Here is a 128,697-nt window from a genome sequence, read left to right as displayed (position 1 = left end):
AGTAAGTATGGTAAGACGTATTTATTGAAAAAAAAAGTTGAAAAAAAACCTTTTTGAACTTATCTTTTTCATCTTAACATTCTGTTTCAATATTTAAATGAGTTGATCGAATTCCATAGTACAGTTATTTCCCAATTTTTGAATAAATTTACCGAATTTTAAAGTCCAGCTATTTAAATTTTATAAATATTTTTAAAAAAATTGTCTATGTTTTGAATTTTAGTGTTTTAAAACATAAAACTTTAGTTTTTTTCCTTGTAAAAAATTCACATTTCAAATCGCGATTAATTTTTTTCCTTTTCAAAAAACATCAACTCTTGAGTTGAAAATGAAGAAATGAAATGTAAATTAAGATGAGTGATAATTATCAATTGTTATCATTTTCCTAACAATCAATCATAGAATTTTTTTTTCCTGATCTGACATTTATTTATTCTACATTATTCAAATTAAGATTTAATAGATCTGTGTTTTGGAAATATTTACATATTTCAAATTTGAAAACTAGACTGCTGAGAAATTATTTTGAAGCAAATTTCTAGTTTAGAGTAAGGAACATCATTTTGAAAAAAATTTCAATGACTGACCGAAAACTTAATTGATTTAAAACTTTCATTGTGATTTGTTTTAAAAAGATTGATTCATTTTATCACTAAAATTTATTATTTTTTGAGTTCGTGTAAAAATAATGAGTAAGGAAATGATGTTAGAAACAAATTTCCTTCTTTATTGTGTAATTTGGTATTGTTATTATTTTTAGCTAAATTTGAATTTCGGAAGACCCCCCCCCCCCCCCCATAGACGGGTCCGTTGCATGGGCCTGACTGGATTTATGTAACAATTTTGATATGCTTTCCTGATCGGGAACTTATCAAGATATGAATGTTTCAAGAAAAATTTCTAGTGAAATATCAATAACTCACATGATTCGCTAAAACATGCTCCATTTTTGGTTTCCCAAATTTGGATTCAATTTTATGAAGTTGTTGAGCGGTTAGGGCCGTTGACTTCGATGTCCGTGGAAAGTTGTATGAATTTCAAAATAAGATATGGTTATTTTTTTTATAACAATTTGAAACAAATTCTTTATTGTTGAAAATGAATTAAATCCTCCTAAGAATGTCAACCAAGATATATAACCCAGATTTAAGTAACTTTCAGTCGGAAAATTTGAGTAGACAATTGCAACTCAAAAAGATATAAATATCTCGTTGAGATATGTTTGAGTTATTATTTTGATATGCTCTCCTGATCGGGATGGCATGCAGAGAAAGGGGTCCAGTTTATTCCGATAAACCTTAACCCATTTCCGCCCTATTGAGAAATACTGGGCAATCATGAAAAGGAGACTTAAGGCAAAAAGAAATGTTGTCAAAGACATCAATCAGATGAAGACCTGGTGGAATAAGATAGCTAAAATGATGGACGAAGAAGGTGTGTGCCGGCTAATGAGCCGTGTTATAGTTAGGAAAAATTCGAGAATTCCTTCGAAAGCTAGACGAATATTTTTTTCTAATTTTTTTTAAGTATGAAGAAAACGCTACTGAAATACAGCCATTTTCTTTGTTCCAATTTTTGAAGTAAGCTTTGAAACCTGATGTGATTCCGATGAAAAAGGGGATGAAATTTATTTGTAGTGAGTTATTCTAGAGAGATAAATGTTTTTAATAAGATTTTGTTCGTTAATATTGAAAGTATTAATTTTTTTTCCTAACTGCTCTTACTGTAATATATTGCAAATATTTGAAAAAAAAAAGATTTTAATTGTATGTTCAACTTTCCCCAAGAAGCAATTTATTTAGACTTCTGATAACAAAGTTATAGAAGTCCTTGTTATTATTTTTTCCCTTTCTGTAAAAATTCTAAATTTTGGCGTAAATTCAAAGCAATTTTAAACCAAAATAAATCATAGATATTTGTAAAGCAGAAGCCAACACGTTTTGCAGTCTTGATCAAAGTTGTAAAATAGATTAAAACCTTCATTATTCAATATTCGACAAGTTGTGGCACGTATAAAAATAGTTTCCATAAAACTAAGAGCCACCCCAGCGACTTAACCCGAAGTGAGTTCTCTCCCGAAAACTCACCCTCTAACTAAAATAGTGTGTTCTTTATTTCAAACATAACTTTGTCAAAAATCTAGCTATGTCAAAAAAAAATTATTGCTAAATGATTGTTAAAAAGTCATCTTTTAAGCATGGTATTAGATAATGAATAATCACTGCGAGTTTGCGCTTTAGAATCGGTGATAAAGGTTTCTATTTTTAAGCGTTGTGACGTCACAGAAGTTCTACTGTTTTTCAATTAATGATTTCCTTAAATTGGGGGTCTCTTCAAACTTTTTGAGAGGAATTCGATTGCATTCAGAATGAAAATCGGTTCAGATGGTTGTGAGTTGCACCCGGGTAAAGAATGCGTTGTGACGCCACGAAAAGTGATTTTCTTTTTTTTTTCGAAAACGTTCAAGACTTTTTACTTCAACACTCTCATAGAATTTCTTCAATACAGGTTTAACATAACAATGCGCTCCAAAAAACGAATTCATTTATCAAACGAAACTAAGAAAAACATGATATCAAGATCGTCATCGGGGATTTTAATGCTCAGGTCGGCCAGGAGGAGGAATTCAAACCGGCAATTGGAAGGTTCAGTGCGCACCAGCTGACCAACGAAAACGGCCTCAGACTTATTGATTTAGAATAGCCGTACGCACTACGAAAAAAATCTGTAAAATCACATCACACGTGATGTAAATAAAAAGAAGCATCATATATGACGGAATTCTGAGTGCTAGTTGGAAATTACACGCCAGTAAAATTTTGCAACGTGTAAAATAAAAGTGATGTAAAATTTTGCAACGTGTAAAATCAAAATGATGTTAATTATAAAATCACTGAATACTGGATAAAAACTTTCCAATTGGAATTTGTTTTATTTAATTTATCGTTAATATGATTCAATAATGGAATTTTCTCATTTCCTAATAAAAAATAAAATCTTTCTATAATTAATATAATTCATTTTATTAAACGGCAAAAATTTTTTATCTCACAAATTTTATTTGTCTTTAGGAGTTACATCCATATTTTTATTTTCTTACCCGAAGTACCGGATCCTAAATTTAATAACGTGGAGCCACTTCCAGATCCGCACCAACTCACTCGCGGGAAAACTGTTTCAATAAAATATTATAAAATATTATATATGGTGCACGACTTGACTTAACACTTTGTTACATTTGTGTGTGCCTGTTTTTGACAGTCTGTATTTTTACATGACATTAACGCGTACAGTGTTTTAAAAAATTCATTGAATATTAATTCAATGTCCTATAACATTCCATGTCGTGTAATTTTAAGAAATTTCTATTTCAGTGCTGCTAAGAATTCTGTGTGACCAGAAAAAAGTTGTAAAATTACATCACAAATGATGTAAATAAAAAAAACATCACATATGACGGAATTTTCAGTGCGAGTTGAATATTACACGCCAGTAAACATCTACAGGCGTGTGGAATTTGAAAGACATGTAAAATATTAAAGACGTGTAATATTCAATTCGCACTGAAAATTCCATCATATGTGATGCTTCTTTTTATTTACATCATATGTGATGTAAATTTCCATCAAATAATCGCGTTCTGTGTCAAGTAATATTTATGCCATTAGAATTCAGTGCTGTTAAGAATTCAATCTTGTTTAAATCTGCAAATTTACATTTATAAATCGCGTTCTATGTCATGTAACATTAAAGATTTCCAATTTCAGTATTGTTAAGGATTCAGATTTTTTTTCTGTGTACGTAGTACCTTTTTCCAGCATCGCCTCCCACACAAGTACACCTGGAGAACACCGTACCAAACGCAATCACAGATCGACCAAGTTTTGATTCACAGCCGGCACTTCTCGGACATCATCGACGTCAGATCATGTCGAGGCGCCAACATCGAGTCAGACCATTATGGTGATGGTGAAGATGCCCCCAAAACTCTCCGTAGTGAACAACACACGAAACCGGCGCCCGCCTCGGTTAAATATCGCACGACTGAAGCAACCTGAGGTCGCGGCAGACTACGCGCAATCGGTCGAAGCAGCGCTACCGGCAGAGGGCGAGGTTGACGAAGCCCCTCTCGAGGACTGTTGGGATACCATCAAGACAGCCATCAACAGTGCTGCGGAGAACGTCATCGGTTATGTGGAGCGAACTCGACGGAACGACTGGTTCGACGAGGAGTGTAGGAGGGTAATGGACGAAGAGAATGCCGCGCGAGCGGCAGTAGTGCAAAGAGGCACCCGTCGAAATGTGGAAAATCACCGACAGCGGAAGAGGCAGCGAGTCCGAATTTTCCAGGAGGAAAAGCGCCACCTGGAGGAGGAGGAGCTCGAGGAGCTGGAGCAGCTACATCGTTCCCAAGAAACATGAAAGTTCTGTCAGAAACTCAACGCATCCCGCAAAGGCTTCGTACCGCAAGCCGAAATGTGCCGGGATAAGGACGGGGGCATCCTGTCGGACAATCGTGAGGTGTTCAAAAGGTGGAAACAGCACTTCGATGAACACCTGAACGGCGCACATGCAGGAGATCAAGACGGTGGGGGAAGATACATCGCCGGCGTAGCCAACGACGTAGAGGAGCCACTCCCAACGATGAGTGAGGTTAAGGAAGCCATTCGCCAGCTGAAAAGAAACAAGTCGGCTGGGAAGGATGGCATCGCCGCTGAACACATCAAAATGGGCCCGGACAAGTTGGCCGATTGCCTACACTGGTTGATAGTCCGGTTCTGGGACATAGAACAGCTACCGGAGGAGTGGAAGGAGGGGGTATATACGAGAAGGGCGACAAATTGGACTGTGAGAACTACCGAGCGATCACTATCCTCAATGCCTCATACAAAGTGTTGTCCCGAATCCTACTCTGCCGCCTAACGCCACAAGCAAACAGATTCGTGGGAAGTCATTAGGCTGGCTTCATGGAGGGACGGTCAACGACGGACCAGATACTCACATTACGGCAAATCCTCCAAAAATGCCAGGAACACCAAGTCCCTACGCACCATCTATTCATCGACCTCAAAGCCACATACGACACGATCGACCGTAACGAGCTATGGAAAATCATGGACGAGAACGGCTTTTCCGGGAAGCTGATCAGACTGATCAAGGCGACGATGGATGGAACGCAGTGCTGTCTGCGGATTTCGTGTGAATAGTCGAGTTCATTCGAATCGCGCAGGGGGCTTCGACAAGGTGGTGGTCTATCTTGCATGATGTTCAACGTGGCGCTAGAAGGTGTTATTCGACGAGAGGTGAACGAAATGCGGGGCACGATTTTCAACAGATCCAGTCAACTTATCTGCTTTGCCGATGACATTGATATAGTCGGCAGATCATCTGCGGCGGTGGAGGAGATCTACCGAAAACTGAAATGCGAAGCGGAAGGATTGGGTTGATGATTAATACGTCCAAGATGAAGTACATGCTGGCCTGCGGATCCGAGACCGACCTAACCCGCTTGTCCAGTAATAACAAGGTCACGAACGACGGCGACGAGCTGGAGATAGTCGAAGACTTTGTCTATCTCGGCTCACTGGTGACCGCAGACAATGACACCAGCCGATGATCCGGAGGCGAATTATCAGCGGAAGTCGTGCCTACTATGGACTCCACAAGCAACTGCGGTCGAGAAGACTTAGCCCTCGCACGAAGTGTAACCTGTATATGACGCTCATTAGACCAGTTGTTCTCTACGGGCACGAGACATGGATATTGCTCGAGGAGGACCTGCGTACACTCGGAGTATTCGAGCGACGAGTGTTAAGAACCATCTTTGGCGGCGTACAGGAGAACGGAGTGTGGAGGCGAAGGATGAACCACGAGCTCGCGCGACTCTACGGCGATCCCAGTATCCAGAAGGTGGTTAAAGCTGGCCGGATACGCTGGGCGGGACATGTTGCGAGAATGCCGGACAACTGTCCTGCAAAACAGGTGTTCGCTACGAATCCGGTAGGAACAAGACGAGCGGGGGCGCAACGAGCGAGGTGGTTAGACCAAGTGGAGTGTGATCTGGCGAACGTGGGGTGCCCAAGAAATTGGAGAACGGTTGCTATGAACCGAGTGAATTTTAGGAATTATGTTCGTCAAGTTATGTCGTGAGACGGAATACTATGTAAATAAAATAAAATAAAGAAACGAACTTTGGATTCGGAAGATTCGTTTCGACCTGGTTGAAATCGGTCGAAGTCAATTGGAAAAAGCCTGGTTATCAACTGTCAATTCATTCCTACTTGTTTTCACCTACTTCGACCAAACTTCATTGAACAGACTTTCACTGAGCCAAAATTTTCCGACTTTTTAAAAGAATCCCCGGCTTTTTCCCGCATTTTCCAGGTCCCGTCACTGACCAAGAATCAGTATCGCATGACATAGACATGCGAAGCAGTATCAAAGTCGACTGATATTGGCTGTCTGACAATGACCATTCGCAGCTCTGTATTTTTCATATTTTTCTCCTATATTTGTCAGAACTTTCATTTTTATGTCTATATTATCATATATGAGGTCCTTGGAGCCAAAGGGGTATAAGTGACAAAATAGAAAAAATCGAGATAACCATCTAGAACGAATCCTTGACTGTCAATCATCATATGCTATTTTAATCATAATTTTATTTCACTATGTTGTTATGTTTAGATCTCGTTGAAAAATCCTGCTAACTGAAATTTCCCTTTTGTTTGGAGCCAAAGGGGTATAAGTGCTGCACTTATACCCCTTTGCCTCCAAAGTCCATTAAACTGATGTACTTATACCCCTTTGCCACCAACTCTAACTCTAAATTAATATATTTAATTATTATTTTCTATTTCAATAACAAATAAGCGGATCACAAATTCCTGATTTCTGGATATATGGAGTGTGTCACGGATTAAAGGCTTATAAAGTACAAAAAAATGTATTTGTACGAGATAATTGGGTTAATATTAAAGCGCCTATCGTTAATTTACTGTAAAAAACCAACTCAGAGTGACCGCAAGTCCCATTCCAATACCCAATTTGTTTGGGTTGGGATTGTACCTTGGATTGGTTCTGCGGTTCCGCGGGATCGTACCTTGGGTGGACTTGGGTTGGTTCTGCGGTTCCGCGGGATTGTACCTCGGGTGGACTGTATGCGGCTTGGGTAAGTACTTCGAGCTTCCTTGGCTTGGCGAAACTAAGAGTTCTCCGGTTGGGGTTGGGGCTTGCTCGCCTTCGTTGAACGGGAATGTTTTCTCGGATTGGGTTTCCGGGCACAAAAAACAACACTGATCTTACAAATGACAAACTATCACTCAAGGGAAAAACATTTATTGACTCTACTACGTATATTTAAACGAAAGGTTACATTTAGCGACTGTTCTTTACTGGTTCTGAATTTATTCTACTTTTAAGATGGCTTTCTAGGTTTCTATGAACTGATGATGGTATTGTTAACATGAAAGGTGTCTAGTATACAATAATTATGATGATGATGATGATGATGATGATGCTATGGAAACGTGTATGTGTGTGTGTGTGTGTATGGGAGTGTACATTAGTTCTTCGAGCTGGGCTCTCTTCATCCGACAGCATGGCTGAGTATTCAGAAGGTCGACAGGTCCTCAATGTAGAGCATAAACATCCCCGCACTCCCTGAAATCTCTCGAGTTTCTGAAATGAGAAAGAAGAATGCCCCTCGAATACACTTTGGATCTTCGTAACGACTCAAATGCCAGATTCATCTACAACAGGTTGAAGCCTCGGGGGAAGTAGACATATTTTCTCTACCGCTCGCGTTGTTGTTCCATTTGCCGTTTTCAGCGTTACCACACGTACTACTCCGTCTGTTCCAGGATGCACGTCGGTAATACGTCCCGTTCTCCAACGTAGAGGTGGCAGGTTTTCATCTCTGATGACTACAAGCTGTCCAACCTTAATTGGAACTGCCTGTTTCCATCTCTTCGTTCTTCCTTGAAGCTGCGACAAATATTCCTTTCTCCAACGTGTCCAAAAATGCTGGAGCCGCTGCTGATTCAGCTGAAAGTTGTTCAACCTATTAGTAGGTGCTTCAGTCCAATCGTGTTCCGGAAGTTGCAGAAGTGGTCTGCCCACTAGAAAATGTCCAGGAGTTAAAGGTGCTAAGTCGTTGGGGTCCTCTGATAACGGGGTCAATGGTCTGGAGTTAAGACAAGCCTCGATTTTTATAAAAAGCGTGTTGAGGTCTTCGTATGACGCTGCATTTTCTCCCATAACCTTCATCAGATGTCGTTTCGCAGATTTGACTGCCGCCTCCCATAATCCTCCGAAATGAGGAGCTGCAGGCGGATTAAAGTGCCATTGAATTCCTTGCTCAGCACATTTTCCGACGATTTCCCGATGATAGTCCTTGCTGTGGAGCTTCTCTAATAAATGCTTCATCTGATTTCTTGCCCCAACGAAATTTGTCCCGTTGTCAGAATACAGATCTGTAGGTATCGATCTTCTGCCGATGAAACGCTCGAGTGCCTGAATAAATTTTTCAGTAGACATATCAGTAACCAATTCCAGGTGAATCGCTTTGGTACAAAGGCAAACGAAAAGAGCTCCGTAAGCCTTAACAGCCGGTCGACGAGGCCCTGGGCGAACGTAGATAGGTCCGAAGTAGTCCACTCCTGCCTTAGAAAAAGGAGGTGAAACTGTTACTCGAGCTGCCGGTAGTTCTCCCATAAACTGCTCCACGGTCTTGGGTTTCTGTCGATAACATCTTAAGCAATTGTGTACCACTTGTCTAACAATACTGCGTCCTCCAAGCGGCCAATACTGCAATCTAATTGTAGCAAGTAATAGCTGAGGAGCCGCATGCAACATTTTCAGATGGTAGTGTTCTAGGAGGAGTCGCGTGAATGGGTGTCTAGCTGGCAGCACAATTGGGTGTTTTACGTCTACAGTCTCGTTGGAGTTGGCTAGTCTCCCGCCAAGGCGAATTAGATTATCCAAACCAATTTTTGGATTGTACCACTTTAATGCCGAAGTTCTAGGTAACTCCGTTCCCTTGGATAGTGCCTTCCATTCGTCCCTGAACGCCTCCTGTTGAATACAACGAATCACTGCGAATTCTGCTTCCTTCAATTCCTTTGTGCTGAGATGACCTTTGGTAACAACCTTATTTTTACAAAGGCTCCCTTTCAATCGGATCCAATAAGCTGTAGCACGAATGAGCTTGATAAACGACGAAAATTTCTTGCAGTAGTAATATCCAAATGCTTCATCGTATTTAATAACGTTGTGTGCGGCGGCTTTCCGAGCTTCCTTTTTAACGTGTTCGTCGCTTGACCTTTCCGTCTGAGGTGGCCAACAACCTTCATCTAGTCGCAGCCACTCCGGGCCTTCCCACCATAGCTTGTTATCTCTAATTTGATCGGGAGTTATGCCACGAGATATCAAATCTGCCGGATTCTGATCTCCAGGAACGTGTCTCCAAGGGTACCTTTCCGTAACCTTTTGTATTTTTGATACTCTATTGGCGACATACGTTGACCACGTTGATGGGATGTGCTTCAACCATTGGAGCACACATGTTGAATCAGTCCAGAAATGAAGAGGGATTTGAAATTTGAAAGCACTCTGAATATTTTCAGCTAACTCAGCCGCCTTCAACGCTCCACATAATTCCAATCGCGGTATTGACTGCGTTTTTAGAGGTGATACCCTTGATTTTGAAGAGAGGAGTCTGACGATGAAGTTTCCGTATTGGTCGCTGCTTCGCAGATAAGCACATGCTCCGTATGCCCTTTCGGATGCGTCAGAAAAGACGTGCAGCTCTCGTTCAACCGCATTGGAAATCAGCGTGCACCTTGGAATCCGTAAATCATTCAATTGATGAAGTTGATTGTAGAAACTCCGCCAGGTTTCATCAATGATTCGAGGTATTGGAAGATCCCAATCTAATTTCTTGCCATTCTCGTCTTCAACACACCAAAGCTGCTGCATCATGATTTTTGCAGTTGTTATGACTGCTCCAATCAGTCCCAATGGATCAAATAGTGTCGCGATTACAGACAAGACCTTCCGTTTTGTCTGGGGCTCCTTAACTCCAATGGGCTTTATGATGAATTGAAACCTGAACGTATCCGTCCTTGGTTGCCATACTAGTCCGAGCGTTTTTACCGATGGATCGGGATCGAGATCAATCTCTTCGCCTGCCGTTAACGCCAAATACTCATCAGGTAAATCCTCCAAGACCTGCCGCGAATTCGAAGCAAACTTTCGAAGGTTGAAACCACCACATTCTGTTAATCTTCTCAATTCACGGCTTAGTAAAACTGCTTCTATCTCATCGTCGGTTCCTGTGAGCACGTCATCCATGTACACGTCTTCAATCAATACCTTGGCTGCCTTGGGAAAACGTAGTTCTTCATCCATTGCTAGTTGTTTCAAAACTCTGGTAGCTAGAAACGGCGCAGGTTTGGTCCCATACGTTACGGTGGTTAATTCGTAAGTTTTAACTTCCTCGGTTGGATCTTCTCGCCACAAAATACTCTGCAAGGGTTTGTCCGCATCGCTAATGTGAATTTGTCGAAACATTTTTTCAACGTCAGCGACGATCATGAACTGCTTCGTTCGGCTTCTTAGGATGGTTGACCGGAGATCATCCTGAATTACCGGTCCCGCTAGTAAAATATCGTTGAGCGACTTGCCACTGGATGTCGAACACGAAGCGTCGAATACAACTCGAAGTTTGGTGGTAGTGCTCGATTCCTTAATCACCGGATGGTGCGGTAAATAACAGCGTACTCGTCCTGCATCTAGGGTCTCATCTATTTTCCGCATATGCCCAAGCTTCAGATAGTCGGCTAAAAACTGAGTATACTGTTGGCGCATCTCTGGCTCCCTTGCCAGTCGACGCTCTAGGCTTTGAAGACGTCGGTAAGCGATATCCCTTGAATCGCCAATGCTTGGAAATACGTCTTCATCCTTGGGAAGGCTCACTGTGTACCTTCCATCCGATCCTCTGCGCACCGTGCGCACAAATTGCTCCTCACAGCGCGACTCGTTCGGCGAATAATTTTGAAGAGGCTCCAGCTCTTCACAAATCCAAAATCGAGTTAAGATTTCATCCAAATCTTGTGAAACAGCGGTGTTACATACGGTTTGTGAAGAATTCTGCCAGTTGTCTACAACTCCAGATACCACCCATCCAAATATCGATTCGGTCAGCGTTGGCAGTCCCTCTCCTAGTCTAATTTTGTTTCCGGTTTGAAAGAATTCAAAGAAGTCCTGTATTCCAAGAACTAGATCAATAGACTTTGATTTACAATAGGATGGATCGGCAAGATTAACTCCTGGTGGAAGTTTCCAATTGGAAGTATCGACGGTAGCTGTAGGAAGATCAGCTGTAACCTTAGGAAGGACGAGAAAATCCATTTTTCTGCTAAAGCTGGACATTCTGGATCGAATCAAAGCTGAAACCTGGTGCTTGACGTGGCTGTTTGCTTGACCAATACCGACTACCGAGATATTTATTGATTTCCGCTGCACTCCCAACCGTTGACAAAGTGTTTCTGTCATGAAGTTACACTCAGAACCGGAGTCCAAAAGCGCTCTGGCCGGGTAACTGAATCCAGTACAATCTTCTACCAGGACGACAGCTGTAGCTAATAGCATTGTTGAGTTGGACCTTCTAGCTGTGTTTGCAGAGGTAGTTCCGGTTGATGAAGATTCCCCAACGTACTCGGCCCGCTCAGCACCTCGTTGCCCCATGGAAGTTTCAGTGACGGCGGAATGTGCGACTCTATTCTCGGCGTGAAAACACAGCAAAGTGTGATGTTTCCCTCTACAGCTGCGACAAACGTATGTTGACGGACACTTCATTGCGATATGACCTCGTCTAAAACAGTTCCTGCACATACTGTTTTTTCGAATCAGTTGTTCCCTCTCTGCAACCGACAAATTCTTGAAAGCCAGACATTGATGGAGAAGATGGTCTTCAGGGCATGCAATACATCGGCCTGTGGTAAACTGGGAAGCATTGTTGGCCGTTCGGTTTGTGGGCTGCTTCCGAATCCATTGCGGTTGATCTCTTCTTGCATCGGCGTTATTCGAGGACAAGCAGCTCAATACCTTCACTCGTGTCTGGAGGAACTCCGTAAGATCCTTGATCTTGTCCTTTTCTTTGTTGGCAGATACCTCTTCCCATGCTCGACGTGTACTTGGATCTAACCTGGAACCTAGGATTTCCAGCAAGAGTAGGTCTTTGTAATCCTCTGCCTTCACCAGCTGATCCAGCGTTTGAACACTACGTTCAAAGCCTTCCAGGAGTGTTTGTAGCTGAGACGGAGATTCCCTTGGTACATTTGGTAGACTGAACAACGCGCGAACCTGCCTTCGCTTCAGAATCTTGCTATCGTTGTAACGCTTCATGAGGATGTCCCAGGCGACCTGATAATTCACTGCGGTAATGGATAACGGATCGACCAGTGCCTTAGCTTCCCCTGACAGGCATCCCTTAAGGTAGTGGAATTTTTCAACGTTGGGAAGATCAGCCTTGGTGTGAATCAGCGAAAGAAACAGGTCTCGAAAACTCAACCACTCATCGATGTCACCGCTGAACGATTGGAGCTTAATCTGGGGTAACTTCACATGTTCGACAGTCGGCAGAAGCGAAGAATCCATGAACCTTGTGGATTGGTGTGATGCAGAGGACTCCTCAAGCTCCTTAATCTTTTCCATGAACACGCCCTTGAGGTTGTAGTACATGTTCACGAAAGTTACGCGTTCCTCATTCACATCACTTGTGTCTGGGTTGTAATCGTCGTGATTCTCGATGTCTTCGATGGTTTCGTTCACCTTCTCCCAAAGTTCGTCCAGTTTCTCGACTCTTACAGCGATTTGTTGCACGGATGTAACGTCTCGAATTGTATCTGCGTAGACTGCGATGGTTTTGAAAAGCTCAATATGACCTCGGAGTTTTGTTTGGAGCCTTTTCAAAGGCGCCACCTTGGCGACGGATGTAGATGCAGGCATAACTTCGGATATTCACTCACGTGTTTGACAGAACGAGAGAAACGGTGTCAGTATTTGATACGATTGAAGCTTCGGCGTAGAACATACACTGTAGAGCTTAAACTTACTTTTGAGAAAAAATGGTGGCACTTCTCTACAGGTATGACTCGAGTTCAGCTTCAAAACGACAGAGTTTGATATCGAATCTCTGGGCTTCCAATCTCAGCAAAATCAGGGCGTTTCGAGTGGAGAAAAATATTGTTGTAGTTTCTATTCTGAAGTTGGCTTCGGCGTGAAACATACACAGTATTAAATAATCGTGTGCTTTTACACGTTTCAACCTGCAAATAAATGGAACAAGTTATTTCTACTAAATTTACATGACTTATAACGTAATGTAAATTCCCGAAAAGAGAAAAATGCCATTGTGAATTTACATGACCATAACAATAAAACCGTTCCTTCTCATTATTCTTTTTTAGTTTTTGAATTCATAATTTATCAAGTTCTAGCCATCAGCCTTACAACAAAGCATGATAATGATTAAAAAGTTGTTCAAAATGTTTGTGCTTACTCGAAATTCACGAGCTCCACATTTGAAACAGATATTTTCTGGCGCATCAAATCGAACTCGCTGCTTACCGGTCGGCCGTTCGGTGTTTGTTTGTGATACGATTCTGCTACAGGGTGTATCTAAATTTTCTTTTATGTTTCGTTCATAGTTTTTGGATGGATGTTTTTTTTAATAATTTTCTTTTTCAATGTAGGTAGCATTATGTTCACCTAGAATGTTTTTTTGAATAATATTACTTGATATTAATTCGTTGTACATTGAAATGCATTTGCAAAATGATGGGATTTGAGGAAGGGGTAGTGAAGCGAATCATTTGTTGGTATGAATATTAAACGACTCAAAACGATTCACTTATATTTTTAATAGTCCATGAGCCTGATTTTTTAACTAACGCGTTTATACTTAAATCCAAGAACAAAGAGAGAAATAGCTTTAGTTTGCTGAAATTTTTGTAACAACAAATTAAGAATATTGTTGACCATTTTCTGCGCTTTTTTTTATTCTTATCAAAAGTTTGACTACTTTTTGTGCCATTCATTTTTAAATGTTAGATTTCAAATCGACCTTATCGGTTAGAGTTATTCTTATGTTTAAAATATGTTTAAAAATGAACAAGTGGGCAACTGTTTAGCTTAGAACAATATATCACTTCTATCCAATAATGTCTATAAATTTCTCTATAGTAATATACTATTTTTATGTTTTTTTTAATTAAAGCGATAAAACATTTTTTGTTTCTTGGTGAAATTTTTTAAAAAGATTTCTTTTCACTTTTCATTTATTAAAATTGGAAAACAATAAGACACACCCTGTGCGCGACTGCAATGTTTTTGATTTCAAACATCGTTTCATGCAAAAGACATGTAAAATTACAAAAAATTGACCCGAATGCGGAAACGCATGGTTTTTTTCAGGGCTGCGTTATAATATACAACACATCTGACCGAATTTTACATGAAATCAAATTTTACATGAAATGTAAAGCTCAGTATTTTTTTCTGTGTATACTGTAGAGCTTAACTTACTTTAAAAAACAGTTTTTGGCGCGTCTCTACAGATGTTGCTCGAACCGTCTTCAGGAATGGCAGTTTATTTCGTATATAAATCTCGGTATCCAATCTCAGCAAAGTTGGTGCGTTTCGAGAGGAAAATTAACGATGTAGTATTTTTCTTAAACAAGCTTCGGCATAGAACATACACTGTAGAGCTTAAACTTACTTTTGAGAAATTATTTTGGCGCTCCTCTACAGGTATGAACAATCTTTGAACAGTGTCGATTTGAATTCCAACAATAAAAGTAGGTCGACAAAATATCACATCAGTTCACCCCTCGATCCAATCTCATCGATCTCATCTCGCGAACATCCAATTCGGTGCGAAAATGTCTGCAAAAGTGCCAATAACCTTCGGAGTGCGATTATCGGTAAGTGTGGCGGTTGGTTTATGTGGATTCAGTGCGATAAACCAAAATTCATTCGGGGAAGCTTCGACCTTAAGATGGCGGGTGCCTGTGCCTCACGGATGGCCAATATATGGGAGTGTTGGTTGGGTTTCGGTGTGATGATATACGTGTGATCTCTTGGGATTATGATACAACGATGCATCAATGCACCGATGCACTCGGCAACGTAAACAGTTGGTTGGGAAACAATTTCAGGGTGTAGTAATCGAAAAAAGGTCCAAGCGACGGCAAGACATAAACTATTCTTGTAATAATTTACCTGGAAGAACCAGTAGTGGTTCTGAATTGAAGTAACCTTTCGTCTCGGGTAGGATTCACACTTTCGTCTCGGCTGGGAAGAACGGGTGGGGTGGGCTGTGTTGACCTCAGCAATCGTTGGTGGTGATGACGCTCGAAGTGAATTCGATCATGCGAAGAATCTTGTGGCTCGGCAGTTGAAAAAGGTCCAGTGTTAAACGAAGCTTAACAATTCAAGTGTCGATAACAGCTGGCTCGTAAAATCCTCCGGTAAGCAGCGAATTGCTTGAGGTCGGTGTTGTTGTTGCTTGGCAATGGCGATTGTGATTAACGATGGCTAACTTGAGTGCTTTCGGCTTCGATGCAGTGTGATGGCGGTGGAATTTGTGCCCTCCTTGCGTTGGTAAGCAATTGGTGGTGCTCCAAATTGCATTCGGCTTCGAAGGACCAATGTTTGGGTTGGGATTGTACCTTGGATTGGTTCTGCGGTTCCGCGGGATCGTACCTTGGGTGGACTTGGGTTGGTTCTGCGGTTCCGCGGGATTGTACCTCGGGTGGACTGTATGCGGCTTGGGTAAGTACTTCGCGCTTCCTTGGCTTGGCGAAACTAAGAGTTCTCCGGTTGGGGTTGGGGCTTGCTCGCCTTCGTTGAACGGGAATGTTTTCTCGGATTGGGTTTCCGGGCACAAAAAACAACACTGATCTTACAAATGACAAACTATCACTCAAGGGAAAAACATTTATTGACTCTACTACGTATATTTAAACGAAAGGTTACATTTAGCGACTGTTCTTTACTGGTTCTGAATTTATTCTACTTTTAAGATGGCTTTCTAGGTTTCTATGAACTGATGATGGTATTGTTAACATGAAAGGTGTCTAGTATACAATAATTATGATGATGATGATGATGATGATGATGCTATGGAAACGTGTATGTGTGTGTGTGTGTGTGTGTATGGGAGTGTACATTAGTTCTTCGAGCTGGGCTCTCTTCATCCGACAGCATGGCTGAGTATTCAGAAGGTCGACAGGTCCTCAATGTAGAGCATAAACACAATTGATTAGGCAAAGACGTACAAAACACGTGGTGATTGGAATTTAGTGGAAAATACCTTTCACGAATTATTATAAATTAATTCTGATGGAAAAACGTTGTTTGGAGAGATTTACTAAAAGTTGCCAAGACCAGGTCGATCTTCAGCCATGAAAAAAACAAAAAAAAATATATTTATACGAAAACTTATTGACTCTTGTAGCAATGAATATTTATGGTTTCTTACCCATATCAACAAGATCAAAAAACCTGGATGTGAAAATTTGTTGGTGGCAAAGGGGTGTAAGTGAATTTATTTGGTGGCAAAGGGGTATAAGTGCATGTGTTTGGAGCCAAAGTGGTATAAGTACCATATTTAAAAAATATGTGTTGCCTCAATAAACGTCAAATAAACGTTGTTTTTTGGGAAAATGTTGTAAAATGCTTTGTTTTTATTTAGAAAAATCATTCACGTGAAAACAATTCATAAAAAATATCTATGGAATTTACTGGAACACAACGAAGTTCAAGTGCTTTTTTCTCGAAATCAGCTTTTATGCACTTATACCCCTTTGGCTCTAAGGGCCTCATATTATTGCCATATTTTTTCATAATTTTGTTATATTTTTTTCATAGTATTGTTTGATATTTTTCATGCCATTTTCAGACATTTATTTGAAAGTTGAGTGGAAGTCGCCATATTGAATTTTAAGATGACGTACCATAGCGTCAGACAGCGAAATTCGACTTTTACTCATTGAGTCGTTTTACGCAATAACCATATTGCAAGTATTAGAGATGTACCGAATATTCGGTCGGCCGAATATCGTCAAAAAACCGTTAAGCCGAATATTAGGCTCACCGAATAGTTGAGCAAAGTGTTCGGCCGAATAGGGCGCATATTTGATTTTTAAATATAGACAATAACAGACTTGTCAATTTTCTTCAGATGATTTTTGATAATTTATGAAATATCCTGAAGTAATTTTGAAAGAACTAAACAATTATCAAAAACTAATGGTTCAGCAAAACATCTTTATACCTTTCACTGTAGGTCGTACAGGAGAATGCTAACGAATATCGCTTCATACTTTGATTAAAGTTTATTCCAGATTTTCTTGATATTTCCAGGCTTGCCCATAAATCCAGTACAAAATTCGAGATAAGTTAAAACTGGCCGGGAAGCCCAGATATTGTTTAAAACTTTCTAGATTTTTCTCCGGTTTGTTCAGATTATTTGCTATATTGAATAAAAAACTCAATTTTTTCTTTGAAAACTTCAAGATTTTGTCTTTAAAAACGGGTTTTAATAAATTCCAAAATGAATATTAATTTTTGTTTAATCCTAGTTTTTACACTGCTGCTGTGATTCCATGAAAACTTAAAATTTCAAGATTTTTCTTTATTTTTCCTCTTGTATGGAGAATAAAACCTAGATTTTTTTCAGATTTGTCCTTTTTTTAAACCCTCTCAAGTTTCCCGACCATGTGGATACGTTGTTTTTAACAACTATTTTGAAATATCTTACTCGAATTCGATCTTTATCGAATTCGTTATCAAATAAGCAATTTCAAATTGCTTGGTACTTGTTTCTACATGTTTTATCCCAGATTTCACAGGAACACAATCTCCTTGTTGATAAACGCCCTAGAAGCGACAAGTCATCTGATGTCCTTCTTGGTTGAAAATAATCGATTCAAAACACAAGGGGCATTGAAATGGAAGGAAAAGGAGGGAATTGAAATAATCGCTTTTGTTTTTTTTTTAATGAAAACTCAATAGAATTTTCGACCGAATATTCGTTTGGCCGAATAGTTGAAAAGGTCAATATAAGGTATTCTGTCATTCGCCGAATACCACTATTCGGTACATCTCTAGTAGGAATTTCATGCGGTTTCAGTCATTTAAGGCATTTTGATGCTAGGCGGAAGCCGCTATCTTAAATTTCAAAATGGCGCCGAAAATTGATTTTTCGACGCTCTCACAATTTCTTAGCATCGTGTATTAATTTCCTTAAGATTCCTCTTCATACCATTTGCGGTCTTGTTTTCACGAAGCCTGGAATTCGCAAGGTTTTTTTTACGGGGTTTTCCGGAATAAACGAAGTATATCAGAATAAACACTGATTTTTTTTCCATTCTCATTTTTGATCACACAACGAAAAAAATCTGTAAAATCACATCACATGTGATGTAAATAAAAAGAAGCATCATATATGACGGAATTTTCAGTGCTAGTTGGAAATTACACGCCAGTGAAATTTTGCAACGTGTAAAATAGAAAAGATGTAAAATTTTGCAACGTGTAAAATAAAAATGATGTAAATTATAATCTCACTGAATATTGGAAGAGAAACTTTCCAATTGGAATTTATTTTGTTTTATTTTTGTTTATATGATTCAATAATAAAATTTTCTCATCTCTTCATAAAAATTAAACCTTTTTATAACTAATTTAATTTATTTTATTTAGCGACAAAAATTTGTTAAGCATTAGCACGCAATTTTTTTTTATTAGGATTCACTTCACCCTTTCATTTTCTTCCCCGGATCCTAAGTTCAGTAACGTGGAGCCGCTTACGGAACCGCATCCCTGCTTCACGAAGATCTCCGGGAACCTCACTCGCGGGAAAACTGCTTAAAACAAATACTTTGGTGCACAACTTGACTTGACACTTTGTTTACTTTTTTCTATAGTCCTGTTCATGACAGTTTATAATTTTACATGACATTATCATGTACAGGATATGTAATATTGATTAAACACTAATTCAATGTCGTTATCACATTCCATGACGTGTAATTTTAATAAACTTCTTATTCAGTGTTGTTAAGAATTGTGTGCGACCAAAAACATTTGTAAAATTACATCACATATGATGTAACGAAAAAGAAGTAACACATATTATGGAATTTTCAGAGCGAGTTGAATATCACACGTCTATGAATTTCAAAAGACGTGTAAAATTTGAAAGACATGTAAATATTTAAGACATGTAATATTTAATTCGCACTGAAAATTCCGTCATATGTGATGCTTCTTTTTATTTACATCATATGTGATGTAAATTTACATCAAATAATCGCGTTCCGTGTCAAGTAAAATTCGTGTCATTCGAATTCAGTGCTATTATAGCTTCAACTTTTTTCAATCTATAAATTTACATCAATTTATAGATGCGTTCAACGTCATGTAATATTAAAGGTTTTTCAATTTCAGTGTTGTTAAGGATTCAAATTTTTTTTCTGTGTACTGCTAACTAATTCTCAATAATTATTTCACGTTTGATTTCTTTTTGCAAAGCACTGATATTCAAAAACTAAATTCATCTGGTGAATGAACATTTCGCTTCGCAGTTCGCTTCGTGCTCACTAAATATTTCCGTATCCTTAGTCTCTCCCGTATGTGTAGCATGAGAAAATGAAGCATTGAGATGCATTTCTCAACAAATGTGATTTCCATAGGAAACTATATCATCCCAACAAAATCTCATGCTCTGCATAGTTTTAAATGGTTTCGGATTTATACAAGGGTTTCTTTCAGACTTTAAAAGAAACAATGATTTAATTGTTTTATGTAACATTGTTCAATTTTTTATTAATAAAACTAATCCATTCGAATCCAAAGGTGTTCAAATACTAATCTATATATACAACACCGTTTTGTATTCAACATACTATTGGGCCAGTTCCTTCATCTTCATATTTGATTTTGCTCGCGAAACTATAAAGAAAATATTTATTGTACGATCAATGGAATGTTGCGCGTTTTATTGTTCGTGATCAGCTAACTCTCTCTTCCTCTCTCATTTCAGTGCAAGAACAGTGCCGTCAACTTGCAAAACTAACCAGTAGGATAAAGTTTTGTCAAATCTTAGTCTTAAAATAGAAAAATACGGATAGTTTTACTTTGCATCTCAGAAATTGGTTGGAGAGCTGGCTGATGATTCATGCTGTTCGTTGAAATGTCGAGCTTTTCATTCATGCACGTTGACACTTTGAAATATTTCCCCTACTGAAATATATCAAGCTTTCCGTAAGCTGTGAGCTTTCGTTATCGATTTTGCTATAAAATGTTATAGTATTCAGGTCGATAGCAGACCGAATCTGTTATAAATTATTTTTCGTTATAGATTATAAAACTTTAAAATTAGATATCACTTTTTTTTGTAGTTACGTAACGCTACTTATTAAATACTATACGCATTCGTCAACCGCAATTCTTTACAATGGAAATGGATTTGATTTTTTGCTTGATATTGGTGATTTTTCACTGGCCAAAGTTCTGGATTTGCAATAGTATTAACAATTTTTGGATTTGCATTTACAATTAATCGAGGGAATTGTTTTGATTCTCATACCTACAATAAATTATTTTAAAATGGTCCTACTTATGAAAGCTAGAGTTTACAAATTAAGTGAAATGCTGAAAGTTGTGGCCTTTTGTTAAGGCATTTGTTGCTAAATATCAAGGAGCGTTTACAACTATTCCGAAGGTTGCTAGGCAAGTTGAATATGTTTACCTTCCTCACTCTTTAAAACTGAGAGCGGGGTACACGCACTCGTGCATCTTTTTGTCTCATGCATTCGCGTATAATTTAAGTAGTTCTCGTTCACTCTGTCATGCACGCCGTTTCATTTACTCTTTCTTGCGTTTGTTTCGATTATTCATCAATGGGAAAACATAGATGCCCCAGATGGTATTTTCTTCTTTACATTAGTGGAAAATTTACAAAATGTACATTTAGGATAGATAGGATGACCAGTTTGGTTCTCCTGATTGGAGATTGTTGTTTTGATGACTTTTGTCGTTTGCTTTTGCTCTAATGGTACAACCAATTCGACGGCAGGATGTAGTCTTTGATGGCGAACAGCGATTTGGCGTACCAATGAATGCCTTCGTGTCGAGGCAAACTCAAGCTATTGTTATCATTACTGAACTTGAAGAGGTTGAACAGCTTTTGCACCAATCGGTACGGTACAAAGCTGAGATGAGCCACAGTTTGGCTGTCGATGAGGGCATAGCAAGAAGCCGCTATTGAATCCACCACGACGGTACCCTCCTGAGTGAGGGGTGCGTATACTCCCTGTGATAGTTTGGCGGATATCCGGAGTACCTTCCTAGGCTCTAGGTTGTTGTTGATGTTGACCAGCACATAATCGCCTTCCTGTATGCGGTCGGCGAAGAGATATCGAGTTTCGCTCAGGTGCATTTGCCACACCATGACAAGGTGGGCCGGTGTCACCGTTAACTGGGCGCCACCATCGGTTTCGATGTGTACAAACTCTCGACTCTGGCGAGTTTCTCGATCCATAAACATGATCACTTCGCTAAAGACGGTATTACCGGAACTGTCTACGCTGAGCACTTTTTCGCCAACCTTGAGCTCGCTGAGCCTCCGTCGATCGCCACTCTCGGTCTGTACTGTGCTGTCACCGGTGAAACATCCACTGGCATGATTACTTTGCGAAGAATCTGTGAACAGATGGAACAAAATGAAAATTGGTATTAAAAATGTGTTTGATCGAATTTCCTCATACTATCGCTTAAATATGGTTCATACTGCATAGAAGGAGAAAAAATCTCGAAAAGATGCCGCGGCGCCATGCTGTGGTTAACATTTTTACTATCTATTGATTTATTACACTCTGCTTTAACCGCATTGGTTGCCCTTTACTTTTCCCACAGTTCTACCTTTGTATAGCATTGATTCTTTCCCGACTTTGCCGCCTCAGTATTAGTTGGCTTGGTAAGCACCCTAAACAAGATTCAATTATCTGCGTGGGATGCTTCCTACAGTTTTTTTGGCAGATTCCTATCTGCTATCCTTAAAGCTGTACAGCAGTGGTGGAAGCATGCCGATCGGCTAAAGCAAAAAAAAAAGTTTTAGCTTTTTGAGGTTACATGAATGTTGTGAGCACTGCTAGGGGAGGGAAAATAAACTGTATCAATGACAATGAAGGACCACAATAGGAGCCGATCGGTAACAAAAGGACAACGAGACCGAGAACGGCAACAAGAAGCATAATACGATCAGACAACTTTTGCCGGATTCTGCGTGAGGTCTCGGAATTCTCGATCAAGGGAGAATTTACCGATGTTTTTTTCTTGTTTTGTTAGGTCGAGCTTTCTTGTGTGTGTTGTGTTGTGTTGTGTGAGACGGCTATCTTGCCTGTCGATCTCGTTGCGCATTTACGATAGGAACCCCGATTTATCGAAATGAAAGGCCACTTTCCCGCCTCCCTTTTTGGGCCCCTATCACTAAATCATATGATAACTGGTCATAGCCTAGGTTTCGGATTTCCTGCCGTTAATTAAATCACACAAAGGAGGGTATGGATTTGCTGATTTTTTTTTCCTTTGTTCTGTGGTCCGTGGTGTACATATTTTTCCGGTGTGCAGATACGTATCGATGCCACCTATAAAATTGGTTAGGTCTTTTCGATTTTTGAAAATAGTTTTTCTTCTTCTAGCTGACATGTTTTGACATGTTTGGGTTCTGTTCTGTCACATCAAACAAATTAATGACACCGAATGGACGAGAATGCCATCGATTTGTGTGGTACAAATTAGGATCTAATATTGATGCTCACAATTGGTTGATAGGTTGTTTCTCTTCATTGAGTATGTACAAGTTGAGTAATTTGTAAGCTTATTCGTTGAATAAATTTTATAAATAGTGATGACATTAAAAAATATCATCGAAAGTCGTTAGTTTAAATTTTATTCAATATAACTTTGAGTCAGAAGTATGGTTTGATTCACTCATCTCACGATAATTTGATCAAACGAATAGAACACTTTTAACTCGACCAATTACGGGATATCGCGTATTTAATTTTTCATCGCATTGTTATGCTTAGAAACTATTAAAAACTGTTGAAAAAATTTTAGTGAGTTCTTACAAAAATGCAAAGGGTAGTGTGTATGACAAATGTCAGCACTATCAGCACAAGGATCATACATTTATTTGTTTATTTTTTGTTTGAAGTGTTTATACACGGATGAAAACTCTACAGGTTGTTATCAAAATTCGTATAGTTGGCTGTTCCATATCACAAACAATGCATTTTATCTGCTCAAATTGATATTATTAATTCTACGAATCTACGATGTCACACGTTCACGAGAAGCAACATTAACAATAAAAACAGCCATACGAATGATTAACTAAAAATTAGCATCGATGCTATCGCTGTACCAGCCATTCGTGATTGGCTTAATCATATTTTCGGGACAGCACCGAACAACCGTATGTCTGGTTTAGGAGACGCGTAATCTAACTGATAAATCTATATATATATATTTCTCCGTGCTAGAATACAATTATAATTGTTGGACACATGTTTTTATAGTCCGAGAATTCTTCAAAATGCAATCAGTTTGAATAATTCATTTGAAGGACCGTAATTCTCTAGTTTACAGCTACAGGTAATCCTAAACATAAAGTCAGCGCTCTCTGTACACCCCAAAGCAAGCTACAATAATCCACTTAGCTTATCAACTTCGACAGAAAGGCCAAAAAGCAGCCAAGTATTGCTATTGATCCTCCACAAGGGCAATACATACTGTCAAAAAATTAATTTACTAATGATATTAACCAAGGGTAATCCCTAGCAATATGCCGGGTCCTGCCACTCAATGGAGGGGATTGGATTTGAGCTTAAATTTGCGGTTCTTGATTCTCAATTCCTGGAAATGGACAGAGGGATGTGAAAGGATTGTATGCGCATTGGAAAAAAATTGTGGATTATGTTTGTTTTGTACTCACTCACTCTACTAGAGGGCAGCGTGGCTCAAAGTGTTCTTGAATCTGGTTGTAAGATTTGTTCAGGTGTTGACCATTTCGTTTAAGGATCAGATTGCCGCTGCCGAAACACGGCTAGAGCTCGTTTTGAAGGATGACTACAAAAACGACAACAGAGAAATCCTAGGGACGGAGTACAAATAAAAAAAAAGGGAGATTCGTATGGTTTTCTATGTTTTCGGTGCTTTGGATTTCTTTCGCTGTCCGCATCCCACAAAGTTGTAAAGTTTGAAAACTGCCAACTCATGTGGTTTCCCAGTTTCCGCTGTGTGCACTCACTCCTCATTCTATTCGGGATTCGGGTGCTGTGTGGATGGTGATGGCGGCCGGTGCTGAACAAAGCAGAAGCCCCCGGGGGAAGCAACCAAAAGCGAAAATAATTTCTCGGAGGTGTTCTGTTGTGATGTCCAATAAAATAAACGACCCATCCTTGCCACAGACAGTGAGAGGGATCTCATAAACGAGAGTCTCCGCTCTGTGGTCGTATCGCTGTTGGGTGCTAGCCGCTGTTGCTGTTTTTGATTCTGGTGCTGCCAATTGCCGAGTCCATTATTGGCCTGGTATTGGAGTGCGAGTTTAGCAGGGCACACACAAAGACATCCTGTTGCCGCACCGCCGCCGGACTGAGACAAAACCAGTTTCATAATTTTTTCACCTGGTTCGCTAGCCCCAGAAAGAAAAGTCTGGCGAAGAAACAACAGCTACGAGATGCGGTCAACCTTCGCGGTCTTTACAGTTTTGTTTTTTACTTTGATTAATTTTTTTTTTCCTAGATATCCACATCATCAATAAGCGCAAAAGCTCTCGTGACGACAGCATCCGAACGCCAAACTTCTTTCATTGGTGCCTGGTTTCTCTATGAATGAATTCCGTTGATTGGTCATCGGCAGCCATGCAGAATCAACCAGTGGTCACCACGATAACCAGTTCCCCTGAGTCAAATCGAATCATATGGCGATGGGATAATAGCCTGTAGTAGGACGATGCGACGGCCACAAGCTCAACGTCTCGCTCGTCGGAGTTCTTCCGGGCCGAGCGAGCCCTGTTTTGCTGCTGTCATTTCGGGGGGGAATTTATGAAGAAACCAAATGTAAATTGGACGCCGCTTTTTGGAGCAGTAGTTTTGTGGAATTCGGTGTTGAGCAAAATGGCGGTACTGCTGCCTGGTATTTTTTTCGTGGTGAAAGGCGCGTTTCATTCATGTGATTGTGCGCTGCTGATTTGTCTATTTTATGGGCGATTAGTGGTCCCGTGTTCCGATGCGAGTGTGAAATCATCGGTCAGCTCTAGGCGATATTATCAGACGGACGTAAAATCATCTAGAAAACTTGGCATTTTGAGATATGCCGTTCGAAAATATTTGAAGAGCTTCTGAAGGGTGTTATTCTTATTCTTTGTTATCATTTATATAAAAACACCCCTCATTTTGTAGATGTTTGTGTAGAATGATGCTTCTATTTGGGTTTTGACATGAGATCTTTAGGGGAAAGGTGGTAGACATTTTCAAGCATATTAAACTACCAAACTTTTCCAAAAAATATCTCGTTTGACAAGCTATCTGTACCTGTGGCTTGAAAAGCGTCATTTTCGTTGCAACCGGGACCGTCAACCAGGAAATTTACATGAAAGAGTGTCTTCAAAATCGGTTGCTGCCTTTCCTGACGAAAAAGGTACGACTTATCTGTGCTGTTTCGGACGAATTTGGTATCCTGCCATTATAACAAAAAAGCTATGGAGTGGTATGCCGCTAAAAACATTCAGATGCCCAAGGATAAGAAACCTCCCAACACACCAGAACTTCGCCCAATCGTAAAATATTGGCTGATAGCTAAGCCGAACCTTGAGAAGACCTGAAAAACTGTTAGCAGCGAGAAGCAGTTCAAAGCTAGCTGGCATTCTGCGGCGAAGAAAGTGGATAAGTAGACTGTACAAAATCCTATGGCAGGCGTCAACGAAAGCACTATGGGAGATCCCCATGAAGCAAGTGGATAAAAAATACATATATTCATAATTTTTTGGTTAACATGAAATAATAGTTTTATCATTTGAAGAAATAAATATTAGACCAAATCTATTCAAGCTTTCTAGACAAATGGTGGGTTTTAATTGTTTTCCGTGAAAGGATGTATATTAGACTGCCTCAAATTTGTATGGGAAATTCAAAACCTGTGAAATGTTGTGCGCTGCAGGCTAAAATTGATGCTAGGCCTAGTACAAGATCTCATGCAAAATTTGGGCCAGATCGGACCACGGGAAGGGGTCGCTCAACGAGCCTGAAGTTTGTATGGGATTTTAAGACATTTTGTTCGGGAGAAACATGAAAATCCAGTTTTTCATCAATAACTTTGGTTCCCGTCGGCCGATTTCTTTCAAAAACGGGTTTTCTCAAAGCCTGAATTATGACAAATATTTCATCCGAAGACTGCATATCGATAAGAGTTAAGATAAAAAAGTTATTAAGCTTCAAAAATGGGGTAACTTTTTTTACGGTGGTATTCATCACTGTTAATGAGGCGTCAATATGTTCGACCGCCCCGACTCATTAACAGTGATGAATACCATCCTTAAAAAAGTTAGCCCATTTTTGAAGCCTAATAACTTTTTTATCTTAACTCTTATCGATATGCTGTCTTCGGATGAAATATTTGTCATAATTCAGGCTTTATGAAAACCCGTTTTTGAAAGAAATCGGCCGACGGGAACTAAAGTTATTGGTGAAAAACTGGATTTCCATGTTTCTCTCGAACAAAATGTCTCAAAATCCCATACCAGAGTTGCAAGATTTCAGATAATCATCTGAATGTGATACTCAATGCAATGAGTATCAATCAAGCAGCACACTGAAATTCGTTGTGATACTCGATGCAATCATTTTGGAATGAAATTCATTGAACATCACATCCTGTCAAAAATCACGAGCACAATTTTGTCCCTCTATCCCTCTAATAAACAACCCTATTTTTTTCCCCACTTTTTTCGTATGCTAACTTGGGTGATGCAAAAATGATAATATTCTAAGAAGAAATGGAAAATAAATTCATTGTCGACAACATCTATCATTATTTTATTTTCTATGAACCATAGGTAGCAAACGTAGTTTGAATTTCGAATAAGTCGGCTTATTTTATTGATCTAAGTCAGTTGACTACATGTATTCCAACAAAAATATTACCAAACTTTCCAACATTGTTCTTACCAATAGGCCTTTACAATGGAGAGTCCGGCAGTGAAACGTGAAAATATTGTTCGGTGCTCAATTTTTCACGTCTCACTGCTATACCGTCTCTTTAGAATTCGATAAAGCCAGAGAGGCGGTTTCTCATGTAAACAATCTAAGCAGTTCAATTGAAATTCGCTGATCTGTGCTGAAAATTGTGGAGTGCTAAAACTACGGAGAAACCGGTTTTAAAAGGTAGAAAACTTTGGATGCTTGGTCACTCCACAAACCTTGAATATTCATGTGAGAAATGTAAAATACGCTTAGTTAGCTAAGCATAGAATACATTAATAGAAAATCGATATTTGTTTTAACTCTCAAGGGCTGAAATTTTCCAAAAAAATAAGATCAAAACTCAGATTTTTTTAGGTTTTTTTTTGTATTTTTCGGCTGTTGACATACAAAAAAAATAACATATGTTGAACTGTAATATGATCACAGCCATCAAATTTCATGCGGTCCCTTCTTCAGAGCATGTTGTGTACGAGTGGAGGATATCTAAATTTAGAAATATTAATAAAGATCATGTTTTATTTAAATCTCCACTCCACTTTTATTTAAATCTCTTTTCAAACGATCTTTTTTTAAAAGTCCTTGGTTCTTTACATCCCTTCTCTGTTCCAAACTACTCATTGGTGGTGCAATTTTGTGCAGAATTTTGACAGTAATAGTCACTTAGAGACTGTAAAAGATCCGGAACAACCGTAGAGAAAACCAATTTTCGAAACGGATCTTAACATTTCCGATTTCACAAAAACCACTTCAAAATGATGTACTAGGCTGTGAATGATCAATTAACAGTCTAAACCAGCCATTTTACTAAAATTGAACAGTGTTTTTTCCAAGGGTTTCACGAATTTCTTTTAAAGGGCATTTTTATACGTACTCAAAAATCTTTCAAAAATCCAGCTATGATAATTAAAGAACAATTCATTTCTGATGCATGTGTCTAAAAGCTCATAAGATAATAATCAAAAAATTAGAAGTAAGGCCGCTTAACAAAAGAAGCGATTTTACAATTACTCCAAATGGTAGTACAAAAATAGTTGATCAATCTTAATATTCAATGGCTTATTATTATTTCTGTCATATTCTTTTTTCTATTTAGAATTCTATAAATCTTCTGGAAACGCTCTTAATAGAATAAGTGAATTTATCGGACATTAGATAGGCTAGTATGAATCATATCCTACTTTTCGGTGCAACGATCATGTTTTCTACTTCAGAAATTTCCCACAGGGAATTTCAAACATCACGCGAGACGAGATAATATTTGAAAAAGATCTGTGAGCCGGTGCAAATAAAACCGGCTTTCCTTCTCTTGAAAAAGAAAATCTTAAAAATGCATAAAAAATCATTAAAATGTCATTTTTAAGTTGAAATAAAAAAAAATTAACCGTTAGGATAGAAGCTACAAACCGCTGCTTTCATTTGAAAGGGAAAATTTTGATATTTCTTTATAACTTTTTATTTGGTTCATAAATGCTTTTCATATGTGGTCGATTCCAGCCGGTTGCATATGCTGGGATGCCATGCGTTTTAATTGGAATGGTTTTTCGTTGGTAACAATCTTTTTTTAATTTTTACATTTTAAAATTTAATTTGTCTGGAAGATTAAGAAACTATTTTCTTCATTTATATTAAATCTCTACATAGCTACCTATAAATTTCAACTTAGTTTTTAAGGTTGCCGCTACAAGTAAAAGCAAAGCATAGCTCGAATGCTATAAATAAAATCATAAAACTTTTTTCTGCAAAATTGACAAAAAAAACTTTCGGTAATTCAAAGATACTAAATTTGTAAAATTAGGCCCGGTGGATCCTTATAATTTTAATTCTGAATTTTAGTGTTTCCCAGCTTAGTTGTCTTTGCGGTACTTTTTGTGTTAATATTTATAATAATCAAATATTTAGCTATTCAGATTTTGCTATTTTTTTTTATAGTTTCTTGTAATGTCCAGAAGATTTGAGATGTTTTTTTCTGGCAAGAACATTAAGCCATTGGGGGTTTTTTGAAGAATTTTGAGCTTGGGCATTTCAATGTTTGCGGATCTTTTCCATGATTGCAAAACTTTGCATCAACGTTTTTAAGAGATTTAAAAGTACATTACTGTAGGAAATACAATTTCATAACTTACATGTCTTTAATCCTCTGAATACGAGCGAGACTCATCAACATATTTGGTCATAAAAACTTGTTGCTCGTCCTGTAAAACTTTCATTAAACTAAGACATAAATATTATTATCAGATTCTTACAAGTCATGATAATACATTCTTTAGAAAGATGTTTTAAAATCAAAACTTCCATTCACAATCAACGTTAACGTTTCACACTGAGATTCAAAAAGGAAGAACCTCACTCGATAAAATCTTAACTGAATGAGATTTCGCAACTTTGCTTAAGACAAAAAAAACGAATTCTTATCATCAACCTGATTGTACTGAGCTTTTAACAGTATGTTCTCTATAAAAATGTTTAACAAAAGTATAACTGGCCTTTAACATTCATCAAGTATAACTGACAGTTTTTAAAAAGTCGTGGTATGTTCAGCTTTTTCTGAACTATAAAACTTGTTTCACTGTTTCATTGTTCAAGAGCTTGCACAAATATTATTTCATGGCATCTCTGCCTTCCAAAAAGTAGTTTTTCTGCTCGTGATTCTCAGTCTGAGAAAGCGTTGACATTCAAGACAAGAACCGTTTGTGATACTCACGATGAGATTACCTAACATCACACTGAGATTCAAAAAGGGAAAATCTCACTCAAAAAAATCTCAATCTCATGAGATTTCGCAACCTTGTCCCATACAAACTTCAGGCTCATTGAGCGACCCCTTCCCGTGGTCCGATCTGGCCCAAATTTGGCATGAGATCTTGTACTAGGCCCAGGATCAATTTAAGCCTGCAGCGTATAACTTTTTCAAAAGTCGGGTCATTTGGGGCAGTCTAATGTATATGCATTCAAAGAAAATTATATAATATTTATATTTATACAAACTTCATACCTATAAGTTTTAAAAAATTTTGAGAACGATCAACACAGTAAACAATCTCAATCAAAACTTTTTAAAACACGAACAAAATCTTAAAAAATGACACGGTCAAACATGGGCCAAATTTGTTATAATGACAAAGCTTCCAAAATTTCGAAAAATCAACGACCCATTTTGATTTCTATTCCCGGTGAACTTGAACAAAGCCTGGTAAAATCAGCTAGTTTGTTATAATTATGCATTCTAATCATAATTTGGGAGTCACCAAATATAAAAAATGAAATTTCGTTTTGATATTCGGGGTTTCTCAACAGATAACAGCATTCAAAATTTAAGCTTGAAACACGTGGTCTTGCGTGCATTCTGCCCTAATCCCCCCTAAAAGGTAGCAAATTATTTATGGTCATTCGAAAGTGAATACGAGGGGAAAAACGAAAAACTGCAGTTTTATCAGATTGCGCAGGCTGGTTAACCATGAAACCTTTCATGTTTACCATCAAAAAATTACAAGTTTTACACAAAGTCGACGTGTCCTTCTGTTTCTAAGAAATAAAGTCCTTTAAGTGAACTTTTCAACTAAGAAATGATAGGAAAGATTGTTTTCCACAATAAAATGAAATAGCCAAACGTAAACGTATTTTTGACACATAATGACATGGGCCATTAGAGTGAGTCGATTTGGGGTCCTAGTCGAATTTTTCAAACCCTTGGGTTCATTAGAAAATTTATGAATTGGCACAAAAACCTTTAGCAGGCTCGGATCCACAGAAGAAACAAAAATGATGTTGATTCTTCAGTACAAAATATTCAATTTTTCCATACAAACCTGAAAGTTCAAATTTACTCACGTAAAAGTTACTTAATAATTTTGCAAAAAATTATGAATGAGTTTTGAACCAAAACAAAGCTTTTAAGACACCAGGGTTTGAGAAATTCAAAAATGACCTCAAATCGACTCAGTCTAATGGGAAGTCTTACCCCGCTGCAGCTGGTGCGTCTTGTACTACTACAGCATTGGCCTCACAAAACAACAAATATATAATCGAAAACTTTATCGGAACATTTGCGCTTCCTTCTTTTGAGCTCTATAGAGTTGTTTTTGACATTTCTCATGCACATTTGCTGGGCGTGTACGGATGAGCCGGGAAAAATAACCTCAAATATTTTCAGTACAAGAAATGGGCAGCCGACTGAAATTAAAAAGTGTAGTGAAATTGTTTTCACCAATTGCTCGATCAATGTGTCTCTGCATCAATACAATTAATAAATGAATATCCCGATATCGTGAAGTTATCTAGCTATTTGGCATCTCTGCGCCTCAGAAAAGTGATGGCGCACGCAATTGACTAGGGTATTAAAAAAAATTAACTGTAAGTTTTAAAAAGTTGATTTATATCTTTCTATTTCGTATCAATTTAAGTGATGAATGTATTGTTTAAACATTCTAATTTAATTTTCTATAAAAATCCGGAAATTGCTCAATTTCCTTTTTATCCACTTAACCGTAGTTTGGAACATAAGAAAGATTGCATCACCGAAGCATTTCACGCACGAATACTGTTTGGCAAATTCGGCTCTATTAGAGCACCTGCAACGGTTCAGGCGTAAATATTGGTTTTAAGTATACCAGTTTTAGCACAATTTGAAATTTTAGAATCGGCTAAAACACCCACTCCCCACCGGTGCCACAGTGGTCCAAAAGGGCCTGAAATGGAACTTTTTTCCTGCTGACTTTGTCTTTCATTTTAGCTATTAGATGTCTTCAGAACATTTACTAGTAAGATAGTTTCCCATAACGTGAAAGTATCAAAAATTAGTCACAGCCTACTACGATAAAAATAAAAACACTAACTTTTTTGTTTGAAGAGATAGAGACCAAATTTGTTCTACAAAGTTGTAGATATCATCAAAATATGAAACTTTGCTGAAATAACAAGAACTTTATCTCTATTCAGTGCAGAGTTATAGGGCTTTTAGTTTAAAACATACTTAAAATTTGTTTTTTGTACTTAACTATTGTGAATTTTGAGCTTACATCAATATGATGTTCACAACATTTATTGCGATACTCAATACGCACATTTTGCACTAGATTTTAAGTCTCTACGACCTTGTCTTCCGAAGTTATCGCAATTTCAAGTTTCATTTTTGCTTAATTTCACGAATTTCTAGGGTAAAATGGGGCAAGTGGATCCAAAAACTAAATACCACATCTTGAAGTATAATTCAAGTACTACAAACTTAGTCAGAAACTACTTGTCTCCACGCGCCCGTTTTTGAGAACGGTCGACATAAATTTGTTGAATTCTTAGATTTTAACGAGAAAATAGAGTTTTATTGTCATCGTTAAAATAAAAACATGCTTAAAATGCACATAACTTTATCAGTTTTCAACTGAAATCATCAAATAGCACATCTAAACGCATTGAAATTTTATCACCTTTTCAAATTTAATATTTAAAAAAAAAATAATAAAAGCATTTTCAGTTGAAACCGCAAAAACGCTTTAAAAATTGTTTAAAGGTACAAACGGTATCATCAAAAATTCTCTAAAAAATACCATTCAATAGCTCGTTTGCTGTTCCAACTTTCATTTGAAGGCATCAAAACAGATAGTTCATTCCTTGAGAAGATATGACAGAATTATTAACAATCAATCTCTATTTCCTCTATTTACCTGCAACGGTTCAGGCGTAAGGGCTGTCCCAACGGTAGGTGCAAAACACGGTTTTCGACCACGCTAAAACATTTCGGCTGGCACCGGTGGCGTAAATTGCTGTTTTAGCACAGTTATCGATTTCAAAATTCCCAACAGTTATACGCCTTTGTTCCAAATTCAAGCAAATTTGGAACAGGATTTCAAAATATACGACAGACCTATTTAGACGTTTGGGGCTCACGCTGAGAAAATTTTAGCCAATGATGATTATTTTCACACATGTTTGGGTATCATTGGGTGTAATAATTGTTTCTTTTTGAGAAGTTATTTGAATGTTTTTTCTCGCCAAAACCGGTCAATACGTAACACAAATTGAGAAAACATGTTAACAAAAACCATGTATCATTTATAAATAATTTATGTAAAACTATTCTTGACTTCATATTTCAATAAATAGCTTTTGGCCTCAACGAATTAGTGAGCCCAGTCAGCGTTTCTCGAGTTCAAACGTTATATGAACTTTCATTTTCAATAACAGAAACATTCTAATGAAATTAATGCAAAACAACAATAAACTTTAAAAAAAAATTAAAAAAATTGAATATCCGTGTAATGACCGGTTTTTGTACAAAGTTGTTAACAATATTTATAATCCATCATATTTCACAATTTTAATATAAAAACCATGAAATATGATATATTGTTCGATAACATTGACTAAACTGACATGATTCTTAGAAAAAATTCCTTTCAATTTCTGGCTAAAAGCCGTCTGCTACATTACAAACTACTGATAATTAGTGATAATCATGAAAATTCTACTTAAGAATACATAAAAGGAGCATGTTTGTCAATCTGTTTAGTTTGCCCAGCCAAAAGCACAAATACGTTTAATGAATTTTTACCTATAAACAAGAACTGGTAAACTAAATTAATATTTGGAATCAACACCCCAAAATGAGTCAATTTTTAAAAGAAAAAGGTTTTTTTTTGTTTCAATTAAGCTTTTTTTCTCGCTGCGTATAGGCATTTTGGCTTTTTAAGCTTCGTTCAATCATAGATAAAAATCGGTTTCAACTGGTTTCTGCCAACTGGTAGTTGTTCAATGAGCCAAAGTTTTGGTCGAAACTAGTCAGGTCGTTGTCAATGAAGCAAGCTGAAACTAGTCAAAATAGTCAAAATAGACAAAGCTCGACATGGGGGTTCGTTACGGCCTGGAAGAAATCGGTCGAAGTCAATTGGAAAAAGAAAGGTATTCAATCGTCAATCCATTTCTACTTGTTTCGAACAAACTTTATTAAAAAGACTTTAAGTTAATGAAATCCTGGTACAATTAAGACGGTGTAAAACTCAAAACTTAGCAATTTTTCACTTAAAATGAGTTTTTTCTTTTCAATTATTGAGTGTCTGCAATAAAAGTGTACCCGTTTTAAATTTGCCATCACACCGGTGGGGAGCGCGTGTTTTAGCCGATTCCAAAATTTAAAATTTTGCTAAAACTGGTATACCTAAAACCAATATTTAGACCTGAACCGTTGCAGGTGCTCTAAATATTGGTTTTAAGTATACCAGTTTTAGCACAATTTGAAATTTTAGAATCGGCTAAAACACCCACTCCCCACCGGTGTAGGAGCAAATTTAAAACGGAAACACTTTCATTGCAGACACTCAATAATTGAGAAGAAAAAACCCATTTTATTAGAAAAATTGCATAAGTTTTTAGTTTCACGGTTAATTGTCTTAAAATTAATTCTACGAATATTCTTTTTGACAGAACAATGATTTTAACTATTCTACCAGGATTTCATTAATTTAAAAGCAAAAATGACTACACAACGAGGTAAAAAGGTCAATTAAAACAATTCTTCAATTTATTCAATCAAATTTCTTTGAATCAATGGAATAAGGTTTTGTTGAAACGAAATGAAAAAGCAATTTTTTTTCAAGTTATTGCTGACATTGATAAAGGAAACGAGAAATGTTCATCCCAAAGTCAAACGAAATTTTCCTTTGATTTGTCGACATTTTTGTTTGACAAAAACTTGTTTCACTATTTGTAAATTTATGTATGGATACAGAAAAATATGCTGATATTGACGAAAACTCCGAGCAATCCATACAACACTAAAAATCTCTCAATATCTCAAATAAAACAAAAATTATAGAATAAACAATAAACATTTATTTTACCTCATCGAAAAAGTATTAAAATTTTCTTATCGTTTATTTTTTTCAAATTTTAGAACGCTGACTGGATTCACTAATTCGCCGAGCCCAAATGAAAAGCTTTTTATTAAATTATATTAAATCGAGAATAATGTGACATCTATTATTTATACTTGATACGGTTTTTATTAACATCTATTCTCAATTTATGTTACGTATAGGGTAGTTGAAATATCTCAAAAAGAAACTATTATCACACCCAATGTTACCCAAACATGTGTGAAAGAAATCATTGTTGGCTAAAATTTTCTCACCGTGAACTAAGTCGGTCTGTCGTATATTTTGAAATCCTGTTCCAAATTTGCATGAATTTGGAACAAAGGCGTATAACTGTTGGGAATTTTGAAATCGATAACTGTGCTAAAACAGCAATATACGCCACCGGTGCCAGCCGAAATGTTTTAGCGTGGTCGAAAACCGCGTTTTGCATCTACCGTTGGGACAGCCCTTACTCGGCTCGGTGTTGCAAAAGATCATGCTTTCCATCACCCTTAAACAAGTTCACTCGTGTTGGGAAAAAGTGGTAGAAATTTCGACACTTGTAGCACATTTTGAAAACTTTACTATGCAAAAACATTTTCAAGATCTGCGGCCTTCAGGTTTTTTTAACAACACGTGTTCTATTTTCGCATGCTGTGATGCAAAAATAGCTCAATTTCTATCACATACCTATAGAAACGGTGTTGTAAAAAAAAATCAGCGCCCAGCGATCTTGAAAACATTTCGCATTTTAAAATTTCAAAATGTGCTATAAGTGGCAAAATTTCAACCACTTTTTCCCAACACGAGTGAACTAGCTCTTAGAGCAAGTTCACTCACTCAATTTTTATACTTTTAGCGCATTCTGAAAACTTTATCATGCAAAAACTTTTTCAAGATCTGCGGCCAACTAGTTTTTTTGCAACACGTGTTCTATTTTTGCATCCTGTGATGCAAAAATAGCAATATTTCTATCACATACGACTGAAATAGAAACAGTGCTGTGAAAAAATCTAATGCCCAAAGATCTTGAAAACATTTTTACATGGTACAATTTTCAAAATGTGCAACAAGTGTTAAAATTTCTACCACTTTTTCCAACACCAGTGAACTTGCTCTTAGTCAAAAAGTGTTATACGATAGAAATTTTGCAACGCGAAACTGTTTAGAATCTCCCAACACCGGTATATGGAAAAGGTGTTGTGATGTGTTGTAAACCTTTCAACCAGTGGACTCGCTCTTAGAGAACTTTGGGTTTAATAAATATAGCGATAATTTTGAAACCTGAGGTACAAAAAGTCAGACTATTCTTTAAATTTCAACTTGGTGTAATGCAACAATCATTATTTGCTATTTTTTTTAATTTTCCCATGTGACTATTGTTCGATAGAACTTTAAAATTTTGTAATATTAATTTTAGTTTTTTCTAAGGGACATACAGTTTACAGAAATACAGAAATATTCCGATTTCTGAGTGATTGCATCGATATTCAGAATCAATAGAAATGAATTCAACACTCTGAAATCTATAAAAGATTTTCATACATCCCAAAGTACCATCCATCATGTAAACGTTTACTTCCAGCGTGTACTCTTCAACTTCTGAAAAGGTAACATCAATAAAACGATACCGCCAACCATGCATCCAGCAAGCCAGCCAACCCACATAGTATTAGCATCCAATCCCAGGCCGGATTGGTCGGACAGATGGTCTGCCCATGCCCCGCGTTCATCTTTCGGAAAAGGGAACCGATGTGTTTATGTTTTTGTATGGGACTACAAATGTAAATAAACACTTGACAAGATTGTTTCACGCGTGTTGTTGGGTGGTTCTCTGCCTGCGATCGCGCTCAGATTTCCAACAGCGGTAAAGAATCAGCTGAATGGCAAAAGCAACAACAAGATCAACAGGAACAACAACAATGAAAATAATAACAATAATAATAGTAGGGGAATCGGCCTGCGCTTCAGAGCCCCTTGGAGGAAGTAGTGGGATAATAATGCGAGTGATAATTAAACTCACGCATTCGGTGTCTGTTTTGTTATGGTTCTGATTTCATAACAAATGAAATCTTACGTTTAGCGCACTACACTTCGGGATGAGTTGGTTTTGCATTTTTTTTAACCGATACGAGATTTTCTCACCAGCTATGGTTCACAGGACCATAAATTGCACACAAGATGAATGAAGGCATTTCCCAGGGCGCTGATATTTAAGGAAAAAAAAGTTCAGTTGAGGCAAATTGCATTCTCACGAGATTGAAATTAAATTTATTTACATCGCCTCGTTATTTGCCTCCGCAAGCGGGCAAGCCAGCAGGATCGTTATTGCGAATATGGGTGGACTTGGTGTGGTTATGTATGTCTGAGGATCGTCTTCGGCACTTACTTGACGGCGGCGTGTCTTCCAAACGCCAAAGTTTAAGCATGATACGGTCACACGTGTTGTTCGTTTGGAGTGAGTGGTGCTTGCATCATGCATGTAATGAATATGATTAAAGGTTCATTAATGAGATTTTCTCAGTAAAAATCAACCTATGCCGGTTGACTTGCCTGATTAGCGGATTGTGAGCTCTGAAGGCCACCCTAATTGGGCATTAGTTGCTTCCAGATATAAACCATAAGGAGATAAACAAACTTTTACGAAGAATCCCATAGTGACATAAAATCGGAGATAGGCTTCCTTAGCTAGATCTAGAACAAACGTGAAGATCGCACAATCCGAGAAATTTCCTGTTAGGCAGCAAAAAAAATGAAAAACCGAACAGCAAATCTCTCAAAAGCCCACTAAAACATCCCCGCTATGAGATACTTGAGAGCGGTTCCCGCGTTCCCGTCTTTGCCGTCGGCTGCCGCCATTTTATTGATCGGAATTCTTCATTGCTTTTTCAGCCTGGGCTCTGTCCGCCGTCATCGCTTTCGGTAGAGGTGGAAGTTTTTCTTTGGCTCGCTATATATAGGCAGAGAGGATGTTTAAGCTGCTGTTGCTGCCGACGACGATTCAAAGTTGCCGCATTTGCTGCATGTTTTCGCTGTTCCGTTTCGTACGTCCGTTCCGTTCCATTCCGTTCATTCCCGGGGTACGTCCCACCCAAAATGATCTTGATGTATTGTGTACATCAGCCTCGTGTTGTGGACAAAAATGGAGAACGGGAAATGAGCTCAGCGAGCAGAGCTTTCGGGAGAGTGCGAATGAGACCCTAATCTTGGGCAAAAGAAACGTCAAAAAAGCCCATCGCTTCAAGGTAACTGCGCAATCTTTTGTGGTTTTCGTTTCGTTCGGCAGAGAGGAAAAAAGTGCGCTGAAGAATTAATGTTTCAAAAATGTTTCGGGTTTGTTTGCTGGGGTGATAGTTTTCTTTCACACGGATATCGCGTGGACGAAGGCGCTATTTCGAATTTTGGAAATATACGATAGATTAATTTTTTTTAAGGCTAACTTTGGATCATTCAGGTACCTAGAATGGAATTTTCTCATAGGGTCAATCGATTCGATTTTTGCCCTATTGGCTTTTTTGTGCGCAGATCTCTGTTATTATCATCATCATCACACTTTTGTGCATCTTTTTCTTGGGGTTTCGCGCAGCACGATCGTGTTGCTTTCGAGATTGAGGCGACCTGAAGAAAGCCAAATTCAATGCCGCAGCCGTTTCCTCCATCCTCAAACCAATGCCGCCTCTCCCTCAAAGTGTAACTGGTAGTCTACAAACTGTTTCCAGTTTGCCGTTCGAAGAAAATTAAAGATCTCCGATGCGCCCGAATGTAATAAGTAAATGAGATCTTTTCACTCTCCTTGTTAACCTAACCAACCATTTATGGCCAGAAGGCCTTGGTTACTGGAAACGACCAGAAAAGGTTTTTTTTCACACACCGATCCCCAGAAAAGCGTTCATGCGAATGAGGTTGTGTTTTGGGCATTGCATTTACATGGTCGTCGAAAAAAGTGCGAAATTTTACCCGAGGCTAACGTGCACGCATTTGCAAGTTTTTTTTTCTCTCATGAAAATATACATAAGATGTTCCAGACGCTTGTCAGCATCCAATCACCTTGGGAACGATTTAGGAAGAGTGAAATTACGGTTCATTATAGGTGTCACTTTGGGAGGCCATTCGCTGTCGAGGACCTGTTGTTGATGAGAGTGACTGCGCGAAAATCGACGCCTCACACCTCTTCAGCCTCATGATGGTTTTCCCTTTCCTGTCAATCAAAACCAGAGCAGACTGTTGCTATTTCCATACCTAAAAATGATACGTTTCGAGCTATGAACCAGAGATCACAGAGCCACAAAACATCACGATTTGATTCATGTGAAAGTGTCTAGTTTCAATTTTTCGACTATCATAAAACAACCGGGCATCTTTCGTACGGATTAATGTTGGGAGTTGTTGGAAAACTAAGAAATACCCTACCTGATTTGACAGAACAGTGTATGTGGTTACGACTCTCGTAGTAAACCCAATCGAATCCAGCTTCGACGGCCAACCGAGCCAGCATACCGATTTTGGATCGATCCTTGTCCGATGTCATAATATCCACGGCACGGCCTTCGTAGTGTAGAGATTCTCGGGCATGCATGTGGTCTTCGTCCCATCCCTCCGTCACCATAAGCCGCAGACCCGGCCACTGGTTCATCACCGAAACGGCCAGAATGTTTAGCTTCTCCTTGCACCGCTGTCGAAAGAAACAAATGAGGCAGTTTCGAATTAATAATCGTTTCCGATAATTAAATTAAACTATAATAACGATAATTATTTGTCAACATGGTAATTGCCATAAATTAGTGTTGCAATATAACGGTTAGCCATAAATGAACGGTTTGCTGCCCCGCGGCTTTCAAATGGCGTGTAAATTGCTGTGCCGAGGTGCACGATCGCTATGAGTGGCATGAAATGTGACGAGTTGCAATGCACACTGCATTTTAGAATGTATATGAAGCTAATAAATGAGTGAGAACTGTCATTCCGTTGGTGCTCCCTCGTAAAGGTGATCGCTCTGTCGGTTGTGCAGCAGCAGGAGCACAAAAAACCGTCTGCAGACCAGTAAGTAATGTTTAGCTACGAGAACTTACCCCATCGTAAGTGATGTTTACTTAAAGATTATTGCGCTGTATCTTTCGAAATCAAGTATTAAAATTAAGATATCACCGATGAGTGGTCAAAACAGATTTATTTTTCCTTTAAATATGAATTTGTATTTATCTTAATTTTTAATTCAACATGATAAAATTGAAACCTATTCAATGATGAACATAATGTATTTTTTATTTTATTATTAGCCTGCCACACTCCCCTACACCAAAAAACTCATCCGAGTTCCCTGGTAATGGACACTTCAGTTCTCAGCAGCAAAAATTTACATTTTCTTAGGTGATGGAAAGATACATGAGCTATCAAAGAACGAAAGAACATAAGCCGTAAATATCATGAATTTTTCGAAAAAGATACATTATTTGCAGGTACAAAGATGTACCAATCGATTTCATAACATCAGTATTGAAAAATTCACAATTGAACGCGAGCAAAAAATTTAAGTATGTTGAAAAGACAAAAATACTCAATGCGAGGAAAGATTAAAGAATTATTCAAATGAAGGGATCTCAGTGGAAAATAAGTTTCCTTACAAGTACAGCTCATAATTAAAACCAACACAAGATGCCAAAATGAGTGTCTGGATGCAACACTCATTTCAAGTGTTGATTTTAAAAATAAGTGTGGTACCTTTATGCACACCGCGACAAGTCAATGTAATCATAATGGGGATTATCTGATACAACAAAATTAACTTTTCAGGTACAGAGAACTCATACGACCCAGGGTGTTGAATTCAGAAAGGTGGGGAAAGGTATTTTTTTATGGGAAATCCTATTCGGCAAATAGGATGAATGAGTAGAAGTGTAATACAAATATGACAATGAATAGTAAAAATAATTTTCAAAAAGAAACGATCTCACCAAACTCCAACAAACCAAAAGTGAGGGGTGCTGTCATCCAATTCTTCTTGATTCCGGTCATCTTGAAACTGGTTGCATTCAAATAAATATTCTCAATATCACTAAATGGTTCGACTTCTTTACAAACAAAATGTCAACTGCCAGTTATTTGCTTGCGTTTACCTTAATACGTAACTATTAGGCTTCGCCAAGAGACGATCTGTCCAGCACATCAAAACACCAATTGCATTACTTTAACACTATTTCAATCTATATAAAAATGCATCGACCGATACAGAAATCCCGAATTAGATAAAATTCACCATATTATTATTTCGTGAGAAAACAAACGGGGCATATTTAAGAACATAACACTATTACTTAATTATTGACATTCTATCAAATACAAGTTAAAAAAAGATATGTAAATTATTTATAACCACGTAAATAAATCAACAATAAACATTCAAATGCAACTAATATCAGTTTTTTAAGTAGTTTCGGTTTGCAAAAAAAATAATTTGCAGCACATAGCTAGTGACAGGAACTTCAGACAAAAAACAGGGCTATATGCAATGAGGTACAAAGAAAGGTGACGAACAAACACGCACACTATTCCAGAACTCGTTATTCGAAAAGTAAAAAGGTAAACAAAGCCTACGTCACTTGCTAGGATGTTTATGCATCCTAAGTGAGAATCGCAAACAGCAGTTGGCAATGATTTTTTTCTCAAGCTTTCGCTGTTGAAATCATGTCGCGGTTTGCAATAACTAATTGCAAAATAACATCCGAAAAGGCCAAAACCGATGAAATTTTTCTAAGTTTTCACGTTTTACCAAAGGTGAGTGCGCATCCATTATAGTTTTAATTAAAATTGATTCAACGATTTTTCTAGGAACCAGAACGAAGAGCAAAGTAGTTAAAATTGTGCGGTCTTAAAAAGGACCATGGAACAAAATAAACCATTTGCTCACAGCATTTTACCACCGATTGTTTTATTACGCACGAAAATTAAAGGTGGAGGGTAACAAAAACTGGACGGACCTATTTGAACAAAAAAGGTAAGTGTTTTTCATGTTTTTCACTATATCGGTACTGTTGTGACCAATTCCCAAAAGCTGCTGGTTTGGAAAAGCCTCGAAGTTCCCAGACGTATTTAGTTCGGACAATTATTAACGTCACGGCACTAAGTAGGTGATACGAGAGATCATTTATTTCAATACAACTCAAACGCTTAAGTTCAAGAGACAAGTGGACTGTATTTTGATAAGGCTATGTGACCAATCGACAGGGTGTTCGGTTACCTTACAGCTGGTACAGCGATGATGGTTGTTTGTTTAAAAATGCAACTGACGTCACGAATTGGAATGGTTACGATGTTTACAAAAAAAAAAACTTTTACTATCACTTAGCAAGGGATTTTCAAGGCCACCTGAGATATGTATACAGGTTGGGCTATATGTGCCAACCGTAGGAAAGCATCAATACTTAATCAAAGCAGCCATCGTAAAACCTTTCGATGCATCCATGGCAAACATTGTCAACAATTATTTCCCGTTGTCAAGGCTAACGCATATTTAATGATAGCGCACGTGAATCTCACCTAACCTGTGTTAAGTGAACATCAAGGTGCAAATTGTAGTGTTGCAAAAGATGTTGAGCCTTAGTAAGAAGTAGTTTTTCTTATGCCTACCTTGCCATGGCAGGCAGGCATTTTGTTTTCTTATACTAGCTGCTTCCTTTTGTTTCAGTTTTCGATCCACTTCACCAACAGCGGCAAAGTTCAACCCGCAGCTTACCATTAACAAGGTGCGTGTAGTAATAAAAATAAAAATTAATATTTCTTGCACCCGATTATCATCGCTTACGCTTAACCGACGCGGCCGACTACAGACTGACTGAAAAAGCTTTCACTTAGAGCGGATGTCAGGTATGTAATTTTTAACACTAATCTCTGTAACAACCTTTCATGGGAGGTATTTTGTCCCCTTTGCAGCTCCGTACCCATGAGTTACGTAATGCCCGTAACGATACAATTTTAACTCGTGGTCGTGTTTAGTTTTTTCGCGACGTGCAAGCGCGTAAAGTTACATGTCATTGCGATTGTTTATCGAGGACATGCAGAGGGAAAGGAATTGATAATTCTGGTGATTGATTCTAGTAGCGGCAGATTTATTTCAAACATTTAACTCGGGATTCTTAAATACTAGATAAACATTTTGTTATACAAATTTGTATATGTATATGAAATGCAGTAGATTTAACGAATTACTTTTAAAAATCATTCAAATTCTAAACGTAGCATAACACAAAAAATCTAGTCAATTTCTCTGAAGACACAATGTAGCCAAATAGACTTGCTCATGTAATTCGATGTTATCTTTAGCTTAAACCAGATCCCAGGCTGTGCTAAGGTGTTAAAAAGAAATTCACAACATTGCAGCTTAATAGCTGTCAAATTAAAGACGACGACCGCCATAACGGTGCAGGGAGGCGATCGTTTGCCCCCTATCGTCGCCGTTGTCGTGTATTTGTTTTTTTTTCCTTTCTTAGTTGTCACTCGAGTAACCAGAAAGACTGAAACAAACCGGTCGCTCGGCTGAGTCGGACGGTAAGCCAGACACCACCGATTTCAAGAGACAACGACTACCTACTCTTCTGGTCTGCGGCTGACTCCACCTTTGAGCGAGCGCCAAGTGGCTGGCAGCAGAAGAAGAACCGGCTTAGAGAAAAAGAAGAAGTGTAAAGGCGTGGCTTAATTCATTAAAATTATTTTCATTTTGGTTTATACGTCTCAGTCCCTAGCATCAACCGCCGTCGTCGTCTTCGGCCACTTTTTCACTATTTAATTCAGGCACCTAGTACTAGACATGGAACCAATACGTTGGCCGTATGTACCTTTACCAGGAAGTTATAAATGCGCCAAGATGTTAAGCCTATCGGACAGAGTCGGCTTAGCTGACACAAACAGGAACAGGTGAACACAAAAACCGCGGGAGCATATGTTAGGCGTTGGGAGAAGTGTAGTTCTTCTTTATTTTCTTGCTCTTCGGTCAAAGGCCGCCTTTTTCATAAGGCCGGTATCGAGCTTTGAAGACTTCTCAGGTTACTCTCTTTGGAATTCAATTTCTATTTTTGGAAAATTCTGACATTGCCTAACACCTACTTAGCGACAGCAGGCAGATCCTTGATCTTTGTTTTCACTTGGTAATATGTCGTTTTGATTTAAAGATTCAATTAAAAAAAATCCGCAATCCATTTACTGTAACTTGTTTTTAATTTTTGCGAACAATTTTTATCAACCTTAAAAATGCAATATACTTAACTGGTTAAACGTTAAGATACCAAAAGAAAATAAATTTAAATTTATGTTTGTATTTATGCTCATGGCCGTTCCAGTTTGCTGATTTTGAGGAAACATGTTGACAAACACCACAAGCCTAGAGAGCTGACTGAGCTAAGCCTACAGAAAAGGCCAAACAGTCGGATCCAACTACACCAGCAACACTCTATTAATCCGGTAAACATTTCGTCACAGATGTCATATTAGATTTAAATGTTTTCACGGCTGTCAATTGGCCAGATTTTGAGCCTGATCCGGCGGCCGTAGAGTCGCTTCCTTTGGCTTTTCTTCTTCTCAAGGTTCACCCATCCATATATTCCCGAAATACTGAATGAGCGGGAAAAGAACGAGGAAGAAAAGCCAGAGAAAACAGGCAGTGAGGGCCAGTATACCCGGTTCGGTTTCCTCCCGGGGCGTTGGAATTGGTGTGTCCTCTAAGAGCTATACGAATGCCTGGGAGAGGTCAACCGGGAAGCGACCAAACTCGCATTCGATGGATGGACACACACCGGACCGAGAACTCAAAGTGTAATCGATTTTCTTCCGTCAAGGCCTCTTTTAATGTTTGTGGCTCAATAGGGTATGCGTGTTTGTTTCTGTCTGCTTTCGGTTTGCCTTTTGCGGTGGCTGTTTTTTGATTTTGTTGGTCTGTCTGTTTTTTCTTGTTGATTTCTTGGAATGTTTTGCTTCGGTATCATTTGTCTCTGTGCTCGATTTCATTCGTCTTGTCTCGTTGCTGTTGCTGTTTGTTTAAAGGCTACCGTGGAATCGATTCGGCCTCCCCAACACAAATCTCAAGGTCCAATAGAGGGCTGCACCAAGAAAAGGCCGAGGGAGGAGAAAGGAATTAGTTACGGCGTCTAAATATTTGGACGTTTAAGTTTAGATGTTTTTTTGTTATCCGTGAGCAAGCTCATAGCTGTGTCCTCTTGAACTTACTGGGGTTTCTGTCTCTTTACAAATGCTCCACGTGTTCAGTTCGAAAGAATCGTTTTATTACCTGTTGAGAGTGGTTTTGTAAATTTTGCACGAATCTAAAACAAAACTCTTATTCCGGAATGTTTGTCTTTCATAGCAAAGAACTTAAATTTCGATTTTGAAATGGAAAATAACTCTTAGTTTAACCTTCAATAAATGTGAGCAAATTTTCATACAAATCAATTATAGAACTTTCTGCAGTCAAAAGAAAATTTCAAACGAATTCGATTCTCAGTCAAGCGACGAACTTCATCAATTTTTCAACAAAAAAAAACACACACATACCCAGAGAAAATAAATGGTTTTCTACCAGCCCTCGGGGAAATCTTCTGTGTTTTTTTATTGTTTAATTGTTGAAATATTTGTTTTCCAATTGAGTGAACAAACTTTTTGAGCGTAACAATGCAAAATCTATGTTTGCAAACACCAACGAGGCATGACAACTTTCTATCTTCTTTGTAGGTTTCTGAAGTTTTGTGGCTGCGACACAATATAATAGTTCGTTTGCTTCTGAGTTCAGCTGGTGTTATCTCCAGGGATTTCGGAACCGAGGGGATTAACTTTGGAATTGGCAAACTCAAATGCTAATCCATGCTATTGAATTTAAAATGCACCTTCATTTTTCATCGTTCTCGAGCGAATCGATACTACCCAAGGCGACTCCGCATGTTGTTCGAAAGCAATGAAACATTTCAAAATAATTTTCTTTAAAAATAAAGAACTTTAGAAACGGGAATTGCAAGTCGAGCTAAGTGTATTTTTTATTGAATTTTGATTCCAAAATCTTTTTTATTGTCCTTCCACGATGGATAGAACAAACATGATTGGACAAACACGACAGGCCAATAGGATAATGATTGTTAAACAACGGCAACTTCACACCGGTTTGCTATGTTTTTTCTTTGGTCTGTTGTACGTATTTAGTTTTCTTTGTCTCGCTTTGGTCGGCTTTCAGAAAAAGTAGACTCATTAAAACTTAGTTTATACAAAAAGGCCGCTTAGCGACTGTTTGCACACTCAATATTCAAAGAAAACTGTTGACTGAGCTCATTAGCAAGCATCACACGAAAAACAAGAGTTGGTTTACCTAAAGTTTGAACGTTTCTAAACAATTTATAGAGTCCATTTATTAGAAATTTTCGGTTTGAGTCAAGTTTTTTTTCACCACTGATATAGTTAAATTTGAAGTTTTCTTCACTGCAAATAATTTTTTTCAAAATCTTCAAAAAACCATTGCAAATGACCAAAAAGGCAGAGAAATTTTGACCAACATCCGAATGGCTCTACGCACAGAAAATCTCTCGTCAACACTTTGGAACCTGGAGCACAGTTTGCTTCCTGTTTCTCGCCTTTCGTTGTTGACCCGTTGAATCTCACTCGGGCTCGGATCATAAATTTCCAGGTTATGGAGACAACAGTCGTAAACAATTTGTTAAGAATTTGTCGAAGCGCGCGCGCTTTGCCGCGGCCTGAGCTAAGCGAGTGAATAAATATGAATACGTTTTTTATATACCCACCCGACCAAAAGCATTTCGGAGTGGCAACACCGTTGTTAAGTGGCTTAAAGCGCATTAATAAAAGTGACAAGTTACACGACTTTTCGGTTAACCACCATCAGCGTTTTCGTGTTCTTCTTCTTGGTTGTTTTCGTTTCTGTCCATGAATCGACAGGCTACAAATCGAGCCAAAATCCAGTAAGGCTTAGTAGTAGCTCCTACGATCTTCTTGCTTTATCGGGTTGTAAAAGCAGGAGGCGACACATTGTGTTGGAAGTGGAAACTTTTTTTTTTTTTTTTTTTTTTTTTTAAATATATCTTTATTAGTACCAATTCATCATTACATTTATATTACATTAATACATTAAATTAGGTGTTCGGTTCAATAATGAACTTTCAGAGCCCTATAGTTTATTAATCACTATAATTTATTTATTTGAATTAATTTTGCTGAGTGCAATCATGTATTTTTATGTAGGAGAACATCCTGTAATGTCAAAAAATATTTTAAACTTACTACTAAAAACTAAAACTATCCTAAATTAAAACTAATTATAGAGAGAACGAATCTCTGCGATGGAAGACTGCATCGATTTGCCTCTGAAGTTGGAGATGATTTTGTTGGCCATCTCTTCGATCGATTCAATGCCCGCAATCCGATGAAGATCTTCGGTGCTGTGCCAAGGTGGAAGCCGCAAAATCATTTTCAGAACCTTGTTCTGAATCCTCTGGATGGCTTTCTTCCTCGTCGCGCAGCAGCTAGACCAAATCGGAACTGCATACATTATCGCTGGTCGGAATACCTGTTTGTAGATTAACATCTTGTTTTGCAGACACAACCTGGATTTCCTGTTGATGAGAGAATAAAGAGATTTAGTATATTTATTACACTTAGATTGAATATCTTCAATGTGATTTTTAAAAGTAAGATTCCGATCAAGTGTAAGTCCCAGGTACTTCACGTGATCAGACCATTCTAATGAAACCCCATTAAAAGTTATGGAATGATTTTCATTAGGTTTTAAAAAATTTGCTCTTGGCTTATGGGGAAATAAAATAAGTTGAGTTTTGGAAGCGTTAGGAGAAATTTTCCACATTTTCAAGTAATTCAAAAAGGAATTTAAATTTTGTTGCAATCTACTGCGTACCACCCGTAAATTTCGACCTTTGGCTGAAAGCAAAGTATCGTCAGCAAATAATCTTCTACCTTTTCCTTCTGGGACATCAGGAAGATCAGAAGTAAAAATATTGTATAAAATAGGCCCAAGTATACTACCCTGAGGGACACCAGCTCTAATGGGTATCCTTTCAGAGCATGAATTTTGATAGCTTACTTGCAAAGTTCGGCTAGTCAAATAATTTTGAATAATTTTGGTGAGATATACAGGAAAATCAAATCGAGCTAATTTAGCTACTAAACCTTTGTGCCAAACACTGTCAAAAGCTTTTTCAATATCAAGAAGAGCAACACCAGTTGAATAACCCTCAGATTTGCTAGCGTTAATCATATTAGTTACACTCAAAAGTTGATGTGTAGTAGAATGTCCATAACGAAAACCAAATTGTTCATCAGGGAAAATAGAATTCTGATTAATGTGAATCATCATTCTATTCAAAATAACTCTCTCAAATAGTTTACTTAAAGAAGGAAGCAAACTAATTGGTCGATAACTTGAAGGCTCTGAAGCACTTTTTCCAGGTTTCAAAATTGGAGTTACTTTGGCATTTTTCCATTTATTGGGAAAATAAGCCAAGTGAAAACATTTATTGAAGATTTTAACTAAAAAATTTAAAGTGCTTTCAGGCAACTTTTTAATAAGAATATAGAAAATCCCATCTTCCCCCGGGGCTTTCATATTTTTAAATTTTTTGAAAATCAATTTAAGTTCATCAATATTTGTCTCACAAGAACTTTCAAACACAATTTGCTTAGAAAGAATATCATCAAATTCTAGGGAAATTTGAGCATCAATTGGACTTACAACGTTTAAATTAAAATCATGAGCAGACTCAAATTGTTGGGCTAATTTTTGAGCTTTTTCTGAATTAGTTAAAAGAAGTTTATCCCCATCTTTCAAAGAAGGAATTGGCTTCTGGGGCTTTTTTAGAATTTTAGTTAATTTCCAAAATGGCTTTGAGTAGGGTTTTATGTCCTCTACTGCTTTAGCAAAATTTTCATTACGGATGAAATTTAAACGACGTTTGATCTCTTTTTGAAGGTCGCAATAAATTAATTTCAAATAAGGATCCCTAGTTCGTTGAAATTGGCGTCGACGAATGTTTTTCAGTCGTATCAAAAACTGAAGATCATCATCAATTAAAGGTTGATTAAATTTATGTTTAACTTTAGGTATTGAAGCGGCTCTAGCATTGACTATTGAAGTTGTCAAATTTTCTACAGCCAAATCAATATCTTCTATTGAATTCAATGGAACGTTTACATCTAGATTACGTTCAATAAAATTCATATATCGCTCCCAGTTAGCCTTTTGAAAATTAAAAGTTGATTTTAAAGGGTTTTCAATGGGACTTTGGGATAAAGAGAAAGTTACTGGAAGGTGGTCTGAATCGAGGTCCGCATGAGTAACTAATTGACTACAATGCTCGCCTAAATCCGTTAGAACCAAATCAATTGTGGAGGGATTTCTAATTGAAGAAAAACAAGTATGCCCATTAGGATATTCAACAGTATAATAACCTGCAGAGCAGTCATTAAACAAAATATTCCCATTTGAATTTGATGAAATATTATTCCAAGATCGGTGTTTTGCATTAAAGTCACCAATAATAAAAAATTTAGATTTATTTCTGGTGAGTTTTTGTAAATCTCCCTTCAAAAAATTTTTCTGTTCACCGCTACATTGAAAAGGCAAATATGCGGCAACAATTATAATTTTCCCCATAGAAGTTTCTAATTCAATTCCAATTGTTTCTAAGACTTTTGTATTGAAAGAAGGAAGAAGTCTAAATTTGAGACGACTATTGATGACAATAGCTACACCCCCACCTTGTCGATCAAGTCGATCATTTCGTAAAATTTTAAAGAAAGCATTGCTTTTCAAGTTATTGTCTGGCTTTAAAAAAGTTTCAGTGATGGCAGCAATATGTATGTTTTGAGTTTTCAAAAATAAAAAGAACTCGTCTTGGTTAGCCAGCAAAGATCTAGCGTTCCAATTCATAATATTTAAACATCTATTTGGATCCATGAGGGAATCGTAAAGTCATAATAATTTTGTTAGCATAATTAAAAGAAGTTTGGAAAGCTTCAAACATTGAATTTGCTTTCAACATAAGTTGCATCATTTCCATTAAATTTTGATGCAAAAATTTTAATTTTTCCTCAGTAATCTCACCCAAATCAACAAAATTGTTAGAATCAGAAGAGGAAGGAGAAGAAAAAGTATTTGAATTTCGGGGATTTTCCCAAGCCTTCGCATGAACGTTGAGACTTGGTTTTTTCCCATTTTTATTAGTTAAACCTGAAGAGGGAAACCCATTTTCAACCACCTCTGAGAACGATAAACAACGAGTCTGGGGCGCAGAATCAGCCCAGGTAACATTAAAATCACTTCGGGTATTACCCAGCCGTGATTCCAATGTAGACCGAGGCTGAATGCGAACAGGCAGGTTGTTTGCCGGCCCGACGTGTGAAGACGAAAAAGAGGAAGGAGGAGAAGAAACTTTTCTGGAAACTTTGGGATTTTTCCTAGAAGCAATAATTTTTGCCCTGTTGGGACAGTCTAGCGAATTCGAGGAATGATTACCTGCGCAATTTGCACACTTAAAAAATTCTGTTTTTGGCTTATCACCACCAAAAAGGCATTTAGATTTTTCATGATCGAATGAGCCGCAAAACATGCATCTGGCATTCATTCTACAATTTTTAGTGCCATGACAAAAAGCTTGACAACGGCGACATTGCGTAATATTTTGAAGAAAATTGGTAGAAGATTTACGAAAAGGTTCGAATTTGACTCGACAATGAAACATAAGACGAGCCTTTTCAAGAATTTGCAAATTATTAACCTGATCCTTTTTAAAATGGATCAAATAAAGTTCAGGAGCAAAACCAACACTACTGGTATTATTCGTGTTGGTTCTTTTCCTCATTTGAATTACTTGAATTGGAGAAAAACCTAACAAAGAATTTAATTCAGCTGTGATCTCATCCGGTGTCTGATCGCCAGTGAGACCACGAAGTACAACTTTAAATGGACGATCACTTCTAGTGTCGTACGTAAAAAATTGGTGTTTTTTATTATTCAAATAATTTAAAACCTTTTGAAAATCATTAAAAGATTCCGCCAATATACGAGCAGTTCCCCTTCGACCGATCTGAAAAGAAATCTTCACATCCTTGACGGAAGTGACGATTTCTTTTCGAAAGGCATTGAAGTCAGGAATCGTGACCGTTATTGGTGGAATCTTTTCGTTTTTAAGAGTATAAGAAGAAGAAGAAGGTTTCTTAGTACTCTTATCAGAATTAAATATGAATATTTCCTCATCACCGATGTTATGAAGGACATCGAATGAATTGGAAATTTCAACTTTTTTGGCAGATGGCCCTGGATTAGGTTCAGCAATCCGTTTTCTTCCGGCCCTTGAGCCGGCCGAAGACTTCCCCATACTGGAAAGAAAAGAGAAAATATGAATAAAAGAAAATGAAAATAATTTTAGCACTGAAAAGTGCTGATTGAAATACAGGTAAGGAAAAAATAAATAATGTAAAATGTTCCTGCAGGTACACAGCAACGATACGATGCTCCGGCGTACGTGTTGACGGCTCAACGGTACAGATGGAAGTGAAGTGGAAACTTAAAATTTAAGTAAGGGTGAAGTCAATCTTGAGATATGTTTCGATTTGATCATCCAACCCATTTCCTTCAATGAATGAAATAGTGCATTTTGGTCGAGACAAGTCTGCTTCTGCTAGGTTTGTTTAGTCATAATTCGTTATTTTGAGGGTTTTTTTTTTTCTAGGTTGTTGAATAAAATGGAAGAAACTTTTACTGTAGGGACTTAGGTCAGTATTCAAGGAGAACTGATTTCACAATCTGATTCTATTTGAAATTTATGTTAACCTTTTACTCAATACCCACTGATACCTTCTACTTTTCGTAGTTTGAAACGAACATAAAATATCATCTGTCACTAGCATTACTCCTTAACCCTAATGTATCCTTTTTTCACTAAGAATTTCATTTATGGGATGATTAACACGAGAGTGTTAAAATCCCAGAATAACAAAAAACAAACTAAGAAATTCACAGAAGCTTTTATAATTACAAACAACTTATGTTCTACTAATAACTCTGTAGATAAGGAAAAAATGTTGAAGATTTTTTTTCAAATTGAACGATTACAGGAGCTTATGAACTTGACTTTCAGTACGTTTTCGGTTGCAATTTTACACACTTAACTTTTTTTTTCTAAGTATTGAAATATATAAAGGCTTACTCATAGCTATATTTTTGCTAAAATTTTACCACAAACAATTGAGATATTTTTGTTAAAATTTCACCACAAACAATTGAGATATTTAGGTTTAGGGGCCATTCGACGTAACGCGTTCAGGAGAGGAGGGGTATAACAGTTTGTTATGCTTTGTAGATTATGAATTGAAAATCTGATCCGAATGTGTTAGTAAAGGGGTGGGGATGGAGTGTGTTGAAAATGATTGAAAATTGTGTTGCATAATATTTGAACGGCCCCTTATATGAAAAGTAAATATTAAACAACTTTTTCTAGTTGTTGTCGTTGTTTCCCAACCCCGCCTTTAGACGAGGTTCATGTTTCATCACTCCTACCTAACTTTGATTTTTTTTTTTTCGAAAAATCAATCCACAATGGCGGTAACTCTTAGACCTAACTGCCAATACCTTTTTTAGATAACCAAACACATGTGTCAAGGATTTTTGAGAATACCAAATTCATTTTTTTCGAAAAATAGTTCCATTTCCAGTTTTCACATATAGGATCTCAGTGTTACATCATGTCTCTTTGAAGAGATCTAACTTACTTAACACAAAGGCGTACATATTGGGAATAATCGTGCATGAGACCTAAAAACGATCCGGACTATCGACTTATAAAAAGGTAACGACTGCTAATCGCAATGAAAAGCAAAACCTTACGGCAAAAACAAGATCTCGGAAGCTGTATACGAAGTCGTTAACAAAATTTGATTACGTGGTGATGGACGACGAAACCTACGCCAAAGCAGGCTTCAGGCAGCTTCCGGAACAAAAGTTTTATACAGCAACCGGAAGGGGAAAGGTGACAGATATTTTCAAGCATATTAAACTATCAAAATTTGCTAAGAAATGTCTCGTTTGGCAAGCTATCTGTACTTAAGGCTTGAAGAGCGACATTTTTGTTGCAGTCGAGACTTTTAACCAGGAAATGTACGTAAAATAGTGTCTTCAAAAGCGTTTGCTGCCTTTCCTGAAGAAGCATGACTTGTATATACTCGATTTACGCGCAATTTAGTCTGACCACCTTTTGATCCACACCCTTAATGCAAACAACACAATAGTTTACCGATTGATTGAAGAATAACTGGATCGAGCTACTTCATCCGCCACGATCTAACAGGTTCTCAAGGTCAAGTGGTCGTTTCCCGGAGCTGCAGCTCACGGTGCCCAAACTAACCAACTGGTCTATAATGCGATAATTCGATATTATGACACGTGACTTGCTTTGACAAAAGGAGGTCCAATGGTTGTTGTTAAACTAAAGTCCCCCATCAACCGGACCAACAACGTAGGACATCGTTCTGCTGCTGTTCACATACTGATGTTTTTGTTGTGACAAATATCCAACATTCATAATGATAAATCGCTTTGGATGAAATCATTTGTCATCGCACCCGGGAGAGCTCGAGGCTCGGTGTGGGCCCTTGTTCGGAATCGGGTTGATGTGAAGCTAACAACCACTTGCGCGTTGTTGACGAAACAAATTTAAAGGGGGAAGAATTAAAAAGAGATAAGTATTAAATTACATCACATTAATATAATTCACTTGTTTTGGTTTGGTTTGTATCAGGTCAAGTTTTATTTTGACGAAAGTCTGTCCAACTCAACTGAAGGGAAAAGCTAGAATTTAAGTTTTAAGCAACTCTGAAGATTCTATTCGCATACCAGTCTGCTGTATTATCCCTCACGCATTCGGTAGCAGATTAGGTAGTATGTGCGTGTGTGACTTTCCGGTTATTTATGGTAAACACGTTCCCAGTATAATAAGTTGTGTCATAGAGCCGCCATTCAGCTGTTCGAGTCGAGTCCATCTGGCTGTGCTGCAGGCTAAGCAGGAGGAATCAACAATACTGCGATGTGTGTCTAGGTGTAGGCTTTGGAGTACGGTTCTCAGGTGTGATTAATAGCCGCCTTCAGGTGGCTCGGTATCAAGAGTGTCAAAGACGGTCGCATCGTCTGTCGTATGTAGATGTACCTACACGCGACGCTCTCGCAAGGGATTCGAGTAGAGATTGAAAAATTGTGATTAAAATGTAATCTCACCTTAATAATATGCAACTGTTCGTCCGCTTAGTCGTTTGTGCGCCGGTTTAAAGTTGTGACGAGTCAGAAGAGTATTAAAAAGAGGCTAATATCAATGAAGGATGCTACCTCAGCCAACCACACAATGAACACACACTCTGGGATGGAAGATTTTAATCGACACATTTGGCGAGGATCGGAAGGGAGAAAATCGATCGAGAAAGCGACGACGGACAAGGTGGCTAAAGCAGATCAAGTTTCAATTGTGCTGAGCTTTGTTGAGAGGAGGCAATCTGGCAACCTACTCAACACGGTTTGTTCATTTTTTTTACACCACCGATGAATTTAATGGATCGTTGTGGCGTTGAGAGTAACCGGATGATCGATGGTCGTTGATCAGAATCGTTTATTGGATCTCCCGGGAGCAGCTAAAGCAGCAGCTGGAGAAGCAGCAGGAGCAAAACACCAAGGAGAATATTATCTGGCGTCACTTGAAAAAGGTTATAGATACTTGTGTTGAGGAAGGTTAGTTTCGATGAGTGCGTACCAGAACAGCCTAGCCTGAAAAAATGCAGGAATCCTTAGTAGCGTGTGCCAGTTATATAATTATCGTACGTCAAAAGCCTGGGTACGTTAGGTAGGTACGTATCATGCAATGCAGGAAGAGTTGCCACACATGGTTTGATTCTAAGATGGTCTCGATGGTTTTTTTTCGGGTGAGATCAATATCCAAACGGCCAGAAGTGTATCCGGGAATTGTAATCAGATACTGGATCAACCTACCGCCCGCAAGGCAATCCGCCGCTGTATCATATCGAACAAGCCAAGGGATTCATCCGGACGGACGTGGTGGGTTTGATTTTTTGACAAATGACGGAGGCCCGATTATTCCCGACAGGTCTAACCGCAGTTTCCCAGTTGTTGTTTTTTTTTTTGTTAAATATCGAATATACGTCGAGGAATGCGACAAATTTGTGGTCAATTTTTTGGAAGGACTCCAAAGAATTTTTTTGAAGGTTATATTTTAAACCACTCAACCACAGGAATTTTCAATAGACGGTTTTGTTTTATCCGTCCACATCTGCCTTTCATTGATTCGTAGGAATTACGATAATGGTCAAATTCAAATAATTTTATGTGATACTGGCGAACGTCTGGCAAATTTCAATTTGCTAATGATTCTCTCTTATGCTTCTTCAGCTTTCTTCAAAAGATGTATTTTAATGGGCCTTTAATAGAGTTCTGATCACAGCATCTCACGCTGTGCCAATAAAAATGATTGCAGCCTACTCGTTGTTCCCGATAGGACTGACGGCAACAAGTCGTTTTCATGGCTGTGCATGCAAAAGTTGCTGAGTCTATCTCTACCATTTCTCAAAACGACCAGTGTTATGGTTAATGTAAACTAAACGTAGTACACATCGTAACAACCAATGGGCTCACTTGCTAATCTTCCTTCCATGAGAAGGGAATCCATAAAAAAAATGAAACATCCATATGCCAGTTGGTGGCAGAGACTGAATGAAGAATAGCACCGTTTTGACTGCACAAAACGATTATGGCGCGCATCATCCATCCCACTTTTTCGGAATTCACTTGAAGTTGTTGCTGTGGATGGCAGCGTTGTTTCTACGCTTGTGTTGGTGGCTTGTTTTTCGAGCAACATTTGCGCTTACCAAAGCTCATCATCGCGTTGCTGCTTATGCTGATCGCGATTCGGTGATTATTTGGGCGAGCTGTGAGTGCTTTTCATGTAGGTATTCAGGCAAGCACTCAATGTTTAGCTTATTAACAGTAAAAATCAACAATCCATCTGGTCATTAAATTCGGATCCACACAAAATCACCCAACGATTCATCAATGTTTTAGCGAGAGAATTAAAAAATCTCAACTATCTTCTACAGTGATTGAATATCTGCACAAAAACCACAATATTATTCATTTTGTTAGCACGTGCAGTTTTTATAATTTCAATACAATTCTGAGCCTTATCCATCAATTTGCGTCAGTTTATCGCGTACCTTTAAAATATTATAAATATTATGCGAGACACTGAACTTCGAAGGTGACTTAAACTTATCAGAAATTTGTTCTTTCTTCATTGGTACTATATTAGGGTTGCCATCCATCCCGATTACTTTTTTTTGGAAAATTTTTACAAAGTTTACTAACTTAAACTGAAAAAAAATCAAACTTTAGTCTCAATTTGAATGCATTGGTTCAACACAGAAAATCTTTCAAATACGATTTTTTTTCTCAAAATAACTCTAAAGTTTTTAGCATAACAGTAAGATTCTGATTCAGTTAAGTGTTCTTGGAGCACGTTCAATTAATGTTGTGTAAATATCTTTGGTATAAAGAAAATATATGTATAACTAATTTTTTTTCGCCGGAATCTTAATTCAAATGCCTTACATTATACACCACCTGTTTCGACTCAATTGTCCAAAGTATATAAATATGGAAGATTTCTTGAGTTTTCAAACTTGTATACAAATAATCAAGCAAACAAAGTTTTATACTAATTATACAGAAGTTTTTTTATGCAGTATCAATTCTCTCGAATAATGTGTTAATTCGCGAGAACCGTGGAAAAATCAAGCTTATGGCAAAAACCTGTGAAGTCATGTATGAAAAACTGAGCATAATCAATCCGCGTTTAAAAAAAATCTTAGTGTACTTTTTATGCACATCTTTCAGAACAACAACAGGCTTTTTTCAAGGGTTACTTTAATATCCCGCTTTTTTCTGAAAGTATCTGGCAAGCCTACACTAATTAGCAAATTGTTTATTTTTAAATCGCATCGGAATTTCACTCCGGCTGGCAGCTTTCGATGCGGTCCGTAAAAGTACTTCGCAGACCCAAACCAGCTTTTCTTGGTAAAGGTTATCATGCAAAAAAAAAAAAAAACAAAACAAAATAAAATGCGGCAGCTTTTCTGCCGCGCGGTTTGTTTTATTTTTATCGTTTTATGACATCGAGCGCGAGCGCATTAAAAGTCATTCAACAAAAGTGGTCGCATTTGATGATGGATTTGATTTCCAATTCGCTGCAGCAGCCGACACTGCCCAATGACTAAAACCCGGTGAATCGTTCGGCGTTTAATCAAATTCGATATTGGCCGGTCGTAAAAGCTACATTTTTTATGATATCACCCAAGCTTTTCTAGACAGCAGCTTTCGTCGTTCGGTCAATCGTCGGTAGTGTGGCGGTAGCGGATTTTGGAATTCAATCGATCAACCAACCGATTATGAGATGCGCAACCTTGTCTCGAGGGATTCTGCTTAGATTTTCCCGCGAGGGTCTGCTGCTGAATTGCCCCAATCGTGCTAGTTGTAAAATATCTCACAAACATTTAATCAATTATGGAATTTATATATCAACAAACATAAATCAATCGTTTGATCTCGTTCGACGGCCAGAAGCGGCTTGCAGGCTGCCCGATTGGTATGGAGAAAAGTTTTTATTAGTTAGGTTACGTCGCAGAGAGCCAAATCATCATTCGGCAGGTCTGGGGAGTTGTAAAATTAAGGCGAAATTAGTTAATTTGATAACAGATGCCGAGTCTTCGATGTGTCGATTACATTGGAGTGTAGATTTCAAAACGCAGATCGGAACGAGAGCATTTTTGGAGCTTGTTTGAGGCGGCCCATGAGAGATAGGTCCACTTGGCATAATGAGACCCATAAAACGATAAAATCTACCAGGCATTTGAAAAGGATTACCCATGAGAAATAAACTACAGCTTTTGTTTATAAAGACACATTTGGAAAAAAATATGAGTGCTGTGATAAACATTTTGGATAATCAATTTTCGTTTGAAAGTTAAAATTTGTAACATCCAACAGCGGTTCTAAATTTGTACGACTTTTTTAGAGTTCACGTAATTTTTTTGCTCATTTTTTTATCAATACGTTTAAATGTTATACCGTTAATCCGGCTGATAGTTATCAATAACTAACCTAATCAAAGCTACTTCAAAAATATCATGATGAATTCGGGTTTTTAGAGAGCTCTAGTTTCGGGATTTCATTCATGTCTCAACGATGTAAGTATTACAAATGCTCGACAATAACGTTTTCCAATGAGAGCAGCGTTAATCTAATCAGATAGGTACTTCTATCAAAGCGAGGTGATTTTTATTGACTCGCTTGAGCTGATAAAAAAATCATTACAAATTCTCCGATAGTTTAAGGATAGATTTACGCTTGGTAAGATAAAAAAAATTTAAAGCCTAGCGTTATTTCTCAAGAGCATGAAAATAATAAATGCATTGCAAATCAGATGCTTTATATGCTTCAATTTAGATCAGTCAAGTCGTATCGCTAATAGATTGCAAGTATCACACTTTCAGAGCGGATGTAGTTTATGAGGGAACGTCCGATTAAAACATTCTCCTTAGGTATTAGATGCAGGATGTTTTGATAGAAATAAGATAAATTCTGTGGCCCCGTTAGTATGATAGATGTCGGCATTAGTTAGGCCGTGAGAATTCTTTGCTATGAACTGATTATTTTGCTCAACTTCTGCTGTAAATCTGGTCCAATCGTCGTAATGCGCATCTTTGTTCGTTATTTTTTATTTTTCTACTCAATAAACCAAACAACCGCACAGATGGTTTTGTTTTCAACTGCAAAAGATCGCGCTTGCCGGCAATACCTAGACTGTGTACAAACAAATGGCTCTATTATTGAGATTATTTCGCGTCAATAGTATCGAGCGATCGCGCACATCGAGTGAAGCGTATAGATATACCCTTTTTTTTTTTTACTTTTGTCAACGTACGCTCTTCACAATCGCGCTCTGTGACGATACGAGAAGTGTTTACATTTTACGCCTCCCCTCTTGAAGCTGCCGGGTTATTCACTATCTGGCAAAACTATGGCATCCTCCGCAGCGGATTTGTTGATTATATTCCGTTGACGAATGGAACCTTCGCACGGTTTTATCGGCTTGAGCCGTTGACAGAGACTTAGATGATTATATCAATAATAACATTAATAAGTGCCATTATAAAATGTTAATCTGCTGGCGGCCAGACGAATAGCGGTTGTTTGGATGCTTAGATAAAGCACTCCGTGCTGATGGATTTGGGTAAATAAAATATTTGAAATCGATTTAATGAACAACACCACTTGGGGATTATTGTGAATTTTTTGCGTTCCAATTTTGCCAGTCGAATTCAACAAAGGGTATCTGCTTAGTGTTACAGTGCGATATCTTTTGTGTATCACCACTCGAGTGACTTTGGTTTCTTTCAATCCGTTGAAGACAATGGAAAGCTGTGATTATAAATCTCTCGAAGTTTTCTCCTGATGCGATATCCTGCTCAAACGACGATTTTGCATATACCTATGTATGTACATAAGTAGCAGAACCGATCTTCATATTGACTGAATTCTTCTCTCTGATCTGTGAACTAGAGCTTTTAGGTCTTTCTTTCGTGTTATCCAAATACAGCTGTTGGTTTTCATTCATATCGATCTGAAAAAAATGCTTCATAAATAGCTGTTGCATTGGTCAGTATGGCGGATCATCTCAAGCAATGTGCCAAGGAGTATTAAACTCCATGAACACGAAAAACTGTTTATAAATGCAACATAAATGTAAACTTTGCATTTTGTTTTCCCATCCTGTTCCTCAAAGCGCAAAGTGTTCGAGATATGTGGTTGAATATTATAAAGCAAATCTTAAGCTCTTAAGCTTAAACAAATCGAAGGAGAAGCTAAAAAACAAACTCACTCGGGTACTCGATGAGGAGCAGTAGGTACAAACGGCCGTCTCTGGTTTGTGTGTGTATTTATCACCCACCAGAAAATAAAAGGAACAAGAAATTCAGGAAAACACGATAGATGCATCTCTCGTAAGAAGCTGTATGGAAGGAGCCCCACCATCTCAGAGGAAGAATCCCAAAGTTAACTTCGTTGTCTGGGAAGGAGACGAGAAAAGGTGCCAAAGGTACATGCTAAAATATTTGGTCATTAAAATTAAATAATCGCGCCCAGTCTCCCCCCCCCCTCTCTTCCCAACTCATTCCATTGCGTTTGAGCGCTATTCGTTTTGTTTTGTGTTTACTGTATATTATCGTACACCCAACGTTGGGATTGGATTTGGAAACTGTCATTGATATGTATAAGATTAAAAAAAGATGTTCTATGATATACAATGTATAATAGAATAATTAAGTTCGTACATTTGAAATGTTCTTAAAGGCGCGTTAATTTACGAACCCATTGAGTATTTCTTCCTGAAAAATGGGATCACCAAATAATCTGCAAAAATTATCATTGTATAGTCCAACTTATGATGTAAATTTCATTTGAAGATACCACTACTCCTTTAAGAGTCATGCAAGAAATAATGCCAATAAATCCCATTTTTTTATTCGAAAACAAACAATGGCCGAACAATTGCACTCACATATGCAGATAGCACGCGCATCTAAAAATGCGGGATCAAAAGCACTTTTAAATAGTGTTTTTTTAAGTAAACTATTTGAGAGAGAGTTATTTTGAATAGAATGATGATTCACATTAATCAGATTCCATTTTCCCTGATGACCTATTTGGCTTTCGTCATGATCATTCTACTACACAACTAAGTAATATAAATAACGCAATCAAATCTGAAGGTTGTTACTGGTGTTGCTCTTCTAGATATTGAAAAAGCTTTTGACAGTGTTTGGCACAGAGGTTTAGTAGCTAAATTAGCTCGTTTTGATTTTCCGATATTTCTTTCTTTTACAACTAAGTTTTAGGTTTAAAATATTTTTGACACCAAAGGATGTTCTCCTACATTAAAATACTTGGTTGTGCTCAGAAAATTTAGGTCAAATTAATATTTTTTTGTATCTACTTAACTATAGTGCTCTGAACTGTTCATTATTTAGCTGAACACCTTATTCAATATAATAGTGTAAAATTAATGTAATAATGAATTGGTACAAATAAAGACATATTTAAAAATATATATATATATAGTGTTTTTTTAATAACGGTTTTATATTATTTACAAAAAAATCTAACCGAATCTATCTCGAAAAATAAAAATTTCAGTAATCTGAAAAAGTACATGTGTTTTAAGCCGTAAAAATGAATCAAATTTTCAACTTTAAGGAAGATAGCGTCTCCATCCCCTTTTGAAGGAACACGAGTGTTCCACGATCATCTTCTGACTAGATGCAGCTTTGTGTTACCTTTCATAGAATATTCTGGAGAGCAAAGAAGCGATCAGTAGCATGTATTGCTTTGCAATTAAACTTTATAAAGTTTATAAAAATTGAAGTTTTAAAAATTCAGTAAAAGAAATTTCATAATACAGTTGACGATTCAAGCCGTAGAAGTTCACAGACAATCTGGTGCTGTTACTTTACACCATAAAGCAACACCGCATTAGAAAATGACTGAGTGACTTTAAGAAATTTAGTACAAGCCAAACACACTGTAAGAATTTTCTAACTGAAGTGTGCATTTAATTTCAGAAAGCTATGAGAAGTTACCTTAAAAATTGAACAACATTAAGTTTTCTCAGGAACATTTTATCAGTGTTCCGCCTGTTCGAAATTTTGGTAGGTACATATGTAGGTACGTACTACATATCAAACAAGAGCTTTTGTAAACATAAACTAGTTCCGTCCTTGTTGTTGTTGTTGTTGTTGGTGTTACTGTTCACAATGTTTTGTTAACGACCTATTTCACACCATGTTGTCATCGGCAAGGTAAGGAAGAATATTTTTTGGTTGATGGGAAATGCAACAGACAGGCCGACAGATAACTCTCGAGATCTGCAATGATGGGTATCTATCGAGAAAGGTAAATGATAGAACTGTATCTCAGTGTAATATTTTGTTGAGGTCGGTTCACATATTCCGTAACGCATCAAATTGATTTTTGTACATAATTTCTGTTTTCCCACGAATTAAGGCAGCTATACCTACTGATTCTTAAATGCGTAACGTTATTTTTCAACTTGCTTCTCTTACAGATTTTCTGACAATCTCGATACATAGCTTATGCAAACATTTGAAGAATACAATATGATGACAGTGATGTTCGACCGCTGTGGATTTCTTGGTGTTATATTTCTCGCTGCGCACGAGCGTGTTCCCCATCGCAGCTCGCGGGCTTCTTGATCTTGTTTGCCATAGCAAACAGATGTCATATTTGACATTTGCGTGTGCTTTCGGTTTCCTTCTTTTGAAAATATTGTTGTCATTGGTGAAAACAGTTGTTCACCCGATGTTGTCGTTATCTTGGAATGTGTGTTCACTCGCTTTCTGTATCTCACGTGCCTGTGATTTTGCTCGCGCCTCGGTGAAATTCTTTCAACGCTGAATGGTAGGTATGTATGTGCCATAAATATTCAGCTACATCGACGATTGGAACAAGCTTTAAAACTTGGCAGAAGCTATAAGCAGCAAACATTTGTTTGTAGACATTGATTGCAGATTTTTGTTTGGCAATAAAACAAAAACTATGTGTTGGAATATGGGCATTTTATGGGATTTCAAAAAAAATGAATAATTACGATTCTACTCGAAATCTAAGCGATTCATTACCTCCTCCAATAGGCAGCGTGAGCTATAAGTTTATGTGACTTATTCTGTCTCGAAGCTGATAAGCGATAAGCAACGGTAAAAATTGCATTCAGTTGCTTTTACAACAGCCGAACCCCATTTGCCATTTATCAATGAACGAACAATCGTAAAATAAAAGTTATTTACATCCGCATATTTTATCTTTCCATCTGCTGCTATTGCAAATCGAATGACGTCCATCAATCAAACGCAGTGTTTCGACCAGGTTGGATGGAGCGATTTCGCTATTTTTGTTTTGTTTTGTAAAAAAAATTTAATGTGTATCCGTTGTGGGAATTTTGTGTGCAAGAGATGGATGACTTTTATCTGTACAGGGTTGATAAACATACTCGGTTTGCGTATTCGAGAATGCTCGTCTTATCATATCATTATAAACTTTTAATCATGCCAACTTGTTAGGTAATTCATTTAGGTCAAGAATGAACCATTTTTGATATCTTTTTGAAGATCTTAAGGGAAGGAACCTCAGCTTACATCTTCCGAATTTATGATGGCTTACGAATCTTAAAAATGTTAAAACCACCATAACACAGTCATGAACCTTGGCATAGATGACTTGAACTCTAACCACTACGCCAAGGCCGTTGCCATATAACAACGCCTTTCCGAAAGCTAATTTTCGAAAAAAAATAATGGCAACGTTGTTGAACCAATTATTCTGATGAATCACACCGTCTAGTCTGCGGCCTAAAAATGACATCAACAATAGCTGTGTAGTCTTATCAATTTTATTCTATATACAGAGATAATATATATAATTACGTTCAAATAGCTTTTCTGTACAGGAATTACGCGTTAAACAGTTCAATTTCATGAGCTAGTTACATTTATCAACTTTATCCGTGTCACTATACTGACACGGATAAAGTTGATATGTTATTGAACTATTTAACGCGTAAGTTCTGTACATAAAAGCTATTTCAACGTTCCGTAGAACTTCCCTCAGGTGGTATGTCCTTCGTCCAGATTTCAGGAAACAACTGCTAATAAAGCAAAACCTTGCACAGCTTCTGAATGCACTAAAATCAGGGTCGCACGCGTCGGCAGCAATATTGTTTTGCTAGCCGGGAAGAGCCGGAGTCATAAAATAAGTAGCAATTATGTACAGCCATATAGCCCTGAACGATGTGATATGGATGAAGAAGGATCGAAACTACACCCTGATCCGGAAGGTCATCTGCACACTTGGGATGACAGAAAAGGATCAACGAGCTATCGCTTTGGAGAAATGCTCGGCACTGACTTCTGTTTATGGGTTTATTGCTTCACAACCTTGTGCATCGTGCATATCATCGTAGCTCAAGTTTAATGATATTGAGGACATTGTCGTACTAGAGCGACTAAAGATAACATTTTATTTTTTTCTCTCTCATCCATACGTAAGAATGAAGAAAATGATTGAGAAAGTTCGATTCAACCGGTTCGATAAATCTTATCTTGGTATGGCTGATTTTCGTTTGTTTTTACACTAACAATACCTAGATTCGTACATCTTTTTCCAATGATGCGTGCGGATATCAACGAAATTTCCAGCTAGATAAACCGTTGCAATTGTCTGATAATGGAATCGTGACCCCGATGTGGTGCGCTTAAGGTAATAAATTTACGAAACTGATACGAGAACTGATAATGATGCAACGTAAACTCAGTCTGGAATGTTTATGTTAAATTGATAAGCCCTTGGTTTTTATTCAAAGGTCTAAAGGGAGTCTAAAATCTAAAAAAAATCGCAACTTGGGAATCCTAAATAGATTACATCATCTTGCTTTATCTATAACGCCATCAATAATCGGTTACAACTTGTTGACGGCATGACATTCCGGCACAGCGGATGGCAAACTATTCACCTATTCATACAACTTAGGTTAATTCAATCACTCGACTGAAGCTAATCTACGGCGACTCGACTCTGTATTCGGCTCAGTGATACTTGCACACGGCGAAAAACCCTTTTGATGGGATGATTTGCGGGAAATTTTCAAGGATTAATTGGAGGGTTTAGCTGTTCCGATGTCTTCTGATGTTGTTCGTGTAAAAGTTCACTTAGTTTCCATCCGGGATTGGTTTTTGAGGGCTTCTTATTGAGAGCATTTAAGCCTTCGCGAAACTCTTCGAAATCCACACAGCACGAGCATGATGGGCAGCTCTTGAAAGGTCACACTCCGGTAAGATATGGTGTTTGCGGTCAATGGTGCCGCGAAAAATTGAAAGTTCAGAAAGTTGACAGACATTAATATTCTAAATTTAAATGAGTATTTGATAAAATTCAATGATAATGTCAAAACTGTTACCATACCAATGATTTATTGAAGAGCAACATCCCATTACCTAAATTTGCTTACAAATTCACAGATTAAAGTGTTTAGCGATTACTTCAACAAAGTGTTAATGTTTTAATAAGAAATTTTTCCTTGAATAAATCACTTTTCCAACAAAACTCGTTCAGGTTATGTTAAACTTAACAAATCATTTCATGGTAACTAGTTCAACCGTAATAGCCCCTAAAATATATACAATGCGGTACAGTCCCCCTGAATGTACAGGGTGACAATAAAGTTACCTAGCTTTTAAAAAAAATCATTCAAAATCCTAACCCTGCTTAGTAATTAATCAAATCGAAGAACCTGAATAACAACCAACATTCTATGGAACCTTGGCAATAACATCAAACGAACAAAATTTAAAGATTGGATTGAAATTCCCTTCCACCATCTCAATACATTCCTTCAGTCAGTTGCAAATTCCTTCGGCGATGCTCGCTGGCACTTTTTTTCTTAAATGTCGTTCTAGACCCTATCAGAATGAATCAGTACGAATCTCCGGTACCACATCGCAAGCCTGAGAGTTTTCTCTACAAGATGAATTACATGGGATGATCCTTTAGGCGAAGATCTTGAGTTTGGTAGGCTAATATTCTTGACCATGAATCTCCAAAGAGAAAAAATTGATTTTTACAATAAAAATGGTCGATTTTGCGGAATTCGTTGAGCTCCAAGCCTACTGAAGCTGTGAATTCATCTGGAACAAAATGGTTTCAATAAGTCACGATGATCCGGTACTTGGTTTTGAAGTATTGGTTTTGAAGTTCCACTGAAAAAACTGCACAGTGGTCTTTCCAGGGACACAGGTTCGATCTTTTTCATGGCAAAAGCCAGACAATTTTTGAGGCTGTAGAATGCTTTTGCTGATCCTATATGAGTTAAGTGGCTCGGTTGTGAAAATCTTGGCGTTGGTAAAGTAAACACTGTGAGGAGTTGTAGAAGCGAGCAGCGTCGAAGACGTGAAACACTTTCTGATAAAATGTATGGAAGTTTACTGAAGGTATTTGGAGGTATTTTTGTATTTTTTCGGTTCAATCTGATAGCCAAGAATCAAAAGCATTTTACTATTGTTAAGTTGATTCGATTTTATTGTATGAAAAAGTTTTAGCTTGATGAAGAATTCATAAAAAAAGTGCGGAAACTTTATTGTCACGCTGTATACAACCCAATGTGTTTTATTTAGCAGCTTATAAGAAATTTAAATTTTGGAACAAGAATTCTTGATTGGAATACCGCACTAAATTAGATAACCCAGAACTCAGAATTAAAGAACAGAAAAATCAGAATGAATGGTTTCTGAACTAAGGAAGAACTTTTATGTTTTAAATGAAAACCCTAATTATGAATTCCTCAGAAGGATAAGAGATATTCAGTTTGAACTAATATTTTCATTAGTTCTTCTCTAGATGATTAAGCCGTCGGCGCAAAAGCTCACCTGCGTCATGACACGGTCTGCTCCCGTGCCCTCCTCGTCCTTAAATATGATATCCTTATTGTAGTTGGTTTCCAGATCCCGAAACTTGCTGTCGTTGCGCGAGATCGGTCCCTCTTGCAGCCCGGAAGCCCCAAGTGAATTTTCACTAACATTTGGCCAATGCTGTTTGAACACTAGCGGCGTGAGTTTGCGCGTTCTTCGCGGTCCTCCGATGCCCCTTCCGGGACCACAAGATTGAACCTGCGTCACCATGTACAGCAGGAAGACCAGCAATGTGGTGAAGCACTTTTTCCGAATGGTGTAGCAACTGTTCCTCGTTCGACACCGGAAGCTGCAACTGCTGGGATTCACTAGGCTAGACATTTTGTTAGCAGATTTTAGCTAATCTGTTGCGGGGATTCTTCTCCAAACAAACACTCCAAGTGTGATTAACTTATTAGAATTGGTTTCACTGGAAGCGCTTTCGAGCGTTGAAGCACTAGGTGGTGCACTTATTATTATACACTGTTGTAGGTAAACATGCTCCCTACCAGAAGGGTACTTTTCTTCAATGGAAACTGGCACGATTGGAACGATTCGCAATTTATTTGCACTTCCACTTGTCAGCCTCACTACTAGCTACCGGATATGACCGTAATAATTTCAGCCAACATTCTGGTCTTGCGCAATCAGCACGGTTTAGTATAATCACAATCCAGCACGTCGATGTAGCCGTAAAATGCACTCGTCTTCGCAAATTCAAACACTTCGCAGATAAATCAGTGAACGAATGCAAAAAAAAATCACTGCAGAAAAATTCGCAATTAATTGCATTGGCAATTTTCTTTCGTTAAATGCATTATCCTTGCTCAAAGGAACGGATCTTAAGGTGCGCGGGCCACGAAAAACTGCCTTGTACAAACGGTTATTGCGATATTCGATTTTTCCTTCCTACCAAGAGCTCGAGTCCCGGAGAGAGAAGAGGGAAGAGATGGTATTTCGACTAGCACTAAATTAGAACTAAGTAGCTGTGTACGGTTGGACATTTTCGTAGCCACTCTGCTGGCTAAACCACCCAACCAATCGGCCAACAGCAGAAGCAGAAAATCGATGGCTCTCTCTTGTTTCGTGTTTCTGTGCGGCAGCTCGAGGGTTCTGCACCCACTTCGACGATGAAGGTGTGCTGGCTGGGAGAGGACACAAAATGAAACGGAATACCCCAAGAAGAGGTACCTCAGTGAAGACACACACAAATATAACACCGACGACCGGTGAGAAAGCTCCGATCGAGATGGTGCAAAGAAAATCGAAAAAGGAAGACCCCGTTCGAGTTCCATACACGCCACACCACAGCTCGATCGACGAAGGTACTCACCAAGTCCGCCCGTATACTTTTCATTAATATTGATTGAGTGCTGGGAAAATCCAAAAAGCTCACAGCGCATGTTTTGTTGGCTCCTGCTTATCTTCTGACTGCTGTGCGGCAAAAGAGAACCAGAAAGCTTCGAGGTTTTGGGTGAGTGATTTTCGGTGAGAGCGTGATGCTTATGATGAGAATGCATTCCGGTGGAGGAAAAGAGTGCGTAGCCAAACAATCCTTACGGCTTAACTCTAGTAGACATTGGCATCTTGGTGACAGATAACGAAGATTGGCACTGTGATGACATTGTAAACAGTGACATTTAACGATGCATCTTGCTAGAATCTCGTGGTTTGAATTTTTTAATCATCCTAATTGCCTTTTTTCTGGATTATAGTACAATATCTATGTCTAGATAATGACTCAGCCATTACCAAATTTTTGAAGCAAACGATTTCCATCAATGAATGAGATTTTATTGCTGGCATAAATTTTCGTATGATTGAAATATGTCGATCCATAATTTCGAAAGCAATGACTCATTCCAGCTCATTTCGGAACGAAAAAGATGGAAGTCGCGATGTCAGAAAGTGATTGTTTTTATCTTTTTTCGTTTTTTAAACATATATTATTGAACGTTTCTTCTAAGATGCTGACGAAATCACACAATTAATCCGATGGAATATGGAATAAATTTACAAAAAAACACATTTTTCTAGAAATGTTTAAAATGAAATGAATAAAATTTCTTTTTAATTACATACATATAGATTGTCGCCTTTTATTAAACTTTATATTTTGCTTATAAGAGGAGCAGCTTAGGATTTATTGAAAAAAAAAAAAAAAAACAGAATCATGATTATGCAGAGTTCGATTATGTTTGTTATTTTATTTATCGGTCTTATCGGTGAATCGCTGGAGCTGGAAAAGGCAGTTAATCAAGCTTGTAGACGAGACAAGAGATCCTGGGCAAACTCCCTAGCCGAAGAGGGAGAAAGAGCCGCCGTCATTGGAGATATCCGATTACTTTATGACATTTCTCGCCACCTTAGTGGTGTAAGGACTAATGCAAGAATGACCCTGAAAACCCGAGCAGGTCAGTTATTGACCGATCGAACAGATCAGCTCTAGCGTTGGACTGAGCATTTTGAAAACTCCTCCGAGTAACAAATAGCGATGGCCAACAGAACCCGCAGCTCGAGGCGCCCACAGTAAGTCGCATTAATGGCGTCAACTCGGAAGCGCCTTCGCTGGCTGAAATAGAAGCGGCAATTAAAGACATGAAGTCCAACAAAGCGCCTGGAATCGATTGCATTCCTGCTGAGATGCTCAAAGCCGACCCTGCCTTGTCAGCACAAATGTAGCACTGTCTTTTCGTTGACATTTGGGATACTGCAACATTCCCGGCCGACTGGATTCAGGGTATCCTGGTAATGGTCCCGAAGAATGGAGACCTGAGCGAGTGCGGTAACTGGCGTAGCATAACTTTGGTCTGTACAGCTCTCAAAGTACTCTGCAAAGTGATCCTGAGCAGGATCCTACACAGAATCGACGCTACACTCCGACGGCAACAAGCTGAATTCCGATCCGGACGACTGTAGACCAAACCGAGGATCCCCGTTTAATCCTTCAACAATGGAACAACTGAACGACTTTGACCTGACTGACGATATTGTTTTGCTCGCCCATAGACAATAAGATATGCAGAGCAAACTCGATGACCTCACCGGAAGCTCCAAGGAAGCAGCTCTCAAAATCAATGTCGGAAAAACCTAGTCGATGGAAATCAACACAGTAAATTCTTCCAATTTTGTGGTAGCTGGACAACAGGTTGAGAAAGTGGAGTGCTTCCAGTATCATGGTAGCCAGATTATGCCAGATGGTGGTACCGAGAAAGACATCAAAACCCGAATCAGAAAAGCCCGATTTGCGTTTTCGAGTCTCCGAAACATCTGCTAATGCCACAGATCTCTCTACGAGCTGAAATCAGAATCTTCAACTCAAACGTCAAATCCGTATTGTTATACGGGTATGAAATTTGGTGCACATATGCGGCGACGACGCGAAAACTGCAAATTTTCATGTATCGCTGCCTGCGGAACATCATCCGCGCTTGGTGGCCTGGCAATTGGATCTCAAACGTGGAACTTCATCGCCAGTGTCATCAAGAGGCGCTAGAAATCAAGATGCGGGAACGTAAGTGGAGATGGATTTGGCACACGATGCGAAGAGATGAAAAATAAATTTGCAGAGAGGCGCTTGACTGGAATCAAGATGGGCATCGAAGAAGAGGCAGGTCCAGAAGCTCGTGACGGCGTAGTTTAGCCGCTGAAATCCGCACAGTTGACGAGAACCTTGGCTGGTAGCAAGTGAAGACGATGGCTTCGGATCAGCAGCAGTGGAGATCTTTTATCTCAGCCCTACTTATGCATTGGTCAATGGGCGCTGGACCCTTAGGTAGGTAGGTTATCGGTGAATGTAATGTTCTTTTGAAAAGAAAATTTCGAATAATAATAAATCATTAAGAAACATCTGAATTTGATTCAATATACTTTAAAATTTCAGGTTTTGTTTGCTACAATTTTGAATAATTTCAAGAAATGTATTTGCCTAGGTTTCATTACAAACAAACTTGTAACCCAAGCAACAGAAAAATTTTGATATCATAAATTGCTAAACAACTTAACCAGCTTCCAAAATCACTCACAGTTACTATTTTTCAATTTTTAATTTTTGAATGAATTTATGAAAAATAACAATTCCTAAGCTTCTTAATGAACCCTTCAGATCTGAAATACGATGTTAGATGAGAAAGATATGAATGAGATAAATTTGCATGTTTTTAAAAGAATGATCCCAAGCTTTTGGCCGATACACCATATTAAGGGGTGATCCCAAACTTTTGGACGATAACTTATGTGTCTATTTAATTAATTAAAAGTACATTCTTAAATTTTTGCACAAAACTTTTCTTATTGCGTTTGGAGAAGTGAATAATAATGATTCTAATGCAACTCAAATTTTGAAATTTGGTCCACGCTATCCCGAGATGATCGGCTTTAAATATTGAGTGCTATTTTTTGAAAATGAAATTCTAACTGTAGGTTAAGTTTAAGGTTCAAACCTAAAACATTATATCTGGGCAAAATACCCCAAAATAGCTATAGCTCATTATCTTTCAAATGAGATCAGAAGATATGCAATATGTCCTTAGACGGCTGAGATATGAACGATCAAAATTTGCATGTTTTTTAGCGGGCGATCCCAAACTTTTGGCCAGCAGTGTAGATATAATGATTCTAAAATTTAGCTGCCAAAATTTCGAAAAGTCAAACGACTCATTTTGATTTATTCTTTATATTTAGGTTGCCAGAATTTTCTCAGCACGAATCCAGGCTGGATAAACCGGGCATTTTTTTTACAAAAACCTGGCAAAATCCGGGCATTTGATTCCATAAGGGACGACCACAAACCCGGGCAATATCTCGGAAAATTTTCTTAAAACTTTGATATTACTCAACAAAAATCAAGAAAAAAAAGTCGATTTTTTTTCATCATAACTCCTCGACAGATTTTGAATTGCATTTTAAACTTTCAAAAAACCATTCATGATTATTTTTATAAAACTTGCGTTTGTTGTTTTTTTCTGTATGATTTGCCAAATAAAGTGAATGAATCCAGGCAAAATCCGGGCATTTTTCAATGAAATCCGGGCAACCGGGCCGGGCCGGACTGTTCCCAAATTTTGTACTAAATATCCAGACAAACCCGGATAAAACCGGGCAATCTGACAACCTTACTTTATATGAACCCGTGCAAGGATGGGTAAAATTAGCTTGTATTATTTATAAATGAACTCTCAAGCAAATACAGGAGGTGGCCCAAAATACCCCACACTCCTCTGTTTATTAAGACGTTGCCTTAAGCTATCGTACAGCTAATTGCAGTTAAAAAATTTCGCTTTCTTTCTAGCTAGATTGGTCTTGCACTTCTTTCTTCATTATTTTTAAGAAATTTCACTGAGATTGTGCACGTGTTTGTGTCCATTTAAAAAATAAATATATAGAATTTATAGTTTACATGTTTAATCAAATTTCATTACCTGGTGTATCGAATCATGACCTAATATTTTCGTCTCTGAATTTTTCAAAACAAGATAGCTCTGATGGATACTGGTATCGAGACTTTTTAAATTTTGATAGAGGCGCACTGTCTAGCACTCTCAATGATATGAACTGGAGTTCTTATCTCAGTATAGATAATCCTGACATACTTGTGGAAATATTGAATTCTTTCCTGCTGTTTTTGCTTGATACTTATTTCCCTCTGAAGTTTAAAAAGCGTCGTAAAAATACATGGTTCAATCGTGATATCGAAATAGCTATTATCAACAGAGATCTAGCTTATAAAACCTGGAAACGAACAAAATCAATTGATGATAGACAAACATTCAAAAGACTGCGCAATAAGGTAAATACATTGATAAGTAAAGCTAAAGCTGGGCGTGATAAAGCGAAATTGAACATGAATTTACCTGTCAAAATGTTCTGGAATAATCTAAAGAGTTTTGGTTTAGGCAATACCGAGAAGTCCTCATGTGTCACAGAATTTTCTGCCACAGATGTGAATCACTATTTTTGTTCTAATTTCACATCTGATAATGATCAAGAAATCTCTATCACCCAAACATCAAATGGTTTCTATTTCAGACCTGTTCATCAATATGAAATTGTCAATGCCGTGGCTTCAATCCAATCCAATGCTACTGGGCTTGATAACATTCCAATAAAACTTGTAAAAATAGTTCTTCCTTGTTTACTCCCGGTTTTAAATCACCTTTTTAATACCATTATCAATACATCAAAATTTCCTTACCAGTGGAAAAAAGTAAAGGTTATACCAATTCCAAAAAAATCCAACAATCATAGTATTACTAATTTACGACCAATTAGCTTACTGAGTTCGGTTTCAAAAATATTCGAAAAATTAGTAAAGAACCAAATTTCAGACTTTATCAATCAACATAATCTACTAAGTAGTTATCAATCCGGATTTAGAGCTAATCATAGCACTGAATCTACCCTTATGAAAGTCCATAATGATATTGCCTTAACCCTTGATAAAAAAGGACTAGTCACTCTTCTACTCATAGACTTTGCTAAAGCCTTTGATAGGGTATCCCATAAAAAGCTTGTTGAAAAACTGATAACGAATTTTTCATTTTCTAGACCTGCAGCAGAAATGATAAAATCATACCTCCAAGGACGTTCGCAGGCAGTTTATATAAATGATTGTTATTCGAGTTTGACACCTATTGAATCCGGCGTTCCTCAAGGATCAATTCTGGGTCCAATTCTTTTTTCCATTTTTATTAACGACTTACCGTCAGTCTTAAAGAACTGTAGCATTCAGATGTTTGCAGATGATGTGCAAATCTATTTCTGTTCTGAAAAATCGTTGCCAACGAACGTTGTTAGTGACAAAATAAATTATGACTTACGAAAAATTGATGAATGGTCCCTTCTGAATCTTTTGCCTATTAACCCAGTTAAAACCAAAGCATTATTATTTAGCAGATCAAATAGGATTATCGAAGTTCCATCACTATTCTTGGCAAATTCGGAAATTGCTTTTACAGATCATGCTGAAAGCCTTGGTGTAATTTTTGACCGTGAATTATCATGGAGCAGGCAGGTTAATAGACAATGTGGCAAAATCTATGGTTCATTGAAAAGGTTGAACCTTACCACAAGACACCTTGACATTGACACTAAGTTAAAACTATTCAAAACCTATATATACCCCTTGTTTATTTACGGAGATTTCGCTTATTCAAATTGTTCTGTTAGGTCCATGAACAGACTTCGTGTAGCACTGAACTCATGCGTTCGATATGTTTACAACTTGTCAAGGTTTTCAAGCGTTTCTCACCTCCAAAAAATGCTAATCGGTTGTCCGTTTGATAGTTTTTATAAATATAGATCTTGCGTTATTATCCACAGAATACTTACTAGAGGAGGCCCAGATTATATAAAAAGCTTATTTGTTCCTGTGAGAAACCCAAGAACTATCAATTTCGTTATCCCACCGCATGTTTCCGTCTATTATAACAATTCGTTCCTCGTTAGAGGCATCTCAATTTGGAATAATCTTCCTACCCAATTAAAATCCATCAAAACGAAATCAGAGTTCAAGAAAGCTTCACTAATAAGATTTGCATAAATAATGTAACAATCGGATATAAGTAGTTGAGTTGATATGAAAGTCATCAGAAACTTTTTGTAGTAGTTAAGTAGTTGAAATTGAAATCAAAACTAGCCCTAAATGTAACAAATTTAAAAGATTTTGTCTTAAGTTACATGAATAAACAAATACATACATAACCCTATCAGCGTTTAAATGTCAATATGACGAGGTTTAATCATATAGTAGGGGAGAGTGGGGTAACATGGGCCATGGGGAAACGTGGGCCACTTCAAATATCTTAGCTGTGTGTTGAGATAAAAATCCCAATCCAACTGTCATCGTCGTCGCTTTGCGTAAGCATGTTTTTCTATATGTTGTTGACTTATGTACGTACCATATGCTTCTTTAAGGGGGGGGGTAGGGTCTAACGGGTATAAAAAAACACCATTTTCACGATTTTTTTCTAGAGCTATCGTTCAAACAAATATATTCAAATTTTGTGCATTATACAAAGCATTGTTAAAAGAACATTTAATAATTTTTTCGCAGAAAAATATTGAAAAATGAGCCGGTGACGGAGCACTTTCGAGGATGGACACTGTATCTCAGCACAGAATCATCTGAAGTCAAAAAATCAGAGCAAAATATTTTCAATAGATGTTTTTCTGGACCCCAACGTTTTTATTTAACTTAAAATTTTTGTTATGAAATTTTTGTGGCTGTTTGAAGTAAAAACTACGATTTTTCACGAAAAAATCCGCCATTTTTCACCTGTAAAATCTCCCCAAAGTAAAAAAATCAATAAAGAAAAACGTTGGGGTCTGGTATTTTATATGTAGAAAATATGTTCCAAATTTGAAAAGAATCGGATAAGACGTTATCAAATGACGATGTCCACGGGCTTTAAAAATGTGCTGTCGAGAAAAACGCGTTTGAAGTTTCTGCTCTTGCTTTCTTGCAGTATTAGATAGGAGGAGATAAAGGCCTATAACTTCTACAGTTTTGCTTCAAATGACTTGAAAATTTGACACAACACTCTTGAAATGTTTTACAATAAGAAAATAAAAAAATAAAAAAATCGATTTTTTGAAAGTGTTAGACCCTACCCCCCCCTTAATGAAACTAGTCTAGAAAAATGTACTTACACAATTAAACAAGCACCCGCAAAATTGCATCCGTGCGAGACCTAAAATACATAACAAAAATATGCTCATACGCTTATGATATTGGTTTTGTCATGTTCTTTCACGTGGAAAAGGAATTTTTGATAAAACATACATAGGTCACACAAACGCAAGCAATTTCCAAATCATTGCTTGTGGGGAATCGTGGGCCACATTTTGTGGGGTATCTTGGGCCACCTATATTTTGGTGTTTTTATAGACGTTCAGAACTTAAAATACGTTATTACTATTTGTAAAGTTTTATTAGGCCAAATGAAGAATTATGAAAAATGTTTTGTCAATCTTTTCTAATGCGATAGAGACGAACAAAAATCCTATATACGGAATTTTGCCGAAACGTTCGCGAGCCAGGTTTAAGGATCTATTCGATCATTCACAGCTCTCTTTTTAGTTTCCTCATCTGCAATCGCTTTAAAATAACTTAATGAATTATGAAATTTCAGTTACGGGTCAACTCATGAAATTTGCACGTTATCTAGTCAATTTGGATTTGGTGGCCCACGTTTCCCCACAGTTTTTCAAAATCCAAAAAAAAAAAAATACTTTTTTTTAAACAGTCAAAACACGGGAAATTAATGTATTTAAAAAATAACAAAAAATGCCAAATGATACCTCAAAAATGTAGAAAACCTTTCCATTTATTATTTTCATTTTATCTTTTCTAATAAAGAAGTTAAGAAAAAAAAGTAGCCCATGATACCCCACTCTCCCCTATTTAAAAGCTCCCAAGAAATAAATGTTTTAAAATAAAGGGTGTTCGGATCAAAAAGTTGTCAAACTACATTGCGTGTCAGAGCCTTTCGTTAGACGCCTGACATCAAATTTTGTACAGTTTTCTTTCTTTGAACTGCTTCTTGCTGCTAACAGTTTTGTTTGGTCTTCTTAAAGTTCTGCAGAACCAATATTTCTGAAATGGGCAAAGTTCTGGTGTGTTGGGTGGGTTCTTATTCTGAATGTTGTGAGGGGCATACCATTCCATGGCCTTTTTCCATAATGGCAGAATATCGAATCCGGGGATAACAGCACAAACAAGCCATCTTTCTTCAGGAAAGGCAGCTTTTTTCATGCTGAGGCGACAAGCATCGCTTTGCGTTTTAATTTCCAATAAGAAAGCAATGCAACGCATTGGTATGTCATGCTGGCGCGCCATGTCGCTTTGAAATTCACTACAAATCATCGCTTCTCTACATCTGATAATGCTTGGAATCGTCTTCTTTCTTTCGGGAGCCATTAAAAACTCATCAAATCATGACCCGGATTGCAAGAATGCCGAAATTTTAACCGACAAAATTCCTTGTTTTTTTTCCGGAACTAAGATGTCATGAAAATTTTCTCGCCGATTAAGATATTTTTTAGTTTATTATCACAAGTTCGGACGGATCTTCGAACTATTGTGCTTAAAAATCGGAATCACTGCTTCAAACAGAGAAAAAACAATATTCCCATTAGATTTCCTACTTGTAGCGATACAAAACACCCTGGCATCAGCTTTGTCGCGCTTTCCTAAGCGCTCAGCATGACAGGTCTGCGCTTTTTCCATGGAAATCAAATGAGAGCAGGTATGTCGTGTGAACGTGTTGCGCTGCTTGTCGCCTCAGCATGACATCAGCCTAATCACGCAATCAAACTTCGTCATATACAGCTTCCAAGATTTAGTTTTTCCTGTAAGGTTGCGCTTATCGTTGCGATTTGGAGTCACTACCTTCTTATAATTCGATAGTCCGAATCGTTTTTTAGTTTCATGCACGGTTGTAGACGACTTATTTGTGACATCTTGAACGGAGAGGTTGGGGTTGGGCTTGAAAACGCTTCTGTGCGTCACTGCGGTTCTAGGCTTTCGATTTCCCCCAGGTCCAGGCTTCCTAGTTATCGACAAACGTTCTCCAAAAACTTTTATTATTCTGGCGACAGCTGTTTTGGACACATTCATCGATTTAGCTATTTCTGCTTGCGTGTAGTTTTGATTTTAACTAAATATGTACAAAATTTTGATTCGTAGCTCGTAGCTCCTCCTCTTTTTTTACGCCATTTTGATAACTTAAGATCTTATGACAAAATCCAAATAGAAGCATAATTCTACACACCCACACTTTCTAAATGGGAGGTGTTCAGATATTTTTTTTTATAAAAAATGACCACTTTTTAATCCGAATACCCTTTATAACAAAGTGTTAAACAAAAAACTAAAGAAATCATATAAAGGGCTAGAAGATCATCAATTCTGACCACGATCATATGGGCGCATCGATGATGATGGCCGAATAAAGCGAAACCAAAAGATGAGAAAATTCCTCAAATCCCGCCCTTTTCAAAACCAACCGTTTGTTGCTATGTAGTTCAGTTTTTTTTGCCTTCACTTATACCCCGCCGTTGCTTGAGGATCACTTTTTGTTGCTGTTTTCTTGCTGTTGTGATAATTTTGATTGATTTTAATCGGTAAGCATGATGGTCGCCTTCCTTTGATTTGTGCGTAGGTATACATATGTTGTCATTCCTACTCTTTTTTTTTGTTTCGATTATAGTCGTTTTACCATCATTATGGCATTCGCGGCTTTATCAACGTTACAGTTGGCGGATAGTTATTGAAAAACTTATCCGGTACAACTGTGTTCGATGTTTACTCTTGGGCCCGAACTCGCAGACATCTGTTCAGGAGACAACAGACTTGCCAACTGAGCTATATCTGGGGGGCTTGTCCTACTCTGATAATGGCTCGATGGTAGGATATCTCGTTTTTTTATTTCGTTTAAAGTTGTTACATTTTTTTTTGGTAGTTTATGATTAACGATACAGTTATCGGAATGAAAAATCTATCCATCTATTCATCTATCCAGCTCACTTTCATAGCTCATCAGATTTTAAGATGTTTCGATTATTTCAGTCTGAAATATTTAAGAATTTAGGTTTTTTAATCTATTGAATACCATGCTATACTTAAGTTTAAAAGTTTCATGATATAGGAGTGTAAGTTCCATATTTTACAACTTGAGGTTGATAATGCCCAACGGTTTTTCATATGTTAATCTTCAATTATTAGAAATTTCAAATTTTGATAACTATTTTCATACTTTTAGATTGAATGCAAACTAACAACTTGTTTGCTTGAAAGTAGTTTGAGAATAATAAACGCAGAAAATGAATTTCAGGTAGCAAAACTGGACTATTATTACATTGCATTTAACCAAATAAATACCAGATTTTCAATATACAATTAACACACGGCGTATAATAGTCAAGACACTTAACGTTCTTACAAACGGAAGAAAAGCTTTCAAAATTACCTTTTGTGTTGACCGGTTTCGGGATCGTTGTTGCCCATATACAGGACGATGTCTGACTGATCACACGAAAACATTACTGGCTGGAACGTACTACGAGTATCGTGGTTATCGTCGAATATGGTTATTTTAAGAAATTTTCCATTTGGTGAAGGTGAAAAGGGGCGACAAAATTGGTGGGTCATCTCCATTCATTAGCAGTTTCTCGCAGATAGGGGAGATGAGGGCATAACGAGCACCCAGGGCATAATGAGCACTACGCTTTTCTACGAAAGTACGTATTTTCTTAAATAAATTTTCATGAGGATTTGTTTCGTACTTCCTATAGTATTAATTTTTCACAAAAAAAGGAATCTCCTTATCATCTTTACAGAGATATTTAAAAAAAAACTAGCTCGGTTCTCAAGATACGAAAATATTATAATTTTTGAGCACCACGAAATAAGCTCTTATGATCTTAAAATAAACTTGATCTATAATGTACGCACTGCAACATGATGTACACATTGTTTATCAATTTTTACCATCATAAAATTTTTGATTTTTCACTTTTATCAATTTTAAAACACGTTTTTACTTAAATTTGTTGACTAGGGGCATATAGAGCACCATATTATCGAGGCATAATGAGCATTTTCTGCAGTAAAATCTAGCAGCGGATTAAAATTGATTTATAGCGCCACACCTTGACTAGTTTTCATCCGACGATTTAGCCTATTGGTAAGGTGTCGGAGAGGTAATCAAAAGACTAGAGTTAGATTTCTGTTCGAGGTGATTTTTTTCCATTTACATTTATGATCGATTTTTTTTATTGTTACATTATACGGCTAGTAGCATCATCCTCCGAACAAAGCACATAATGTATGAACGTGCGTGAATTGTTTGTATTCTACAAACAGACCTAGATTATTTTGTTATTGCTTTGTTTGATGAATCTACGACTCACCTGATTTCATCGAATTGAATTCGCTGCTAGATTCCCCGGCAGAAAACGCACATCTTGCCGTGATTAATGGTGCTCATACTGCCTCAGGGGGGGTTCTCATTATGCCTCCACAGTGGCTGGTTTTCAGCTTTTGGCAAATTTTTTTAAAATGCATTTTTAACGTTTTCATCTAGTTTTTCACGTTTCAGCCCGTTAGGGAATAGGCTTTCCAAATGTCTGAACACGAAACAATAATGTAACCTCCATATTATAGCTATTTTCTATGGTTAAATAACCGTTTTCCTTAAGGTGGCCATTATGCCCCCATCTTCCCTAAGTACTAATAAACATCGACTCCCATGCGTTCAAATATGAAGATTATCTCAAACTTTTTTGAAAATCATATTTTCTCAGTTTATGGAGTGATACATTTCCGTTGCGTGGGCGGCTACGCTGGATTCATTGACCCTGTTGTTGTCTACAGCATTTCTGTGTTCTTTAAGTCAAACTTTAAATTTGGGACTAGTTTGGCCAATGAAAACAGGAGGGCAACTCTCACAGAGAGTTCAGTTCAATTTCATTGATTCCAGATCTCTTTTCTTGCGGAATCTTAAAAACCCGCCTCAAGGATTTCATGATATTTTTTGTTACACTAAAAAGTTTTAAAATACTGACTGTGGTAAGGAGTATAAAGCATGATCATTGATAGTAGAATATTCAAACGACATTAGTGGCTATAACTAAATGTTTGTTGCAAAACCAGATTTCATGTTTCGGAGTAACTTTTATCAATATGGTTTTAACGTATTTCAACATCTTCAAAATTATTGTTTTGATGCCAATTAGCACAGAAGACTTAAAATATAAATAACAGTAATTTTTTGTTTGGACTCAATTGAATTTTTCAACGTTTTCTTTCAAAAACAAATATACTCAAAAGATGGGCAATGTTGCTGCATACATTTAGGGGCAAAAATTATAAACATTTCTCAATAATTTTTGGCCTCAAAATAAAAGAAATTTTATTTTTATGCAATTTCATAGGTCCCCTTAGGCATTTTTTCTATACAGGCTTTCTCATAGAAAATGCCCGTTTTTTAAATATTCAAAAATTATCATGAAATGACCATAAAAATAACTCTAAAACTATACCTAAACAAAGGAAAAAAGTTAAACTTTCATATAAAACAACCCATTTGCTTCTAAATGCTATCGTTTTATCATGAGAGGCGTTTGTTTGTGAATCTGCGAAAAAACAGATATTTTAGAAATCCAACTACTAACAAAATTTAGCCTATTTGAAACTCAATATAGATATAGGCTTTCAAACGTAGAAAACAGTTTTCAGATATTTTAATTTCAGACTTAGTTAATGATGGTTATCTCCAAAAATTTCATGTTAATAAAAGTTACCCCGGTGATCAAAGTTTCCCCAGTTTACGGTATGTTTTAAACAGTTTTTTTTGCTTTCAATCAAAATTTTTGACAAAACATCCCGGAATCTTTCGAATGCTCAGCTTAATTTGTATAACTAAGCCTTTAGTATCAAAATTTGCTAATGAATTTCATCTGTTTTACAAATAAGCTGAATCTACCAAACTTTTGCTGAATCTATCAAACATCTAAGCAAACCATCGACTAAATTAAATTTAATTTTCAAAACAAAAAGTAAGAGACAAAAGCTTTGTGGTTCAAAATTCTCGACAACTCGATCTTAATTTGCCAACGAAGTGATCGACTTGATCGACTAGGTAGGAGTGTAGCTACTGTCATCAATAGTCGTATCAAATTTAGACTTCTTCCTTCTTTCAATGCAAAAGTCTTAGAAACAATTGGAATTGAATTCGAAACTTCTATGGGGAAAATTATAATTGTTGCCGCATATTTACCTTTCCAATGCACAGTGGTCCAAAATGCGAAAAACGTGATCGTTGCTTATAACTTTTTTAGGTCACATTTTAGCATATTGGTGTCTTCGGAGAAGTTTGTCAGTAAAATCAGCTCTATAATAAAAAACTATTATTTTTCTGATTAATCCCCCTACAAGTGAGATAAAATTTCTAACTTCTCTGTTCTAGGTTTTAGCTCTTTGATGTCTTCGACAAACTTGTTGAAAATCAAATTTTCTACAACTTTGTCTCAGATGCCAAGTTTCTAAAAAAAATATTATTCGAGATATCGGCCAAATACGAAATTTAACCTTTAAAAATCAGTTTTTTAATAATAACTTTTTTCAGTAAATTTTAAGTTTAATAAAATGTTCCACAAAGTTGTTTGTCTTACTAAAATACACTACTTTGTTGAACATTTCAAGTTTGTAAAATGTGATACTGCAGAGCTATGTTAAAAAGATTACCGAAAATAGGGCTTTTTCACGCCATATTTTACAAACACCGGGCAACATCGGGCAGCCCGCTTTAGATGCAAAATAAAGTCGAAGATTTCGTCTACAAGATGCAGGTACAATCGTCAGTATCCACCAGTATCCAAGCGAGATACATCAATTTTACTATTCCATGTTTGCATTAAAAACAACGATTTCTATGAAAGCACCTACAGTGCATTCTACTAGGTACGTGTGTTTTCTTCTAGCTTTTCCCTGCGCGATGTCAGAAGCAAAGGTTTGGAAGCGCATTTTTATTATTAGCATCTCCAGCTTGTAGAGGATATCTATTTTAATTGAACAAACAATAACCTGTACTAATAATACAAATGCGCTTCCAAACCTTTGCTTCTGACATCGCGCAGGGAAAAGCTAGAAGAAAACACACGTACCTAGTAGAATGCACTGTAGGTGCTTTCATAGAAATCGTTGTTTTTAATGCAAACATGGAATAGTAAAATTGATGTATCTCGCTTGGATACTAGTGGATACTGACGATTGTACCTGCATCTTGTAGACGAAATCTTCGACTTTATTTTGCATCTAAAGCGGGCTGCCCGATGTTGCCCGGTGTTTGTAAAATAAGGCGTGAAAAAGCCCTATTTTCGGTAATCTTTTTAACATAGCTCTGCAGTATCACATTTTACAAACTTGAAATGTTCAACAAAGTAGTGTATTTTAGTAAGACAAACAACTTTGTGGAACATTTTATTAAACTTAAAATTTACTGAAAAAAGTTATTATTAAAAAACTGATTTTTGGAGGTTAAATTTCGTATTTGGCCGATATCTCGAATAATATTTTTTTTAGAAACTTGGCATCTGAGACAAAGTTGTAGAAAATTTGATTTTCAACAAGTTTGTCGAAGACATCAAAGAGCTAAAACCTAGAACAGAGAAGTTAAAAATTTTATCTCACTTGTAGGGGGATTAATCAGAAAAATAATAGTTTTTTATTATAGAGCTGATTTTACTGACAAACTTCTCCGAAGACACCAATATGCTAAAATGTGACCTAAAAAAGTTATAAGCAACGATCACGTTTTTCGCATTTTGGACCACTGTGCAATGTAGCGGTGAACCGAAAAAATCATCGAAGGGCGACTTACAAAAACTCACCAGAAATAAATCTATTTTTTTATTATAGGTTACTTGAATGCAAAACACCGATCTTGGAATAATATTTCATCAAATTTTAATGGGAATATTTTATTTAATGACTGCTCTGCAGGTTATTATGCTGTTGAATATCCTAATGGGCATACTTGTTTCTCTTCAATTAGAAATTGGATTCAGACGAGCATTGTAGTCAATTAGTTACTCATACGGACCTCGATTAAGACCACCTTCCAGTAACTTTTACTTTATCCAAAAGTCCCATTGAAAACCCTTTAAAATCAACGTTTGACTTTCAAAAATCTGATTGGAAGCTATATAGGAATTTTATTGAACGTATTTTAGATGAAACCGTTCCCCTGAATTCAATAGTACACTCAGAAAAATACTATTATGTATGCCATAAGATTCTCTTATGAAGTGGCGCCATAAGAAAAATCAATGAAATTCATAAGATTGTCTTATGACGCGAATGAATTCTGAAAATGAACGCCTACTTCAATGAGAGGTTGTTGCTTTTCATAAGAGATTCTTATGGAAACAGTAAATCACTTTCAAATAAGAAAAATTCTCGATATTTCATGCTGAAAACATTCACTTTATTGTTTGCCAAATTTGTTTAAAATTAAATTCTTCATGGTCACCATCAGCAGCGCATCAACAGACGGCTCCATCAAAGTATTTTTTGCCGCATCTTAATCTTCGACCTTTCGTTTTTTGCCGATCAGCTTGCTGAAAAGTAAACAAATAATGTATTTTAGTTTACTAATATATTCAACGTTCACACCAAAAACATCAAATCGAACTTACCATTCCGGAGATAACAATATCATTTAACATTGAAGGAAAACTATAATAACTATGAACTGGCGATTGCTTCGTACTGTTAGATGATGAAAAAAAAACTGATGCTATGAATGAATGTGTTCATCATTTTTTCACAATGCCGTTTCTTCTATTTTTCATAAGAACATCGTATGAAAATTGAAAGAATTTCATAAGACTCTTATGAAAAATTAGTTTGGATGCAAAAAAGTGGTTCATAAGATGTGTCTTATGAAATTTATAATAAGATTTCCTCTGAGTGTAGATATTGATTTGGCTGTAGAAAATTTGACAACTTCAATAGTCAATGCTAAAGCCGCTTCAATATCCAAAAATAAATATAAATTTAATCAACCTTTGATCGATGATGATCTACAGTTTTTGATACGACTTCGTCGACGTCAATTTCAACAAACTAGGGATCCTTATTTGTAATTAATTTATTGCAACCTTCAAAAAGAGATCAAACGTCGTTTAAATTTTATTCGTAACGAATATTTTGCAAAAGCAGTAGAGGACATAAAAACCTACTCAAAGCCATTTTGGAAATTAACTAAAATTCTGAAAAAGCCCCAGAAGCCAATTCCTCCTTTAAAGATGGAGACAAAATTCTTTTAACTAACGCAGAAAAAGCACAAAAATTTGCTCAACAGTTTGAGTCTGCTCATGATTTTGATTTGAACGTTGTTAGTCCAATTGATGCTCAGATTTCCCTAGAATTTCATGACATTCTTTCTAAGCAAAATGTATTTGAAAGTTCTCGTGAGACAAATATTGATAAACTTAAAAATCATGAAAGCTCCAGGAGAAGATGGGATTTTCTATATTCTTAATAAAAAGTTGCCTGAAAGCACTTTAATTTTTTTAGTAAAAATCTTCAATAAATCTTTCCACTTGGCTTATTTTCCCAATAAATGGAAAAATGCTAATTTTGAAACCTGGAAAAAGTGCCTCCTTCTCTAAGTAAACTATTTGAGAGAGTTATTTTGAATAGAATGATGATTCACATTAATCAGAATTCTATTTTCCCTGATGAACAATTTGGTTTTCGTCATGGACATTCTACCACACATCAACTTTTGAGTGTAACTAATATGATTAACGCTAGCAAATCTGAAGGATATTCAACTGGTGTATCTTTTTTAGATATTGAAAATGCTTTTGACGGTGTTTGGCACGAAGGTTTAGTAGCAAATTCATGCTCTGATGTACCAGAAGGAAAAGGTAGAAGATTATTTACAGATGATACTATGCTTTCAGCCAAAGGTCGAAATTTACGGGTGGTATCCAGTAGATTGCAACAAAATTTATATTCCTTTTGAATTACTTAAAAATGTGGAAAATTTCTCCTAACGCTTCCAAAACTCAACTTATTTTATTTCCCCATGAGCCAAGAGAAATTTTTTTAAAACCTAATGAAAATCATTCCATAACTTTTAATGGGGTTTCATTAGAATGGTCTGATCACGTAAAGTACTTCGAACTCACGCTTGATCGAAATCTTACTTTTAAAAATCACATTTAAGATATTCAATCTAAATGTAATAAATACACTAAATCTCTTTATTCTCTCATCAACAGGAAATCCAGACTAAGCCTGAGGAATAAGACGCTCATCTACAATCAGGTGTTCCGACCAGCGATAATGTATGCAGTTTCGATTTGGTCTAGCTGCTGCGCGACGAGGAAGAAAGCCATCCAGAGGATTCAGAACTAGATTCTGAAAATGATTTTGCGGCTTTCACCCTGGCACAGCACCGAAGATCTTCATCGGATTGCGGGCATTGAATCGATCGAAATGCTCTCTGAATGAAAATCATCTCTAACTTCAGAGGCAAATCGATGCAGTCTTCCATCGCAGAGATTCGCTCTATACAATAAGTTTAATTTTAGGATATTTTTTAGGTTTAGGTTTATTAGTATTATTATTATTTTACATTACAGGATGTTCTTCTACATTTAAATACTAAATTGTGCTTAACAAATTTAAGTCGAATAAATAAATTTTAGTGATTAGTAATCTATAAGGGTATATACGGACAATAGTATTTGCGAAAAATTGGCCTCAGCCATAACCTCAAATTTTGATTTGTTAGCGGCCTCACCAGTGATGTTAGGTGCGTTACTAAAATCAGTATTTGCTTGTTTTAAAACAATTAGAATATTTCTGAATTGATTAAATTTTTAACTTTCAACAGCTAAACGTTTGAATTCAGTACGGGCGTCCCTAAATGGATAAAGATAAGCCAGCTTTTGCTAATGAATATTCAAGGTGAATTCAAAACATTTGAAGTATATTTTCATGTACTGCTTGGTAGATTAAAAAGGAGTTGTTCGTAACTTCTAAACGAATGCGAGATCATTCACTGATACAAACAAGTAAATTAATGAAAGCCCCGTCTATGTTGTCTTTGAAAATAATCGCCTACATGCTCTGATTATTTTAAACATATCCACATAACTCGCTACATCGTTTAAATGAGAGATACAGTAAGTTGTTATTTCGTTCAGATAGGATGCGTTTATTTTAAATTCGAATAGAAATTTACGGGAAAGTTGCAAATTCTCAGTTCTCATGAAAAGGTTTTCCAATAACAAAGCAATCAAAAAAATGTAAACATTTTCCAAATATCATCATGCACTTGGCACCCCTGAGCAGAGGTGCAAATGAACGTTCAGCGCAAACGTCGTCGAGAAAAAGTCGCAAGCTGATTATTTCTTGAAAAGGTTAAGATCAGCTACGACGCCTAACTTGTGGTTGAAAAAAATGAACGCATCGCAACGACGCTGTAGCACGATTGGTTCAAATGACTGTATCTCTTAAGTTCATTCCGATGCTTTGCGAACAGTTCGCCTACTGATTTTAAGGCGACGTCAACCGAAGGATCCGTTCGTTTGAATTTATCGGGGATAAGTTCAAACGACCTTATCAAGATAGGGTCGTTTGAACATTCAATTGAATGTTCACTTTTGAACGTTCAATTGAATGTTCGTTTGATGCGTTCGGCAGCCTGAACTAAACTAACTAATCTGAAATGGGAATCTGAAATCTGAAAACAGATTTTCATGCATCCTGAAATTAAATTTCGCGGATATTGATGGTTTGCTTTAGTTTTAGGTTTAGAACTAAAGCAAACAGCCAATATCCGCAAATTGGAATGAAAAAGAATAAATCTCTTACAAGCCAAACCGTAGTTGGGCGGTTTGCATTTTATTCAGTAAAATTGGACTTTTAAATGAAACTGTAACTGCGCCTCATTCTCTTTACCTAGTCATTCGCGCGCTACAAGACACCCGACACCCTCTATCGACGTCCCTCTAGCGACGTCCGAACACCACACGCAAGCAATGCACCATATCGATAATCCATCCCATCCTAACACGGCTCGGCTTCTTGCCTTAGGCTGCCGAACGCATCAGACGAACATTCAATTGAACGTTCAAAAGTGAACATTCAATTGAATGTTCAAACGACCCTATCTTGATAAGGTCGTTTGAATTTATCCCCGATAAATTCAAACGAACGGATCCTTCGGTTGACGTCGCCTTAAAATCAGTAGGCGAACTGTTCGCAAAGCATCGGAATGAACTTAAGAGATACAGTCATTTGAACCAATCGTGCCACAGCGTCTTTGCGATGCGTTCATTTACAATCAAAAGTCGGCGTGCTATGTTCGCAAGTCGACGCTTCCGAAGATGAAGTTAGTTTGATGTGGTCGGGAAAAAGTCAAACGTTGCTTACAAAATGATGCGATGCTTTGCACCTCTGCCCCTGAGCACCCAAAACAATCAAAACACGAACATCTGTGTATCGCTTTTCCACAGGGCGTATTTGCCGATATTAGTACCGGGAAATCGCGTTTATCGTGTGCCCTTCTCAAAAATCGATTATGTTCTTCCATGGTTTGAGGTTAGGGCTGAGGCCTCCTGCTAAGGTGGTGTTCGTGTAGAACTGTCAATATATCCTAATAGGGCTCTGAACAGTTCATTATTGAGCTGAACATCTTATTTTGTTACATTAAATAAATAAATTAATTAATAAAAATTTATGATGAATTTTTACAAATAAAGACACATTATAAAAATTAAATTGCAAGTTACTCATTCACAAATGGCAAGATGCTATACTCTTTTTCATATTTTCTGCGGCGATGTTGCGAAAAAGTATACCTAATGTAGGATTACATTTATCTTCAAAATTTTCATTATAAAAGTATTTGCCTCGAGCAGACCACCCTTTAAATGACTAACTAACATTGTAACCCCTAAACAATTGAAGCGGAACTTGCTTACATCAGAGAAACTGCGATATAAATATCAACAAAGTGACTTAGCACACACCCTCTCTTTGAAATAGCTGCAATTGATTATCGGTTCCCGGAAAGTCCCATTTCACCAATCCAGCCGGAACTTAAGCCGCATCAGTTTATCAGTTAAGTACATTGGCTTTGGTATTGACTTTGACATCTGAGCGTCAAATATATTTATACCGTAAAATGTAGCGGATTGTTTAGTTTAAGTGTTACAAAAATATGATTATTGAACGGAAATAAGTGGAGTCAGTTTGAATTAAATTATTTTCTTTCAAGTGCGATATGAATTTGTAACTTTCAATCAAGTTTCAGAACTGCTGACTTAATATCAAAACTTTTGAAAGAAATTAGTTTTGAATGTTGTTAAGAACAATCGAAAAGCACCGAATTTGTCGAATGGTTTCAATCAAACTTGAACACAAAATCTTGTTTGCGAAATCGCTGAAGTATTCAACATGAATACTTCATGCTAAACCCAATAATGACAGACACGTCCTATGATAAAACCAATTTACATTTCATCTATATCAAATATCACACCACCGGGTACATCAATAAATGTCGTTATTAGCCTATCAACACTTTTTTCTACCTTCTGCTTCCCGTGAACTGATGGGCAAAAGGAAACAGCGCAGATTCACCTCATCTCAAAATCTGGGCTGCAGCTAGCTTGTCGTGTGGAGGCCACCCGGAGACCCAAAAAGAAGAACAAAACCCTGGTGACACCGGACAGTCAAATGAGAAATTATTACCCGGTTTCCCGAACGGCTTCTCTCCCGTTTGCGTTTGGTTCATTTGGGGACAGTGAGCAACATTTTGCTGATGCTTCGGGCCATCTCGATCCAGTTGAAGAGATAATTTATGGAAAGCGTTTATCTTAAACTGCAAGCAAATTGGTCGCCTGATGTGAATCTGAAATGTGATATTGAATCCATTACTACTCGACACGAGTCGGATCTTTTGGAAGATGGGCCACTGATTTGCAACGATATGCAAGCGTTTATGTGTGGTGCTTTTCAATGACATTCTTGTATTAAATTTCACGAATTAGATCGTGATTTAGAAAAATCCGTTCATAATAAGCTAGAGAATCCATCCCAATTCAGTTAAATCTTAGTTGTCATCAAGGGTAACAGTTTTTTTTGGTGAAATTTTGTGAAAAGTAATAGAGTTGGGATATACAGTACGCGACAAATAGAGTAACGCACTTGCAATCAAAATTTTCAAGTCCCTGTTTTCACATGAGGAATATCATCTCAAAATGTTCAGGCACAGGTTGATGAACGAGATAAATGATCTCATAATAAATAGGATCTCAGTGAAACATTTTTTCCTTGAAGAGATCTTTGTTTTTTTTTCTATATTTGGTTATGACCCAAGAAGTTTATAAAACCTGTTGACAGTCCCTAGACCGTGTTACAGTTCCAGGGTTGTGTGTGTACTTATGTGATGTCTACTTTAATTTATAAAACACTTCCGTTGCTGCCGTTAATGAAACAGTAACAGGAAGGAAGGGTAGAGATTAAAGAAGGTTTTTGGAGGAGTAAAGGAGATAGGTTGAATTTGGAAAGGGTGCTAAAAATTTCCCTCACCAGGTTGCACACAGTTACGAAGGCTGCTGTTTTCTCCTTCCAAGAGCCCATAGCTTAGATAAGATTTACCAGTCTAAACGACTCATGAAGGGAAAATTGTTTATAACATAATATTTTGAACTTTTTTGTTTTGATATTAATTTGTTACTTCTGCGATAATATTTTTGTAATAAAATGGAAAAATATTTTTTCACCATGGGTGCACAGAATCACCTTATTTTGACATAGTTGACGATTGCGTGTATGTCATAATATGAATATTCCAAATAACGATCAATAAATTAAAATTCAGTACCAATCCTTATAGAAAGTAATGTTGAATGGTTATGAGTTTTGACCATGGGTGCACGGTTTCACTTCAATTTTGTCGTAGTAGATATTTTCTAGCACCCACCGGAGTGAAGTTTTTCAACATGTTGCTTTTTTTCCTTGTAGGGGAGAGCCCACTGCGACCAGTAGTTGATCTTTTGTGGTAATTACCCCGCGTTACTGTATGCTATCAGGCTCACCTGCACTATGGGTTGAAGTGACAGTTGATTGTTGACTAAGCATTTTATCCCAATCGGGTATGATATCAAAGATGTATGATATAACCTTCTTAGGGCTGATATGCAACATGTCTTGTGCGCTTATTAACTTTGCCCCAAGAAGGCCGATGACATAGTGATTGCGATGCGATGCGAATTGGCGGAAAATTTACGGACGCAGCCTATGCGAACTCGAGCGGCGGAACAAATTGACATCTGCTTCGCCGCGTTGAGTATGTCAGGTTTAAGCGATTCACATACATTTCCATCAAATGTGGTTCACCGCATTGAATCGCATGCACCGCATCGCATCGCATCGTATTCACTATGTCATCGGCCGAACACGCTCTCTCCTCTTAAGGAGGGCGCAGCAGTTGCATAAGAGATGCTCTGCAGTTTCTTTTTCGAACCCGCAGAACCGACAGTCGTCGTTTTGAATAATGTTTATCCTTTTGAGATGCTGTTTTGTTGGACAGTGTCCTGTCAAGAGACCAACGTAAGTACTTAACTCGTGCTTACTTAAGTTCAACATGTTTTTGGAGAGTCGTGCGCTTGGCTCAATGAATCTTTTCGCCTAAGTTGCTACCTCTGCTGTTCTCCAGTTGGAGACAATAGTGGTGCTTTACCAGTTTCTTGAGTTCCATATTCAAGGCACTCCTAGATACTCCGCAGAAAGGTTCTCCTTCCCAAGCTTGCTGGTCTGCTTCTTCGTTCCCTAGGATACCGCAGTGGCCTGGAACCCAGAATAAAAATACTCTGTTCCGTATGGCCAGGTTTCTTAGTGCAACAATACACTCCCATACTAGCTTGGAGTAACATGTGAAAGTACTTAGTGCTCGAAGAGCGGCTGATAGTCAATCAGAGAAAATATGTACTTGTGTACCTGTATCCTCTTTTCAAACAGGCTAAAGTGCATTCTAAAATTGCTTGAACTTCTGCTTGGAATATTGTTGGCCAGTTTCCCATAGGAATTGAGATCCTGAGTCTTGGTCCGAACACCCCAGCCCCAGTTCTATTATCCATTTTTGACCCATCAGTGTGGACCGCAGGTCCACCTGACTCCCACACGTCCCTATCATTGATAGTTACATTGTATGGAATGTCTAGATTTAAAACGGGTTCCATCCAGTCATCGTTCTTTACAATAAGTTTTAATAAGTTTATTTTGAATATCTTTAGGATTTTTAGGTTTCCTGTAAGATCCCCCTCATAGAGAGTTATGTTTTTGGAGAGTCTCAAGGCACTACGTTCTGCCTCTAACTCAATAAATTGATGTAGTGGCAGGATATTTAATAGTGCAACATGTTGCTTAGAAATCATACCTGATATTGTAGGGTTTTTAAGTTTTTTTTTGGTACTGTTATTTTCGTGTATATGAAGTGACATTGTATTAAATGAGATGAATTAAATGTAGCATAACTTTTACAAATCTTGATGGAATTTCGCCAAATTGTGACAGAATGTTTGATTATAGTTGAAAAAATTAAAAAAATTGAGAGTCAAGTACATAAAGCGCCACACAGCGGTCAATCCGAGAACTTTTTCCACAATTCGCCATTACTTGGCTTCAAAAATCAAAAATTTTATAACAAACGGCACACTTCTGCCCACCATAAATCAACTAGGCCTCATTGAGTTGAATGTATGTATATTGCAAATAAAACCAAAAGCATTTTTTTTTATCTTGTTTGAGTTATAGGGTTGTGAATTTTACCATTCATTTGTCTCGGTCTGAGTGTCCATGGTGAAATTTATTTCGCTTATTAACAGAGCAAGTGAAATAAAAAAAATCGATTTGTAGAGATTTAAAATTCATGAAAAGTCTTATTTTTGCGAATTTTCAAATCGAAGTATTTAAAAGATATACAACAAACAAAGTGTCAAACGGTGTAAGATTGATCACCGTTTTCAATATTTTTCGATTATTTTTTCTATTAAGGGGAGTGTTGCATGTTTCATATTTTTAAAATCAGTACTGGACTCCTATGAACGTAAACCATGGTTGCAGAAATTTATTAGACTACTTTAAATTTGATTTAAACATCGATTTCGTATTGGTTTTTTTCATGCTTTGGGATGCTTTGGGATAACATTAATCAGTCTCTATTTTGACGATTTCAACGAGGGTTCTTGACACCTTCTTGAGTTTTATTGACATCTTCATAATATTTACAAATGCTAGTTTATCAATTCCTATAGCAGTTCGAAATCAACTTTCGGTGGCTCAAAGATACTAAATTTGTAACTTTTTGTCCAGTGAATTCTGAAATATACAATATTGAATTTCGGTGATGGACAATGATGCTGCATAAATTCAGGTGCTAATTTTTTTAACTTTACTTATAAAATTTTAACCAAAAAAAAAAACAAATTGAATTTTTCCGTCATTCAGTTTCCTTTTGTTTTAGATTGGCTTACTCTTGGAAAATGTTCTAATTTTTTTAATATCAAAATTGTACCTCAAAATACAACCAAAACTACATTACTAAGGAAAAAAGTTGAACTCTCACCAACCCGCTGCTTCTAAACGCTTTGATTTCATCAGGAAGGGTGTTTTCCCAATTTGAAACCCAACTTATAGGTTTCTTAACGTAGAAAAAAGTTTTGAGATATTTTAACTTTAGACTTAGTTATTGATGATTATGTGGAAAAATTTCATGTTGATCAAAGTTACCCCGGTGATCACTGTTTCCCCGTTTTACGGTACTATGCATTTTTCCAGTAAATTGAGCCCTAAAACTGACACAGAATCCGACCTTCACAGCAACCAACCTCGTAGGATTTCCAATCATCATGGCATGGCCGATTGGGAAACTACCAAGCTAGAATCTCGTCACGAACACCCCCGGATAGTTTCTCCGCTTCCTCTTGCTGCTGCCATAATTCTACAAAATACTAGTAACACTGCTTGGTTTGAAATGAACGTAGATTAAATTTTTAAACGAATTATTCGGACACGATTTTACTACTGAAAAATTGTTACAAAAAATCATTAATTTTATTTTAAGATATTTTTTTCCTTATAGGATTTAGATAATTAAAATTCAGTAATGGCAGTATTCCTCACATCTAAATGATATAAATCATCTACCTTCAAGAATAATCATGTCTTGAGCATTCGCAGATGATATTGTCAAACCAACTTTGTATAAAAAAGGTGCTACGGATAATGTGCCACCATCTCTGGGCTTGATCCGCATTCAGGGAGCCAATCGATGAACGATGGAAGATCGGTTTCCCTAAAGATTCATTCTACGTCGCCCAAAAGTGTTATTCCAGCAAACAAATATGCACACAACCGTCGACGCTTTTATTGATCCACTTGAGCAGCATCAGCACAGAGACCATCGCGCTTGCCTTGCTTAAATACTTACGCGCAGGCTAGAGACGTTGCGCATGAAAGCTTCCTTGCCGCCAGCTCGCGCCTCAAAGTGTTTGTCGACACTTCTTGAGTTCCATCAAGGCAGCACACCGACCCGGGTGCGGAGTGGCCGACACCGGACCATATTACGCTCATATAGCTGCTCCTGATGACATCCAACCAAAAACCCAAACAATTGGTGGATAGGTTCCTCCAAACCTAGTCATAGTTGATGCTAAAGAGAAGGTGAGTTCAACTACAAATCCGTGCCATCGTCGTGGTGCGTCAAGTAGGTACTTGTGTGGCGTATGTGGACAAATATTTGGTGCGATGAAATGGAGAAGGCATCATGCAAACCTGGGAGTGTGTTTGTTGTTGCGTTCAGTATCAATGCAGCAAACGCACTCACGTTACAATGGTAATTTCCGTTGGTGAACAAAATTGACCAAGCCAGACAATCGTAAGCAAATGGTATTGCAAAAATTGAGACTATAAAGCTTTTTCATTTTCTTCAGATCAATCATCTAAACTTTTTCATGTTAAAATATGCCCGCCAATGCGTAAATGGAAATGTGTGTATGATTTTCTCGCAATAAATATAAAAATATTTCTTAAATATAGTGAAAATCGATATCGATATCGCAAAAAATACTCTGAGTTGTCTAATTTCCCTTTTGGATGTTTTTTTCAATCTATTGATACTTTTTCTCGAAATTTAATATTTCTCAGATTAAATTTTTATCCAATTTTGAGAGTGTAAACAAATGGATAGGCTTTCCGATGGGATTGTTAGGATTCTATTCGATCAGTTCGTCATATGACATGCTATCTTGAGCGTTCGCTGGGTCGTGAAATTCCACCAAGGCGACGAAGCTTTCGGATAGCGCTGAACACTTTTCGTAATGGGATTAGTGATGAAGAAGGCGCACACTGTAGGCCCCCGAGGAGCATTAATGCGAGCCGTTTCCTCATACTCATGCCACCATTTATACCAACAAACCTGAGTGAAAACCCTTTCGAGAGATTTGTGCTTCGTTCCATTCAATTTAGTTTCGTTTTCGGAACAGTGAAGCCTTGAGAGTAAAACGATTAGCTTCTCCTGCCTGAGCTTAGCTCATCGTCCGTCCATCGTCGCGTCGTCCGAATGTGGCAAGGTGTTTAAATAGAAAGCAATTTAAATACAGCAGTGTGAAGCGATGTTGTACACCCAGAAAACAAAATCGGTAAATTTGAAGGATAAATCATAAGTTTAGACTAATTAGAGGAATCAATACCACCTAAAAATAGCGCAGAACTCGATGGTACTCGTAGCGATTTTAATATAAGAATAGTTCTTCATAAAAATATTATTTTTTACCTAACAAAAGACGTACAAACTTCACCTTGTTGTTTATGATTATTTATTTGTTTTCAAAACATGATTAACGATAAATTTGACAAAAATTCATATCAGATTTGGTCGAATTTGATGATTTAATATTTGAAATAAGAAATTAGAAACGATTGAATATTACCGGTACAACCGGTTCTAGCTCGACTTTTGATCAGCTCAGACTCATATGTGACGAGATCGAACACACACATATAAGATCTCAGTGAAACTTCATGTTTCTTTGAAGAGATCTAAATTCTACTTAAGACTAAGCGTACATCTTTAAAGGGTATAATGGCTAGCATTTTACTAATTCTAACACCACCAACCCACAGAAAGAGTACTATGTTTGCCGTTACCAAGACTTGATCTCATGACCTCTGGCTTAGAAGACTTGAACGCTATCCTCTAGACCACGGTCGGCGGCTGTATCAATAAGGTTAATAAGGTTTTAGACCAACGGTGTGAATATTAATTTTCTCATTCTACATTGAGTAACGACGAAAACATAAATTTTCTTTATCTTTTGTGAGTTCACTACACAGCAAAAAAATTTCTTAAAGTATACGGGATCTAAAAACCGAGTGGTCTAATTTTTCACAAGTGTAATCAAAAAAAGATGTAATTTTCCACCACTTTTGATATATTTTTAGTCTGTTTTCAAAAAGCGAATAGAAATAAATTGTTTTGCTATAATTTTACATTCCGTGATGTAAAAATCAAGCGACCATTGAAATTTATATCACAAGCAGTGTTAAATTCAATCTGTTTGATTTAATACTCAATGACATTGTTTGTCTTTACCATTTGCCAGTTGAGTCATGATGTGGAAACCGAGTATCTTCGTTCCAAGACGCTGCTCCTGTATCTCTATAGTTTCCTAAAAATTGCAGGTTTCGAAAGTGAAAAACAAACGAATGTTGTTATTGAAATTAATCAGTTCCTTCTCGATTACAGCGACGGCAGATTTTGCAGTGGCAGGGATCCGGAATATGATTGCCTGGAGAGGAATGTGCATGAAGAATCCGAGTGAGTAAAAACCCATGCCGACCCGACAGTGACCTGTGAATCCAGACCACGACTGACCGGAACGGAATTCCCTTTGGTCCCCCTGTGACGCGGACCGGTTGAAATAACAGGTAGTCTTTTTCAGGGATGGAAGAAAATCTCTTCTAGAGACTTTTGAGCAGGGAGCGACCAACCGTAGAACACATTCAAATCGCCCTAGCAAGCGATGCTCTCTGCTCTGTTACTGTTATGTGGGGAGATCTCCGAGATTGGCGAGTTACCACAATCTCTTTTTTCTTTATTGATGTTTTCTGTTTTGTAAATACATGTTAAATATTGTAAACAGTGTATTTTTCTTTCCATAACACTTATAATATCTGAATATTATAAAAATTGCAAATATCCTGAATTAAAATTATAATATTTTACATCGCTGTGTATTTTTGCACGACAATAAACTGTTCTGTTTTCGTGAATCGTTTTTTTTTATCTAAATTTACACGCCTCAATGTAACGATGATGTAATTTTAGATCAAAACCGATGTTCCGTTTTCGTGCATCGTTTTCAATCTAAAATTACACGAATTTTTCTTGCTGTGTAGTTTTAATGTAAATTTAGAATTTTGTCAAATTGGGTATTTTACAAGATAAAAAAGACGTTTTCGTATAAAAATTACTGTTTCAATCATTAAAATTGCTACGAGTCCCACCAAGTTCCGCGCTGTTTTTAGATGGAAATGATTCCTCTCAGTATCAAGAATAAAATCCACATTGGCTGGGGTTACGAAAATGTGTGATTTGGTTAGAAATCGTTTAAAAATAAAACTCAATACTATCTACCGCGTTACAGCAATTTCAAACACATAATAAATTAGGTACTGAATATAAACTACAACTTTATTACCAAGAGTGCAAATCGTTTCGACATTCCTACAACGTTCCAGATAGATAATACAGTAAGGTTTTTTTACGTGGTTATTCGTAGCGCTGAAAAAAACCGCGTAAAAAAAGGCTCAGGTCTCAGGTTTTAGGTTTCAGGTCTCAAGTCTCAAGTCTTTTGTCTCAGGTGATTCTAAGTGTTTTCCTTTGAAAAGGACTTATTTTTGAGAGTATTTTCTCTAAAATACCGCGTAAATTCCAAAAACGGCGTAAAAAAGTAAAAAAAAAACGCGTGAAAAAACCTTACTGTACTGTTTTTTTCAAGGTCATGTTCTTAGTTTTATTATATCTTCTTATACCGTATTTGTTTATGCCGAGTGTTGCACTGGTGCACCACTAGGTGCTGTCAAACTGTTTGTTTATTGGGACAGTGTCGCACTGATTTTGACCTGATGTTGCACTATATGCGCAAAATATGCGCATTGTAAAACTTACAATGTTTCCGAAGACATCAAAAATCCATCTTTCAATCCCTGGGTGCTATTAATTTAGTTCCGTTAGATTTAAGTTCTGTACCAGTGTGCATTGCTGTGTAACACTGAAATCCACTAAGAACTACCAATTTTCTACATCTGCAAATGCTAGAGATCGTCTCCTTTCTGTTGGGAGTCATTTAGTGCACATTAGATCATGATTCGGATTGCGAGAATGCTGAAAAAACAACTGACAAAATTCGTTGGTGTTTTGCGGGAACAATAATTTATAAGAATTTTCTCACCGATTAAGATATTATATACCTAGTTTATTATCACAAATTCTAACGGATCTTCGAATTATTGTGCTTAAAACCCAAAATCACTGCTTCAAGCCGAAAAAAAACAATATTCATTCATGTTGAATCAGGAACACCCTAGCATCAGTTTTGTCATACTCTCAAAGCGCTCAGTATGTCAGGTTTTAGCGTTTACAAAGGAAAGTAAATGAGAGAGAGCAGTAATGTCGCGTGAGAGGAAGCAAACCAAAGCGATGCTTTGTCGCTCCAGCATGACAGCCAACCCCCTGGCAACTTGACGTTTCCCATACAAATCGCGTGTGCCAGTTTTTTCTGGTTCTCTGGTTCTGTCAAATCGAAAATCAAGCGACTTAACATCTCGGAAGGACGCATATGGAAATATGTTTTCTTTTAATCGATTCAACAAATGAAAATAACGTTCAGAATTGAAAATTACTTAAGTTATACGTAAAGTGAATCTGTTTGCAAAAGTCCAGTCGAAGCAAACGGCACTCAGACGTAATTCAGTATGTCCTTTATTAGGTTTAAAACTTTTGGACTGATCAAAATAATTCACTGATATACGGCAGATTTTTGGGAAAAGAACCCCTTCCACCGAAACTCTTGATGACGATCGTGTAAAATAAATGTAAAACAAAACATTACCACAACAATCATCGAGTGATTTTCATAAAATACGATACAGATGAAAATTTTAGTAGAACAAAATTTTCAAATTATAGCAGAACATTTCTCGGTAACACTTCGCCAGGCAACAGTTTATGGCAAACTGTTCCTATACAATAAATAAATAGGTAGAATATTAAATGAGAATAATAATTTCGATTGAAACTTTTTTTCATTCATTCGAATTTTATGATTCGCATCACATTTGATGGTGTGCCCTTTCCATACGCATAGCTCGTAAAGTATGTAAACAAGCGGTACACAAGCGACATCTGCGAATATCAATCAGGCACACGAAACTCGCCAGAACTGTCAAGTTGCCAGGGGGATGATGACAGCACCCACAGACAAATTCTTCGGCTACCTCCAGCTTATTGCTGGCGATCGTGACCAGGCTTCCGAAAAGTACTGGCGAACGACAGTATTCTTGCGGATGTCGCACATGCACCTCGATGAAAGCTTCCCGAATATTTCTTCCCCGACAGTTTTAAAAGGAGCGGTCATGCGATGTACAGCGATGGCTTGTTTTACTTCATGCGAGAGTTTGCTCGTGGGTTTGAAAGTTTTTTAAGCTTCGTGACAGTTTTGGGAAAATCATCGTGACAGTTTTCAATGCGTTGAATTTCGCATGACAGTACTACTCACTCCGTCCGACTGTAGCCGAGATTCGCTCGGGCTGAGTTGATTTCGAACGAACGTATTTTCCTTTTGCTTGAAGCTACTGCGGGTGGTGATCACCCCAATCACCCTCCCCACCCCTTTCCGCCTAACCTGCACCGGCACCACACATCGCGTTACGCCTCGGTCGTATGCTGCTGCTCGGTGTGAATATATGGCTCGTTCGATCTATTCGATCCGAGCAGCAGCGCATACGATCGGGCATGGGTACGGTATGGGCACTACAGTCACCCGTGACAGTCCTGCAAAAACTGTCACGCCCTGCAGCCGACAGTTAGGATGAAATTATTTTCGAAACAGGAGGATGGGGGGACGAAACCCGAACTGTCGGTTGCGTTCGCTACAGCTTAAAGCACAACACTTTCGGCAACGCATGCTTTGAGCAGATTGTTCAGACATACAGCCTGGGTTCTCGCACGCGTGCGATGTAGCCGAAGCATTACGATTCGTTACCGACGGTACAGCAGCGAACCGAGTGGTAAGGAAAACCGAGACAGTTTGTTTGGCAAGAAAAAAGCTGTCATAGCAAAGCTGTACTTTTCGGAAGCCTGATCGTGACCTTGTAATTGCCGGACTCGGTCCGTCTGACAACCTGACAACCTGTGCGTTTTGGAAAGCACGACAAAACTGATGGAAGGGTGTTTTGTAGTGGGACAAGTTAAAAATCCAATAGGAATATTGTTGTTTCTCGGTTTGAAGTAGTGATTTCGGATTTTAAGCACATTCGTTCGAAGATTCATCCAAATTTGTGATAATAAACTAAATAATATCCTAATCGGTGAGAAAGCACTAATCAGCAAATCTCTGTGCCTAAAATGAGCTGAGAAGTGTACTGTGCCAAAGATGATATGATCGGACAAGCACTACTGGCATAAAGATTCGAGTGCCCATGCAAAATTATGCATGACCCCTACATTCAAGCGAAACAAGCAAAACATTCCTATATGTAAAAAAACAAATTGTATAGTTTTCAGCTTTTGTGGAGGTTTAATACTGATTATATAGTGGAAAAATATAGTGTTTTTGTATGCCCCCATCATGTTTGTAAAATGCCTCCATCCTGAAATAATAGGTTAAATAGAATAAATAAATGATTTTTATCATTGAACCTTCAAATACAAGCTCTGAATAACATCTTAAGAGAGAATTGAAGATCTCAAATCAGATTTGATAAAGTTTTTCTCAAGGATGAACTGCCTCCATAGTATGGCAACCCTTACTTTTGTTTTATTGTTGTTATAAAACTATAATGTACAAAGATTTTTATAAAACTTCAGCTGTATCGTACGGAAATTATTACTTTCTAGAAGTTTCAATGAAATTATACGGAAATATTGCCCAAAAAACAGAAATTTTGCTCAAAGCATAAATAGGCGCATTTAGCCCGCACGGTTTGAAGTTCGGCATTTTAGACAACACTTATAATAAAATCGATTTCTTGGAAACAGAAGAAAATTTTAACATAAAAATTACTCCAATGTATAGAAAACAGATGCCTGCACACGTGTATATAGTTTTTTTACACATATTCGATGTGATATTTGATTAAATCAGTATTCTGCTTAATGTTTTATTTGGTTTCTTCCAGACATATGCAATGCGGTTGTGCTGGGAGGGTGTTCCCGATACGATTAGACAGCGTTCCGTTATTTTGAACAATTATTTTTTTATTTTGAATTGTTAAAATTTTACTGCAATATTAACATATTTACATATTTACATATGAGCATGAACTTTGTAAATTCATAAGTGTTTGTGTTTTATATTTTAATTTGTTGTTCTTATTTCCGTATTTTTGTGTACTTACGTTTAGTGCATATGAATCGTTTTATTCTTCTCCTTCCGGAAATTGAGCCCGTACGGTACGGTACAGAAATATGTTTGTGATTGCCTATTCAATTAAACATAGGTTAATCGTTTCAATATAGTCTAAATGTTCTCCTTTACCTGTTGCTGCTATGGACTTTGTGTACTTTTCACTTTTTTCCACCGACTTGATAGCTTTTTGTGCAAGTATACTATACCTAATAATATTTTAACTTTTGTATTTAGGATAAGTTTTCAAGGCTCTTATTTACCTTCCGAATTCAGTTTTAATCACTATACTCTCTATGTAAAATATCAAGTGTTGACCGATAACTGTACTGTACATAATAATATATACTTTTTTTTTATGTAATCTAATATATAAAGATGAGTTGGGCTATATATGTTTGTATATATATATGCACCCTATACAAATCCACACCGCTTAACCGATCAGCTTGAAATTTGGTAGAATGATGTAAATGGACATGAGAAAGGTCGAGGTAATAGTTTCGAGCCCCTCCCACCTAAGAAAAGGGACCCTCCCATACAACTTTCGTTTTTATTCCCACGAATCAAAAGTCATGGCACCATTTTGTCAACCGATTTTCGTTTTGTTTGGCGGGGTTATTTTCACCATTACCATGGGCCGGGGATAAGAAGCAACCATTCAGAGTTCACGTGTACTGAATAGCAAATCAAAGCTTGCTCAGCATTAAAAATTCGAGAGGAGAAAGTTTGGCGAGTGTTTTTTCCTTCTACTGTTCAAAGCACGTGGTACCGGTGCGAGGAATTTGATTGCAATAATGAGCCTTCATTTAAGATTAAAAAAACTATTCGCCTTATAGAAATATATTGATAAGAACAGTGGTTAAAGATCTATTAGAATATGCAGTTTGCAAAGTATGGATACATTAATTCATGTTCATTATGAATTGACTTATTGAATATCTATTTGAACTGAAAACTAAAGTTCCAGCTTTTTGGAACCAACCATTTTCATATTTTTGAAACTCCTCATAAGGAAAAAAATTATGATTAAAAATAAAACTTAAACAGGTTTTCCATTCTACGGGTAGATATTGAAAAGAGGTCGTTTACATTTGTTTACAAGCTTAATACTTTGGATTTTTACTAGATAACACATAGAGAAGATTTAAAAAAATGTTATCATTTGATGATAATAAAAAGGGTAATGCAATTCAAGCTTCCTAAAATGGTGGGTGGAAAATAAGGTTGCCAGAATTTTTTTTCCGGACGTATCGGAACCGGACATATCCAGCCAATTTTATCGAAAAACCTGGCAAAATCCAGCATTTGAAATCAAAATGTTCAAATATCCATGCAAACTTGGTCAAAACCACGGGATTATTCAGTTTAATTAACGAAAAATATACTTGCAATTTTTTTTTTTAACAAAGCACATCAGCAGATTTTGAATTGTATATCAAGCTTCCAAACACAAGTCATGATTATTTCTAAAACTTGCCATTACTTCTATTTGAACGTAAAAATGAAAAATTATAATAATTAAATCTCAGTTTAAGTTACGTTTTAAAAATGATATGAACAAAATCCGGGAAACCGGGCCGGACCTCAAGTTTTGAGTCAAATGATCTAGCAAATCTGGATAAATCTGGGCAACCTAGAAACCTTAAATTGAAATGTTTTTTTTTGTGATAGATAGGATAAGCATTCAAGGAAAATTAGTTCAAGTTTCCATTAGCAAACCTAAAAACTATAAGTTATTCAATAATATGAAAACGATAAACTTTGCTTATAATCCCAATTAAAACTTTAGAAAGACTAACAAAACTCACAAAGCTTACATGGCCACACATGGTCCAATTTGTTATGATGATGAACAGAAAGCTTTCAAAATTTCAAAAAGTCAAATGACTGATTGTGATTTATGTTTTATGTGAACCCGAGCAAGGCCGGGTAAAATCAGCTAGTTCGATGTAATTTCAACGGATAATTCTTAATAAACTTACAACTGCTCAAAAGAATTCTAGCTGTTTTGTTTACTTTTATGTTTCGTATCGTATGTGTATGGAAATGTGTGCGTTCAATGAGTGTAATGTGTTAGATGTGTTCAATGAGATTTATTCAATAGGTGTGTTTAGTTTCTGGTTCGGATCACATTTTCAACGATGTTTGGTAACGGCGGTGCGTTCGCAGCTAGCGTAACAGAGGGCAATGCCAATTATTAGAAAGCTTGTTAATGCCGGCCCGGCATTGAACCAATACCAATAATTCCACATCCAAGATAGCTCATTATTGGATTAGAGTGTGATTTGTGGGTGTAGTTATAATCATCAGGTAACTTCTGCCATCACCATCACCAAACACTTATTGTGGTTGTTTATTTCAAGTTAGAATATTTTCAAAATAACACCTTTTCGCATACCAATTTCGAATATGTTCTTCTGTTTATGAACTTCTGGCTATCGAAAATTTGAAATGAACTGACATTGCACTACACTACAAGTGCTGAAAACTAATGAACCGATTTTTATAAATTCCAGCTTTTAAGAACCATACATTTTCATATTTCTGTATTTTTTCATAGAGAAAGAAAAAAATTAATTCAGTGTTATAAGTTGAAGGGTGCGATTTCAACGCTTTGACAGTCGTCGGGGATTTCAAACGGGGGATTAGAAAAATGAACGTACATTATCTGAAAGAACTCATAACCAAATCCAACGCATGAATCTTTAAAAAAATTAAATCTGATGTTTTTAGTTTTATACAATTCAATTTCATTGGTCAATTTATAACTTTTGAGTTATTGTTGGTCATCCATGTGTTCTACCCAATAATGAAAAAAACTTAAACCGTTTAGTACTACGAATTCAAACAAATGATATCTAAGAATTTTTAAATTGATCACTCTTCACAATAATTAATGAGATAATTGTGTCAAAGAACAGAAAAATTGAAATAGCACTCAAATAAAACCTTCTTCATAACTTCATAAAATGGGCGAAATGGGCAAAAATCTCACAGTTCAAATCATTTTCATCCCCAAATCACATCGCTCTCGAAAGGTTACTCAGAAACATTTCACGGAAGGTGATGAATAAAGTGAAATAAACACAATACACCAAACACTTTACGATAAGATTGATTAACAAATCGTGTTTGTGTTTATTACAGAATAAGTTTACTAGTAGTGGCTCCTTTTTTTTCCTTCTTTCTGGACACCACATAAACACCATCTGAACCCGAAAACCATTTGTCGAAGAACCTGATGGGTTTCATGATATTCCCGTGTTTTGGGCGATGACGGTGATGATATCCGTTGATGATGGTTCTGCGTTACAAATGCGATCGGTTCCTCAGGAGAACTTCGAAGATTTGCTGCTCTAATGTCTCTTCGACTTTACTGGTGAACGACGACGACGCTGACGAAGATCAAACCCAAAGAGAAAACGCCGAAAAGAGGTAGGTAGGTTCATGCGATCAAAAACAGTTGATATAATTCCAATTAATTTAATAGTGTAATAAATTAGATAGCTGCTTACATATTTCATCTCTCCTTCTTTGCTGGCGGCAAGAAGGCCGACTGACAGAGCCAAGCCATGCAATGCGGATTCTGCGTTCCAAGCCAAGAGTTCTGCATCTCGGCAGCGGGGGAAAAATGTGGAAAAACGAAACAAAACTGAACTGTTTGTTGTAGGAAGGTACGTAAACTCTGGGAGAACTGGGACCCAACAGCTCATGCTCCTGCGCAGTCATGGCGCTCGGGACTCCTCAAATCGATGCAAACTATCCAAATTCCAGCACTCCACCACCGCATGCGCATGTCTGGTGGTTGGGCGCATGAGCTGGCGCCATAGGCGTAGGTAGTTGGGAAGGTTGAATGATGAATAAATTTTGAAAGTTTTTGTATGTTCACTCTGGAAGATGTTTGGTGGCCCCAAGAGCGATTTCCCATTTTTTCTGTAGTTTGACTTTATATTGACACTTTGTTTTCAATTATTTTTAGAGCTTTTTCAAAGTCTCGCAAAAAAAAGTTGATTAAATTGCATAAAAACCCCTAATAAGATCAGATACTTAGAACTTAGATAAGCGAGAAACCTCTATAAGTGAAAGAGTTCGCCAGAACCCGTCTCTTTTATAGTCAAAAACTTATATGAGTGAGAGCTAAAAACCTCTATAAACGAGAGTCATTTTGCTTTAAAGTCCAGGGAAATCGAACAGATTAGCACTGCCAAGCTAAAGTTTTCGAGCCAAATTGACCTTCTGGACATTCAGAAACTCATGTTGAGGTACAAAATATGGCGCACGTTAAGCTCCAGAAAGCTTCCCTATTGCGCGCAATGGTTCCATCGATGCGCTAGCCGTGTTGATATTTCGTTATCACGGCATGAATGCACTGTATGAGTGCTAATCGTTAGGGTCAACGGTCCAATTTTGCCCGTCCGGAGTATACGTGTTCACCACATGTAGAATTCGGACCAACCAGATTTCATTGCATAGGTTAAGGTAGTGCCACCTCTATCCCGGTACTACTTCTCCTAAATAATGAAATGTTGCAGGGTAAAGTATGGTGTACGTTAATAAGTTTCCTCGCAGAAATGCTCTTTCGCTCTTTTCAACATCTGTAAATTTTCTTCTCACTTCTCTATCCATCTTTATCAATTTCAGAACTACTTTTCACCGATATGCCGAAAAATAAATTTACAAAACTTTGTATAAATATTTTTTTATTTCCAATTCAAAGGTATAATATTGATTTGTATAGTTTTCGGATCTATTCATATACGACCAAACTCTTTGGTGTACAGAAAGGTCACTGAGAGATCCTAGAAAACTAAAACTAAAACTTCTCCATTTTCAGAGATTCCCTGAATGGGAATCAATAACTACTCGAGGAAAAAAATCAATTCCTGGACAGAAAACAGCAATGGTACCTAGCTACAATAAAGCTACCTAGATCTGCCTAGTTTCACGGCAAGACCATTTTATTGCGACTTAGATCTCATTCGAATCCGCAGTTATCCTGGGCGACTAAAGGGTGATACGGTTAAAATTTGGTCAAGCGAATACGCGTGTAAATCGGAGAAATCGTTTATTTAAAAAATCAAATTAACTTTCTTTTTCAAGTTAAATTAGTATAAAATTCAGGAAAAATATTCAGTTAGGCTTCCGCTTTTGAAAAACCAAATTGCCGGGCCTTACGCTTAACCCCTGCCATCAGATTTTGTACAGCCACCTTGTCCATCTTCTTCGCCACAGAAAGCCAGTTTGCCTTGAACTGCTGCTCGTCCTTATCAGTTTTTTTGGTCTTCTTTAGGTTCCGCTTGACAATAGCCCAGTATTTCTCAATTGGGCGGAGCTCTAGCGTGTTGGGAGGGTTCTTGTCCTTGGGAACCACCTGCACGTTGTTGGCGGCGTACCACTCCATGGCCTTTTTACCGTAATGGCAATGCTTTTCAAGCCACAGGTACAGATGGCTTGCCAAACCAGATATTTCTTAGCGAACTTTAACAGTTTCATGTGCTTGAAAATATCTGCTACCTTTCCCCTTCCTTTTGCCGTATAAAACTCCTGTCCCGGAAGCTGCTTGTAGTCGGCTTTGACGTAGGTTTCGTCGTCCATTACCACGCAGTCAAACTTCGTAAGCATCGTCGTGTACGGCCTCCGGGATCGCGCTTTGACCGTCGTATTTTGTTTATCATAGCGATTTGGAGTCACTACCTTCTTGTAAGTCGATAGTCCGGCTCGTTTTTTGGCTCGATGCACGGTTGTAGACGATACACCCAGCTTATTTGCGGCATCTTTGAGAGAGAGGTTAGGGTTTCGCTTGAAACTACCGGCAACTCTCTTTGTCGTCTCAGCGGCTTCCGATTTTCGATTTCCTCCCGATCCAGACTTCCTGGCTGTCGACAAACGTTCCTCAAACATTTTAATTTCATTTGTAACGGTTGATTTGGCAACTTTTAGCGATTTTGCCAGCTTTGCGTGCGAGTGGCTTGGACTTTCGCGATGCGAGAGCAAAATTTTTATACGCTGCTCTTCTTCCTTGGACGGCATTTTGACAACTGAAGAATGAATTCCGAAATCAAAATAAGAGCAACATTCTACACACACACCTTCAAAATGAGGGGTGTTCAGGTTTTTTAAGTGCAAAATTGAAAGAAATACGTCAAGTTGATATTGACCAGATTTTGACCGTATCACCCTTTATTGCGACTGGTTAGTACTGGTACTGGTACTGATTAGTGGTTACTTGAGAGAAAGTTTGTTTTTTTCCTGCGCGGTTGATCCGTTTGAAGTTAGCTAATGCATGAACCACAACCGCAAAATTTATAATTTATCCCTGAAGAGGGTGGAATATAGGAGAACGGAGTGTGGAGGCGAAGGATGAATCACGAGCTCGCGCGACTCTACGGCGAACCCAGTATCCAGAAAGTGGTGAAGGCTGGCCGGATACACTGGGCGGGACATGTTGCGAGAATGCCGGACGACTGTCCTGCAAAACAGGTGTTCGCAACGAATCCGATAGGAACAAGACGAGCGGGGGCGCAACGAGCGAGGTGGTTAGACCAAGTGGAGTGTGATCTGGCGAACGGGGGTGCCCGAGGAATTGGAGAACGGTTGCCATGGACCGAGTGAATTATAGGAATTATGTTCGTCAAGTTATGTCGTGAGACGGAATACTATGTAAATAAATAATAGGGTGGAATAAATTGAAAAAAAAGTTCGGTCTCCTTGTACGACAGAAGTAAGGACCTGGACGACAATGAGGAACTAAAATGAGAAAAATAAATCATTGCCTTTATTGACTTAAAAGTACGTAATGGATCTGTATAGTATCATCTGTATAGTATCATAAAACAACATTAGAAATATAGGTCAATGAACAAATGTTGCTATTTAAACCAACATGGAAGGGAGTTATGAAAACAGCTTCCTTAAGCCGTTTGTCTTAAGGGCATTTACCCTACCCCTCTATAAAAAGCATCAGTATCCCACTCTTTTCTGGCCGGATTATGCATCTGCACATTACACCAAGCCTGCACTGCAGTGGCTTTCAGACAATAACATCCAATTCGTCGAGAAAAATTTCAATCCACCAAATTTTCCAGATCTCCAACCGATTGAACGATACTGGGCGATTGTGAAAAGGATCTTTAGGAAGAAGGGGACAGTTTTTAAAAGCATGGAAGGATTCGAGAAAAATTGGAAGACAGCATCCAGAAAATCCACAAAAGCTATTATGAAGAGCCAAAATCATTCTTTAGAACATAATTTTTTTAAACTTATATTAACCATGATATTGTTTATAATCATACTGATCTTCAATAAACCGAATAGGAAAAATTAAAATAATAAACTTATTTCATTTATATTTACAGAAAGATGTTGCTAAAGAGTTTTCGATATAGTTCTTATTGGATGCATTTTTTTAGTTTTTTGAAGTTGCTCAGATTTATTAAGTCACGTGGTTATCGTGAACTTATCAAATTTAAATTATTGTATTCGAAGGTTGACCCCACTCAAAGACAACGGGAACGTCTACGCCACTGGGGACTTCCCCTTATGTCCGGATGCAGGCAATGCGTTGTCGTTCGATTTCCGACAATCTTCCAGGTCGGGCAGGTTCGTCGCTGCTGGTAAACTTGTATTTTAAAAGGATATTTAATGCCACACATTCGGAGGCAGTCAGAACCATTCACGGTGGCACCGCTATCGTCGATTTTATGACCTCTCAAGATTGTTATCGTATTCAATCGGGGAGACGAAGAAGCTGAACAAGTAAGTAGGTTTGTTTGAAGGTAGGTACCAACTCCTTGCTACGATGACGAGCGTCTAGAAGAGGAAATGCAAAACTGGTCAGTGTGAAGCACAGGTATGCTATCAACCTTGAGGGGTATGATTAAATGTGGAAAATAAATGGCCCTGCTTTTCCTCGGGTAGTTTCACCATGCATGGCGAGCTGTATCGAACCGGGGGGAGACGACGATTGGAAGTGCAGATTTTGGCGCCGCTAGATTTGTAATTTAACCGTGAAGCTTTTTTTGAATGTAATGGATGAGTGTGACGTGCTCGGTTATTTCAGTAGATTGATGACGTGTTTTCTGGGGTAGAGCGAATTTAAACAAGTTTCAGGATTTCGCTTCTTTCTTGAAGTTTGTAATTCTTTTTTTTTCTCTCTCTCTCGTTTGCTCTGTCCCAATCAAGCCCAGCCTCAAAACGTAAGGCGTTGAGGCGATGCAGAAAAATGTGCGCAAGGCACATAGCCATGGCACTCAGCATGAGCAGTGTGAAATTATTGCTACCGTCGAAAATGTAATTGTTTTACGGTAGGTGAAAACGTCAAGGATTATTCCCAAGCACTTCGCCCGGTGCAGGTTATTGTACAAATGGGTTTACGACATGGGCAATATTTTGTGTGATTTATGTCATAACATGCTAAACAGAACGGAGAAGAACACCTCGGGGTCAAAAACTTTCCTGCTAAATGTCGCAAGGTCACCGGAGTCGTTAAATGTTATAAGCTGACTAGTTTGTAGTTTGTTGTTGTCGTGTTTTCGTCGAGTTGAGTCGAGCTTTCGCGAATCGTTTCGGAGATATTTTACGGCGCACCGCAGTTGTACGATCGAACAACAATGGTTTTGCTACAATGTTCCTTTCCCTAGGGTCTTGGGATTAATCAGTCCAATGGCCTTTCCGGTAGTCGAGAATCTGTGAGCACCGTTAGTAGGGGGAAGTGGTCATAAATGCGCATATTAGGCAATTGGCGCGTACAGCCGAATGACGAAATGGCTGATAAATCAACATATCTAATCAATCAAGATTTAGGGTAATACGCTTTGAACACACGGCATGAACAAATTTTAATGAAATACAAAATTTAAAATTCAAAATTTTAGAAAAAGTCTCGAAGTACAACACCAGAATCTGTGCAGAAATGTTTCACATTAAAATTAGGGGCGACAACGACGTTGTTAACAAACAGAAAGATTCAATTAACTTCAAATCAGCATACAACTCCATTTTACCAAAGATCAAGACACTGACAGATCAATGTAAACATAACATCAAAAACAAACAACAGACAGCGAATAACAGTACGACGATCGCTAGATAAAGTAAGATAATTAGTTCTTGTTAAATGGAAAATTATACTATTAATAAAATTAATTTTAAGGTCCACTGAAGAGGAGCGAAACGCCAAAAGTAGCTCGAAACGTTTGGACCAACTGGCAAGTATTTTCGTTTTTATTTTCGCCGAAAAAAGTCGATGATAACATCAAACAAAATTTAGAAAAAATATTAAAAATTCAAACAAGGCTATGCAACATTTTCATGTAATACAGACACCGTTCGATTCTGGCAACATCCGAGCAAAACCGTTTGTTTTTGGCAACATACAAAAAAGACGGTTTTTTAACTTTTTTATTTTTATCTCAAACTAATCAAAATAATTTTTTTTCGTAAATTCTTTATTTGAAACGGCTCATACCTTTAGGCTTTAAGGAGCCAAACTCGTTTTGTTTGATTACAATTTTGTGCTTATATCTAGTTCACTTTTTGAAGAAAAGATAGAAGATAGATAGGGAAATGAGAAAATAAAAAGAATTATAGACGAAGATCAATAGCTTTTAGGAAAAGATATATTTCGAACATGTAGTATCATAAAAAGTGAAAAGTGACAATAAACCGTTCGATTTTGACAACACAAAATTTACAGGCGTGTTCCAAAAACCAACGGCGTCTGTATATTGAACTTTAAAAATCATGCGTACATAATCTGTTAACAAAAATTTTGAAATTTTTTCTTTCTATTTCGGTTGAAAATCAGAAATTCAACAAATTGAGCTTTTAGCAAAGATAAAAATCATTAGATATTTGAATAAATGACAGGTAAAATGCCTCTATGAATAATATATTGGTTATTTATATACAAATTATACGTTTGATCATCTATCTAAGGGTCCAGCGCCGATTGACCGGCGCATAGGGCTGAGATAAAAGATCTCCACTGCTGGCGATCCGGAGCCAGCGTCTTCACTTGCTGCCAGCCGAGGTTCTCGTCAACTGTGCGGATTTCAGCGGCTAGACTTCGCCGCCACGAGCTTTTGGGCCTGCCTCTTCTTCGATGCCCATCTGGATTCCAGTCAAGCGCCTCTCTGCAAATCTCGTTTTCATCTCTTCGCAGCGTGTGCCCAATCCATCTCCACTTACGTTCCCGAATCTCGATTTCTAGCGCCTTTTGATGACACCGGCGATGAAGTTCAACGTTTGAGATCCAGTTGCCAGGCCACCAAGCGCGGATGATGTTCCGCAGGCAGCGATTCACAAAAACTTGCAGTTTTCGCGTCGTCACCGCATATGTGCACCAAGTTCCACACCCGTACAGCAATACGGATTTGACGTTTGAGTTGAAGATTCGAATCTTAGTTCGTAGAGAGATCTGGCGTGACCGCCAGATGTTTCGGGGACTCGCAAACGCAAATCGGGCTTTTCTGATCCGGGTCTCGATGTCCTTCTTGGTCCCACCATCAGGCGTAATCTGGCTACGAAGATACTGGAAGCACTCCACTGTCTCAACCTGTTGTCCAGCTACCACGAAATTGGAACGATTTTCTGTATTGATTTCCATCGACTTGGTCTTTCCGACATTGATTTTGAGACCTGCTGCCTTGGAGCTTTCGGTGAGGTCGTCGAGTTTGCTCTGCATGTCTTGTTGTGTTTTTGCGAACAAAACAATATCGTCTGCCAGGTCAAGGTCGTTCAGTTGCTCCATGGTTGAAGGATTCCACGGCAATCCTCGGTTTGGTCTACAGTCAATCGATCCAGTCAAGATCTCATCCATTACGATGAGAAAAAGCAGCGGTGACAAAATACATCCTTGTCTCACTCCAGCAGTTACCGGGATTGGTTCGGACAAGACACCGTCGTGCAAGACCTTGCACGAAAATGCCTCGTTCTGTGCTTCGATGAGATGGACTAGTTCCTCTGGGACCCCTCGTCGTCTAAGAGCAGCCCAGATGTTTTCGTGGTTCAGTCGGTCAAATGCTTTTTCGAAATCAACGAACACCAGCAGAAGAGAGTCCTGGAATTCGTTGATTTGTTCCAGTATTATTCGTAGCGTTGTGATGTGGTCCACACATGATCGTCCGGATCGGAATCCAGCTTGTTGCCGTCGGAGTGTAGCGTCGATTTTCTCCTGGATCCTGTTCAGGATCACTTTGCAGAGTACTTTGAGGGTTGTACAGATCAAAGTTATGCCACGCCAGTTACCGCACTCTGTTAGGTCTCCTTTCTTTGGGACCTTTACGAGGATACCCTGCATCCAGTCGGCCGGGAATGTTGCAGTATCCCAGATGTCAGCGAATAGACGGTGCAATATTCGTGCTGACAAGGCAGGGTCGGCTTTGAGCATTTCAGCAGGAATGCAATCGATTCCAGGCGCTTTGTTGGATTTCATGTCCTTGATTGCCGCTTCTATTTCAGCCAGCGAGGGCGCTTCCGAGTTGACGCCATTAATGCGACTTACTGTGGGCGCCTCGAGCTGCGGGTTCTGTTGGCCATTGCTATTTGTAACTCGAAAAAGTTGATCAAAATGCTCAGTCCAACGCTTGAGCTGATCTGTTCGATCTGTCAGCAGCTGACCTGCTCGGTTTTTCAGCGGCATTCTTGCATTAGTCCTTGCAGCGAGAAATATCATATAATAATAATACTTTTGATCATTGAAAAAAATTAATCTACGCTCTAATTATAATCTTACAGCCAAAAGACCAATTCTTGAGTTATTTGCTGAGCTATTGAGTTTTTCAATATCAAAAGAGACAAAATATTTAAATATGAACATACTCTTCGACGTCCTTGGAATAATGGGCGCCGTAAGCGGTTAAAACAGTTACATTCGAATTTGCTACGAAAGTTTACTAGCTCCAGATGCCCTTACACTAAAATGAAAATAAACGATGCTACAAGAAGATATCGCAGCTACAATCGATTTGTGGCAGCGGCCTAAAGAATACTGCCACTGGGATACTGGTCCATGTCGTACGAGGCGACTTATCCAGTACCTCCCAGATACGTTTATCTCATATTTCTGTCTATTGGGAATCAATGAGGTTGTATCTGGAAGGGGGAGGAAATGGGTGAAGGTCAATTATAACATGCAGATTTCATAATTGTTTTCAGTTCGGAATTGTGTAAGCCAATTTTTGAATCTAATTCGGTTTTGAATTCTTTGCTGATATTTTTGAACTTTTTGACCTATTTTCTCTCGGGGAGGATATGTCAATAGTGCGTATTGCCAAACATGCATTTGCACGAGCTGTATTCTTCCATATTTGTTTTCTTGTTCTGCCAATTAGAAAATGATCTATTATTTAACAAATATCTTTGCTTTCTTGGTAATTCTTCCAATAATATCTTTACACATGTAATTCTTAAATGTTAATCTCTTTTATGTACACATCGATTACAGCCCATGGGATTTTCCTTATTTTTTTTGGCAATCTGTTAAGATTGGCTAAGTTGAAAACTTATAAAAATTTGATCTACCTAAATACATAAATTACATCAGTAATATTTGTGACATCAAATAAATTCTTCATATTTGTCCTTGTTTTAACACTAGTGTCCAATGCCTTCTATCTTCAGTTTGATAACACCCTCTTGTGGAAGTAAATGGCCTTTCAGAAATAGATATTTTATTTTAAAAAAAATCGACCTGGTACTTCAATCATGCAAGCCGTACAAATGTCGTTTTCAAGTAACAAATGTTCAAAAAAATTTTTGTTTCGCTTACATAGGTAGCCGAAAAGCTTTCTAATTTATTGTTGTATCTGGTTGGAAGTCAAAACTAATGTCGCATGTCGACAGTTATTCCTGTTTCACCAAATATGTGTAACTTCTCTTTATTGACACATGTGACAAGTTCACTCTAGCTTTAGAATGGTTAAATGTATGGCTTAGAAGAGTTGAATCTCCTCTCATTTCATTTCCTGATGATTCGTTATCATACGCCAGTCCTGGTTCTGGAATTTACTGCACTAGTTTCGTGCAATTGCATGTGCTTTCGTAAATATCACTTAAATTGAAAATAATGTTCAAAACTACTCGTTACTAGACCGATAGCCAAAGGGCTTTAAAATCACTTCCTACGTCCAGTTTTTAAATATATCGCAAGGTAATGAAAAAGCCTTGCTAACACATCGGATTGCTATGTATCAAAATTCACCTACTTATGCACTCTTCAAAGCTGCTTTTTAAATTTCACTTTAAAGAAACTCATAGTAGCTATCTGACCAGAGCACTAACTGGTCTGTAAAAAAATACAAACTTTGTATAATGAATCTCCTGTTTGGCTTAACTATGATTCCGAGGTAATAGGTACTACCTATATTTTCCTTCCACCTAGTGTGTGATTGACCTTTTTTGACTGACTATATTTCATTGGTATGTCTGAATTTAAGTAAGAAAGTTATAAAGAAAAATAATTTTAAATGTAATTTTATGAAGTGCAAATGCTTGAAATCCCTATGTGGAAAGGCTAAATGCCAACTTAAATCAGATTTTTTTTATAAGTCCTCACTGTAGTATCCTGGTCGGAGCATTCTCTGATCAGTGTAAAATCAAATCTCCTCAAATAATTTATGATTCTTAAGATTCTTTCCAACTCATATGTAACTGTCTCTCGTTTGCTTTATAACTTTTCTGTACTCTGCCTATCATGTAATAATTGAATCTAATTCTAAGAATTTAAGCTAATGTAACATTTTGTCACTTGTTACGTCTCGATTTCCTTCGAAAGTCAAAGCTGAAACAAGACGACAAAACTCTCAAAAACCAACAGCCACTGATTTTAATCAGGACTGAATCCCACTTCGTGCTAAAGGAAAGTTAAAATTTTATTAGCAAAATTGCGTAGCTCAACTTAACAGCACTCAAGCAACTAAAAAAGTTCATGTGCTGAAGTCTTTAAAACCTTCCAAAGAAGACTAAACAAAATGGTGTTGGCGAAATGAGGAAAGTTTGTGTAGGTTCACGAACTTAATCACCGTGGAATAGCCGTAGTTCTCCGCAGCATAAAATAACCAAACACAATGCTTAAAAAGAGGTTCACAAAGGTAACTAAAATGCAAACTTACCGATAAAATCGTCCTTGCACCTGCACACAAGCTACCGCCAGAGAACTTCCCGGGCTAGGTTTGGATGCCAAAACGTATAGTTAGGCCGTTGACTCCCGAGATCGTCGTAGGCTCGAATCACAACTTGCGCGGCACGTACTATTAGGGCAGATTTATTGGGGAAAATACTTGAAGGCAGTAGGGTAATAACCGCCTTACTCAGATTTACACAAAACGCAGCTTATTTTACAAACCGACCGAACAACTCTAGGATCAAAATGCTAAGACCTCCAGGTTTTCTTTTTGGTCTTCAAGAAAACTCCATTTTCAATCCTCCCATAGAAAAGCCACCTTTGGTAGCTCGTGATGACTGTCAGAATAACGATAAGTTATTCCGTAGTCCTTATGGGTGGAATTTCCATTTTACCGAAATTTCACATTTCAGCACACAAACATCCACTCCCAATAAGACTGACATGATACATGTTCAAATTATGCATTGGAGATACTACGGATATTACCACTTTGCCTACTACGGGCCGTTACACACTCTTTTCCCCACAAGAGCTTTAACGCTTAAAAATCCCTATGTGGATAGGCTTTATGCCATACTTTGTCGAGAATTCCCATGTGGATAGGCTACATGCCATGTTTAATACATTGAATTTATTTTCTTATCCTTTTTATAGGTTTTCAGATTTCTCAGGTATATGATGAAATCTGCAAAAAAAGCTAGGCACAATTTTCCTGTTTGTTTGGATAACGTGCCGCTTTTAAGCCTAACCCTTTTCTGGTACCTGATACCTGATATGTTTCACGTACTCTAAGGGAGCTTCGTCGCAATCCAAAAAAGTTCTGGAAATTTATGAACTCGATAACAGAATGAATCCGGTCTGCCTGTGATACTTCAATCAAAGCAAGAAAATGGTTTTAGAAGCTAATAATAAATTGAAGTATTCCTCATCACCCAGACAGGATGGAATTCTGGCTTGTGTGCGTACTGAAAAAGTGGCGCGTTTTCCTGATAAAACCACTTACCCACATATTTAATCAACAATTTCATGCCATCTAAAACAGATCGTTTATGAGCTCAGTCCACAAAAACGGTGACAAGCAAAATATTCTCAACTACCGAGGTGTCACATCACTAACTGCCTGGTCGAAGGTATTGGAGAGAATCGTCAACGATGTTATTTTCTCAGCCTGTCGGTTCGTTCGGTAACCACGAATTTTACAGCTTTCACATCTTATTACCTATCAAAAATGGATGCCGGGAAATAAATCGATGCGATTTATATAGATATTTCATCAGCATTCTTCTGAAAAAAATTGCAACTTTAAGGAAGTTCTGAACGATCATGTGCCTGGAATAAAAGTTATCTAACGAATCGCAGAATAGCTGTAAAAAATTGTTCTGAAGATTCTCCTGATTTTACTCCAAAGTCTGGGGTTCCACAAGGCAGCAATTTGAGCCCTTTATTGTTCACAATGGTCTGTAATGATATTAATTTGCATCTTTTTGGATGTTACGAACTCCTGTATACAGATGACCTTTAAAATTTTTTTGGTCATAAACAGCCGTTGCCGTGTGTATGATTTTTTTATTGTCAATTTTTGTTGGTATAAGATTATAATAGCTTAAAAATTCAGAACCTATCAAGCTTTCTTTTATTGGCGCACTAATGCCTGTCTATTCACCTTCCTTTCATCTATATATATTAACTAGCTGACCCGGTGTGCTTTGCTACACCTTTCAAAATCAAATGATATTTTCAGAAATTATTTAATTTTTTATTGTTTTGTTGGCATTATTTTAAATCAAATTATCACATTCATAAGCAACCGCTATAAAATGAGAGCTTAAACCTAAACTAACTTTCTGAATCTTGGTCTTTAAATTTGTGTTAAAGCTCTGATTATTTTAATCTGTTTACTTAAGCTTCGTCAAAAAAAAGAGGGTCTCAAATAAATCGTACGCAAACAATCTAACTTATAAAATTTGGTTGTTTTTGCTTGATATGTCCTGCATTTATGCTAAAAAACTGATAAGAGAGCCCCCTTCTTTCTTCCCCTCTCTCCACTGTAAAGCGTCTATAACATTCGTAGAAACATATCTCGTAACCAAGTACCTTTCCATGCCATATTTGTTTCCATTTGTTGGTTTCGTTAGCATAAATTGAGAACTTATGCTAACAAAATTGTATTGGGCTCACCTCCCTCCTCCCATGTACCTACTCACTGAAAGGAGGATGGTGTGTCAGATAATCAAATCATACAAAAATGATTTTCCATGTTAATTTTTTTCCATTTCTCGGATTTTGTAAAAAAAAAGTTAAATTTAAGCTTTCCGCTTCCCTTTCTTTATTCCCAATTCTATCATCCCACTGCAAGAATTGTTTGACATAAAAAAAATTCTCGTATTGAACCACCATCCCATGCCAAATTTGGTTTTATTTGCGTTGTAAATTCTTGAGTTATGCATAAACTTGAAAGGAAGTACCATCCCCTTTCCGTTCTCCCCATTGGATGGAGGGGCGAGAACTTAATATTCACAAAAGTATGTTTTGTACCTAAGTACTTTTCAATACCAAATTTTATTTCATTTGCTCTAGTAATTCTCGAATTATGCAAAAAAATGTATGGAAGCCCCCCTTTCCCTCTTTATATCTTTCCGCTGAAAAAAGTGGGGCTTCAATTTTTGATAGAAACATTTCTCGTATCCAAATATCCTCACATGCCAGATTTGGTTCAATTTGCTCGATCAGCTCTCCAGTTATACTGAAAATTGTAAGGGAGACCTCTTCGTCCCCTTTTTATCCACCTTTTTATCCACCTTTTTGAAGGAGTGAGGAATTCCAAATATTCATAGAAGCATTTCTCGTACCCAAATATCTTTCCATGCCAAATTTGGTCCCATTTGCTGTTGTAGTTCTTGAGTTATGCAGTAAAAATTGTATGAAACTTCCCTCCCTCATTCCTTTCTCCCCGCTGGAAGAAAGAAGGAGTCTCAAACAACCATTAAAACATGTCACGTTCCCAAATATCCGCCCATGATAAATTCGGTTCCATTTGCTTGATTTGTTTTTAAGTTATGTAAAAAAATATAGAGAAGGCCCCTCCCCCCTTTATAACTCCCTACTCGAAAGCGGGAGGGGTCTCAAATAATCATAGAAATATTTTACGTATCCAAATACCTTCCCATGCCAAATTTGGTTCCATTTGCGTTATTTGTTTTTGAGATATGTAAAAAAATATGGAAGAGGCCCCTCCCCCTTTCAACTACAAAGAGGGAGGGGTCTAAAATAATCATTGAAATATTACTCGTATCCAAATAGCTTCCCATGCCAGATTTGATTCCAATATCTTGATTAGTTTTCGAGTTATATGAAAAATTGTAAGGTAGCCCCCCTCCCCCCTTCCTATCACCCTACTGAGAGGAGGGAGGGGTACCTAATATGCATTGAAATATTCCCCGTTCCCAAATACTACCCCATGCCAAATTTGATACCATTAGCTTGATTGGTTCTCGAGTTATGCAAAAAATTATCTTTTGTTTGGGTGGCCCCTCCCCCCCTTCCTGTTAGGGGGAGGGGTCCCAAACCATAATAGGAACCTTCCCCGGCCTCCAATGCCCCCACCTGCCAAGTTTCACGTAAATCGGTTCAGTAGTTTTTGAGTCTATAGGGAACAGACAGAAAGACAGACAGACAGACAGACAGACAGACAGACAGAAATTCATTTTTATATATATAGATTAGAATGTTTGTCTGTCAGTCTGATCCCTATAGACTCGAAAACTACCAAACCGATCAATGTGAAACTTGGTATGTAAGAGTTTTTGGGGCCGGGGATGGTTTCTAAATTACTTTCAAACTATTTCGACTTGAAAGAGGGGGGCTCCCATACAAAATTACTAAAAATATGACCAAATTTGAACTGTTTAGTTATAAGAAAAGTGCTCGAAAATGATTTGTAACGCTTATGTTTGATCCTTCGTTTTTATTACTAAGCAATCGTCAATGTCATGTTTTGCCTGTAAAGTTACTTTCTTGAGAACTTTCTAACTTTCCTCAATACAGTCTCTTCGCAAATTCCAACCGAGCAAGTTACTTCTCGCCTGTTTTAATAAAGTGGTTGAATCAATAAAAAGTGTCCTCAGTTTCATCAAATTGTGACCGTTTATGTAAAAATTGACTTTGTGAAATCGAAGAATTGAGAAATTTTGGCTAGCCACCAACTTAACCTAACATTTCTTGGTGCAGTGACCAGGATTGGTGGCGTCATTTCTCTTAATCTTCGCGCCATTTCGTGTTGCCGTACAAATAAAAGAAGCTGCGAACAAAGGTGTTCGATTGAATTGATCAAGGCCTATTCAATTTGTCACGGCATACATAGTATTCTTTCTGTGGGCTGGTGGTGTTACCATTAGTATGATGCTAGCCATTAAACCCTTGAAAGATGTACGCTTTAGTCTTAAGTAGAATTTAGATCTCTTCAAAGAAACATGAAGTTTCACCACTGATATCTTGTGTGAGATATGTGTGTGTTCGATTTATTTTAAGATGCAATTTTTCAGTAAATCGGGTTTTGTCAAAACCAACTCCATTATCAGTTCATTTTGTAAATCTTTTAAATTTAACGAGGCCTCCAAAAGTTTACAAACTTAATATCAACAAATGATGATGAATGATGAAAGCGACATGACGATTCCAAAATGGTATTTGTGATGAAAGTCGGTCAAGAAGTTTTGTAGGTGTAGGCAAAACCGTTATCCGTTTTTTTTGCTAATCGTCTTATTGATCTTCGAATCCTTTTTTATTGCTTGAGATACGTGTTGAAAGCTGTAAAAATTATGTTTATGAACTATTTAATCATTAATTTGTTTTAAATCTCGTTAAAATATGTTACTTGAAAAAATTAAAGCAAGTAGTTTCTAGCATGACACATAAAACATCAAATCTCGCGTGAGCTTTCATTATTTCGTATGGAACCCGATAGGAAATACACCCTACTATTCACCATACTTAGTCGGCTCGCGAAGGGTGCGTCGGCCGATTTTTGTTCATACTAATCGGCCTATTGTTGCAACGTCGCTTATGGGAGTTTTTGCTGGGCATCAGCCGATTAATAAGCCGATTTCGTAGGCCTATCAAATAGGGTGATGAGGAGCACGATTGTGTAGGAACCGACTAAATCGCCTGATTAGTAGGGCGATAAAGTTGATGAGATATTCCTACCCAATCGTACTATATAGCCGAATTGATTGACAGCAAAAATTGATTTGCCTTCGTACCATCCAACTCAATCCGACTAAATAGCAAAATTGATTGGCCTTAGAAATCGATTGTTTTTCCTACCACCCTACCCAATCGTACTAAATAGCCGGATTAATTGATCGCAAAAATGGATTTTTCTTCATACCACCCAACTCAATCCGACTAAATAGCAGAATTGATTGGTCTCAAAAATCGATTATTTTTCCTACCACCCTACCCAATCGTACTAAATAGCCGGATTGATTGGCCACAAAAATTGAGTTTTATTCCTACCACCCTACCAAATCTTACTAAATAGCCGGATTGATTGACCGCAAAAATCGATATTTTTGCCTACCACCAAACTCAATCGTACTAAATAGCCGAATTGGTTGACCTCAAAAATCGATTGTTTTTCTACCACCCTACCCAATCGTACTAAATAGTCGGATTGATTGACCGTAAAATAGAACCACCCGACTAAAAAGATTATTAGTCACATAATCTAGAAAAATAAATCTGCGAAGCCATATTTAATAGCAGTATTCATTACTGTATCAAGTTTAGCAAACTTCAGGACTGAAGCGAGTCCTGTGGAGATTTTTCTTATGAGAATGCCGGAATCTTTGAACCAGTGGGAAGCTTCCTGCACATGCTGCCCATCACCGATAAATCCACCGGCTCCACCATTTTGCATCGATTTGATGCCGTCGAGAAAGCGCTGCGCCTTAGAAGGGTTTGGTACTATAGGAAGGGGTGACGGAGACCCTCCAGGATGCTCGGAACAGTTTGCAAGATAATTCACCGAGTCCAGAGTATCGTCTCGGTCGTCATCGTCTATCAAATCGTTGAAGGCATTTTGCATTTGCTGGGCAAGCTCCGTTTCCTGGTGTTTCTGGTCCTCCAGGGCTTCCTTTTCTGCCGCCCGTTGGAGTGCGCTGGTGTTAGCCACCTGATTTCAAAATAAAAATCTGTTATGTTTATTATATAAAACAAAACTCTTTAGCTTACCTGAATGCTGGTACTATCATTTAATAGCGTCACTCCCGGATTATTTAATCCGTTCATTTTGCCGGTAGTCGCAGCAGGTCTTCTCGCTGAACGTTAATAGTCAACAAACCTGAAACCTACGAAGCCATATTTAATAGCAGTATTCATTACTATACCAAGTTTATCAAACTTCAGGATCGGAGCTAGTCCTGTGGGGATTTACCTTATGAGAATTCCGGAACCTTAACCTAGCCAATCTGGTAACGTCCTGTCCTGCAAAGAAGCTTGCCATCCAAGCGATGCCTCCATTGGAGTCAGGAACACCTTATATTACGGCTTCAGGTATGTCCGGCAAACGTCCGGGAACTTGGTCAGGTTGACGTCATCATGACGGAACCGATAGAAACGCGCTCGCCACTTCAACGAACCGCTGATGAGCACCGACGAGGCCTTCCGTGCTGTTATGGGCCAAGCTTTCCCATCGATGAACTTTATCACACAACAAATCTCAAAAACTAATTCAGTTATGACCATTTCATACTAAATAGGCTTAAAGTTTGCCAACTAAATAGAGTCCTTCGAAAACCTACTAAATTGACCGATCCCTCCCGATAACGTCGATCAACTTATTATGCTACCAAATCATACGTAATTGTGTGAGCCTACTCATCAGCAGATTTAGTATGGCACCTATTTCATATTCAAGCGTAGCCCGATTAATCGGCCAACTAAATAGGGTCATTGATTTAGTATGGTGATTCGTAGCTAGACTAAATCGGCACCCTACTAAATATGTGAACGGCGAAATTTTTCATCTGTCAAATTTCCTATCGGGAACATGTTAGAGGTTCAGAGTTGCAACACTAGTATAAGTTAGTTTCTGTACTTTTTAACGCAGCGCAGCGCAGCGCAGAAATGGATTTATTTATTTCATTCATTTATCAAAGGCTCCAAGACCAATTTTTTTGGTGAAAAAATCATTGAAGTTTACCATTTTAGTTCTACGAAAAACTTTATTGTTTAGGAAACAATTTACACATGTTTTTTTCTCCGAAAATACCCACATGGGCTGAATAACTTAATTTCTTTTCTTTTTCGATTGTACCATTCCACATATTTGCTGTTTTGTTTTCATTTTTCCAAACCCCGCCTTAAGACGTGTTTTATATTTCCTCTTTTCTTGTGATTTGTTCAGTTCTTGCAACAAAACTGACTTCAATTTTCAACCAATAATCTATTGTTGATTTAATATAACCTATATGGGAATGTTGCTTTTTACTGCCTGGTTATATACTGAGTTCATTAACTTTTCGATCACAGATCATTGAAAAGCAAAGTGAATTCCAATAACTTAAGTTTTCAGTTCCTGTATTTGCAAACACAAAAAAGTGCTTTTAAAAATCGAATTTAAATATGCTTCGTACTGTTTTCATTTCGGGAGTTCAACACTGGCCCCCAAAATCCTTACACATTGATCAAAAACATATGAGAAAGTGACAGTGATTTTGTATGATGTAAATATGATGTAAGCTAACATCCTATGTGGCGTGGCACAGCCCGTTTGAAGCGAACTATTCGCACATAACAACTCGATCTCAATTTCCAACTCAATGCCTAAAAATGCATTTGAGTGGACTGTTTCAAGGGAACGAATGTATTAAGTAGTAACCTGTACTATTTTGCGGGGCAAGGATAATGGGTCTCCACCAAAAGTACAATTTATTGACATTCAATTGAAAATCAAGCCATTGTTATGTGAAATGTTCCATAGGTTGTAAAGACGAACCCTCTTTTTCTCTGCGACATGTTAATGAGGGTAACTGCCCAGTGCAATCTACCCTCCACATCGTTTCTATATAGAATGTAATATTACAAACACTTATTTATTGCAATTGCTAACTTGCTTTTTACCACCCACAATGATGTAAAACATAAAAGAAAACCTTAAGCAAAACAGAAGCAAAACCGTTAAATGTTGATAAAATAGAGCTAATACATTGTATACACTTGTGTTTGAAGTTCAAATAATGTAAACAGAACTTTTCGTCCTAACCGTGGGAATCCTCAGGGAGATCATAAACCAAAACGACGCACGTTAATTATTGAAAAGATGAGCGCTATTAGCGCCTCCTAAAGCGACAAAGCAGCATCGTGGTTTCCAAATTAGGATAATGATTATCGACACTGATGTTTGCCCCCTCTGTTACTGACCATTGTGAAACTGTAGTATTATGTGTGAAGTATTATGATACATACCTATATGAACCTCTCCTCTCACAAAAGGTATTCTGCTAACGATTTGTTTACTGAACGCATGCCTTTTGCATCGTCCAGCCGAGCTTACTAACCGGTATGTGAGAAACATCTCCTAAAACAAGCAGCTGGTACTTTACAGCATCTCCGACATTAGCGCCAGCCAGCAGTGGCCTCGTAGAAGAACTCAAGTACAAAAAGGTTGAATTGAAAGAACAAACACGATACATACCTTTTAGAGATACCCGCAATACTCGATCAACCTGCCTCCGTGCTGGAAGGTTGGGTCGCTTAATATTGCCAGGAAAAAGTTTCTCTTAAACAAAAATTGATAGATGAGCTTCCGGATAAAACTGCTATCAAAAATTAAATCTTTTTCAAGAATGAGTGTTTTGTTGACAATAGAAAGACCGCATCAGTCAAAATGACTGGTTTGACACTTTGTTTATTGGATTTCTTTTATATGCTTCATTACGACTTTTCATTAGTTTTGAATTTCTACAAATCTGTGCTAGATTTTGTATTTCACTAACTTTTTTAATAAGCGAAATAAATTTCAGCGTGAAAATTTCGGATTTCAACTGCATTGACAATACGAAAAAAATACTAGTTTCAAAAATACATTTTTAAAATACCTCTGTGAATTTGTGGTGGCATAATTTGTGGTAAATGATTGTGACCAAGGATTCTCGTTTAGTCATCAATCTTACACACAAATGAGATCCAACCCCTACCAGATGCCAGATCAACATATAAATTTCACAATAATGAATCAATAACCATATCAGTCAGTGAAATATACGTTTGGATATACCTGTAATGTTATGAGGAATAATTCAATAAATAATATCAGATTGACACACTGTGTCATAAATAAATGAAAGGTGCTAAAATTCAAGATTAGTATAGTAAAGATTTGTCGCAATACTTCTTCAAAAATATGTAAAAAGCTCAATCTTTGATGAAAATGCGGTGAATATGTGCATTAATAGTGCAGAATCATATATGTATATATATACACAGAACATACATTTTTTTCGAGTCTAAAAATCAGTTGTTCTTTATTATCATTGATTAAAGCTATTTTTGGATGAAAAGCAGTCAATCCGTGCACCCATAATCAATTACTCTACTTAAAGATAAAGTTTCCCTACTATATCAGCTATTCATTAGTAAAATGTTGAAAAACTTCAGAGCAATGGGTACTAGAAAAAGTCCACTACGACGAAATTGAGTTGAAATCGTGAACCTATATTGATTATTGATAATGTGCTTTCCTTTTTTGCTATGCAATAATGAGGCGATTCCGTGCATCCATGCTGAAAAAATATTTCCATTTAATAACTCAAATATTCTACAATAAATTATTGAATAATATCAGAAGAAAAAGTTGAAAATATAGTGTTTTAAAAATTTTCCCATATAGATACCATTCATATTGACTGGTCAAGGTCCCAATAGGTACATCTTCTATTATATAAAATTCTCTTGTAACGGTGTTTGTAGTACTACTCCTCCGAAATGACCCAAACGATTCGAATTAAATTATTTTTAGAATATTCTGTAGCCATGCGAATCGGTTTATATCGAATAAAAACAACACAAAGTCGCATCAGTTGTCCGTAATAATTAAATTTGTAGTTTTTTGAATGAAATAAAAGTCATGGCTTCCATTTTTTTGGGATTTTTTTCCTTTGGGCGGTTTGTTTTTCGTCTCCAAGGTCGAGGCGTCGCGAGCAGATGTCTTTAGAAGATAGTAACCATGGCATAGCATACTGATCAGTGAGAATATTTTGGCTCGTATTTCTCAACCAACCAAGCATATTTTCAATGCAAGGGGTGGCGATATGAAGCCTTGATGTTATAGCTCATTTCTACAGCACATGGTTATGAATGACGCCAAGATGTGACTCAGGTTGACATTTTGCTGATCGAATAAAACATATAATATTTGTTTTGCCAAAATCTGAAATCGAAAAGTCGGGCATCCATTTTTAGAGATTTGCGTTTCTTCGAGGGGTTTGTTTTTCGTCTGCATGGGCGAGGCGTCGCTAGCAAACGTCGTTACAAGATAATAGTGACCAAAGCATACTGTTCATTGATCGCTGGAAAAATTTAAAAATTAGGCGCCTATTTCTCAACCAAGTACCAATGTATATTTCTTATGCACGTGGGGGCGATATGCAACCTAGATGTGTTTTTTTCTTGCTTATTTTATTTGTACACAGCACATGGTAATAAATGACGCCAAGATGTGACACGGACACGGATTGATATTTTATCGCTCGAATCAAAACCATATAAACGATTTCAAATATCAAAACCATTTTAATTCGTGTTAATTTAAGTAGTAAATTGTTGCCAAAAAATATGAACTTGGTAAAGATAAATATGAAATAATGTTATGACACTTTGAGGACGTTTGAAAATAAGAGATTGGGAAGCTTTACATTCAATTTCGTATAATCCAATACGCCTAGAATGCTAGACACATTAACTGAACAAGAGTCTATTCTTTTCTAATTTGTTTAATTATAGAGGATTTGAACCAACTTGGCCATTCGTCCTCTCAACAAGAGTCTGTTCTTTGAAATAGATTAGATAGAATTGAAATTTTAAAAGGCCGAATGAACTATTTGATTTTTTGCAAACGTAAATTGAAGTTATCAATAAAATAATCTACTTTTTAATAACAAAAAGTGAGGATATGCATTTTCCGGAAGAATTTCTAACTATCAACTATCAAACTAATTAAGCAAACTATCAACTTTTACAAAAAATGTTTACATTATTTCTTCATCTAAAAATTGTTGGGTTGATTAAATAAACTTAACTTTTTTTTTAAAATCATTCACCAAAACTGTGTACACGTTTACTGTTTGTTTACACACAATTCAAGTACAAACTTAACATGAAAAGTGTGTTTTTTTTTTACATATTTTGGCTATATAGAAGAGACTTTTGATTCACTTTTTTTGTTGAAAAGTTTTTTTGTGATTGATATTCCAGGGGCAGCAGATTATTTTTATGATGAACTTTGAATATGACCTGATAGTGTTAAAAATAATATTAATTCCTGTAATTTCTTAGGTGGAATCAGTGAAAACGCGCAATTTAGCTATGAAACATCTACAATTAAAGAATTTTATCTTAAAAATAGCCAGAAAGGATATCCCGAGTGTTGAATCTGAAGCTGAGATTCAAAATTATTATAAAGGTCTTTGTAAATCAAGGTCTTTTGGTTGAACAGCATTCAGTGAAATTGAAGTACCAAGCATTAATTTATTCCGGAGAAAAACTTAGGATATAGCAATGAAAGTCGATAAAACAGACAAACAAGAATAAGTATTAAATTTATTTTAAAGTCTTTTGACTGACGCATCTAAAAAGACCTATGTGTTTTCACTTGCCCCAATAAATGGGACAAATATATACTTCGATATTTCTTTTTGTCAACATAACTTTTTGACGTAGAATTACGTCTTACGGCAACACTATAGGGGGGGCAAATTGAAAGTTGCGATCGGATCTCGCGTCACGAAAACTTTCCAACTCAAGGACATCTTTCCTAAAAGACATTTCAAGCCTGCTCATCGTTGATTGGCTGGTCGAAAATGACAAAAAACACGGACGCCCCGCCCCTTGGTATGTTTTATTTTTCCCTTCCTTCGAAAGGTATAAAAGTAAGGGGTCTCCGGCCGACTGGTTTCATTCTCAGTTTGCCCGTTGAGCAGTGCATTTCGATCTGCGTACGGACCCCACCAGCGGTAATCCTATGCAGATATCGTTTTGCTGTTCGAACAGTGGCAAGTTGCCAATTGTTGCCACTGGCAACAAACCAATGGATCCACTGGCAACAAACCAATGGCAACACACTCAGAATCCACAATACACAGCAGCCTCACATACTCACGCCACCAACACCACCCACGGCACACACCACCTACCACCCACCATCCACGCCACATGTCACACACTACCTACACTCACGCCACACACCACCTGGCACCCACCATCCTTGCCACACACCACCTCTACCTTCCACCCACGCTACTCACCACCCACGCCACCTACCACCCACGCCACCTACCCACACCACACACCACCTACCACCTACGCCACACATCACCCAGGCGACACACCACCCACGCCACGTACCACCCACACCACCTGCCACCCAACATCCTCGCCACACACCACCTCTACCTTCCACCCACACCACTCAACACCCCCGCCACCACCCACGCCACACATCACCCACGCCACACACCACCCTTGTCACCTACCACCCAAGCTACCTACCCACACCACACCATCTACCACCCACACCACCTACCACCAACGCCACACATCACCCAAGCCACCTACCACCCACGCCACACATCACCCATGCCTCCTACCACCCACGCCGCACATCACCCACGCCACACATCACCCATGCCACCTACCACCCACGACACCTACCACCCACGAGACCTGCCACCCACGCCACACACCACTTACAACCAACGCCTCACCACCCAAGCGACCAATTTGCATTGAAAAGATAAGACTCTTTCAAAGATATTTTGGCCCTGAAAAGGGCCGTTTGTTGAGTTGATAATAATCTAATATCTAGAATTATCAATAATCCCACCTTAAAACGTCGTTTTACGCTAGTGATTGCTGGACGGAAAAAGGATTGACTTAGAGGGAATGATAAATTTTGGTATCAATGTTTCAAAAGAGCTTATGAGTCAAATGTAAATAAATCGAGTAATCAGCTGAGTTCATAAGTAATATTTTCCTAAGAAACTTATGGAGCTGTAGAATTTAAAAAATAATTTTCTCGAACAGCGATATTGGCACTATCGCCCTTTACAAAAATCGATACCGAATTGATACTGATTCAGAAGAGACGCATGAGGCAGAACTTTCAGAGAGATTTTTCTCTTCTTTTGCACTGAGTCAAGCGTTTCTATCAAAGGCAGCGGTGAGAAAGCTCAAAATTTCGGCACTGATAGGTACTAGTTAGCTTGCAAGCGTTTGATTTTAATGTTGAAGAAATCGTTGCCTATTCATAGGCGTTTAATACTATGCGCTTCTTTGC

The 128,697-nt window shown here is 37.5% G+C and overlaps 2 protein-coding genes across 2 annotated transcripts; both read right to left on the bottom strand.

Moving 5' to 3' along the window:
• Positions 1–7,734: 7,734 nt before the first annotated feature.
• On the bottom strand, positions 7,735–13,011 carry LOC129737880 (uncharacterized). Its single transcript, XM_055729044.1, has one exon. The coding sequence runs from the start codon at positions 13,009–13,011 to the stop codon at positions 7,735–7,737; it is 5,277 nt and encodes a 1,758-aa protein (XP_055585019.1).
• A 6,877-nt stretch (positions 13,012–19,888) lies between these two features.
• On the bottom strand, positions 19,889–67,792 carry LOC129739594 (protein hedgehog). The gene is made up of 3 exons (XM_055731074.1): positions 66,779–67,792; positions 39,593–39,854; positions 19,889–21,774 (listed from the first exon to the last, which is right to left on the bottom strand). The coding sequence occupies exons 1-3, from the start codon at positions 67,139–67,141 to the stop codon at positions 21,122–21,124; spliced, it is 1,278 nt and encodes a 425-aa protein (XP_055587049.1). The 5' UTR covers positions 67,142–67,792; the 3' UTR covers positions 19,889–21,121.
• Between the last annotated feature and the right edge of the window lie 60,905 nt (positions 67,793–128,697).

This window comes from Uranotaenia lowii, chromosome 1 (genome assembly GCF_029784155.1).
Source record: "Uranotaenia lowii strain MFRU-FL chromosome 1, ASM2978415v1, whole genome shotgun sequence".
In the NCBI taxonomy this organism is placed as follows: Eukaryota; Metazoa; Arthropoda; class Insecta; order Diptera; family Culicidae; genus Uranotaenia; species Uranotaenia lowii.
Note: the sequence above shows the minus strand (reverse complement) of the source record. Positions and strands in the feature narration are given on the sequence as shown.

Excerpts from the sequence above, each read along its gene's own strand:
- LOC129739594 (XM_055731074.1), bottom strand. The coding sequence starts at position 67,141 with ATGTCTAGCCTAGTGAATCCCAGCAGTTGCAGCTTCCGGTGTCGAACG. Across the intron at positions 39,855-66,778 it reads CAGACCGTGTCATGACGCAG|CGGTGCAAGGAGAAGCTAAA; the intron begins GTGAGCTTTTGC and ends TTCTTTCGACAG. Across the intron at positions 21,775-39,592 it reads ACACTGTTCTGTCAAATCAG|ATTCTTCGCAAAGTAATCAT; the intron begins GTAGGGTATTTC and ends ATCTGTTCACAG.
- LOC129737880 (XM_055729044.1), bottom strand. The coding sequence starts at position 13,011 with ATGCCTGCATCTACATCCGTCGCCAAGGTGGCGCCTTTGAAAAGGCTC.